General features: G+C 40.0%; 2 long non-coding RNA genes across 2 annotated transcripts; one reads left to right on the forward strand and one right to left on the reverse strand.

Moving 5' to 3' along the window:
- Positions 1-3,548: 3,548 nt before the first annotated feature.
- Positions 3,549-15,770, reverse strand: LOC134731923 (uncharacterized). The gene is made up of 3 exons (XR_010114650.1): positions 15,723-15,770; positions 8,566-8,674; positions 3,549-3,618 (listed from the first exon to the last, which is right to left on the reverse strand). It is a non-coding gene; the product is annotated as an uncharacterized lncRNA (long non-coding RNA).
- Positions 4,377-80,984, forward strand: LOC129458422 (uncharacterized). The gene is made up of 3 exons (XR_008649622.2): positions 4,377-4,417; positions 80,244-80,451; positions 80,870-80,984. It is a non-coding gene; the product is annotated as an uncharacterized lncRNA (long non-coding RNA).
- Positions 80,985-144,179: the final 63,195 nt, after the last annotated feature.

Consider the following 144,179-nt stretch of genomic DNA (forward strand, 5'->3'; position numbering starts at 1 on the left):
CTCTGTGCCAGGCCTTTGCTAAATCCTGGGCATATGGCAATGAATAAGCAAAACAGAGTCCTTGCCTTCATGGAAATCACAGTTAGTTGAGAAGTTAGATATGAAGGGAGAAATTGTTTCTTTCCAATGTGACAAGAGTTCTCACAGGGGATACATACGGAGCTATGGAAGCACATAGAAAGGGCCGCAACTGCAATCTAGCCTGGAGGCAGGGGCTGGTCCTCCTTGGGAATCTCCGGGGAACTGTGGAGGTTTGTATCTGAATCTAGCCTGGAGGCAGGGGCTGGTCCTCCTTGGGAATCTCCGGGGAACTGTGGAGGTTTGTATCTGAATCCCAGATTTTACTGTTTTACTGGGACGATGCGCAGACAGATGTGTGAACATATGTTTAGTGGGTTTTTTGTGCTGTTGTCTTAGGTTGGTTTTCATGGTCGTAGCTGAGGTGTGTGTTATTGTTATGTTTTGTGTTGTTGCATCTGACTGCATGACGATGGCTGTGAGAACTTAGGGGTCTTCTTCCATGTGGCAGGATGGCCAAGGTGAGGTCTGTGGTTCACCACACTCACTCTTTAAAGTCACTGGTTCTCAACCTTGGCTGTACCTTGGAGTCACTTGGCAGATATAAAATATACCAGTGCCTGGGCACTACCCCAGAGATGTGGGCCTCCAAGTCCATGGTAAACAACCTTCCCTACATCCTGCTCTTTCATGTGGCATTTGTCTTCCACTGCTAGAGCCCAGAGTAAACCTTTTCTCTCTGAGCTTACTGTTCTCCCTCTTAAGACATTGCTGCTTATTCTCCCATGCCTCCAATATCTCAGGGCCCATCGGGTGAAAATCTCAGATTTAAGGCTTTTTCCTTCTTGATGTATCACCCTTCTTCATTACTGGCATCTCTCAGCTTCTTGGCAAATCTTCCAAATGTATAGGCTTTCACCCTAAGTCTTCATTCACTCCTTCATTTATTCCAACAATATTAACTAACATTGATTGAGTGCTTATATTGTGCCTAGTACTCTTGTAGGTGCTTGGTACACACCAGTGGAAAACACTGGCAGTATTACCTATCCTGGTAACTACCTAATATTCTACAGAGGGGAGGACAAAATGTCCCCTCACTGGACACAGTGCAAAGTGCAGGGGACAGATCTAAAGAGGCAGCAGGTGGAAGAGAGATTAAATGAACCATATGGAGTTTCAAAGGGCAGGCATAAACGAATTGCCGCAAGTCAGAAAGAAAGATTTTGGCTCAATCATTCTTACTGCGGATAAAATAGTTGTCATGACTAATGAGGGCCTAGTGCTAGCTCTCTGTCAGGCACTGTGCTGAGGGCCCAACAAACACCACTCTATTTACTGCTCAGAAGAACTCTCTGAACTAGGAACCCCTAGTGAACCTCCTTTCTCTCCCACACAGATAGACGATGCCTAGAGAGTTATTGGAGACTCGGAGAGAGATTCATTGCCTTGGTCAGGCGCGGTGGCTCACGCTTGTAATCCCAGCACTTTGGGAGGCCGAGGGGGGCGGATCACGAGGTCAGGAGATCGAGACCATCCTGGCTAACACGGTGAAACCCTGTCTCTACTAAAAATACAAAAAATCAGCTGGGCGTGGTGGTGGGCACCTGTAGTCCCAGCTACTCGGAGAGGCTGAGGCAGGAGAATGGCATGAACCCAGGAGGCGGAGCTTGCAGTGAGCCAAGATCGCGCCACTGCACTCCAGCCTGGGAGACAGAGCAAGACTCCATCTCAAATAAAAAAAAAAAAAAAAAAAAGATTTACTGAGATTTACTGCCTTGTATAAGTGACTGAAAGTGACACTAACAGCCATTATCATCATTTTTCTGTTGGGTGATGTCACTTCCTGGACAATGTGTATCTGTAGAGTCATCAAACTTTTCAAACTACTTTGCATTTCTGTGTGCTCACTAGCAATCGCCCAGATATTAGCTAATTATGAACTTCAGTGAGCTCTTAGGCTCACATAGAACTTGGAATTTACCAAGAGATATCCAATTGCATTACGCCTTCAGAGACAAGGATGTGCTGTCATCCACCTCAGACCGATTAGACTGCAAGAAGAGTATTTATATCTGTGTATTCCACTGTAGAATTTACATAATAATGTAAAACTCCTTTTCAGAAATTACATTATGAAAGATTAGATGAGCCAAGAAATATCATGATCAGGAAAGGTAACAAGTGGTTTCTGATTTGTCAATCTTAAGGCATGATGTAGATTGATGGTATTGTAATTGCATGTTGCAAAATGCAGGTAAAATGCAGAAGACCTTTGAACTAAGCATGGGACCATCAAGAAAGAGAACCTTCCCCATATCGTCGTCACCAGGACAAACTGTGGGAGCAGGAGGGGCAGAAGCTGCTTCAGAAAGTTCCCAACCACCAGTTTTAGGATGTTGACTCTTCTGTGTTGAGCAATGAGATGTTCTGACAGTTACTACTATTGAAACAGCCAGAAATAACTAAGCAGACGTGTGTGTGTGTTTATTACGACACACATTCCAAATAAACTCTACCGATCATGTCAAATGTAGAATGTGTGTTTAAAGGATTTGTGATGTAAATAAACAAATTTTTATTCTCCCAATCACATCCATTCTAAAATGCTCTTGCAGAAGCTCCTTGGAGAAAAGGTAGGGATTCAATAACTATTGGTAAAGAGTTTTACATTATTTTATTAAGGTGACATTTATATTGCATTGCATATTTTTAAAGTTCATGGCTATTGTTACTGGACATTGGCAGTCCTTTGTAAAAGACCTTAGAGAACAGGGCATTTCCCCCTGAGAGCCCAGTGTGGTAGCTGTCACTGCCAAGGCTGGCTGGTCCTGTGTGAAATAGGAAATGCCTTCCTGTTCACAACAGTGGGTCTGGGCCACATGCGGAGCCTCACGTGTACTCTTCCCTCAGAAGCATCCGATACTTTACCTACACTGCAAGAATAATGCAAAGACCTTATTGTCTCTGATGTAAACTGAGCAAAATAATGATTTCAATAAAATAATTAAAGTGTTTCCTATTGATTTTGAAGTAGAACAGTAAGCATTCCTTAGAGAGCAGAGATGATTTTTATTATGGTTAGCTATGATTTTTGTTATACTTAATTATAAATTGCCAAGTGAGTGGACACAATTGGAAAGTTTCCACATGACTATTTACTGATATTTGTCTCTAGATTTCTTTATGGATTTAAAACACATCCCATTTTCCAAGGAGAAAAACAACACATGCAGAAAGAAAGAGTGAGTTACATTTCTAAAGTAACACAGCAGCTAAGTATGAAGTCAGACTGGGGTGAAATTGGACTCTGTGGGAAGACTCGATCTGCTTTTCCTAAGTGATCGGGGGCCTGAGTTGCCCAGGAGCACTGGGAATAGCATTTGTTTCATTGCTTTCCATCCTCCACGCTTCCCTGTCAATGCCTTCTTCCCCCAGACTCATGCCTTGATCCCCCAGACTTCCATCTCTTACCTTTACGTTAGGTCAGCCCAGCCCAACAACACAGCTAGAAACCAAGACTTGCCCGGTAGAGTGAGGCCTGGAAATCATTTGGCACACTCCTTACAGTCACTAGGGGATTCAGATTTAGATGTCGGCCTTTAAAAAAAAATAAAATCTATAGTCATCCTGCAAATATCACACACATTGTATTTACTTCTGTCAAAACGTTCGTTTGTTAAACATAAACATTTAACATATATCATTATTTGGTCTTTTCCTCGTTTTTGTAATTTATTGACAGCCTCAAAAAATAGAAGTAGTCCAGGCCTCCCGGAGTATCTGAGACTCTCTGCTGATGCCCAGTATAAATGACTCTCAGGCCCAGCCTCTGTGCACCAAAAGCGTCCCCACCCTCTGTGCTTTTCATCTGCCCTGGTTCTTGGCTCCTTACTCTGCTCTTCTATCATCTTGGTTCTGGATCTTCATTTGATCTCCTACTTCCATGCTCACCTTCTGCCCACAGACTAGACAAAGGGTCAGGCTTTCTGCTTTGGCCTCTCAGGGACCCTTAAGTCACAGACTGAACTTACGTTTAGATCTTTTGCTCCTCCCACCCACATAGTCCCCACACCCCAGAAGTCTCTGCAGGGATTTTCCAGCCTTCTCCTCTACCTACATCAGTCATAGCTGGACATTCTTATTTCCAACTTAGTAACCAAACTTGCCCATTGCTATGGCAACACAGATGCATGATTATTGCAGCCATCACTTCACCTGAGAAACACAGTGGGGCCTCAGACCACCGTCCACACCAAAGCTCCACCTGCCATCACCTCCATGAACCCCTCTGGAGCACTTTCGCTCCTGCCCATAGGAAATTTGAGAAGACAACAACAACAATATAACTTCTGAATTTTGTGGTGTAGTTTTGAGCCCGCTTAGCTCTTGAAATGTGGTGAGTAGCTAGAAAGATGTTATGTTCTACTAAAGAGACACATTCATTCTCTATTGATGTGTAACAAATTACTGTTACTGAGCAAAAGGCGCTTCCTGGGCTATGCATTAGGAGTCATAGTATTGCCTATGACACTAGGTTTTGCACAAAAAAAAGGTTTTTATTGCAAGTTCACTAACAAGAGAGACAGGACTCCTGCTCAAACCCGTCTTCCTGTGTGCCTTTGAGGCAGAAACTTGATTAGAAAAGGTTTAGGGGTGGATTCTGGGATTAGCGGGTGATTTGTGGAAGGAAAGGAGAAGTCTGGGAAGTCCTCAGGCATGTGCAGTTATCTCTCCATGCTACCTCATGGGGCCCATGTGCAAATTTGGGGGGAGTTAGCATGAAACATGCCATAGGAATTTGGGCTGTGACAGCAGCAAGCTCCTTCTCTGCAAACTCTGTTTGGCCATATTGGTTCCAATGATTGCAGCCAGTTTTGTTATCTCACAGGCAGAGGGAATTTCCACTTTTCAGCAACTTGTTTCTTTTCTTGTCTCTCATCATGCAGACTTATGCTCCTTGGTTTTCACCCAACGGAGTTGAAAACTTATGTCCATATTTTAGTTGTATTCACGATTATCAAAACTTGGAAGCCACCAAGATATTGTAGGTGGATGAATAAATAAACAGTGATACTTTCAGACAATGGACTACTATTCAGCACTCAAAAGAAATGAACAAACAAGCCATGAAAAATCATGGAGGAAATTTAAGTGCATGTTACTAAGTGAGATAAAGCAATTTGTAAAGGCTGCATACTCTATGATGCCAGCTACAGGCATATCTTGTTTTGTGTGCTGTGCTTTACTGCACTTCACAAGTTGTTTTACAAATAGAAAGTTTCTGGCAACCCTGCATCAAGCTAGTCTATTGGCTCCATTTTTCCAACAGTATGTGCTCACTTCACGTCTTGGTGTGACATTATGGTAATTCTTGCAATGTATCAACATTTTTTCTATGATTGTATCTGTTACGGTGATCTATGATCTGTGATCTTTGATGTTGCTATTGTTATTGTTTTGCGGCACCACAAACTGCACCCGATAAGATGGTGAATTTAAGGCCAGGTGCGGTGGCTCACGCCTGTAATCCCAGCACTTTGGGAGGCCCAGGCGGGAGGATCACGAGGTCAGGAGCTCGAGATCAGCCTGACTAACATGATGAAACCCCATCTCTACTAAAAATACAAAAACTAGCCAGGTGTGGTGATGTGCGCCTGTAGTCCCAGCTACTCAGGAGGCTGAGGCAGGAGAATCGCTTGAACCAGGGAGGTGGAGGTTGCAGTGAGCTGAGATCATGCTACTGCACTCCAGCCTGGGTAAAAGAGTGAGACTCCATCTCAAAAAATAATAATAATAAAAATTTTAAAAGACGGTGAATTTAGCCCAGAAAAGTAAAAGAACTTATGGTAGTAATTGATGTCTTTAACTTTTTGGGATGTGGTTTCACTACCTCAACATTTAGAGTCTTAAAACAACAAAAATATTATCTCGCTGTTTCTGTGGATAAGGAATTTGGGATTGTCTTAGCTGGGTGGTTCTGGCTCAGGCTTCTGGCTCAGGGTTTCCCATGATGTTGCAGTCAGGATGTCAGCTGGGGCTGCAGTCATCTGAAAACTGAACTGGAATTGGGATCTGCTTCCAGGATGCTTGCCCCTGTGGCTGGCAAGTTAGTCAGTTGGTGCTGGCTGCTGGTGGGAGGCCTTGGATCTTCACCATGCGAACCTCTCCAGGGGACGCTAAAGTATCCTCACAACACACTGGCTGGCTTCCCCAGGTGAGCAATCCCAAACAGAACAAGGCGGACAGTGCAATGCCTCAGAAGTCACACTTTGTCATGACTGCAACATCTTACTGGTGACGCAGGTCAGCCTAGTCATTGTGGGAGGAGACCACGTTGCAGAGTGAACGTGAGGAGAGGGCATCACTGCGGATCATGGTGGAGTCTTGTTACCACAAAGGAAGTGGTATAAAGAAAGATTGTAGCCCAGAGACGCATTTTAAGATTTTCCAAATGAAACACAGGATATGAAGTTTTGGTAACTGTGACTGTACCGTGGCAAAAAGTCCAGAACTCCCCCACACTCACAGCCTCTGAGAATGCTCTAAGCCATAGTTTTCCAACTGTGCTGTGCAAACTGGCAGCTCATGAATGAGTTAAAGGTGCTCCGAGATACTGCTCTCCTCAGCCCTCAGGGCACTTGAGCAGGGCCTGAGGTAGATGGAACAAGTGAGTAGATACTATTATTTTTTATGTGTCCTGTGACCATACGCAAGCTATATATGCATACTCTATATAAAATATCTACTCTCGATTGTCAGGAAAGTTCCCTAGCCAGGGTGCTGAAAAGAGTGTTAGAACCCAGCTGTGTGGAAAGTCTCTAAGCACAAAGAAGTTGATATGTGCAATGTTTAGCATATATCGCTGAAGTCAGTATATTAATAATGCTGTTCAAATCTTTTATAACTTAGCGGTTTTTTGTCTGCCTATGTTATATGGTACCTGCGGATGTGCACTTTAATCACCTGCTATAATTATAGACTCATCATTTCTTATTTTAGTTGTCAATTTTTAAATTATATTTTGAGGCTATATTACTTGGTGCTTATAAATTAAAAATGATTGCATCTTAATGATAAATGGAAATTTTACCCCTACCTAATGGATCTCTTCATCAGGAGGAATGTTCTTTGACTTTAAGTTTGGCATCACTAACTCTTTTTTAGTGTTTATGTTGTTCATCCTTTTCTCTATTTTTACATTCAGCCTTCCTGAATATATCTGTATAAAACTGTCTCGTAAACAGCATATTGTTATATTTTATCATACTATGCTATGTTTTTAAATACTGTCTGAAAATAATGGTGTTTCAACTCAACATTCTGTTTACATATAATTACAAATTCATTTATTTTGCCATTCTATTTCATATTTTTAATTTGTTCCATCTGTTCAGTGGTTCAGTGTTTCTTTAACTGTTCTTTCTTGCCTTTTTTGGTTTGCATAAAATGTTTTATTGTGCAATTTTTCTTTCACTGGTCTGGAAGTTTCACACCGTTTCTATTATTTGAGTGCTTACCCTAGAAATTACAGTATGCTTAATTAATCCAAATTCAAAATTAATCTAGATCTTTACCCTTCTCCAAGACAATGCAAGTACATGAGAACACATACATTCTTTTTACCACCCTCTCAACTTACATGTTATTTATATCTGATATCCTTGATATATCTTGTTTTTGTTGTTGTCTTTTAACCTCATTAGACAGTATTATTACTGGTTTATGCAACTTGCAAGAGGGCAGAGGTCTGAAGTCACACAACCTCTTAGAAAGTTTCCAACCTTTTTCTTTTTCTTCTGCTTTGCTCAGCCCCAACGCAGCCTCATCCAGAGTCCTCTGGCCTTGGCATGGGGATTGCTTTAGATCTGGTTTGCACTTACCCTGAGGGGTTCTAGTCCCTCCATCTTCGGTGAGCCTTGGGCCTTGGCTTCTGCCCTTCCCTGCACAGCCCAAGAACCAGACCCCACCTTTGCTGCTGCAGCAAATGAATTCAGGTCATATGCAGCTTTGGTGCTCCAATAGTCTGCTCATCTCTCAGCTATAGCCCTCCATCCAAAAATCAATGAGCCTAGGGGTTCTTGTCTTTTAAACTCTTCAAATTAATACGTACTTTAAGATGCTGATGTTTGTCTGTGATATAAACTTACATACAATTGCTTTTAGAAGATGGATTAATCCAAATCGTTCACCATTATTGAATCCGAAACCTCAATAAATATTACATTTAATTTCAAAATTCTCAGTTGGACTTCAAGGACACCTGAATCTGAGGGTGAGAACCTTTTCTGTAAATCTACTCTAAAGACCCTGGGGTTGATGGTCTTTAATTCAGGACCCAGGACAAAGCAATACGGACGGCCTAGATTTCTCTCGACAATAAAAATAGTAATTTAATAATAATAATTAACATATTAAGCATGTACAGATACCAGACAATGGCATGTCTTTTATATGTATTAATTTACCTTTCATTATTTAGAGCAATGCCTATCATATATTATATATTTAATAAACATTAGTTATTATAGTCATTTTTACACTCACTTCTCAGTTGAAAATATTTTCACTTCTCCTTCTGCCCTCCAGTGGCATACAGCTGCTGTCTGAGGTCCTGTTCCTCCAGAGCTTGCTAGAGTTCTTTATTAGGTTACTTCTGTCAATAAAATATGCTACAATAAAATACGCTACCTACAGGGTAGGTGCTTAATATGTTACCTCTCAAATTAGAAGTCTTATTTTCACAGGGTCTTTGACATCCTCATGTCTAAAGTGTGATTGGTGGGACTGTGCACCATGTGTCATTAGCCCATAGGACGTCTCACCCTTTTTGATGCCTCCCCAAAGAGGGAACACTCCTGCCCTTGCTGTCAGTCTTCTCTCTTCTCCCTGGGTGGACCAAATCTAATGCATCATTGGATTAGAATGCAGAGTGTCTCACTTCCATTTCTAGCATAAATGCTTGCCGGCATCTTAAAATTTAATTTTAACAGGTACAAGCAAGAGCATTAAGAAACATATCCTTGACTTCGACTCTGTTTGTTTAAGCTAAATCTCAATGTCACTTTAACAGACTTGGACTCTAAATAGTTTAAGTTCTGGTGCCAAGAACCAATTATCTACAGCGAGCAAAAACCAAATGATTTTATGCAGAATGAATCATGCAGAGAGCTTCTGAATCTCAGCAGGCAAACTGGCTCAGAGAAGATGTAATACTGTTGCTTGATTAGAGATGAAGCCACCAACTTAAGGTGGCTGTTTTTAGGGACTGACAGGGATATAAATCAAATACTACTTATGTGAAATTTTTCTAAATTTCATCTTGATGCAGGGGTACTATGTACCTCACTGCATTGTCTGAGACTAAAGACTAAAAATTATATTCATAAACAAAGAGTAGATATTTCTTCTGAATTTATAACTCCAGCAGTCCAGTAAGTTAGGGGCCTCCCCTGTTCCTTTGTTTTCATTAACGTTCTGGATTATGTATGATAAAATTCTACATAATGTGGTTTTTAAACTTATTATAATCATAAAGTTGTTTAGAAGCTGATGAAACCTATACTCTATCTTGTAGGAAATTCTTTCTCATAACGTTGCATAAATTTACACATTCGTGTACAAGTTTTCATAAGGCTCTTAGGAGATTCCCAGCTTTCGGTGAAGCTCAGTTGGATATAAAGGGTACCTCAATATGAGGGTAAGAACTTTCACCATAAATCTACTCTAGAGACCCTAAGGTGGTTTGTCTGTAGTTCCAGGATATAGGATAGTTAAGTGATAGGTTTCAAAGGATACGTATTTAACTGAGATAAGTATTTTAAACCATTGATGATAATCACTGAATTAAGCCAACCACATTGGAAGTTGATGTAGCCAAGGGGTTCTCCACTTCATCTAGTCCACGACACATCAGAGGACTTGGCAGAATGCATTGCAGTGCATCTTCCTCTTCGCCCTGTTCAACCCTCCAGCAGACCAGCCGCTTCTTACTGCATATGTGCTGGCTTCTCTCACTTTGCTTTTCTTGGTTTTTGTATTATGCTTACCTCATCCTGGCTCTCTAGTTGAAACCTAGCTGAGAAAACCAGCCAACTATGATGTGACACTTTCAGAGCCTATTTAAATGGCAAACTGGGGACATGTAGGGATAGGAAACACTGGTCTCAGCATATTCCTTAAGCATGCTCAAGATTACCATTCACAGCTATGTATGATAGCACCTGGACTTAATCAATACACATTTATTGTCATATAATACATATTTGTATTATATTTATATACAAATACATACTTGTATTTGTAAATATGTATCATACAATTCATATTTAATTACCTTGGTCAATTTGTTAACTCTATATTTGCTTATCTTTCCGTTGCTTCAGTCTTATCAATAAACAATTCAAATCACTGATTTTCTGCAAAGAATTATTTCTGATTCCTGAAACCTGTGTCATGTGGCTCAAGTTGTCTACTCAAGAAAAGAACTTTAATTTCACATAGGAAACATTACTCTCTGTGTTTCTGTCCTTTCGTATGGCTCTTAAACACGGATACATCAAGTTTCCACGCAGAGCTCTACAGCTCGGAGGTGTGGCTGGTTGTGATCTACCATAGCATCATGGATTGTTTTCTACTAAAGTTTTGCTCAGAAACAAAAGGTCTGCCCTGGAAGTCTCCACATTAACATGGCTGCTCTCGTTGCAGGTAAGTCTTGTCTTCTATATAGAAGAGCGTCATAGGGTTTGCTGACACAACACCTAAGACTTGCTTTCAGGTTGTCTAACTGAACATGAACCTCTTGCAACCTAGATCAAACGTATTCACACTGAGAACAAAAGGCACTTTTTTTCTCTATTTCTCTTTAAGCTGATTTAGCAGAAGATTGGACAGGCTAACAGGCGTCTGTCATTATTTTAAAGCTGCAACATTCCATTATCCAGGAGACATTTGTTCATTTAAGTGAAATGCCCCATGTTCCACCATTGTCAGTATCTCCAAAGGAGGTTGTTGACCAGGACTTAGAAGAGTGATGAAAATAATTGAAAAATGCTGTCCGTCTAATAAGTTGGCCTGCAAAACTGTGTGAAGAAGGGAAACTCTAAATATACAAATGGAAACCTAGAAAGCAAGGCAGGCACCAAATCATCTTTAATTATCTGTAGCTTTCATGTGGCCCTAATGGAGCAAATCTTATTTTCTCATGTTGCTAATATTTAATGATTTGAGGTTTCCTTAATGTGGTCCTGGCTGAAGGACCTAAACTAGTATCTAGTTAAATTGAATTTTCTCCAGTCATGAAGATAAATGCCTTAATCAAATGCGTGCTTTGAAGTTAAATAGATCTGGGTTTAATTTTGAGTCTGTTCTTTGCAAGCTACGTGGCATAGGGCAAATCACTTAACACTTGAGCCTCGATTTCCCCATCTGTGAAAATTCACACTTCTGTGAAGACTATGTGAGTTAATGCGTACAAGGCCCAAGGCATGACCTCTGGCACGTGCAGTATTCAGTAATGGGTATCACCATGGAAGGATTTGAATCTTTTGGCCAAACTGTAGATGAGATCAGCAAATGGGTCTGGGTGGGGAAAATCCTTTAGTTTTGCACTCAGAGATTATGAGAACTCTTCTAATGCCTGAGTACATGCTATTTGAACCCAAGAAAGACTAAAACTTAGTGCAAGTTAATCTACGTTTACATCTGAGACATAAATAATGGAACAGGGAAAAATTACTCACTACAGGACAGTAAGTCTTCATTCTGTCATTTTTTTGCACTTGTGCCACTTGGTGATGAGTAAAGAAACAGAATTTCTTGACTCTCCCCAATACCTCAGGGAGAGTTTTAGCAGAAAGTAAATTGAACCCAAAGGAATGATTATTCTCATTGCCAATTAATATCTTCTGAGCACCCTGTGGTTTGATTTACACATAAAAAGTGAACTGGAGTCATCATTAAGAGAACTCTAATCAAAGAATTTTTTTAGCTCAATAAGATAGCATTTTTGTGCTTGTGATTAATCTAATGTTGAAAGATAAAATGTGAGAGACTCTCACACAGTTCCCCTAATTTAATCCATTTCTTTGCAACACTATTTTAGTTACTTTCAAAATCCTGGCTTGATTCTATAAAAGCTTTAGGGATTCATTAATGAATGTTTACATAGTTACACACACACACACACAGACTGATGCTATGATAGGAAAGAACAATTAGCAAGCTTATGATTTAGGGTCCTGTGTACCCAGGTGACATTGACGCAAATCACTTTTTTTTTTACTAAAAGTAAATGATCATGTATTCGGACTTTCCCCAATCTTGTTTTTATAATAAAACCCCAATACTAATTAACACTTTTTTTTTTTTGTGATGGAGTCTCGCTCTGTCACCCAGGCTGGAGTGCAGTGGCACGATCTCAGCTCACTGCAACCTCCATCTCCCAGGTTCAAGCGATCCTCCTGCTTCAGCCGCCTAAGTAGCTGAGACTACAGGCCCCCTCATCACACCTGGCTAATTTTTGTACTTTTAGTAGAGACAGGGTTTCGCCATGTTAGCCAGGCTGGTCTTGAACTCCTGACCTCAGGTGATCCACCCGTCTCAGCCTCCCAAAGTTTTGGGATTATAGACGTGAGCCACCGCGCCTGGCCAAATTAACACTTTAGATATTGACATTGGCAATTGAAGCAATGAATGTGCTTGTTTGTGGGATAAAACACTCTTGATGGTAGAAATATGCCATCTTTTTTTAAAGGCACATACAAATTAAAAATAAGAGGCTTATTTCGCTGTGTTGAAAATAAGAAAAGAGATTCCCTTCCCCTCCTTTTTAAAGAGCTTTTGCCTTAGAAAACTTGTATTTTCTCCTCTCTTTGAACTGTGTGTATGTGTATATGTATGTGTGTGTGTGTGTGCATATATATATATATATACATATATATATACACATATATATGTGTGTATATATATATATATATATATATGTACTCTTCTTGAAGACTACCTAGGTCTTTGTCAGCTTTATGACTCAGGAATGTCTTTCTCAAGGACCTGGAAGCCATCTCTTTAGAATGTAAACATCATTGGAACTAGCACCCCCATCTCCCCCTTTCTGTGAGGGAACAGGAGATTAACCTTACTGAGCTCTTTGCAGGTTGCTGCAGTTTTCAAAACTATCTTCCGTCATAAAGATATGAGAAGTTTGCTTTTTCCTCTGGATAAAGCCAATTATCTAACACAGACAGTCACCCCAACTACCAGGTAAATTTAGGATGAACTATGTGTGACAAATCATGCTGTCAGTAACTTAAGGAATAGTCATAGTTTCCCTTGAAAATATGTATGCCATGGGTTATATCTGTTTGGCTATGTGAAAGGGTGAGATTTATTTCTGTTATTGTGGATCTCTTAGTGGATTGTCTGTGATGAGTATAACATTCTAGTTTAATGCTTACCCAATCATAAGAGTATTTTCTTTCCCCACCACTTCCGTGGGGAGAATTTCTGGGTTGGGAGAAAATATTAGTTTCAACTCTATTTCTCCAACAATTTAACACATGTTTGTTAGGTGCCTACTATTCTTGGGTACTCTTTTAGACATGGGGGATTGGTCAGTAAACAAAATAGACAAAATCCTGCCATTATGAAACTTACATTCTAGTGCTACCTTTTCCACAAATTGGATTTTTTATTAATGTTATTTCCTAGCATGTCTATCAGAAGATGTGAGTTTGCTTTTAGCTTTCATTGTCTAAATAATTGAAATCTGTCACCTGTTCTCATGTTTTTGATAATATGAGCTAAACTGTCAAGGAACTTGAATACAATGCTTATCTAAATGAACACTGCCACTTTATATTGGGGGTTAGAGTAATAGCTTTATGTAGTTTCTAGTGACCTGGAATGGTGAAAATTAAATAGTTTAAAATTTTCAGGCCAAGCATAGTGGCTCACACCTGTAATCCCAGCACTTTGGGAGGCAGAGGTGGGTGGATCACTTGAGGTCAGGAGTTCGAGACCAGCCTGGCCAATATGGTAAAACCTCGTCTCTATTAAAAATACAAAAAAAAAAAAAAAAAATAGCTGGACATAGTGGTGTGCACCTGTAGTTCCAGCTATTTAGGAGGCTGGGGCAGGAGACTCACTTGAACCCGGGAGCTGGAGGTTGCAGTGAGCCGAGATCATGCCATTGCACTCCAGCCTGGGCCTTGAAGCGAGACTCCATCTCAAAAAACAAACAAACAGACAAAAACAAACAAAACAAAACAAAACAAAACCAAAAAATTCATTAGCATTTAGCAATCCATAGTTTATACAGTTCAGGTTTTTCTTTTTAAAAAGTTTTTGTAGTTCTGAGAAATTGAAAACCTAGGGCGCACTCTGAAGATGCCCCAAATTTGAATGCAATGAAGAAAAAAACTTTGTGAAATTTGAAATAATCTAAGGCCACATACAGAATAGGTACCAAAAGAGCAACATTATTTATAAGAACTCACCTTATAAATCAATTTTTAAAAATATATTCTGTGACATTAAAACAAAAGATTCCTAAAAACAGCAGTAATTTAGGAAACATCTGTCACATACAGTCCCTCCACACTATCCACTATCACTCTTAGCAATTTATTAAGAATTAGTTTAGATTTAAATAATTAAATAATTACCTCTTTGGAAATATCTTTTTTTTTTTTTTTTTTTTTTTTTTTCGAGACAGAGTCTCATTCTGTCTCCCGGGCTAGAGTGCAATGGCGCCATCTCGGCTCATTGCAAGCTCTGCCTCCCAGGCTCACGCCATTCTCCTGCCTCAGTCTCCTAAGTAGCTGGGACTACAGGCGCCCACCACCACGCCCAGCTAATTTTTTGTATTTTTAGTAGAGACAGGGTTTCACCATGTTGGCCAGGATGGTCTTGATCTCTTGACCTCATCATCCACCCGACTCTGCCTCCCAAAGTGCTGGGATTACAGGCTTGAGCCACCATGCCCAGCCAGAAATTTATTATCTTGTACAATGTGGAAATGTACAACTTCATTGAACATTTCTTGACATTTTTCTTCTAAAGTGTTCTCAAGTTCTTGGAAAGTGTTTTCACGTTTATCCCATAAATGTTTGCATGAACTTAATATGAAAAATAGAAAATAAATCTTCAGAGTTGTACAATGGAAGACCATTTCATGAATTCTGCTCTAAATTCTAATTTTGAGAATGAATTTGTGCTACTTTTAGAAGATTCTCTTGAAATCTTTCTTGAATCTCTGCCAATATACTGGCCCATATTATATATTTACATTTTTTACGTGAAATGTATCAGCATATAAATGTACCTATCTTTTCCACTTACTTTCTGAAAAATGAAGATGAAGGCCAAATTTTACTTGATTTACTCCCACATTAAATAAGAATGAGCTTCACATCCCAAGAAAATCAGGATGATAACCTCTTCGGAAGGTAAGACAGTATGAAACGGTTGTCAGTAAACAGCAATTATAACGAGTAATAATGATAAGCATTTCACATTTAGCATTGTTTTCCACCCACAGCATTACTATGAAGTAGATATTACTATTATTTTCTTCTATAGACAGAAAAACAAGTTATCCAAGGTGGTCTAGCTAGTAGGTATGGACAGAAATGGGAGCTGAATCTAAGCAACCTGTCTCCAAAACCTGTACTCACTGTAGAACGTATGTGTGTATGTGCATTTACCTTATTCCAACTGAATCTTCTTTAAAGCAAGCAGAAAACAATTATAGAGTTGAGGAACCATATTCACCATTAACTATAAAGACAATATGAACCATGGGGCAAAAGGAAAGTCATAAATAATGCGAGCGAAGTTATAAGAAATGGATGAATGTACAGACAGCATAAATAAGTCATAAAAGGGTCTACAGGGCTTTTGATATCCTCACAGTCACTACGGAATAAGATTATTGGAAATTATTGGAAATAAGAAGTACTCTGTAGGCTTGACTTCCTCCATGTTTAAGCCCATCCTCCAGCACGAACTGGTGCTTGGTCTTTCAGGAAAATCCCACAGAGCTGTTTTATCCTGGATAAAATGTGAGCAGTTCTTCCCCCTCCTCCTGTAAAGATTCTCTTAATGTTGTGGACGCATGCTGGAGAGACCCTGGGGGTTGTCTTGTTCGGTTCTTCAGTCTGTTTCCATTTAACGCATGTGTTGTAGATACAATGTCAAATTAAGACTTCCTTTGCTTTATTACCTCAAAGAGTGAATTATCAGCTGTTTTACACTCACCAAATGTTAGAAGTATCAGAGTTTCTACATTCCTGCACATTCTGAACCTAAACAAAAACTTCCTTATCACCATATTAAAGCTTTGCTTAATTTATCACAGTCATGGTTCCCACATTCATCTGTTTTCATGAGCACATCCCACCCTTTGTTTTAAGCATCTGTGCTCAGAAGCTTAGAATTAAATTGAATTAGCCTGACACAGTAGACCTCATGGTAATCCGTTGCCAGAGTGAATTTTTTGTACAGTTGTAGCCAAAGAGACTCCTGTTAGAAGTCACCTCTGTGACTTTACTTTTCTCTAAACTTGAAAAGGTTTGTTTATCATATGCTATATACTACATACCTAGGATCTAAACATCAAAACTTAGTCAACGATTTTTTGATACAGGGTCTGTCTCCAGCCACCCAGGCTGGAGTGCAAAGACGTGATCACAGCTCACTGCAGCCTCCGCCCCCAACTTCACCTCAGCCTCCCGAGTAGCTGGGACCACAGGCATGTGCCACCATACTGAGCTAACGTTTTTATTCTTTTAAGAGCAGGAGTGAATCTTTATTAAAAAGCTTTAGAACAGTAAGTAAAGGAAGGAAAGGAAAGAGAAGAATGAAAGTACAGCTTGGAAGAGAGCCAAGCAGATGACCTGCGAAACCAAGTGCACCTGGGGTAATTTTTTAAAAATAGTTTTGGCAGAGACAGGGGCTCGATTTAGTCGAATTTTTAACATTGAGGAATCTCTCTGGATTTCTCAATTCAATTGTTTTCCTTTAATGTTAATGTTTAGATCCAGAAGTCATCTAAGACTATTCTATCTCACCAGTGGGCTGCACATTTCTTGGGTAGTATAGTAGTGGTCATGGGAGTGGGCTACACAAGGTTTTTTTTTTTAATAGGTAGTGGGCCAGGTGCAGTGGCTCACACCTGTAATCCCAGCACTTTGGGAGGCTGAGGTAGGTGGATCACCTGAGGTCAGGTGTTTAAGACTAGCCTGGCCAACACAGTGAAACCCCGTCTCTACTAAAAATACAAAAAAAATTAGCCAGGCGTGGTGGAGGTTGCAGTGAGCCAAGATCATGCCATTGCACTCCAACCTGGGTGACAGAGTGAGACTGTGTCTCCAAAAAAAAAAAAAAAAAAAAGTGGGTAATGATGCTCGAGTGCTTCATATGGTGTATATGGTGTATGTCCGTGTGACAGAGAGCCAGAAAAAGATTCAGGATACAGCAGCATCTGTAATCAGGGATAATTTGGAAATAACCCACATATCAATGCCATCAGGATTTGCACCACATACTTCAACCATATATAGCAGTGGGAAACAGGTTCCCATTAGAAAATTTTGCAGTCTTAAGTTAGGAAGAAAGGGAGGGAGGCAGAAAATGAAGTACATTTAGAAATCAGCTTCAGTTCATGTGAAGAGAAAAAAACAATGAGATGAACAGGGAGAATAAAATAATCAAGGACAGAGAAAGAGGAATTTATGTCTGTGAATACTAGACTTTAAGTCCCAAATGACTATCACACATATTTAGTGCTATGCAAGAAAGGGAAAGAGACATCTCATAGCTTCCACAGCAGCAGTGTGACCCCTAAGACGGCTCCAAATTTCTTACATCCAATTTCCTGTCCCTACCTTACTGTAACCTCAGGATTAGAGGCCTCTTTCTGTTTACCTACTGTAAGCCCACAAGACCCTTCCTGCTATCCTGGTTCTAAGTCCTTGCAGAATAGATTTACAGGGTTGCTGTTGGTTGAAAAGGGAGCCACAGGGGGACTTCACAAACCCTCCTTGCAAACAGGTCCAACAAACCCCTATAACATGCTCATGTCATCTGACCAGTTGACAGAGCACACTTCCATCTGCGTATTGTTACTGCCTTCCCAGCAAAATAGACAATCTCGTGAGATTTCTGCTTTAAAGAGGTTCTGTTTTGATGTGTTTCCAGGATTTGTTTCAAGACTTAGAGCTCCTTTTAGCAGTTCTTGTAGTGGTGGCCTGGTAATGGTAAATTCTCTCAGCCTTTGGTTTGTCTGAAAATGACTGTCTCTTTCCTTCATATGTGATGCTTAGTTTTGCTGCATACAAAATTCTTGGCTGATAATTGTTTTGTTTGAGGAGGCTGAAGATAGGGCCCCAATCCCTTCTAGCTTGTAGAGTTTCTGCTGAGAAATCTGCTGTTAATCTGATAGGTTTTCCTTTATAGGTTACCTGGTGCTTCTGTCTCACAGCTCTTAAGATTCTTTCCTTCGTCTTAATTTTGGGTAACCTGATGACAATGTGCCTAGGCAAATAACTTTTTTGTGATGAATTTTCCAGGTGTTCTTTGTGCTTCTTGTATTTGCATGTCTAGGTCTCTAGCAAGGCTGGGGAAAGTTTTCTCAATTATTCCCCCAAATATGTTTTCCAAGCTTTTAGAATTCTCTTCTTCCTCAGGAACACTGATTATTCTTAGGTTTGGTCATTTAACATAATCCCAGACTTCTTGGAAGCTTTGTCCATATTTTCTTATTCTTTTTTTCTTTGTCTTTGTTGGATTGCGTTAATTCAAAGACCTTGTCTTAGAGTTCTGAATTTCTTTCTTCTACTTGCTCAATTCTATTGCTGAGACTTTCCAGAGCATTTTGCATTTCTAAAAGTGTGTCTGAAGTTTCCTGAATTTTTTATTGTTTTTTCTTTAAGCTATCTATTTCATTGACTATTTCTCCCTTCACTTCTTGTATCATTTTTTGGATTTCCCTGCATTGGGCTTTGCCTTTCTCTGGTCCCTCCCTGATTAGCTTAATAACTAACCTCCTGAATTCTTTTTCAGGTAAATCAGGGATTTCTTCTTGGTTTGGATCCATTGCTGGTGAACTAGTGTGATTTTGGGGGGGAGTTGAAGAGCCTCGTTTGGTCATATTACCGGAGTTGGTTTTCTGGTTCCTTCTCATTTGGGTAGGCTATGTCAGAGGGAAGGTCCAGGGCTGAAGGCTGTTGTTCAGATTCTTTTGTCTCACAGGCTGTTCCCTTGATGTAGTACTCTCCCTCTTTTCCTATGGATGTGGCATCCTGTGAGCTGAACTGCAGTGATTGTTGTCTCTCTTCTGGGTCTAGCCACCCAGCAAGTCTATCCAACTCTGGGCTGGTACTGGGGATTGTCTACAGAGTCCTATGATGTGAACTGTCTATGGGTTTCTCAGCTGTGGATACCAGTGTGTATTCCAGGGAGGTGGCAGGGTGGGGTGCAATGGACTCCATGAGGGTTCTTAGCTCTGGTGGTTGAATGCTCTATTTTTGTGCTGGTTGGCCTCCTGCCAGGAGGTGGCACTTTCTAGAAAGCAACAGCTATAGTAGTGTGGAGAGGGACCAGCGGTAGGTGGGGCCCTAGAACTCAAGATTATATGCCCTTTGTCTTCAGCTAGCAGGGAGGATAGGGAGGGACCATCAGGTGGGGGCAGGGTTTGGCTGTCTGAGCTCAAACTCTCCTTGGGTGGGTCCTGCTGCGGCTGTTCTGGGGGATGAGGGTGAGATTCCCAGGTCAACGGAGTTGTGTACCTCGGAGGATTACGGCAGCCGCTGCTGAGACATGCAGGTTGCCAGGGAAGTGGGGGAAGCTGGCAGTCACAGGCCTCACCCAGCTCCCACACAAACTGAAGGGCTGGTCTCACTCCCACCATGGCCCCTGCAACAGCCCCAATTCTGTTTGCAGGAGGAGGGCAAGGTGGGCTTGAAAACTTACCCTAGGCTACCTGCCTCCCAGTTGCGAAAGAAATGGGCTTGGTTCTTCCCCTGCACGTAGAGTCTGCACACTCGATTTGTGCCCTCCCCTGAGATCTGGCCAGCAGGCTTCTCACCCTGTTCAAACTGTTACAAAGTTCAGCTAGAGATTTCCTTCCCTCTGTGGTGTTTTACCTCCTGCTCCTCTGGCTGCTCTCCCCATGGATCCCTGTGGTGCCAGACCAGGCAGGAATGGCCTGCTAGGAGATGCAGCAAGTTCCCAGGGCCCTTCTGATGCTACCTCTACCCGTGTTTCGCTTGGCTCCCTGAATTGAGTCAGCTCCAGGTAAAGTTGGAAACTTCCCCTGCAAACAGACCTTCAGCTTCTCCAGTGTGGGTGTGTGTCCAAAAGATGATGGTCCCTCTTTCCCACTTCCACAGTTGGGGCACTGACAGTATTTGGGGTGTCTCCTAAGTCCTTCAGGAGCAGTCTGCTTCTTTCAGAGGGTCTGTGGGTCCTCTAGGGATTGCTGCTTTTTTCTTGCACTCAATCTGGAGCTAAAATTCACGATACAAGCCTCCACACACTGCTCTGTCCAGGGTTGGAATCTAGTCCTGCTTCCCATCAGCCATGATGAGCCCATCATCACCTTTATCTTAATTTTTTACAAAATGTCTACATTGGGCTTTTGGCTTTTATCATGGACTTCAGTTCATTTGAGGCTCTGACTTTCATGATGCTTAAAAAATGTGTGTTGTACTGAATTGGCAAAATTTAAAAGTCAGATAATATCAAGGGTTGTCAAAAATGGAAAAACAACATGTACTTTCGCCTACTGTTGCCCATCAGATTTTAAAAAGTGAAGTTGAACATACACATGTCTATGACCTATTAATTTCATCTCCAGGCATATACCCTAGAGAGCTTCTTGAATACATACCAAGAGAGATAGAAAAAATGCTCACAGCAGCCTTGTTCCTGAGAACAAAATGCTGAAAACAACTCATCATTACCAGTAAAAAGATAATAAGACTGAGGCATATACATACACTGGAATCCTATACAACAGTGAACATGAGTGAACTACAGCCACATGCATTAACATGAACAAGTGTCAAAGACACAAAGTTTAGTTGAGAGGGCCAAGTCACTGAAGAATATATACAGTATAAATTCAATTTGCTACCATTCAAATCAGGGAAAACTAAACAATGCTTAGAGATACATTCACAAGTGATTAAAAAAAAAAACAACCTATGAAGCAAAGAAGCTAATTATCAACACAATATCCAGGATACTGGTCACCTAGGGTTCAGGGAAAAGGTCTCCAGAGAGCTTCTAAGTTAGTGATAATGCTTTATTTTTGAAGCTGGTTGGTAGGTCCGTGAATGTGTGTCTTATCATTCTTTCATTTGCATGTGTACATTTCACACCCTTGTATATATAATTATATATACGTAAATTTTATACATAACTACTGTACTAATGTATAGGAATTGTAAAACACATAAAAGCTGACATTTTTAGAGGATGATATAAAATAAACTAGATGTTCTTTAAAAAAAAATTTGTGTTGTCAGCAAAAGAAACTATCATCAGAGTGAACAGGCAACCTACAGAATGGGAGAAAATTTTTGCCATCTATCCATCTGACAAAGAGCTAATACCCAGATAAATTCACGAGAAACAAACAAACAACCCCATCAAAAAGTGGGTGAAGGATATGAACAGACATTTCTCAAGAGAAGACATTTATGCAGCCATCCAACATGAAAAAATGCTCATCATCACTGGTTATTAGAGAAATGCAAATCAAAACCACAATGAGATACCATCTCATGCCAGTTAGAACGGCGAGCATTAAAAAGTCAGGAAACAAGAGGTGCTGGAGAGGATGTGGAGAAATAGGAACGCTTTTACACTGTTGGTGGGAGTGTAAATTAGTTCCGCCATTGTGGAAGACAGTGTGGCGATTCCTCAAGGATCTAGAACCAGAAATACCATTTGACCCAGCAATCCCATTACTGGGTATATACCCAAAGGATTATAAATCATTCTACTATAAAGACACATGCACACGTGTCTGTTCAGTGTCTGCAGCACTGTTCACTATAGCAAAGACTTGGAACCAACCCAGATGCCCATCAATGATAGACTGGGTAAAGAAAATGTGGCACATGTACACCATGGAATACTCTGCAGCCATAAAAAAGGACGAGTTCATGTCCTTTGCAGGGACATGGATGAAGCTGGAAACCATCATTCTCAGCAAATTAACATAAGAACAAAAAACCAAACACCACATGTTCTCACTCATAAATGGGAGTTGAACAATGAGAACACATGGACACAGGGAGGGGAACATCACACACCAGGGACTGTCAGTGGGTGGGGGGCAGGGGGAGGGACAGCATTAGGAGAAATACCTAATGTAAATGATGGGTTGATGGGTGCAGCAAACCACCAAAGCACATGTCTACCAATGTAACAAACCTGCACGTTCTGCACATGTACCTCAGAACTTAAAGTATAAGAAAAAAATAAATAAAATGTGTAATAAATAAACTGTATATCGCCTTTAAAATCAGAGTGTTCCTGTCAGTAGCCAGTATGAATTCTTCTGATGGCCTTTTGATGGTCAGGAGTACATTTTTAAAATAAGACTTCATCTTTTGTGGGCTATGCTTTCAGAAATTTTGTTCATGGAATGAAAACCTTAATTTTTCTAAAGTTTTGATGTCTGCTTCCCTATGTCAATGTATGTCTGGTTATCTGTGTCTAGTGTTCATAAGCCATTGTAGGATAAACTTCAAGAATATTTTGTCTAAATATTTTTCCTTTTAATTTCCAAATTACTAATACTTTTGAATGAAAAAGAAGCTTGAGTTTGGAATGGAAGCTTTCCTGGCATCCTCTGTAATTGAGAGATGAAATTGTGGCCAGGGTCAACCAATAATTTATAACCAGATGTTCTGTTTTCTGCAGAACAGATGTCGACTTAGCTGGAGAAGCCTAATGCTACTGTATCTTACCTCTCTGTACATTTTTCTTTCCATGTTTGATCATTTGTCCACTTTCTCTGCTTGGTTGGGTGTATTGTGTGTTCTCCATTCAGTATCTCTTCTCTCTTTCTCCCCTTTCATGATTGCTCACATGTTTTCTGTCTTCATTCACTGATTCAACACTTATAATTCAATACAGTACAGACAACACAAACATACAACACAGCAACTACCAGGCACCAGGCAGGTACTGTTCCAGGTGTCATCTTCAAGTCTAGGAGTTTCTCTCTAAAAACATACTTTCCTTATATAAAGGAATCCTTTGTTCAACAAATACTTAGAATCTGTCATAGGTGTCAGGCAATTTGCTAGGTTCTGGGATCATCCTCCTTTTCCCTGTTTGTATGACATACATATCCAGAATGGAAAAAAGGCCTGTCTCCTATTTATATGCTTTAGGCATATATTCTCTCTCAACAACATTTAAGAATATTTATGAGGTCATTTTTATTACATATTCTCTGCAGGTTGCAATGTAAGCATTTGAAATCATACACATTTACAAGGAAATAAATGATTTTTAAGTCCCTCAGCATTAAGGAATACATTAATGTCTCCCAACATTAAGGAAAACAACTTTCCTGGAATACAAGATGCCTTCGTATCTTCTCATATTACAGTTTTGTCTCAGCCTATTTTTCTCTTTTTCCTTAAAATTCTGCCCAAAGGTTTGTTTTTCTCTAAATCATTTTCAATGCTGATTTATTCTTCTTGGTATTTGTTACTCAGACCTCAAGCCCTTATCCAGCGTGACAATGGTCCTTAGCGATGTTCAGCAAGTATTTCTGGCTCTCTGCTTTCAGGGCACCTGTGTGGATGCATCTCTTGGCCACCTTAAGGTTGGGTGGAACTGTGTGATTAGTCCTGACCAATAAGCTATGAGCAGGAAGGGTGATTGTTGTTTTTAGAAGAGAACATTATATTGCCAGTGTAAGGTTCTCCAAAACTCTTTTTTACCCTTATCGTAGCAACAATAATATTTGAGATGATAGTTGCTCTGACAATATTATTCCTAGAATGAGGAGACAAAGAACAGAGCACCCTGCAAACCTACGGTGGTCTTGAAGCATGAGAGTCCACCAAGGGAGGAGGTTGTTATCATAGCCCAACCTCACCTACCTAACTGACACTCCAAGATCTCATCATTCTAACATATAGTTGTGGACCTGGAAATGAAATTCTGGAATATATAAGGCAAACAAACACAGGCTCTGTCCTGTTTGTATTATAAGCAGAACCATCACTTAAAATAAATGGAAATAAAACTTGGGTGTAATATCTTGCATTTCCAACCTAGAACTTCAAGGTTACTCGAAGCATCTTCTGAGTTTCACCTATCATTGTTTCTTTGTAGAATGGCAAGTACATTACTGGAGGTGATTTTGGGGGCTAATGAATTTTGGCAGGGTTCTGTAACATCTAAAACTTTAATCACATTTCAATTATTTAATGGCGCTTGGGAGGGCCAGAATTGAGGCTGTTTTTCACTCTATGCATTGCCAAATCAGTGGCTGTTTGCACCAAAATGCATAACTTGATAAGATAAATGAGAAATATTCATTGAGAACAGCCCTCCAAAAATTCAGAAGAAAACTCTAGTCTTTTCATTATTTTCCAACTTATTTGTCTATTCAGCCAAAAGCACATTGTAATAATGTGTATAATAAGAAATATGGTATATGTTTGGTCTTTACCCTCAGTTCCTGGCAGAGTTTCTAAAACCCTTGGAATTTACTCAGTGATGGAATGAAAGGAGCACCTTTTGTTGTTCATAATAAGTCCTTAACTTTTTTAAATTTTATTTTCTGGGAGTACATAGTAGATGTATATATTTATAGGATACATGAGATGGTTTGATGCAGACATGCAATGTGAAATAGGCACATCATGGAGAATGGGGTGTCCACCCCCTCAAGCATTTATCCTTTGAGTTACAAGCCATCCAATTATAATCTTTATTTTAAAATGCACCATTAAGTTATTATTGACTGCAGTCACCCTGTTGTGCTATCAAATACTAGGTTTTCACAATAAGCCCCTTTCAACCATATCTGAGTTTATGCTAATGAGTGGGTGTCCCTAGATAGCTTCAGGATGGAGGCTGAATGCCAGAGGAACCAACCCTGTGATGAGAGTGCTGGAACCTTCGGCCCAACCTCCCTGACCTCCCGGGAGGGGAAAGGCGCTAGAGAGTAAGTCAGTCACTAATAGCCAGTGATTTAATCGATAATGCCTGTGTAATGGAACTTCCATAAAAATCCTAAACAGTGGGGTTCAGAGAGATTCTGGGTTGGCGAACACATCTAGGTTCTGGGAGGCTGGCACCCCTAGGAAGCTCCATCCCCTACCTCCCATACCTTGTCTTATGCATCGCCCATTTGCCTGTTTCTGAGAAGTATCCTTTATAATAAATGGTAATAGTAAGTAAACTGTTTTCCTGAATTTTTCTGTAAGCCTTTCTAGCAAAGGCAAGGAGACGGTTGTAGGAACCCCTGATTTATAGTATGGTCGAAAGTACAAGAGGCCTGGAATTGCACCTAGCATTTGAAGTGGGGCAATCTTCAAATTGAAGAGAGAGCTCTTGAACTTGTGGGATCTGATGCACAAGTTAAACCTTCAAGTTGTGAGGTAGTTAGGGTCGGAATTGAAATAAGTTGTTAGGCACCTAGTTTTTGTGTCCGGGGAAATGGAGAATTGTTTGTTCTTGTGGAAAACCCCACACATTCGGTGGTAGAAATGCTGTCAGCAAAAACAGATTCTAGTAGTCGGACACATTGTATTTGTTGGATTTGGAATTCCATTTTTGGAAGTTTTATGTTACTTTATAAGCTTGTGTTTTTAGAGCCATAATACAAGGAGAAATCTTGTTTGCCTTTGGCTTCCACACATAAAACCAAATAAACTTTACTCCATGTTCTGTGGTCCCTAAACTCCATCCTCCATAGGCATGAAAAATTTAGGGAGTTTGTTACCTATTTCCATTTAAAAAATGATTTTTCTGTAAGTTAAATCTTCTTTAAATGGTTAATAAAATATTTAACAAAACCTAATCAGACATATTTTAAAGGACTAAACACCTCAGACATATTTAAAACTGTTAATATAAAAAGACACAAAACTGTTGGCTGGGTGCAGTGGCTCACACCTGTAATCCCAGCACTTTGGGAGGCTGAGGCAGGTGGATCACGTGAGGTCAGGAGTTCGAGACCAGCCTAGCCAACATGGTGAAACCCTGTGTCTACTAAAAATACAAAAAAATTAGCCAGACATGGTGGCAGGCACCTGTAATCCCAGCTACTCGGGAGGCTCATGTAAGAGAATCACTTGAACCCGGGAAGTGGAGGTTGCAGTGAGCCAAGATTGTGCCACTGCACTCTGGCCCTGGCCTTGGTGATAGAGCAAGATTATGTCTCAAAAAAAAAAAAAAAAAAAAAAAAAAGACATAGAACTGCTAATATAATTGACGAATAGCTGTTTATAATGTTGATTTTTCCCCAACCATGAGGATATAACCATTCCCTAATTCCCTATCTTAAAGGTAGAATCTTTGTTAAAACTGTCCATGTCTCATAAAAACCCTTGCGGACAGTATCTGGCAGCATTTGCAATCTTTTTAGAAGAGGAAACTGCTGAGTACCTCTTAATTTCGAAGAAAATGTTGCCTTTAACACCTCTGGAATCATCTCCCTGAGAAGTTCTCGGACTGTCCTGTACTGTCCCATTCTTTTACAGAGAGTAAGGATGGAAGAAATGAATTTCCTGGTGATGCTCCTGACATGCATCCTGGATCTCCAGCCAGTTTGGATCCGGCTGATTGCAGTCATGGACTTACCTCCTCAGCCCCTGTTCCCTAGGTAGGGGCTCAGAGTTCTTTTACTGGAACTGACAAGACATTGTATCTCAGCTGCAATGCCAGGCTGAGCTCCATACACGGTCAGGCAAATGAGGGACATAGGGTTTCCTTCCCGCTTATTACTTTCTGAATGGGGACTCAGAAGCTACCCTTGTAGGTTTTGTCAGCCTAAATAACAGAAAGAGGCTGTCTAAAAGAAAGGAAAAGTTTATTTGGAAATACAGCATTGCAATGGGAATAAGGATGCCATAGTAAACTATGTGCATATTCAGGGAGGTAAAAGAAGACAAAGGTTTTTACAGGAAAAAAATGAAGAGGATTGCATAATTGTTTTGAAGTAATTATCCGTGGCTACAAAGATCAATAACAAGGATGACACTGTTCTGAGGCTGGGCAGGCAGTTGCTGGGCAGATGTCCTTGCAAAAACGTGTGTGTGTGTGTGTGTAAGGTTACAATGGCCTTTGTATAATATTGCAGTTTTATAGAATCTTTTTCTTTATCAGGCACACAAGTGTGAGAACCCTTTCTTCATGGTCTTCCCCAACTCTATTTGTCATAGGTTTCTTAACATTAGTGACGCCATTTTGATTCGGACAGCTTTCATAGTTTGATGGCCAAGATATTAAGTTAGAGCCCTGGTATTCAATTTCTATCCTCTTCCTAAGCTGTGTGAGTAAAATTGGCCTTTAGTTGCTACCAGCCTTCTTCTAGACACAGAGGTGTGCATAAAAAAAAAGAAACAGGCTGGGTGCGGTGGCTCATGCCTGTAATCCCAGCACTTTGGGAGGCCAAGGCGGATGGATCACCTGAGGTCGGGAGTTTGAGACCAGCCTGACCAACATGGAGAAATCCTCTCTCTACTAAAAATCCAAAATTAGCCGGGCGTGGTGGTGCATGCCTATAATCCAAGCTACTCTGGAGGCTGACGCAGAAGAATCACTTGAACCCGGTAGGCAGAGGTTGCAGTGAGCCGAGATCGCATCATTGCACTCCAGCCTGGGCAACAAGAGCAAAACTCCATGTGAAAAAAAGGAAAACAAAAACAAAAAAAAGAAAAGAAAAAAAAAAAATGTAGTATATGGGGTGGAGAAAAGTGGAAGCTCTCTTAATGGAATGGGTGTGTGCTCTATTCAGTGGTACCACATCTGCTGCAAAACTTCCATAGTGTCCAATCTGCCTGGTCTGCATGCATGGCCAGACTGGCTTAGTGCTGTTTCTAACAGGAACCCCACCAGCCAGTTAGGAGAAGGTCTGCTTTAGATACTTGAAAGATAGAGATTTTATGACCTCCTAAGGAGAGGTGACCCTACATGTCCAAAAGTTTGAAACAGACTGGGCTTAAGCTGCACAAGTGAATGGACACAGATCTCTATCCATCTGCCAATCACCAAACATCTCTTTAGAATTCCTCTGTGCCCATGTGAAATGTGTAAACATTTTCTGCGAAGGGGATATCAGAAAATAATAGGATTGGTTTACTCATCAGATCAGTTTGATTGTATTTCACAAAGACTTTTCCTGACAGTTTCTAAATGGCTTCAATTTCTCCTCTTCCATTCATTTCTAGTTGTTGGATGTTTACTGATGAAGTCATTGAGCCTACAATTTACCTTAAGAGTCCTAAAGCTAAAAGAAGGACACAATTTCTGAAGTTTTCTAATCACTGGTTTGGCAATCTGGAGCAAGTCATTAAAACAACCTAACTTTAATATTTTCACCTGTAAAATATAGAGATAATCAGACTTATCCTCCCAGAGTTGTGGCCTGATGCTGCCAATAACTTTAAAAAATGTCTTTTGCTATGGTTTGAACGTTTGTCCCCTCCGAAACTCATGTTGAAATTTCAGGCTGGGTGCAGTGGTTCATGCCTGTGATCTCAGCACTTTGGGATGCCGAGGCGGGCAGATCACTTGAGGCCAGGAGTCCAAGACCAGCCTGACCAACATGGTGAAGTCTGTAGTCCCTGCTGCTCAGGAGGCTGGGGCAGGAGAAATGCTTAAACCTGGGAGGCAGAGGTTGCAGCGAGCCGAGATCCACCACTGCACTCCAGCCTGGGCGACAGAGCCAGACTCCATCTCAAAAAATAAATACATAAAAATAAAAATAAATTTCATCGCCATTGTAACAGTATTAAGAGGTAGGACCTTTGAGGGGTGATTAAATCTTGAAGGCTGCACTCTATAAATGGATTAAACCATTGTCTTGGGAGTGAGTTTGTTATAAGAGGGTGCATTCAGCCCCTTTTTCTGTCTCTTGCACTCTCACTTTCTGCCATGTGATGATGTAGGAGGAAGATCCTTGCACGTGCAGGCACCTCGATCTTGGACCTTCCAGCCTCCAGAACTGTGAGCCAATAAATATCTGTTCATTATAAACCACCTGTCTCAGAAATTCTGGTATAACCACAAAAATGGATGAGGGCATATCTAAACACAACGTAACAATATGATCAGAATAGAAATAATAGCTTCTTTGTGGCCAGGCATGGTGGCTCACGCCTGCAATCCCAGCGCTTTGGGAGGATGAGGCGAGCAGATCACGAGGTCAGGAGATTGGGACCATCCTGGCTAACATGGTGAAACCCTGTCTCTACTGAAAAAAATACAACAAAAACATGAACTGGGCATGGCGGTGTGCACCTGTAGTTCCAGCTACTCGGGAGGCTGAGGCAGGAGAATGGCATGAACCCGGGAGGTGGAGCTTGTAGTGAGCCGAGATCATGCCACTGCACTCCAGCCTGGGCGACAGAGCGAGACTCCGTCTCAAAAAAAAAAAAAAAGAAGAAAAGAAATAATAGTTTCTTTGTAGATACAGAGTAACTTTACAAAAGCTATCATGGGTACACTGTGGCCAAATTCTTTAACCTTCCAGAGGTTTGCATTTCAGCGACTTATGTATTTTTAAACAAATATTAGAAAAGTATCTATTAGGTGTCAGACTATATATTAGATGCCTAGAGAGATTAAATTATAGAAGACATATTCTCTCCTATAAAGAAAATTATTTTTAAAATGAAAAAAAAGAAAACCACAAGCCAAAAGCGGGCTCTGCGTGAGAATCACTTGATTCAGAAAGTTAGGAACAAATAGAATACGGAGGCCAGAATACTGGGCAATCCTATGAAAACACACATACTGACAAATCAATTCTCATTAAACTAGAGTGTAGGCAGCAATGCCATAGCCACAGCTGCTGCGCCTAATTGAGCTGTATTTGCATTTCAAAAATCAACACCTGAGGCCACATTCAAATTATTCTACCAGAGGTTACTGTAGGGAATTTGAACTTTGGAGATAATTAACAATATAATTTTTTCTATCACTTTGTCCACAGGAAAGATTCAGTTTACAGCAAATTAAGTAATATTATTTAATATTATATGGGAATAGGTTGTATAATCATTCTCAATGTAAACATATTTTTGCACTATGAGATACCCCAGAAATAAAGTTTTAATGTTTGAGTTAGGGAAGAATCATGATAAATAAAAATAACCCATCAAATCTCAAACTGATGTTATAAAAATGGTTTTAATAAGTGAGTTCAGTTTAAAGTAAATTCAGTTTGTGATGTATACACAAAGGTGACAAGTGATCTATATAAGGTGTTGATTCACATTTATGCCCATGAATGATGTCTAGACACGTATAATAAACTGCTAGGGAAGGCAGCCAGAGTCAGTCCACGCTAAGACTTCTGAGATGCCTAGAAAAGAAATCTTCAAGGAATAATACTAGCTAAAACTGACATAGCCTTCACTATGTGCCAGCACTACTCCTAGGACATTCTCTGTGTTAATCCAGCTCACGGTGACTCCATGAGATGGGCACCATTAAAATTCCCATTTTACAGATGGAGAAACTGAGGTTCAGATAGGTTAAGCAAGTTGCATGAAGTCACACAGCTAATGGTTGGGGCCTCAATACTGGATGGGGCTAGTATGGAATCCCAGCACTTTGGCATCAAAGTTTTGCTCCTAACCACCATGCTATAATGTGCTAGAGCTTGACTCAGTAACAAAGCCTGGGTCAACAGAAGAAAGAAGACTTCCCCAGGATGAAAGGAAGCTACATCAAAGACAAGAATTTTTGTCCGTTGTGGTCACACAAGGCATAAGATTACACACTGGGTTAGATTGCCAGTTTAGACTCAAGTGGATCAGAACTTATTCAGTATCAAGATTTGCTAGATATTTCAAAGGTACGGTCAACCATGCAGCATAAAGCAAGAGAGATCAGGAACACCCACGTGACTTTCCTGGCTCAGAACTGGACACATTCTCTATTGCTCAGAATAATACACAAAGTTGCCAAGTGAAGTTTTGCAGAGTTCCAAACACAGTAGGCAACACTTTGTTGTTGTTGTTGTTGTCGTTTTGTTTATTTGTTTGTTTGAGACAGAGTTTCATTCTTGTTGCCCAGGCTGGAGTGCAATGGCCCAATCTCGGCTCACTGCAACCTCTGCCTTCCGGTTTCAAGTGATTCTTCTGCCTCAGCCTCCCAAGTAGCTGGGATTACAGGGACCCACCACCACGTCCAGCTAATTTTTGTATTTTTAGTAGGGATGGAGTTTCGCCATGTTGGCCAGGCTGGTCTCGAACTCCTGACCTTGTGATCCACCTGTCTCGGCCTCCCAAAGTGCTGGGATTACAGATGTCAGCCACACGCCTGGCCAGTAGGCAGCACTTTTAAGTTATAGCTCAGAGAGGAATAGGACATGAGAGACATCCTTCAGGTTGTCATAGGTTCTGGGTTTATATACTCTAAGTAATTCATTGGCTAGGGACATTCAGCTAAGGTTATCCAATAGTTAAAATATTTTCTTCCTAGCAAATATCATTCGTCCATTCACACAGATGTTTAGCTGACGAGGAGATCAGAAGGATCATCCGTCTTTTCTTTCCCCTGGAGGTGTTCTTCCAGTAAAGGAGGTAGATGAGCCCCAGCCAGATGTTGAATTCCTTCCTCTCCAATCGCTGATGCAACTCAGCTCCTAATACATTACCTGGCACATAGAAGGCACTCAGTATATTTTGTTGAATGACTTAAAACAGTACATGTCCATCCCTTAGATTTTTCTGTACCATGTTACCCTCACCGTGACCTTGACTCAACACATGATGTCTGTACTACCCATGCCTGCAGCCTAAGGGTAGTATGAAAGCTGTGGGTAAAAACTAAAAGAGCAATTTCCATTCAAGATTTCATTTCATTTACAACTTTGTAAGGCACGGGGTATAAAGTGGTATTGCTTTGGTATAATCCTAATAGATTGGAACACAAAAGAGAGGAAAAGTCATGTTCGCCAACTTCACCAAACACTATGCAGTTTGGGAAACTCCTAGACATCATGGTAGCCATGAAGGTGGCCGGGATTCCTGGCACATGTGCAGCCCCCAGCAGAGGCTACTATTCCAGCCCCAGTCCTTGGAGTGCCAAGCAGAGAACTGACAATGAATACAGCTGATGCTTATTGAGTACTTACAATGTGCCAGGCACTGTTCCAATTGCTTTCACACGGATTAACCCGTTTCCTCCTCATAAAAATGTGCGAGGTAGGTTATAATATTATTTCATCACAGGATGAGATACATAATCCTATATTGAATGAACAGGGATGAACAAATAAATGAAATAAAATATGGTCCAATTGAAAAAGACCCAGGGACCACCTGGATACCCTCGCCCTTTCTGACTTTGCCTTTAGACACTTCCGTTTCACCCATCTAAGCAACAGAGGATGGAGAGAGAAGAGCTCTGACTCACATCTTACACTGGAGACCTGAAGGCTTCTACTAAAAGGGTGCTGGGGAAAGCCCTTGCTGGGGATGGGATTAAAAAGACTTGGGCCAGGCGCAGTGGTCCACACCTGTAATCCCAACACTTTGGGAGGCCGAGGCAGTTGGATCACCTGAGGTTGGGAGTTCGAGACCAGCCTGGCCAACATTCAACATGGTGAAACCCTGTCTCTACTAAAAATACAAAAATTAGCCCAGCGTTGTGGCAGGCACCTGTAATCCTAGCTACTCAGGAGGCTGAGGCAGGAGAATCTCTTGAATCTAGGAAGCAGAGGTTGCAGTAAGCTGAGATCACACCACTGCACTCCAGCCTGGGCAACAGAGCAAGACTCCATCTCAAAAGGAAAAAAAAAAGAACTTGGGTACCAGGAAAAATGAAAACCAGGGACGGTGGGATGAAGAGTGACTCCCAGGTCTAGGCCAAGAAATTCCAGGCTCATGCTCAGGACAGGGCTGATAGCTAAATATTAGCTGGTTGTCAATAACAGCAACTTTTCACCACCATCACCACTAAAAACAACACTTTGCACTTTCTGAGTAGTTTGTAATCCATTTACTTAGGGAAAGGACTGAAGCTCCTTTGGTGTTTAGAATGTGCATTTTTTGCTTGTTAGTGGGAAGGAAGTAGACAGCACCCAACCTTAAAAAATACATATATATATACTAGCACCATCAGCAGATGCTGGAGACAAGTCCAGTGTGAGTGGCAGAAGGTGATGTGAATCCATCAGATGAATCTCCCGACCACCTAGTCAATGGTACTGATTTTCCTGTCTCTCTGTTCTTTATTTCCAGAAGCCACTATAGGGCACAGAAGGAAGTGCCTGCGCCTAAGGTGTGTCAGGCAATGGTTCACTCTTACAGCCGATCCAGGTAGGCTCTCAGGCAGAGTGAACAGACATCCTTATTCATCCATCACACTTTTAGGCTTGGTTGCTCTATAAAACTTTCTGAAGAAGCTTCTACTTTTAGCATTTCTTGGCAAAATTCCATCTTTTCCTCCATTGTATTTATTTTGTTTACTTTTTAAATTTTTGAGACACAGTCTCACTCTATCGCCCAGGCCAGAGTGCAATGGTGTCATCATAGCTTACTGCAGTGTCAAACTCCAGGGCTCAAGCAATCTTCCCACCTCAGCCTCCTGAAAAGCTCACAACAGGCACATGCCACCATTCCCAGCTAATTTTTGTATCATTTGTAATGACAGGGTCTCACTACGTTTCCCAGGCTGGTCTCAAACTCCTGGCCTCACGTAATCATTCCTCCTTAGCCTCCCAAAGCACTGGGATTACAGGTGTGAGCCACTGTATCCCACCCCGTTGTATTTATTTATGTTTATTATTTATCTCCAAGCAACATAACAAATACATTATAAGCCTTTAGAAAGCTGCTAGGAAATGCATCATCTTGTTGGTCTATTTGTATTCTATTTTGGTTTAATATTCTAAATTAATTTTAGGGAGATATCTGAAATCCCAGTCTCAAGATTGGCCAAGTGACAGATAACAAAGATGTATTATATGGATTTATGTCATACTGTATGAGTGACCCTGTGCCCTCCATGTTAAAGAGATAATCCAGTTTCCTGTATTTGTACATTTCTCTAGCCTTAGGGAGCTATTATTCTCCTCCTTCATACCATTTCCTTCTACCTTCCTGTCATTAAATCTCAGTTCAAGAGTGATCTCTTCAGTCAATATTATCTGATTCTTCCCTTCTTTCTCAGCATTCTGTTCCCTGGCACAGTTAGTGGAAGTTATATGTGATCACAACATTTGTTTCCTACCTTTGATGACTCATTTCTCAAGTACATGCATTCTAGGATTACACAGCAGGGGGCCAAGTGGTAGCCCAAATCTGTGGATCACATAGAATACCTTACTTCAGTATCAATTTTAATTGAAGATTTACAAAACAGTTTTGTAATTGCCTAAAATTTTTCGATGCACCCATACTTAATATATGTCATTAGATTTCCACTTTTTCCATATTGACCTACCTCAAATTTGGTATGTATATGGTTGTTTTGTTTTGTTTTTTGGTGTTTTTTGTTTGTTTGTTTTGAGATGGAATCTTGCTCTGTCACCCAGACTGGAGTGCAATGGTGCAATCTCAACTCACTGCAACCTCCACCTCCCGGGTTCAAGCAACTCTCCTGCCTCAGCCTCCCGAGCAGCTCGGACTACAGGCACGCACCACCATGCCCAGCTAATTTTTGTATTTTTAGTAGAGATGGGTTTTCACCATGTTGGCCAGGCTGGTCTAAACTCCTGACCTTCTGATCCACCCGCCTTGCCCTCTCAAAGTGCTGGGATTACATGCATGAGCCACTGCACCTGGCTGTGTATATATATGTTTAGATGTGAATGTATATGAATGTAGTAGACTCCAAGAATGACTACAAATTTCCTTCCACAACTCTGCAACGTGACTTTGCAGAGCTCTTCCCATCAAGAGCTTTGCAACCTACTCATCTGACAAAGGGCTAATACCCAGAATCTACAATGAACTCAAACAAATTTACAAGAAAAAAACAAACAACCCCATCAAAAAGTGGGCAAAGGACATGAACAGACACTTCTCAAAAGAAGACATTTATGCAGCCAAAAAACACATGAAGAAATGCTCATCATCACTGGCCATCAGAGAAATGCAAATCAAAACCACAGTGAGATACCATCTCACACCAGTTAGAATGGCCATCATTAAAAAAGCAGGAAACAACAGGTGCTGGAGAGGATGTGGAGAAATAGGAACACTTTTACACTGTTGGTGGGACTGTAAACTAGTTCAACCATTGTGGAAGTCAGTGTGGCGATTCCTCAGGGATCTCAAACTAGAAATACCATTTGACCCAGCCATCCCATTACTGGGTATATACCCAAAGGACTATAAATCATGCTGCTATAAAGACACATGCACACGTATGTTTATTGCGGCACTATTCACAATAGCAAAGAGTTGGAACCAACCCAAATGTCCAACAACGATAGACTGGATTAAGAAAATGTGGCACATATACACCATGGAATACTATGCAGCCATAAAAAATGATGAGTTCGTGTCCTTTGTAGGGACATGGATGAAACTGGAAAACATCATTCTCAGTAAACTATCGCAAGGACAAAAAACCAAACACCGCATGTTCTCACTCATAGGTGGGAACTGAACAATGAGAACTCATGGACACAGGAAGGGGAACATCACATTCCAGGGACTGTTGTGGGGTGGGGGGAGGGGGGAGGGACAGCAGTAGGAGATATACCTAATGCTAAATGACGAGTTAATGGGTGCAGGAAATCAACATGGCACATGGATACATATGTAACAAACCTGCACATTGTGCACATGTACTCTAAAACCTAAAGTATAATAAATAAAATAAAATAAAAAAAAAGAGCTAGAGTATTCTTTCATCTCTTGAATCTAGGAGGACCTTATTATTTGTAAAATATGATGCTAGTTGAGAATTGAAAGCTTGCTGCTCCCAGAACACTGCCACCTGCTAAGACAGTTGAAGCTAGCCTGCTAGAGAATGAAAGACCATGTAAAAGACTGAGGCTTCCTGACTGATGGTCAGACAGCCCAAAGCAACCTGTCAACTGACTAGGATACATGAGCCTCCCACAAGTAGATCAGCCTAGCCCATAACAGAAGAGCCACCCAGCTGAACCCAGCGCAACTTGCTGACCTACAGAACCATTAACTAAATCAATGATTTGGTTCTAAACCTTTTGGGCGTGGTTTATCACTCAACAAAAACTAACTGATATAGTAAATAAGAAAGGAAGGTGAAAAGCCCAATAAGTAAACCATTTTTATTGCGAAGAAATGACTGGGAAGTTTGCTACTTTGGGGTTACCAGGAAATGCAGTGTTCATTCTCATTTCACTAGGTCTCCTCTATATTATAATACATGCTGAGCCATTGCTGCCTGAAGCAATTGTGAAGATATTTTCAAATCAACCATGGGGAATGTTAAGGATAATTACAAGAATATTTGAACGCAAAAAAAAAATCATGTCTTGTCCAGGAACAACATGTAAAACACAATTGAACAAGAACATTAAAAATGACTTGAGGCATTCATCAAAGTCAGTTTCAGATAGAGTTTGCAGAGTCAAGAAATGAAAGAGAGGACAAGATGACAAAGCTGTGTAACTTGTTTAAGCTGTTTTAGTCTCAAAACGCAGTAACAAGGTCTAAAGGTGCCCTGGGGAATACCAAATTATCTATTTTGTTGTTCTCCAAAGACATACGTACACATTGGTTGGAAAACAAATTTAACACAGTTGCTTGTATTACATTTGGATGAGCACATAGACGTAATGAACCAGCCCATTTATTCATCTTTTTGTTCCCTAATGTTTATAAAGATGATGTTTATGAAGTGTTTGTGTATATTCAGTGAGGTGGTCAGAAAAACACATTTCATAAAGGAATGCTGCATTAAATAATCATCATCCCGTAGCCAAGCTGTAAAATAATAGGAAGTTACTCTAAGAGTTACCTATACCACATAGCAGCAACTACTTAAATTAGGCAGTGAGAACCATCTGTCCGGAGACCTACAATAAGGGGGTGCATTTTCTATAGAGAATTTAAAAACAATCACAAAGCCTGCTAAAATTAGGCCTGTCTTCTATGATCACCACATGTTCCAGCAATTCTAGGTAATTTCAATAGTAATACATATACTCCTCCCCACAGGTGTACACACCTTCCTCCGCACCCTCCCCAGCTACGTCTGTTGCTATACACAGTGCTATACAAATGCTGCCTTTGCTGAAAGAAGGCGCTACTCAGATTTTATATACTCATTTCATTGTTATTTTTCTTCATGAGAATTCATTTTCTCCTTTCCTATTTGTAGCACAAGCAGAATAGTTCTAGAAGCAGAGAGTTGTTGCTGGGAGCTCAGCCTGAAGCCTGCTTCTCCAGCCCTTTCAATGATATTATAACTCTTTTATTAGTTTATAGTGCATTCCTTTCCCTTTCACATAACTAGAGTGGATTCTGCAAGTATAAGTGTGTGCTTTGTAATCCAACTACAACTCAAAGAGTGTAAGAGTGTGTGTGTGTGTGTGTGTGTGTGTTGATTGACAATAACTTTGCTGTAAAATCAAGTTAATCAAATTCCAACATACAACAGCAATCCAGTATACTATCTGGAGATCAGGCATCAAATTGAACTATGACTCAAAGAGTATAAGTGTGTGTGTGTGTGTGTGTGTGTGTGTGTGTGTGTGTGTGTTGATTGACAGTAATTTTGCTGTAAAATCAAGTTAATAAAATTCTAATATACAATAGCAATCCAGCATACTATCTGGATATCAGGCCTCAGATAACCTCTTCTCAAATGCAGCTTAGCATAAAGGTAAATGTTAAAAGCTTACAAGCAGGTGGAATGACAGTCCAATTTCATGTACTAAAGCCTATTAACTAAAAATGCGTTTTCCAAGTCCATATTTTTATTTCCATCTAAAAGCTAGTTCTATTTGGGTTATTTGCCCAAAGCAAATTAGAAGAGAATGTGGATGTTAAAAAATAGCGGAGTAACAGCAGATATGTTATCTAACTTCCTGACAGTGAAGAATGAGCCAGGAAATTAAGAGCAAATGTAAGAACAAAGAAAGCTGAGGAGTCTGGTCCATTAGTGTAGGTCAAGGGAGCTATGTCCCACAACAGCCTCAAAGATGTCTCCAGCTTGCGATACTTAAATGATGTTGCCCATATATTGATGATATGAAATCAAGGGGAAACATTTTAAATTACGTTGCCTATCCTCTCTTGAATAATACGGAAGTCTGTTGTTCGGCATATGTAGGATTTATCTTCCCAAGAAATCAGCAACTTGTCCTCCAAGTTTAAGGTAGAGGCCAGTGGCAGGGACGTGCAGCCTCACCTACTTTATCCGGGGCTTGCTGTGTCCTACAGCACTCATGAGGGTGAAGAGTTAGTTCTGGAGACTTCTGCAAGGCCCCTGGGCTCTTGCTGGCAGCCTCATTAGAATACTCTAGTCCCATATTTCATCTGTCACCTTGGCTTTGTCATCTGGGGCCAAGGCATAATGGAGCACAAGAAATAGAGTGAAAAGAGCAGTGTGAACCATGTGAACGATTCCACCCGACATTCTTACCCTAAGCCCAGTAGGTATTAGAGAAAGATAAAACACAACATGAAAATCACATTTCTCTGGAGAGGATCAGAGGAAAGGTTGAAAAAAAGGGGAAAAACACCTTGAGTTTTGTGTGATTTTGATGCCAGCATTTTGCTATGGAGGCAAAATAACTGTAAAAATGTTTACTGTCTCTTTTCCAGTCAAAAGAGGTTGTTTGATTCCAACCTCCTTTCTAAGTGGCAAGGTTTAAATCACAGATCCTTGGGAAAGAGGTGGAATTTACCAATTTTGGAAAGACTTGGGGTGGGGGGGCTTGTAGAACTCTCTGGCAAGCTAAAAGAAGAGCATGAATTGTATGCCATGAATTGAGTAGAATTTGTCCAGTCAGTACCCCCATAAATCTACCATGAGAAACAGCGGAGGAAGCATTGTGCTCTCCATGCCCTAAACAATACCTTCCAGGTCAACCATGCCTTCACCCAGGAAGTACTATGAAAGATTTTTTTCATAAGTTGTCTCTAAACACTATGGTGACATGTCACAGGGGAAACATGCTGGGAAATGCAAATTAAAATGTGAACATTGCTACGGCAGGACCTAAAGCTAAATGCTATAAAGCTGTTACCCTGAAGAAAGGAGCACAAATTGATTGCTTTCACCAGCACCCTGGGTTTTTAGCAAGAAACTTTCCTCCATCTGATTCAGGAATCTCTAGAAACTTTCCTCCAAAAGGCAACACTGAATTCATGTTTTTGGAAATAGGAAAGACCAAAAACTAAAACCAATAAAAGCAATTGGAGGTGAAAGTGTGTTCGAATCTTTTTTTTTTTTTGGAGGCAGGGCCTCTCCCTGTCACCCAGGCTGGAGTGCAGTGGCGTGATCTCGGCTCGCTGCAACCTCCGCCTCCTAGGTTCAAACGATTCTCCTGCCTCAGCCTCCTGAGTAGCTGGGATTATAGGCGCACACCACCACACCCGGCTAATTTTTGTATTTTTAGTATAGACGAGGTTTCACCATGTTAGCCAGGCTGGTTTTGAACTCCTGACGTCAGGTGATTCACCTGCCTCAGTCTCCCAAAGTGCTGGGATTATAGGCTTAAGTCACTGAGCCCAGCCATCTTTTTAAAATACCAATTAAGGATCTAGAAGTAGAAATACCATTTGACCCAGCAATCCCACTACTGGGTATATACCCAAAGGATTATAAATCATTCTACTATAAAGACACATGCATACATATGTTTATTGTGGCACTATTCACAATAGCAAAGACTTGGGACCAACCCAAATGCCTATCAATGATAGACTGGATAAAGAAAATGTGGCACATATACACCATGGAATACTATGCAGCCACAAAAAAGGATGAGTTCATGTCCTTTGCAGGACAATGGATGAAGCTGGAAACCATCATTCTCAGCAAACTATCACAAGAACAGAAAACCAAACACCGCATATTCTCACTCATAAGTGGGAGTTGAACAATGAGAACACATGGACACAGGGAGGCCTGTCAGCAGGTGGGGTCTAGGGGAGGGATAGCATTAGGAGAAATACCTAATATAGATGACAGGTTAATGGGTGCAGCAAACCACCATGCCAGGTGTATATCTATATAACAAAACCGCACGTTCTGCACATGTACACCAGAACTTAAAGTATAATAAAAAAAGAAAAAAATACCAATTATGAATAGAGAACTGTGTTCCTGCTGATGTTACCAAAGCGGTTACATCAACCTTGCTCTTTGCCACAAGCCCTTACCTCTCGTTGGTATTCTGTAGCTTACAATGGGTCTGTCCTTGCCACCTTCCCCAATCATCCTGTATGGTTCATCTTGGATTTGACAGTGCATCAGGATAGCCATGCAGGAGGTCACAGGATGAGCTACCAGCAACATTTATTCCTAAGAACAAGTAAGTGCAAGGCCCTTGGTTATATTGAGCAGCAGAAAAAGAGAACAACTGGTCATAGCCTGTTTCCCCCTTCCATGAACAGGCATACTTTAAATTTGACACAACTTCTGCTGAATCAATTGCTGCTGCTATTTGCCTAGTCTCCTCCATGTCAAACCAATGCGCTTAAAGATCACCGCAAAGCCCTGGGAGTGGCTTGAAGGATCCAGAGCACAGGAATGTCCCAGGAAACCACTTTCAAAATTTTAGCAACAGAAGGGAACCCATAAGAAAGAGCATCCCGTGGCGGGGTATTAGTGGACAAATGGGATGAAGAAAGCAGAAAGTGGCATGGCACAAGTTACCAGAGCTTAAGTAGGGTGAGGAGGCATCAGCCTGGGAGAAGCAGTGGTGTTATAGTCAATGGATCACATATGGGAAATTGATCAAATAAGTATGTTGGCCAAGTGTGGTGGTTCACGCCTATAATCCCAGCACTTTAACAGGGGTGAGGCAGGCAGATCCATTGAGCCCAGGAGTTCGAGACTAGCCTGGTTAACATGGTAAAAGTCTGTCTCTATTAAAAATACAAAAATTAGCTGGGCATGATGGCACGTGCCTGTAGTCCCAGCTACTCAGGAAGCTGAGGTGGGAGGATCAATTGAGTTTAGGAGGTGGAGCTTGTGGTGGGCAGTGATCATGTCACTGCACTTCAGCCTAGGTGACAGAGTGAGACCCTGTCTCAAAAACAAACAAACAAATAAGTCTATTAAGGACAGTGGGAGCCAGGTTTCTCACTGTTAGAGAAGAGAGTTACAAATACGGAAAGGGAGAGAACAAGAATGAATTCTGTAGTGTTAGGTTGACATTAGAGGTACTGATGTAAACTCATAAATTTCTGCGTACAAATAGTTAAATATAGAAATAACGATGTAAATGTGTGTGTGCAGGTACAAACATATCCTTGCCCTCTCTTCTGAGAGGGCCTGAGAGCTGCAACACCCCAAAAGCAATAAGCGCCACTAGATAACAATGCTTGGCTTCTAAATACTATTTGGCACTAAAAGGATCCAAGGACCTTTGAATTTCGGAATGAGGGCTGAGGCAGGAAAAACACAACACAAGTGTGAATCGTCTTTTTGTTATTGGCACAACTGGCAGATCTTGAATGGGGTCTGTTGATTTCCTAATAATGATGGTTGTATTGTGGCTATATAAAAGAATGTTCTTATTTGTAAGAAATACACACTACAGCAGTGATGGGCATCATGCTGATAACTTACTCTCAGAAGGTTCAAGGGCAAAAGTAATTTGTACTATGCTTGCTACTTTTATGGAAGTTTTAGATTATTTCAAAATAAAATAATTAAAGCTGTAGTAATAGAAGAGTATGCCAATTCCAACCCTTAATGCATTCTCATTCCCCTCCAGTCTTAAGAATGTTCTATGATAAGACAGCAAATGGCATACTTACAAGCAAAGGAATTTTTATTTTTATTTTTATTATTTTTTTGAGATGTCACTCTGTTGCCCAGCCTGGAGTACAGTGGAACAATCTTGGCTCACTGCAACCTCCACCTCCCGGGTTCAAGCGATTCTCCTGCCATAGCCTCCTGAGTAGCTGGGATTTACAGGTGCACCCCACCACGCCCAGCTAATTTTTGTATTTTTAGTGAAGACGGGGGTTTCACCATGTTGGCCAGGCTGGTCTCAAACTCCTGGGCTCAAGTGAGCTGCCTGCCTTGGCATCCCATAGTTCTGGGATTATAGGTGTGAACCACCACACCCGGCCTGCAAATGAATTTTTAAATGAATCCTTCATCAATTTTTTAATGGTGAGCAATCATAAGTTACACCATGATCAGGAGTAACAAATTTTAGAATAAGACACAACAAAAGGATATGAGTATAGCCAAATCAGGACAGGCATTGGTGGTTTGCTTTCAAAAACTCTCACTTTAGTCTTGTTCCTACTGGTTATATTGCTTTAGGTGTTCCTGAAAAGAAAAGCAACAGGACAATATTCCCAAGTGACTATCTGGAGAAGAGGAGTCAAAAAAGCAATATTTGTCTGTATAAACAAATTCTCATGGTTTGAACAGAGTGAGAAATGGAAAATGCTGTGAAGATAGGTTTCTAGGGGCTCGAGAAATGGTATAAGGCTTTGCCTCATCGCTTGCAACAATGAGAAGAGTCAGCACTCTCAATATGGACAAGGATATGCCTTACGGTATAGAAGCTGGGTTTGTTGAGTCAGGAAATTTATAATTTCATTGAGAATTAAGCTATTTCTTACCTCTTTAAATAGTTGCAGACCGTAAAGTTTCTATTTATTTTATAATTTTCTTAAATTAAAAGATACAACACAGGGGAATTGTATTATCACATGGCCCTATGTATTCACTGAGAACAGTTGGGTCTTGAGTAGGCAGCAAGTGTGATCTGACAGGCGCTTACAGATTAGTGGCTCTGGCAGGTAGGAGAGTTACTCACAATGGCCATACTTCTCTCTAATGAAAAAGCCAGCCAAGAATTGCCTGTGAAGCAGAAGCAAGTTTAATAGCATGAAATTCTGCATTTTTCCCCTACTGATTGGCGTGCTTGTTTACACTAGCACTTTTTTCCTGCGTATGTGTCTCCAATCCATCGAGGTATTTTCTATGCTGAATAATGGAGGCCACCCAGAGGCTACTCCATATGCCCTCCTGGGAGAAGGGCCACAGTCTCTCCTGCGCCATTTTCTACACCAATACTTGCGTCACAGGGAGCTCTGTATTCCTGCACACTGGCATTCAGTCATCATCAGCAGTTAGAAGATACAGTCCCAACCTCTTAGATAGCATAGGCTAGCCCTTGGGTCTGTTGACAGTTTTTCAATAATACTAAGCCAGGAAGAGGCAGAATCAACTTATGCAATGGCACTGAAGAGGGGTCTATATGCTCATGGTCCCTACGAGTCATTGGAATAATGCAAAGATACTTCACAAACATTCCAAGCTGGTCTCTTTATATCAGAAATGTATATTGACGCCCAAATGCAAAAAAAACTGTCCTTTTAAGGAAGTCTTGGTCAAGTTGTCCATTGCAGGCAACCTTGGGCTCTCTGCTTTTATTTTTCTTGCCTTGTCTGTGCACCTTTTTTTGAAATTGCACTGGATTGGTTTAACCCAGTTGCATTCTGTTGAACAAAAATTTAGAACGGTAAAACTAACCACGTATAGTTTATTTTGTCTGTGTTCTGTTGTGAAGACTGAAAATGACAAAGTGAACTTGTTCTTTTAAAAAGAAATCAGAGAAAGAAATACTGTTGAATCATAAAGCAAGTTGCAGAACAATACAGGAAGCAGGATAATATATTTTTAAGGCCCACTCAATCATATATATTTTCATGAGCATAGCAAAGTATCTGGAAGGATAGACATGAAACTTCTGACAGCAGTTATCTCTAGGTCCTTGAGAAGAAGACAAAAACTAGGCATCGTGGTTAAAGAAAACTTTAGGTTTATCTTTAATGCTTTATTTTATTATAAGAAGAATTTATTAATATATTGGTTGCATAATCGATAATTTTTTAAAGGAGTAGGTAATGATAACATTCAAGATTTTCAGGTATCTAAAAATTGCAATGCTTTAAAGGATATATTTTTAGGCTGTTTGGAAATGCTACCTGTCATGACACTTCCTATTTTTCAACCACAGGAAAATGTGAAGCATAACTAAATCTTAATTTAATTCACCAGTAGGTATTGATGGCCCTTCATGTTTATGCAAAACATAAATAATTCATCACTTCTTTATGGGCTTTGATGACTGGAATTAAAGTGGAAAACAAATGTTAGAGTTGACAATGAAAAAAAAATGGAGCAGGGCAGGGTTAATTTGAGTTGACTTGATGTTTACCTTAGTATTAGCTAATGTCTCTTTACCAGAGATGAAAGTACAAGCACTGTCCCAGCAGTGATGTTCACTGCAAGAGGAGCTTCCACAAGCTTAGGAAGACTCTATTTTTAGCTCCATTAGGACTTTATGAGCTTCAGTATTTCCTGTTCACTCTTGACAATAATGATGTGGGTAAATCTGTTGTCCACTTAGTATGGTTTTTGGGCCTCTTCTATATTTTCTACAAAATCTCAACATTATGACCTATATGCTCCCAAATAAATGCAGTCACATGTTGCTTATTGATGGGAATATATTCTGAGAAATGCATCGTTAGGCAGTTGTATCACTGTGTGAACATCAACGAGTGTACCTACACAAAACTGGATGGTACAGCCTACCACACACCTAGACTATATGGTACAGCCTATTGCTCCTAGGTTACAAACCTGTGCAGCATGTTACTTTACTGAATACTGTAGGTAGCTGTAACACAACAGTGAGTACTTGTGCACCTAAACATATCAAAACATAGAAAAGACACTGCAAAAATACAGTATTATAATCTCGGCCGAGCACAGTGGCTCACGCCTGTAATCCCAGCACTTTGGGAGGACGAGGTGGGTGGATTACCTGAGGTCAGGAGTTTGAGACCAGCCCGACCAACATGGTGAAACCCTGTCTCAACTAAAAATACAATAAAAATCAGCTGGCCTTGGTGGCACATCCCTGTAATCCCAGCTACTTGGGAGGATGAGGCATGAGAATCACTTGAACCTGGAGGCAGAGGTTGCAGTGAGCCAAGATGATGCCATTGCACTCCACCTAGGCAACAAGAGTGAAACTCCATCTCAAAATAATAATAATAATATGGAACCACCATGGCACATGTGGTCCATCATTGATGAAATGTCATTATGTGACATGTAGTTACAATCCATTCTCACTGTAATTTTGTCCCCCACTCATCCCCCACCAACTCTCCCCATCCTGATCCCAAAAGCATTAGAGAAGATCTTTCCAAGCCAATAGAAGCAGATTTAATTCATTATTCTCTTATAATTTGGATTATTTAGAGTTGACTCTTTTCTTAACCCATCTTTCATGAGGTTCAACTGCAAAGTTGCAAGACACTTCATAACGTAATTCTTGAGGTTACTGTTGGAGTCTGCCAGGCTCAACATTCTCTGCAAAGCCATAGTCCATTCAGCTTTTAGGCTTCTGCCCTCAGTCTGTAGTAGAAACGCGTTCTTCATACTTCATCATGTGCTAAAACACGTTTCAACCACTTGAAAATAGTTCACCTGGGTAGTAGAATCCAACAGTGTACAGCTGATTTCCAAGCCTGTGCTTCAGCACCAGATGGGCCCAACTTGGAATCTCACCTCTACCACTCAACAGTCCTGTGTGAATTTTTGGGAAATTATCAAGCACCTCTGACCCTCCACGAATCTATAACATTGAGACGATCATACCCGCTACCTGAGAAACACTTTCCCAGATATCTGCATGGCTCACTTCCTCGCTTCATTTAGGTCTCTGTCCATCTATTTTCCCTCAGATAGTCATGCCCTGCTCACCTTATATAATATGGCAGTACCCATTATTTTTTGTCCAGTAGGTTGCCTTATTTTTCTTCAGTAATCAATACCTCCTACACTCAAATACTATGTAAGCTTAATGGTGATATTGGTGATAGAGACGTTCTTATTTTTACTACCATGTTCCCAGCACCCAGCTGAGTGCCTGAAACTTATAGACCCTTGAAAAAAACTTGTCGAATAAATAAATGTATTTCTTCATTACGGTTCTATGAAGACTTCTGTTCCAGTTAGGATATAGGAAATCACCAGAGACTATAATTTCCTCCATAACAAGGAAAATAAGCTGTATTTTTTTAAACGTAGTTTTAAAACCTGTTAGGGAGCTGAGACCACAATGTAATTGAAATTAACTAAACTCCAGGGAATATCCTGCCTAGGACAGGAGAGACTTGCAGCTGCTCTTATCCAAACTGAAAGAAATCCCCACAACACATTGTGAGCCATCAATGAATGCAAGGCAGTAGTCATTCAAAGGCTGGGAGCAGCAAAGCAGTTGCTGAAAGCTAGCAGGAGAACTGCAGAACAACGAGAACACTCCAGCAACCAAAAGAGTAATCGGAGAGACTTTACTGGTAAAGAGATCCATTCATCAGTAAGATATAACAATCCTAAATGTGTACGAGCCTACTAAGACATTCTCAAAACACATTCACAAACACATACAAAGACATTCTCAAAACACAAAAATAGAAACTGACAGGATGGAACGGAGAAATAGACAAATCCCCAATTAGGTTGGAGATTTCAACAACTCTCTCATGAAATAATTTTTTTAAGTAGAAATAAAGATACAAAAGATTTGCCTACTGCTATCAATCAACTTGACCTTATCGACATTTACAGAACATGCTACCCAAAACAGCAGAATACATATTCCTTTTAGTTAACCACAAAACAAGTCCCAATAATTAGAATAGGGCTGATATCAAACAAGGTATGCTATCTGACAAAAAAATTATACATCAAATCAAAAAGATATTAGAAATATACCCAAATACTTAGAAATTTAGTTATACATTACTGAATAACTTGTGCAGGGGACAGGGAAAGTTAAAAAATATTGACCTAAATGAAAATGAAAACAACATAACATTTGCAGATGCAGCTAAAGAGGTACTTAAATAACATATATAGCTTTGTATGCTTACATAAGAAAAGAATATGAGTCCCAAACATATCTGAGCTTCCACCTTAAAAAAAAAATCCCATATCAATTTTTATGCTTCCAATTTATGAAGTTGGGAGAACAAGAGCAAATTAAACCTGCAATAAGTAGAAAAAGGAAATAACAAAGAAGAGAGGAAAAATCAATGAAATAAAAAACCAAAATGCAATAGAAAAATCAATGAACCCAGTGAAATAAAACAATACAGAAACTCCATGATCTCAAAAGAAAATCGATGAAACCCAAGAGCTGAGTGGTTCTTTGTAAAAATTAGTAAAATTGTAAACTTTCAGTTAGACTAGCAAGGAAGGAAGGAAGGGAGGGAGGGAGGAAGAAAGAAAAAATTACCAATATCGTGAAGGATCAAAGAGAAGATATTACTACAAATATTACAAAATGGATAATAAATATTATAAATAACTATATGCTAATAAACTTGACGTTGACAGTTCTAAACTAGGGATTCTCCGCTTTGTCACTGCTGACATTTGAGGCAGTACTCTGCGTTACCGAATGGAACTTGGGTCCACTTGCCTGGCACAGTAAAGCCAAACACTGACACCGAGGTTTGCAGCAAGAGATAGGAGGAGGTTTATTTTCAGAGCACCAAGCAAGGAGGGCAGGCGGCTAATGCTTAAGACCTGACCTCCCGGGTGGCTTACAAGTAAGGGTTTTTAAAGTCTGGGAACCTTCCAGGAAAGCAGAAGTTACAGGCAAAATTGTAAGGCAGTAGTACCTGGGGCTTGTACAGTAGTTTGGCCTCAAAAGGCGGGATATGGTGAAGCAGTGGCTTGAAGGTTCAGCAATTGTCTGATTTGCAATTGGCTGCAAATGTGAAGATCTGGCCTGTGGGCGTGACTCCAGGCCCCTCATGAAGACACTGAGAACAAGAACAGCTGTCAAGAGTTCAATCAGTTCCCGCTCGCTCCCGCTCATCTGAGAGGTGCATGACAGCAGTCAGCATTTTCCATCTGCTGGGGGTCTGTCTTTCTGAAAAACAACTCAAGAACATAGGTTACGAGGTTATCTTTTAATTTCTTTTTTCTTTTCTTTCTTTTGTTTTGAGATGGAGTCTGGCTCTGTTGCCCAGGCTGGAGTGCAGAGGCACGATCTTGGCTCACTGCAAGCGCCACCTCCCGGATTCAAGCAACTCCCCTGCCTCAGCCTCCCCAGTAGCTGGGATTATAGGCCCCCACCACCGTGCCCGGCTAATTTTTTGTATTTTTAGTAGAGACAGGGTTTCGCCACGTTGGCCAGGCTGGTCTCAAACGCCTGACCTCAGCTGATCCGCCCGCCTCGGCCTCCCAATGTGCTGGGATTGCAGGCAGGCGCCACCGCGCCCGGCCCATCTTTTAATTTCTATAGGGAACTAAAACACCTGGTGACTCTGACTTGCTTGGGAGGCTATTTTTTAAATGATGACTATATTCTTCTTCTCAGATTGTGCCTGTAAATAAACACCCTTCTTTTTCTTGCTGCAAACCTAAGTGTTGGTGTTTGGCTTGACCGTGCCAGGCAAGCGGACCCGAGTTCAGTTCAGTAACACAAAGCACTGCCTCAAATGTCAGCAGCGCCAAAGTGGAGAATTCCTAGCGTAGAATTATTTGTCGCTGCCAATTTTACTGGCATATGGTTGTTTTCAATATTTATTTGTTATCCACTCTCCGTACATGGGTAATAGCCTTCTCCAGGGTCTCTCTCCCTTGAAGGGCCTCAGAATTTTTCCTTTATTTCCATGCTTGGTGGAGTCCAGAAGGCCCCCTAAGAGGGAGTTCTGATGCATCTCATTTGGGGTGTGTGTGTGTGTGTGTGTGTGTGTTGGAGGGGATATTTTGTGCATTATGGAATGCTTAGCAGGACCCGTGGTCTCTACCCACTGGATGCCACTATCAGCTCCGCAGCTTGTGACCTAAATGTCTCCAGCCATTGACAAATGTCCTCTTGGGGGCAAAACTATCTCTGCTGAGAACCACTGCCCTAAACTAACAGAAAGAGTTATTTAAATAAAGAATAAATAAAAATTCTTGCCACTAGAAATTTTCAGGTCCACTTGGCTTCACTGGGGAATTCTCTCAAACATTTAAGAAGGAAAGACTGTTAATCATATGCAAATTCCTTCTGCTGATATTGATGGTGGAAACATTTGCTGACTCACTTTAGAAAGCTGGCATTGCCGGCCGGGTGCAGTGGCTCACGCTTGTAATCCCAGCACTTTGGGAGGCCGAGGCGGGCGGATCACGAGGTCAGGAGATCGAGACCACGGTGAAACCCCGTCTCTACTAAAAATACAAAAAAATTAGCCAGGCGTGGTGGTGGGCGCCTATAGTCCCAGCTACTCGGAGAGGCTGAGGCAGGAGAATGGCGTGAACCTGGGAGGCAGAGCTTGCAGTGAGCCGAGATCGTGCCACTGCACTCCAGCCTGGGTGACAGAGTGAGACTCTGTCTCAAAAAAAAAAAAAAAAAAAGAAAGTTGGCATTGCCCTGATACCCAAGCCAGGCAAACATATCACAAGAAAAGGAAATTATGGGTTAATATGTCTTATAAAAATATGGGTAAAAACCCTCAATAAAACATTTGCAAAATGTAATATATATGAAAAAGATATCTAATCACCAAATGGAGTTTACTCCACTGATGCAAGCTTGGTTTAACATTAGAAAATGGAGCATTGCAGTCTATCATATTAATAGACCAGGAAGGCTAATAAACTAAGAGGAGAAGTCAAATGATTATCTCAATGGATACAGAAAATGTGCTTGACAAAATTCAACCACTATTCATGATAAAAAGCTCTCAGCAAACCTGGAATAGAAGAAACTTCCTCAACCGAATGAAGGGCATCTACAAAAACAAAGCAAACAAATGAAAACACGCAGATCTCATTATATATAACCATATAGTAAAACTGAATGTTTTTCCCCTGTGAACAAGCATAAGGCAAGAAAAAGAAGTAAAAAGCAGGAAGATGAAAAAAGAAGAAGGAAAACTGTCTTTTTTTGCTGCAGACATAATTATGTATATAGAAAATCTTAAGCAACAGTGAAAAAGCTGCTATAGGCAATAAGTGAACTTAGCAAGATCACAAGATAGAAGGTCAAATAGAAAAATCAATTGTATCTCTTATACTAGCAATAAACATTTCAAAAATCAAATTGACATAATACCAATTCCAAAAGCTTAAAAGTAAATAAACTTATAATTTTTTAAATAAACTATATACAAAACTACAAAATATTGCTAAAGGAAATTAAAGAAGAGATAAATAAATGGAGTGACATATCATGTTCATGGATGAGAATGCCAAATCTTCCAGAATTTATGTGTAAATTCAAAGTAATCCCAATTATAATCTCAGCTGGCTGTTTTTGTAGCAACTGACAAGCTGCTTCTAAAATTTATGTGGCTATGCAAATAACCTAAAATAAGCAAAACAATTTGGGGAATTAAAAAAAAAGTTGGAGGATTTTACTATCTGACTTGAAGATTTATTATAAACGACAGTAATTAAAACAGGTTAGTAATGATATAACAATAGAAATCAATGCAATAGAAGAAAGATTCCAAAACTGTGCTGTTCAGTATAGCGGCTTCTAGCCTTATGTGGCTATGTAAATGTAAATTTCTCAAATGCAAATAAAATTAAAACTTTAGTTCCTGCTATACTTTAAGTGAACACATTTCAATTGTCTAGTGGCACTGTATTAGACAGCACAGATACAGAATATATCCACCATTGCAGAAAGCTCTATTGGACAGTGCTGAGACGGAAATGGATTTTTGACAATGGGGCTAAGATAATTCGGTGGTAAGAAAGAATGGAGACCAACTTGGGAGGATCACTTGAGCCCAGGAGTTTGAGACCAGCCTGGGCAACATAGCAAGACCCTGTATCTACAAAAAATAAAAAAAGTTAGCTAGGAGTGGTGATGTACACCTGTAGTCCCAGCTACTTGGGAGGCTGAGACGGGAGGATCACTTGAACCCAGGATGTTGAGGCTGCAGTGACCCATGATAGAGCCACTACACTCTAGCCTGGGCAACAGAGTGAGAGCTTATCTCAAAATAAAAAAAAATTATAAAGAAAAGAAAAAAAGAAAGAAAAGGATTTTCCAGAAATTGGACTGGAATAATTGGACATTTGTATGCAAAAATACAGTAAATCTTTGCCCCATAACTCACATGATAAAGATAAATTTACTTTTACATAAATTTACCTTACATAAATATAAATGTTGAGGATAAAATTGTGAAACTTCTAGAAGAGAAAAATCTTTATAATCTTGACCACGATTTTGGCAAGAATGCTTTTCTATAAGAGTTTTTAAATACAGAAAAAAATTCCCTGTATATAATCTGATCTAATCTATATTTGGATTTCATCAAAATAAAATGCTGCTCCTCCTTAAAAATCATTATTTAAATAATGAAAGGGGCCTTGTGTGGTGGCTCACACCTGTAATCCCAGCACTTTGGAAGGCCGAGGTGGGAGGATCACCTGAGGCCAGGAGTTCGAGGCCAGCCTGGCTAACCTGGTGAAACCCGTGAAACCCCATCTCTACTAAAAATACAAAAATGAGCCCAGCATGGTGGTGCATGTCTTCAATCCCAGTTACTCGGGAGGCTGAGGCAGGAGAATCACTTGAACCCGAGAGGCAGAGGTTGCAGTAGCTGAGATCATACCACTGCACTCCAGCATGGGCAACAGAGGAAGACCCTGTCTCAAAAAAAAAAAAAAAAAAGAAAAGAAAAGAAAGGGCAAGCACAGGCTGGAGAAAATATTTGCAATACATATGTCTGACAGAGATTTGTATCAGGACGATATAAAGAAGTTCCACCACTCAATAGTAAGATTATCTAACCAATAAAAATGGAAAAAAAAATTGAACACTTTACCAAAGAACATATACAAATGGCCAACAAGTGCATGCAAAGATGCTCAACATGAGCACTCATCAACAAAATATAATTAAAAGCACAATAAACTGTTGATGATCCATGAAGTCTTCTCTCAAAAAACTGACATTTGAGCTGAGATCTACATAATTTGAAGGTAAACACACACTCTAATTGGGAATAATTTGGGAATAAAGAATTCCACATGCCAGGACCACAAAAGCCTTGAGACAGATATGAGTATGGCATGTTCATTGAAGTTATGTGTAAAGGAGCCATTGGAAGTTTTTAGGCAAATGATATTTATATTGCTTTTTAGTTTATATTAAAGATTATATATATACATATATTATACATACATACATATACACATATATATATACATATATTATACATACATATATATATACATACATATATACATATATATACATATTCCAGAAAACTATGTGGGGAATGGACTATAAGAGGATCAAGAGTATGTCAGAAAATTGAGTTTAGGGCTATTGTCATGGTTCAGGCAAGAGAGGATAGTGGTTCAAACCTGGGCTGGGATACTAGAGATGGTGAGCTCTTAGGATCAGGCTATATTTCAAGACAGAGCTGATAGGACTTATTCACGCATCAGATGAAGGTATGGGTAAAAGAAGGAGTGGGGTCACGGCTGATTCCTAGTGTTGAGCTTGAGCAACTGGATGGAAGATGTTGCCATTCACAAAAAGGATCTAGTTTGTAGGAAAACACTAAAATATATTTTATTTAACTATTAGCTTTGAAGTATCTATTAAACATACAGTTGGAGTTTTTTTTTAAAGCTTAGTTGGAGATCACGACTTATATATATTTGGGATCAACTGCCTATGGAAGGTGTTCAAGGCCACAGAGCATGGTGTGATTACTTACGGAGAAAGTGTAGATAGGGAAGAAGGGCCAGTCCTGAACATTGTCCCCTTAGAGGGGACAGACAGCAATGAACACTCAGAAGGGGCAGCACCAAGGTAGGAAGAAATCCAAAAAGGTGTGGCATTTAGAAAATCTACAGGAAAACAGAACTAAAAAAGATGAATGAAAAAAAAAACTTTAAAGAAAGATGTTCTGAGATGATAGTGCTTATAACTACGTCAAGTGCTATTGAGAAGTCAAATAAAATGAGAAAAAAAATTGGACTATTGAATTTGGGAAGAAGAAAGTGATCTCACTATCTTACCGAGATCTTACAGGTAATCTTAGCAGGAGCTGTTTCAGCAGATATGTGGAAACAGATATTAAAGGGGTGAGTTGAGAAGATGATGAAAGATGAGAAGATAAAAATGTGTAGGGTTATTTATTCTTCCCTTAATGGAAACAGGGAAATGGCTTTAGCTGAAGGGGCTGAAAGGAGGAGCATTTGTTTATACATTTGTTAGTACTGGAATGTTAGGAATTAGCCAGTAGAAAGGGAAAAAATGATGAAACAACAGAGAAGAAAAAAAAAATTGCAGGACGAAAGAAAAGATGGAATCCTAGCAAAAGTATAAGGGTTACCCCTCAAGGGAGCAAAGATGCAATTTGCATTGCAACAAGAGAGAAGGCAGAGTTAGGTATAGAGCTGTTTGGTTTTGCAGTTAAATGATGACATTATTGACCCATGGTTGCATCTATTTTTCTTCAATGAATTCTTAGTCATCCACTGGCAGTGGGCGGAAAATGGGTTTTAGAGACTGGAAGATAAGGTAGAAGTGTGCAATGGGCTTCTGAAACAGTAAGAGAGTGAAGCTACAAGAGAACTGGATGGAAATATAAATACCCATTTGAGATATGTAAGAAGAGTGAGAAAAGTTATGTGATTGTCTTCGGCAACTTTTAGGTACCCATGGTAGAAATCAGCAGGATGTGGGTGGGGCCAGATAAGGGAATAAAAACAGGCTGCCCGAGCCAGCAGTGGCAATTCTCTCGGGTCCCCTTCCACGCTGTGGGAGCTTTGTTCTTTTGCTCTTTGCAGTAAATCTTGCTGCTGCTCACTCTTTCGGTCCACACTGCCTTTATGGGCTGTAACACTCGCCACAAAGGTCTGCAACTTCACTCCTGAAGCCAGGGAGACCATGAACCCAGCAGAAGGAAGAAACTCCGAACACATCCGAACATCTCAAAGAACGAACTCCAGACACACCGCCTTTAAGAACTGTAACACTCACCACGAGGGTACGTAGCTTCATTCCTGAAGTCAGTGAGACCAAGAACCCACCACTTCTGGACACATTTTCACCCAAACCAGGAATGTCTAATAGCCCAAGACTTTCTTCCAAGTTCCCTGGACACGGAGAGTTACCTGGCACCAAAAATAAATATCTGTAGCATTTATGTCTGAGATGCGGAAATACTCAAGGTTGCAATAGAATCACAAGATTAAAGAGACTCTGCCTTATTGGCAAAACTGTACCCCTAAAACTAACCCACTACATGTCTCTCATACTGTAAATGCATGTCAGCAGCCTTCAGAGGCAATGGAATGAGGGAAAGAAAGAAGTATACTCTTAGCATGAGGCAAGCTTAGGATTGCCTTGCGAGTCAAAGCCTTCTAGCCCTGAGCATGTGCATGGCGTTATCCCTCTGCTCTCTCTCTCCCCTCCGCGTGGCTCTTATCTTCTTCCAGCCACAGCACACAGGTCTCATCTTTTGGGAAGGCTTGTTTCAAGGCCATCTTAGACTAAAGGCCCTTCCTCTGAACTTCCTGAGACAGTCCCGCTGTTTACCTAGTCAAAGCACAGGCTGCCTTGTTTCATAATTCTGCAACTTTTGTGTTGTCAGCACAGTCCTGGAGGATCCCAGAGCACAGAGCCTGGCATGCAGCCGTGCTCAGTGTCCTTGCTGAGTGAATGATGGGATCCATTCGTCTGTATTCACCAGTGGGGTTAAGCTTCCCACTTCTGTGGTAGCTAAAGCACTTCAATTTGTTCAGACCCAACCGAGGGTATTCTCAGAGCCCAGTGAGAGATGGACCTAATTATGAAACTGAAAGCTTATTCAGAAATAACAGCTGCGGGTCCAGTTATTCAATTCAGACTCTGTGGGCTCCGTTGAACCCCTTAAAATAGCCTGTAAGTCTTCTCTCAAGCCGGAGGCCAGCAGAATATTCTCCCTGGAGTTACCAAAAGCCCAATTCTCTTTTTGTTCTCTTCTGGGTCCCAGCACGAAGCCCAGCAGGCTGGGCCTGTAGGTAGGACTCACAGCCAGCAGTTGCTGAGCTCACTCGTCTTAGCATCTGACAGAGAGTCCCTGGCACCAAGCATTTTGGGCAAAAAAACAGAGCTGATTTAGGTGCTGGGCTTGGTTCTTCAGAAGCTGCCATCTGGACACACTCTGCCTCAGAAAAAAATGCCAAGCTTAGGGGTTCATCAGGCAGGAGGGCCTCCAGGTGCACCGGTGAGCAGCATCACTCATTAATTCATACTCGCTGGACCACAGCAATAGGACATCTTCAGGCGCAATCCACCTGCCATAAACACCTTAGCTGGGCAAAGAGTGACATTGTTTGGCATGAACCTGGTAGCTACCTGCAAGGGGTAACGTGAAAGTGAATAGGGTCCTGGAGGGGCAGGCCAAGTTCAAGGTCAAGATCAGTGGATTCAAAGTGAGTACCAGAGTGTTCATTTCCTCACATGGCCTGCTGAATGCTACAGGCCTGCTCATTTCCCCACCAGCAAGTCATTTCTGCTCTGTTTAGACACACACACACACACACACACACACACACACACACCCTAAAAACAGACTCATGGGCAAAGGGTAAGCACCAAACAAGAACAATAAAAGGAAGACATTACTGAATTAATGGAAATTTTAAAATAGAAAAATTTTCTTTACCTCAAGCCACACACACTTAGAATTATTTACATTTTGGCTTAAATCAATGCATTAATAAATGAGCTATCACTTTTGCAAAAAAATCTCAAAGTGTATTTGCTTCCTTTGAACCTAATTGCCAAGATGTGTTGGCTCTCATACAAAAACTGGGTTTGTGTCAACCAATCTTATTTCAGATTTTGAATGGTTCTACTGCTGAGTAAATGCAATCTAAGTAACAGCCCCATGTGTTTTGTATTAGACCTTAGTTTCTTTTCTTTTTCTTTTTCTTTTTTTTTTTCTTGTGAGACAGAGTTTCACTCTGTCGCCCAGGCTAGTGTGCAATGGCACCATCTCAGCTCACCACAAGCTCCACCTCCCGGGTTCACGCCATTCTCCCTCCTGCCTCAGCCTCCCGAGTAGCTGGGACTACAGGTGCCCGCCACCATGCCCAGCTAATTTTTTGTATTTTTAGTAGAGATGGGGTTTCACCGTGTTAGCCAGGATGGTCTGGATCTCCTGACCTTGTGATCCGAGGTCAGAGTTGATTTTAGCTTATTGCCAAACTTTCTTCATTTTCAGCTCCTTCTGGAACCCTGGCTGTGATGCAGGAGCAGAAACAGAACACATTCAGGTCTTCCTCTGCATTTCCCCCTCAACTTGCTGATGCTTAAAAAATAGCAGGAATACAGCCTCATTCATGGATTTACAACTATATTAAGCTTAGCCTATAGGAAGGGAGAATAAATAAAAGAGTGCACTAATTAATACACTCTGAAATATAGCCCTGGCAACTAACAGCTTAGGATTCCACCATGATTTATTACACTGACTCATCTCCCTAAGAGGTTAAGAGTTTCTCATAACGCAGGAGGCGGGATCTCATTCAGTTCTTCCATATGACCATTCACTCCAAATCCTCTCTCCACCAACTTCTCCTGCTTTATCTCAGGGCTGTAGACAATAACGTCTTTCACTGAAAACCAGGTCCCTTGCCAAGATTTCATTTTCCACTTTCCACTGGTGAGGCAGGCACCCAACAGGTGTGGCATAGAAAACTCACAGAGGCATTCTATCTCTTTCATAGCCTCCAGGGTGGCAGTGAAGCTACCAGCGCAGTTATTTATTATCAGGCATTTATTTTGAGATATCTTCTTTCTCTACGCAGTAACATGAAGAGATAGAAGGAATCCAGTGATGATGAAGTTTTAATTCCTAGCAGTTTTCTATGCTGTCAGGTTGTCTTTTCTTTGAGGAATGCAATTACTGGAAGTGGGAAACAGAGCAAAGAAAATCCAACTAGTGTAGACAGAGAAAACATTTTAAATTGTTTCAAAATGAGATGATGCCACTGAGGTGATGAGATGAATAAAATCCTCTTTTGGGCAAAATCCACAGATAGGATAGCACGCTTGCAGCAGAAGAGTATGGTTGTGACGGCCTGAGAAAGAAAGCCTTCTGGAAAAGTTCAAGAGAGAGTCTGTGATGTTTGCATAGATGAGACAAAACAGGGAAGATCAGAAGAAAGATTAGAGTAAAGGTTAATATTCCTAAGATATGACCCAGCCGCTACAACCAAGGACTAAGCTTTGGGGTTGACTTTTATCCCATTTCTGCCCCTAGCCTGGTGCTTTTCTGCTTTTGCCTAATCATTATCAAAATCGTGCCACTCATCTCTCTAGGCCCAGCAAGGGCCCCGCTTCCTTTCCCCAACCTTCCTGGACCACCCAGACATCACTATTAACACCTTCGTCAGCACTCCCTAAGCATGCCTTGTTTCTCTAGCCACCATCACGTTCCTCTCTCAGTATTGCATGTTCTTGATAAGTGCGTGTCTATGTCTATGCGTGCATGTATATGTATACACACACACATATATATATCCCGTTCATTCATTTCATCCATAAATATTTTTGAAAACTTATTATTATTTTGAGATGGAGTTTTGCTGTTGTCACCCAGGCTGCAGTGCAGTGGTGAGATCTCGGCTAACTGCAACCTCCGTCTGCCAGGTTCAAGCGATTCTCCTGCCTCAGCCTCCCAAGTAGCTGGGATTACAGATGCCTGCCACCATGCCCAGCTAATTTTTGTATTTTTAGTAGAGAAGGGGTTTTGCCATGTTGGCCAGGCTAGTCGCGAGCTCCTGACCTCAGGTGATCTGCCCACCTTGGCCTCCCAAAGTGCTGGAATTACAGGGGTGAGCCACTGCGCCCAGCCTGAATACTTATTATATACAATGCTGAAGACACGATACAAAATAAGAGTCAATAATTACCCTCAATAGGCAAGTCAGGAAAGACAATAAATAATTTCAATATAGTATGACAAGTAGTTTGAAGAGATAAAGACAAAATTCCATGGGAAGCACAAGCTTCAAAAAGGCTCTAGTCTAAAAGGATCAGAAACCTTTTTCTAGGAAAAGTGAAAGTTATGCCGAAATATGAATTTTTCCAGAGGAAAAGAATGTCTCCATACTATTAATAACACGATGGGTGACGTTGACACGTTGTTGACTTGCTGACCACCACAGAACAAGCATCTCTTTCATGTCTCATCTGGTCTCTTCCTGAGCCCAGCCATCAGTATGTAGTCAAGATTTTCTACATAAATGATAGATTACTGCTAGAAAACTCTAGTAAACTTTAATTCTCCATTGTCAATTTGTTATATTACATAGTTTTATGTATTATATATAATTATATATAACAAATATATTAAAAAATAAATATAAAACATATTTTTGGTTCTGTCCATGTTTATTAAGATGGAAGCTTTGGCTATATGTCCACTTATTTGTTTCCTTATAGTTTTAAACTAAAGATTCTGATACATAAAAAGTGAGACCCAATCAACAGGCTCTTGGATTCCTTCTAATAGAACAGTTTTCAACAACCTCTCTCCCTCTAGGGGTTCATATCAAAAGGACAGGAGAGATCACCAGTATTTTAAAATTCTGTTTCCAGATTCATAAATTTGGAATGGAATGCCTATACAGAATTCTTCGTTTTTCAAAATGCATTCATTTTTACTAAAATCTGATTTTTGAATAAAATTCTGATACAAATATACAGTGACTACAAATGGATGAATCAAGAAGACATTTATGTTTTAGTCCCCTAAAGTATATATGAGCCACTGTCAAACCCAAGAGGGAAATGACTTAAATGACTTTATTTCCAGAAGCTCCCACGGCTCAATCACGTGCTTATTAATCCTTGGCAAGTCTCTGAAGCATGTCGTTAATCCGAAAACTCCCTCTCTTGAATCTCTACCTATCATGAGGTCAAATTCATTCGCACATATATGGCCCTTCACATGTAGATTGATTCTTTCTCTAGGAATGGATTCTAAAGAATCAATAGTCATTTACAAAGTGACAACATGACAACACATTCTGTACAAATTCACCTGATTAGATGTGTCAAAAAAAAAGACACAGGCCAAGTTCTGGAGTCCAGGACATATGAATGACTCCACATGTCAACACTGCAGTCCAGAAATTAAAAACAAAATCTGGTTGTCATCTTGGTTGTACCACTAACTAGTTGTGACCTTGGAAAATTACTTAATCACTCTGAACCTTGATTACTTATCTATAACAGAGGCATTAGAGCTAGAGCTCCATAATACTTAAGAGGTCTTTGGACAAAAAACTAAGCTATTGTGTTATGGGCTTTTTTCCTTGTTTACCACCCTTCTTAGCTCCTTGCTCCATTTCTTTCATAAAAGGAAAAATGAGGGGAAAAAATGCTATTAAGACATCAATAATTTTGAAATTAATCAGAAATATCCTTGTACCTGTTGTTTTCCTGGTTCTTTGCCTTGAGTGTACAAACGTGGTCAAATCTTACAGCCTTCAGGCTATGACATGCTGAAGAGCAGGTGATACGACTTGGGATGTTCACACAACAAATTTTTATTACATGTCTGCTACGTTAGACGCTCTTCAAGCAAGGCACAAAATCAAAGCCTCTTGAGATCAAGAAGTAAGATCTAGAGAATGTTAGATAGTTATAGGTGATGAATCAAATGTGAGAAGTAAGGAAAAGGGAGAAATAAAGGATGATTCCATCTGTTGGTATGTTTAGGGCTTGAGCCATTGGTTAGGTAATAGTGACATTTGGTGAGATCAGGGAAAATAGGTGGGGGAAGAGGGAATACCAGTTGGTGGAGGCCAGGCTGAATGAATTACTCTGTTTAGGAAATAGTAAGCTTGAGATGCCTAGTAAACATCCAAACGCTGATATCACATAGGCAGTTAGACATGCGAGTCTGGAGCTTTGGACAGAAATTAGGGAAAGAACTTCAATTTGGGAATCATGCCTCGTAGATGGTTTTTAAAGCACTGGGTCTAGAGAGAAAGTACAGGTAGCCAAGATTATCCAGGATTGAGCTGTGAGAGGATCCAGTAGTTAGAGGTCAGGTAGAGGAGGCAGAGTCAGCATAAAAGACAGATTCAGCCACAACAGCAAGAAGAAAATTAAGAGAGTGTGGTGGCTCAAAACCAAAATAGTTTTTCAAAAATAAGCAAATGCTTAACTATGTAAAATACTGCTGAGGGGGGTGGGTAGATAAGGTGACCACTGGATTCAGCAACGTGAGAATCACTGGAAACTTTCCAAAGCACAATTTTAGTTGAGTAGTGGGAACAGAAACGAGACTGGAATGAGTTGAAAAAAGAATGGGAAGTAAACAGACGGGGACTCATAGTCTAGTCAACTACCTCAGGAAGTTCTGTTCAGAAGGCCACCAGGGAAAAATGATGTGAAACCACAAGATTACTGGCTGGTATTTATATCCTAAAAGAGATGACCAGTACAAGGACTGTTTGATGCAGAGACATTTGGAATCACTGATCAAAGACTCTTTGAAGGCAATCAGGGATAAGTTCCAGAATCCGAGAGGAAGACTCTTCTTCTACAGTATGAGGAGGAGATATAAAGGTGTATATATGAGTGAATACCTTTTATAATTAGTGGTAGAAAGGTAGTTTAAACATCTTCTGGCTGGGCTCGGTGACTCACGCCTGTAATCCCGCCACTTTGGGAGGCTGAGGTGGGTGATTACCTGAGGTTGGGAGTTCGAGACCAGCCTGGCCAACAAGGTGAAACCCTGTTTCTACTAAGAATACAAAATTAGTCAGGCGTGGTGGTGGGTGCCTGTAATTCAAGCTACTTGGGAGGCTGAAGAACGTAAGTGAAGTAAAGAGGAAAGTACAGAAAAGGAGAGATGGGCGGGTGAAAAGCGGAGAAGTGATTGGAAGCATGAGCTCAGTGGGGTGAAACAATTGTTGCAGAAGGAACTACAAAGGACTGTGTTGGACAAAGAGGGGGAAGGCTCAGAAAATGGGATGCTCAGGACAGAGTTAGTGCACTTAATGACGATGACACAGTCCGAGGGAGTAGGTGCTGAGTTGGGAAATGGAGAGAAAAAAGTAAATGGAGGTGGGAAAATCAAGGGGCTGGTAGACACCCTGTGTGGGTGTCAAGTTCACCAGGACTGACAGCAGACATAGGGATGGAGAGGGCCACTGTGAGCCAAGAGCTCAAGTCATTCTCTTCAGATGAAAAAGAATGACCAGGAAGTCAGAAGATGATCTTAACAAGAGGCTGCATGAGTCACAAGGGAACTGAGGGTTTTGGAGAAAGGAGGTATATTAGTCCGGGTTCTCTAGAGGAGCAGAACTAACAGGATAGATGTATATATGAAGGGGAGTCTATTAAGGAGTATTGACTTGCACAATCTCAAGGTAAAGTCCCACAATAGGCCATCTGCAAGCTGAGGAGCAAGGAAGCCAGTCCAAGTCCCAAAATCTCAAAAGTAGGGAAGCTGACAGTGCACCCTTCAGTCTGTGGCCAAAGGCGCCAGAGCCCCTGGCAAACTAGGTAAGTCCAAGAGTCCAAAAGCTGAAGAATTTGGAGTCTGATGTTTGAGGGCAGGAAGCATCCAGCATGGGAGAAAGATGGAGGTCAGAAGACTCAGCAAGTCTAGTCCTTCCGTGTTCTTCTGCCTGCTTCATTCTAGCCGCACTGGCAGCTGATTAGGTGGTGCCCACCCAGATTGAGGGTGAGCCTACCTCTCCCAGTCCACTGACTCAAATGTTAATCTCCTTTGGCAACACCCTCACAGACGCACCCAGGAATAAGACTTTGCATCCTTCAATCCAATCAAGTTGACACTCAATATTAACCATCACAGGTGGACTAAAACTTAGAAAAATGTTTAAGGTATTAAAATAAAAACAGCCTCCAGTGGAGAAAACCATAGGCAAAATGGTGTTATTGGAGGTTCCAGTTAGCAAGAAGTTCAGAAGAATGTTCCAGTTACACACTGTAAATGGCGAATCAGGTCCAGACTCCAAATACAGGACTTTTTCTACTTTATCACATTTGCCATATGGTAAATGTATGTTTTCTTTTTGGTCTTTAGATTTGTTTTGAGACTTTTGTGATTATTTCTGGAGATAAGTGAAAAATCACAGAGGAAGGCCCTGAAATCTCTCTAAGGTATATATGAGATTTAGATCTTAATTGCTTTCTGATAATATATACATTTATGCTCTCTTTTTAGCATTATAAATAGAAATAACCTAAAATATGAATAATTAAATTATTTTTGATTAACCTTATTTTAATTAAAAAAGGAGTGTAGATGTTCAAAATTTGCACCTTTCCTTTTTGTCTCTTTCCTCCTGTGACCGCATGTTAACCCTCTGCTTAGACACTGATATGAGAAGCCTTCCTGATACCATCAGCTGCTCCTTGTCGTTTTACTTCTTATTTTTCTTGAGCCCATGTCTTACTCTCTTTGAGAACATCCCAGGTGAATTCTCCCAATTTGATATGATGTTAAGGATTTAAGAGACCAAAATGTTGGAAATGTATGTTCACACACACACACATACACAATCCAAATGTTGCCACTTTCTAGCTGTGTGACATTGACCTTATTTCCTAACTGCTTAACTGTACTGTAAAATGAAGGTAATAAAAGTAGCTATACCATACGGCAGTCACGGGAACTAAATAGGAAAACACATACATAGAGGTGAACAGAGCCTGAGGCATAGTGAGTACTGAATGAATGTTAATTCTGACGCATGTTACATATGCACTGTGCTTGTACATTTACATAGATATGCACACCTGAGGAGAAGAATAGGCTTCCCCTGAATTTCACATGTATGAGTGAATGCTCTTCCTATGAACTTCTGTGTCTTCCTTTAAAACACTATTGACAAGCTCCCAATCGGTAGATCTTAAGCATCTAATCGTGACTGGTTTCCTACCCTCAGAACAGTCTATCAGCTCCTTGATTTCCCATTTTCTCTCAAATTTCATTCAAAAGCTCTTTTTTCTTATTTTCCACTAGTCCTTAGGATTATTGCCCTTTGATTTTGAACCATTTGAATTCAGAAATAAAATGGTGTTAGAAGTCATGTGATCCAAGAGATAAGTGTTTAGTTAGCAAACATTATTTAAAATTTTTCTTTTAAAGAAAGAAAAAATGGAGGGTGGGAGGGAGGAAGGGAGGGAAAGGAAGGAAGGAAGGAAGGAAGGAAGGAAGGAAGGAAGGAAGGAAGGAAGGAAAGAAAGAAAGAGAAAGAAAGAAAGAAAGAAAGAAAGAAAGAAAGAAAGAAAGAAAGAAGAAAGAAAGAAAGAAAGTCGGATGTGATGATATGCACCTGTAGTCCTAGCTACTTGGAAGGCTGAGGCAGAAGGCTCCCTTGAGTCCAGGAGTTCAAGGTTACAGGGAGCTGTGATTGCACCATTGCACTTCAGCCTAGGCAACAGAATAAGTCTCTGTCCCTTAAAAATAAACAGATAAATTAAAAAACCATTAAAATGCAAAAAAAAATATTTTAAATGAGCAATTTTATGCCTCATCCAATATTTAAAGTTAATTTCTCTGTTGGTGTTTCCCCTGACAGTCCTTTGTGAAAACAGTCATCTAATTAAGTGTATACCTTTTACTCATGCACCTTGCATTGCAGGTCAGAAAGGAAATGAATAAATTCTGGGTGGAAACAAAACTTAAGCTGTAAGATCCCCTCAAAGGTAATATGACCATATGAGAGATCTCCTCATGTGAATTTGCCAACCTAAAATTAAACTTCAAATTTACTGTTCTAACATTTGCTTCTGTGAAAACAGCATAATCTTACCTGGATTCTATCAATAATGCCCAGATACATGCAAATTCCTTAAATTATAGGCATCCATAATAACTGTCATCTGAAAAGCAAAGTGAAGAGATCTATTCAGTACATGACACTTAGCTCAATTTTAAATTGGTCAAAATGAGGTAACTTAAAGTTTAGTTGTTTCAGAAGAGATGTGGAACTCTTCTCATTCTTACTTCTCCTTAGGGTTATTGTCAAAACTAAGTAGATTGCTTGCCATAGTCAACAAAAGTCTGCAACCACCTCCAGGCTATTGGATGGCTATGATCAAAAAGATAAGAGGTTAACAAATGTTGATGAGGTTGTGGAGGAAAGGGAAGACTCGTACTCTCTTGGTGGGAATGCAGACTGGTACAGCCTTTACAAAAGACACTATGAAGGTTCCCACAGAAATTAAAAACAGAACTACCATGTGACCCAGCAATCCCTTTTCTGGATATACACTCAAGGGAGATGAAATCAACACCTCCTAAAGGTATCTGGACTCTCACGTTCATTGCAGCATTATTCACAATAGCCAAGATATGTAAACAACCTAAGTGCCTTTTAATGAAGGAAAGGATAAAGGAAAGGTGGTATATGTACACAATGGAATATTACTCAGCCTTTAAAAAGGGGGATGCTGACATTTGCCACCATATTGTGGGCACAGAGGACATCAGGCTAAGTGATATAAGCTAGACACAGAAAGAAAAAAGTTGCATGATCTCACATATATTTAGAATCTTTTTTAAAAAGGTTAAATATACAGAAATAGAGAATGAAACCATGGTTACAACGGGGGGAATAGGAAGATGGAGGCCAAATCATACAAGGTAGAAGGTATGTAGGATGAACAAGTCTAGAGAACTGATGTACAACATGAGGACTAAAGTTAATACAATTGGATTGTATTAGGGATTTTTTTTTTGAGACAGAGTCTCACTCTGTGCCCAAAGCTGGAGGGCAGTGGTGCCATCTCAGCTCACTGCAACCTCAGCCCCTCAGGTTCAAGCGGTTCTACTGCCTCCGCTTCCCGAGTAGCTGGGATTACAGGCACCTGCCACCATGCCCAGCCAATTTTTTGTATTTTTAGTAGAGACAGGGTTTCACCATCTTGGCCAGGCTGGTCTTCAACTACTGACCCTGTGATTCACCCGCCTTGGTGAGCCACCACATCTGGCTGTATTAGGGATTTTTATGAAATAAGTAGATCTTAGCTGCTCTTGCCACAAAAAAAAAGGAACTCTGTGAGATGAAAATATGTTCATCTTCTTCACTATAGCAATCATTTTACATCTACGTGTATCCTGTAACATCATGTTGCAAACCCCAAATATGCACGATAAAATCTACTTCTGAAGTCTTCAGATGAAGTGTTCCTAGAAACCGAGCTAGATGATAAGAAGTACACTGAACTGGGGACCCGAGTTTCTGATTCAGATAAAATGAGGGGAGGAAGAGTGAAGGGGAAAGACTAAAATGTTTGACCTCCCAGACACTTTTTTCCTCTACATCCAAATCAGGTTATGGGAAATTTGACTATCCGAATTCAAACTCAAAATAAAAATAAACTTGATTATTTCTGTTTCAGCATCTTTCTATTTGTTATGCTAAAAAATAGACAGCATAAGAGTATGTTTCATCTGAAATCAATTAGTATCTGAATTTACTTCCATCAGTACTATTAACTTTATGACTATGAAAATGTTACTTAAATTCAGTTTTATTGTCTGTAAAACTAGTAGGGAGAATTCAATATCATTAAGAGTTCTAAAAAAAACCTTCTTCTTTATGAAACAATTGGTATAGTAAGACCTGTCCTGACAACTTAACTACATGTTGCAGGAAGTCAGGGACGCCAAACGGAGGGACCGGCTGAAGCCATGGCAGAAGAACGTGGATTGTGAAGATTTTATGGACATTTATTAGTTCCTCAAATTAATACTTTTGTAATTTCTTATGCCTGTCTTTACTGCAATCTCTAAACATAAATTGTAAAGATTTCATGGACACTTACCACTTCCCCAGTCAATACGCTTGTGATTTCCTATGCCTGTCTTTAATCTCTTAATCCTGTCAGTTGAGGAGGATGAATATCGTCTCAGGACCCTGTAATAATTGCGTTAACTACACAAATTGTACAGCATGTGTGTTTGAGCAATATGAAATGTGGGTACCCTGAAAAAAGAACAGGATAACAGCAATTGTTCAGGGAATAAGAGAGATAACCTTAAACTCTGACCGCCGGTGAGCGGGGCAGAACAGAGCCATATTTCTCTTCTTTCAAAAGCAAATGGGAGAAATATCACTGAATTCTTTTTCTCAGCAAGGAACATCCCTGAGAAAGAGAATGCGCACCTAGGGGTAGGTCTCTGAACTGGCCCCCCCAGGGCGTACCTGTCTCTTATGGTCAAGGCTGCTGGGGTGAAATAGACTCCAGTCTCCCATAGTGCTCCCAGGCTTATTAGGAAGAGGAAATTCCTGCCTAATAAATTTTGTCAGATGGGTTGATCTCAAAACCCTGTCTCCTGATAAGATGTTATCAATGACAATGGTGCCTGAAACTTCATTAGCAATTTTAATTTCGCCTCAGTCCTGTGGTCCTGTGATCTTGCCCTGCCTCCACTTGCCTTGTGATATTCTATTACCCTGTTAAGTACTTGATGTCTGTCACCCACACCTATTCGCACACTCCCTCCCTTTTTGAAACTCCCTAATAAAAACTTGCTTGTTTTTGCGGCTTATGGGGCATCATGGATCCTACCAACGTGTAATGTCTCCCCCGGACGCCCAGCTTTAAAATTTCTCTCTTTTGTACTCTGTCCCTTTATTTCTCAAGCCAGCCGACGCTTAGGAAAATAGAAAAGAACCTACGTGATTATCGGGGCAGGTCCCCCGATAACTACATTCTAAGGATCAAATGATGTAAGATATATGAAATTACAAACTATAAACCATGAGTCAAATTTAAACTTCTCTTGCTATTGTTCTAACTGAGCCACATAAAGATTGGGTTAATTGTCTAAGATAATACAGCTAATAGGTCACACTGCTTCAAAAGCAGAATGCAACTCATCACAGAAACTAAAAAAAAAAAAAAAAACTTTTTAAGGAATAAACACATGAGCCGGGGTTTGAACCTAAACTGTCTGTCCCAGAGCCTGGGCGCTGAATCACTATTTCATGCTGCGCTACATTTGCCAACAAGGATAAATTAAAGTCAGCAGTGGAGAAGCTATGGAGTAATTCCATAATACTAGAACCAATTTAATTTAGAATAATGGGAGCAGAGAGCACCAGAATACATAAGCCACGAGGCACTATTCTACTAGGGGAATACTTCAGAATGAGAATAATTTTTGTGAATTGAATACTTTTGAGATGTTGGACAATTCCAGAAAGTTCTCATCCTTCAGATATTGTGGTAATAGTCCTTCTTTTCCCTGGAAAAGAGAAAAAATATACAGATTAGGCTACAGTTATTTCCTCAAATACGCCAACCCATCCCTGAGGGTGTAGTATATTTACAGGAGGGAAAACTATGCTAGGGTCTGTGCCCCAGACAAGGGAAGCCAAGAGAACAGCATGGCTCAATGAAGCCCAATTAAAGGAAGTTCCATTTCATCTGACTCCCAAAGCTCACACTAAACTTGCTGAAAAGGCCAATATGATCCTTGTTATCCTTCCACACTGCTTACACAGACAGTCTGCGCCTCTGCCAGTGGCATAAGATACTGAAAGCTGACCTCTCCCTTAGGAGTCAGCCAATTGTCTTTAGCCCAATCCAAACTAAACCTTCTCTGGCCCTAGGCCTTCTTCTGAGAATAAAAATGTCTAGCAACTTAACTTTCTCTTAAGCTATTAAATAGACTTTACTAAAGCATTTATTTTTAAAATAATAGGTCTTTTTTATACTGCTAAAGTAAAGCATTGTGAAAATTTGGAAAATACTAAAAACTATTAAGGAACAGTATAATCTCGTTTCCTAGAATCAACCACTATAGTATATATCTTTCATATGTTTGTATGTGTATAATTCCAACTTTATACTATATATATAATGTCTATACAATTTGTTTCCTATGTTTAGGAATCAAAATTGTTACTACATTATTTAATGCAATTTTTAAAAATTTAATATTACATTGGGAGTACATTTCTATATGATGAAACTTTGAAAACATTAATTTTTAGGAACTTCTTCAGACTGTAATAGAGTAGTAATAAAATTAATCTTTGGCAGACAGTAATTATAGAGGTAAAATATCAGAAATATATCTATAAGAAGGCATTGGAGAACAACCAAAGCAACCAGGCTTTGAGGGGCCAGTATCCCAGAGAGAAGGGAAATACATTGCTGTGAGATCAATATTTCCCCTATATTTCCCCTTAAGGTATTTATTAATCCGTAAGCACTTCACAGCATACGGGCCAAGCAGGGAGACAAAAGTCTTCAGGGGTTAAGAAAAAAGAAAGGGGCCGGTTGCGGTGGCCTAAAGGAAGCCAGACCAAGGTGCTTTATAGCAACACTACTGAAAATGAATAATAAAAGAAAATTTAAAATCAGCCAGAAAAAAAACAACATAATTGTACAAGCAACAACAATAATATTGAGACTGGATTCTTTAAAAAATAGAATCAAGAAGAAATCAAGATATTGCTCCATGCATGGAGTAATATCTTTATGGTACTGACAGAAAGACTGCCTTCTTCAAATTTAGTATTTAGAGAATGTATTCTTGATAAATTTAGGTGCAATTAAAACATTTTCAGACAAACAAAAACTAAATAAAAATGGGTTGTGAGCCTGTATTTTAGTCTTCGATAAAATTCAACATCCCTTCATGTTAAAAACTCTCAGTAAAATAAGTATTGAAGGAATATATCTCAAAATAGTAAGAGCCATATATGACAAACTCAGAGCCAGTATCATACTCAATGGGCAAAACCGGCACAAGACAAGGATGCCGTCTCTCACTATTCCTGTTCAACATAGTATTGGAAGTTTTGGCCAGGGCAATCAGGCAAGAGGAGGAAATAAAGGGTATTCAAATAGGAAGAGAGGAAGTCAAATTGTCTCTGTTTCCAGATGACATCCTATGTCTAGAAAAACCCAGCCCAAAAGCTCCTTAAGCTGATCAGCAACTTCAGCAAAGTCTCAGGATACAAAATCAATGTGCAAAAATCACAAGCATTCCTATACACCTACAATAGGCAAGCAGAGAGCCAAATCATGAATGAACTCCCATTCACAAATGCTACTAAGAGAATAAAATACCTGGGAATACAGCTAACAAGGGATGTGAAGGACCTCTTCAAGGAAGACTACTAACCACGGCTCAAGAAAAATAAGAGAGAACACGAACAAATGGAAAGGCTTTCCATGCTCGTAGATAGGAAAATGGTCATACTGCCCAAAGTAATTTACAGATTCAATGCTATTCCCACCAAACTACCATTGATATTCTTCATAGAATTAGAAAAATCTACTTTAAAATTCATATGGAACCAAAAAAGGGCCTGTATAGCCAAGACAATCCTAAGCAAAAAGAACAAAGCTGGAGGCATCACACTACCCAACTTCAAACTATACTACAAGGCTACAGCAACTGTCAGGCCTCTGAGCCCAAGCCAAGCCATCGCATCCCCTGTGACTTGCACGTATACGCCCAGATGGCCTGAAGTAACTGAAGAATCACAAAAGAAGTGACTATGCCCTGCCCCACCTTAACTGATGACATTCCACCACAAAAGAAGTGAAAAAGGCCGGTACTTGCCTTAACTGATGACATTACCTTGTGAAAGTCCTTTTCCTGGCTCATCCTGGCTCAAAAATCTCCCCCACTGAGCACCTTGTGACCCCCACTCCTGCCTGCCAGAGAACAACCCCCTTTGACTGTAATTTTCCTTTTCCTACCAAATCCTATACAACGGCCCCACCCCTATCTCCCTTTGCTGACTCTCTTTTCGGACTCAGCCCACCTGCACCCAGGTGATTAAAAGCTTTATTGCTCACACAGAGCCTGTTTGGTGGTCTCTTCACAGGGACGCGTATGAAAGCAACCAAAACAGCATGGTACTGGTACCAAAACAGACACAATGGAGCAGAATAGAGATCTCTCACATCTATAACCAGCTGATCTTTGACAAACCTTACAAAAACAGCAATGAGGAAAGGATTCCCTATTTAATAAATGGTGCTGGGAGAACTGGCTAGCCATATGCAGAATATTGGAACTGGATCCCTTCCTTATAGCTTATACAAAAATTAACTCAAGATGGAGTAAAGACTTAAATGTAACACCCAAAACTATAAACAGAGAGAGAAGAAAATCTAGGCAATACTATTTAGGACATAAGCACAGGCCAATATTTCATAACTAAAACATCAAAAGCAATTGCAACAAAACCAAAATTTGACAAATGGGAACTAATTAAACTAAAGGGCTTCTGCACAACAAAAGAAACTCACCAGAGTGAACAGACAACCTACAGAATGGGAGAAAATGTTTGCAATCTACCCATCTGACATAGGTCTAATATCCAGAATCTACAAGGAACTTAAATGTACAAGAAAAAAGAAAACTCATTCAAAAGTGGACAAAGGACATGAGAAGACACTTCTCAAAAGAAGACATTCATGTAGCCAACAAACAAATGGAAAAAAAAGCTCAACATCACTGATTATTAGAGAAATGCAAATCAAAACCACTGAGATACAATCTCATGCTGCTCAGAAGGGTGATTATTAAAAAGTCAAGAAACAGATGCTGGAGAGGCTGTGAAGAAATAGGAATGCTTTTACACTGTTGATGGGAATATAAATTAATTCAACCATTGTGGAAGATAGCGTGGCAATTCCTGAAGGATCTAGAACCAGAAATACCATTTGACCCAGCAATCCCATTACTGGGTATATACCCAAAGGAATATAAATCATTCTATTATAAAGACACATGCACACATATGTTTACTGTAGTATTATTCACAATAACAAAGACATAGAATCAACCCAAATGTCATCAGTGATAAACTGGATAAAGAAAACATAGTACATACCCAACATGCAATATTATTCAGCCATAAAAAGAAATAAGATCATGTCCTTTGCAGGGTGGGAGGATTGTTTGAGGCAGCTCAAATTTCATCAACAATAAAATAGATAAATACTTTGTGATATACTTGTATAATGGGGTAAATATAGCAATGAAAATAAGCTGTTGTTACATGCTACCGCATGAAAAGGGTTCATGAACATAGTTTATTTGAGCAAAAGAACACACACCATAGAGTATATACAATTCCGTATGTATAGTTCCCGAATATGCTAAAACTAGCCTATGATGATGATAGACGGCAAGATAATGATTACCTTTGGAGGGGCAATGATCAGGAGAGCTCACAAAAGAAATTCCTGAGATGCTGATAATTGTTCTATTTCTTGATCTGGGTGGTGGTTACAGAGTGTGATCACTTTGTAAAAATTCATAGAACAGCACACTTAGGATTTGAACACTTTTCTGTGTGAATGGTATATTTCCATTTTGAAAGGTTTACTTAAAAACATGATTTTTCAGAACTATGTAGTATTTAACCCTATGGATATTCAGTTCATTGAATTTGTTTCTTCTTATTCACTAAAGATGTTTGTTATATTTTGCTCTTATAAAATATTTAAATATTTTTAAACTCTCATGTTTTACTTTTCTAAATTAAGTCTTTGGCTGTTTTCTAAAGATAAGTTCCTAGAAGTAGAAATGCTGGGTCAAAGGATAGAAACATTTTAAAGACACTAAAACATGTTGCCGAACTGCTCTCCAGAAAGATCATCTCACTATTACCACACAAAGGTCAATCTTATTCAAGGCAGATTTGAATGCTTATAGCCCTTACCCCATTTGACCTTTAGGATATTTGATACTGTCAGCCACCTCTTCTTTCACAAAATTCTATTCTGCTTCGTCTTTCTGGGCATTGCGCTGCTCAGCCCATCCTCCTCTGTCTTTTCCCTGTGCTCAACTACACGCTTTTTCCAAAGGTTACTTCCTGGCCTTTTTTGCCTCTATCCTTTAGAGGAATTTGTCTTTGGTATTTTTTCTTCCCCCTCTCTGTTTATGATTTCCTATTCTGTCTTTCCAGTTTCAACCTCATCTCTTGTTCTGCATTTTCATTAGCTGGTTGTCTACTTTCATGCCCTATCGTTATTTCAAAGGGAACTAAGTATTGGGAACAGTGGTTAATGAGTTAATACATATTTGAAAAGGATGAAAGAATGAGTCCTGGTATTCAAAAGCAAGCCCTCTAGCTAACACGCCCTTCAACACCTAATGCATCTCTCTTTTCTTCTTTTCCCCTGTCCTTTCCACCTTCTTGCTGCCTTACTGAACTCTCTTCCCTTTCTTTCCTCATGCTCTCATCAGTTTTGTTTTGTTTTGTTTTTTTTGAGACGGAGTCTCGCTCTGTCGCCCAGGCTGCAGTGCAGTGGCACAATCTCGGCTCACTGCAAGCTCCGCCTCCCGGGTTCACACCATTCTCCTGCCTCAGCCTCTCCGAGTAGCTGGGACTACAGGCGCCCGCCACCACACCCGGCTAATTTTTTGTATTTTTAGTAGAGACGGGGTTTCACCATGGTCTCGATCTCCTGACCTCGTGATCCGCCCCCCTCGGCCTCCCAAAGTGCAGGGATTACAAGCGTGAGCCACCGTGCCGGGCCTCTCATCAGTTTTAACATTTTTCTTCCATTTTAGCTTCTCTCCATACTAAATTGTACAAGATGTCTAAATATTATTCCATTTATTTATTTTTGAGACAGAGTCCTGCTCCGTTGCCCAGGCTCAAGTGCAGTTGCATGATCTCAGCTCACTGCAAGCTCCACCTCCTGGGCTCAAGCGACTCTCCTGCCTCAGCATCTCAAGTAGCTAGGATTACAATCATGTGCCACCATGCCTGGCTAATTTTTGTATTTTTAGTACAGATGGGGTTTTACCGTGTTGGTCAGGCTGGTCTCGAACTCCTGACCTCAGGTTATTTGCCCACCTTGGCCTCCCAAATTGCTGGGATTACAGGTGTGAGCCACTGCACCTGGCCAATATTTTTCCATTTAGTTTTTCAGTAAAGTTTTATAATCTGACTTTTCCCATTAGAACCACTCAAATCCAAAATAGGCAAGCTAAATGTCTTGTTTTCTAAGAGAAAAGAATTAATTCGCTGCTTTGAATATGATCTTTTGAAAAAATATTCATTGATTATTTCGTGTCGCTTAAAATGTCACAGTACTGCTACTGATTGTTGTGTGTTTACTATGTTGTGGGCTTGCAGTATATTCACTTTCTTATTCTTTAGAGTATTGCTTTGAGGTAGGTTTATAATTTCTCAGATGAGAAACTGAGGCATGGGCTGGGCATCTTGCCTGGGTCCCATGCCTGGTAAGCTGCGGAAGAGCTGGGATTCAAACCCAGTCTGTGTGACTCCTACACCAGAGCTCTTGACCTCTCAGTTGGGAGCTCAGTACATACTGCTAACTTGAGCAGTGATCATGTCTCTACTTAATCACTCTCTGGAGGAAAGAAACAGACAGTACGCCACTCAGAAACAGAGCTTTGTAATGTCTCTCTCCTAGCCCCTTCCTCCTCATAACCTCCTTTGATCATCATAAGAGGGATCAATGAAGTTAATGGTCCTACTGGTACTTTGGGCATGGACAGGGTCATCAGAATAGAGTTCCCACTGTGTGCCTCTGAGAGATCTGCTCGGAGTAGAAGGTGGAGTGTAGCTCGTGGGTTACAAACCTTTAAAGCAGACAGATATCCAATACAGTGGCCTGCATATGGTCTCCGTCTCTCAGCCCTCATTATCTTCACCTCTAAAACCACTGAGAAAAGAGAAAAAGAGAAATATGGCCAAACTCCTTTTTATTCATGAACTGCCTAAGTGTGGATTAGGAAGTGACTGAGGGAAATCATGTTTTTAATATGTGAGCCAGGGCCATCCGATTTACCATTGGCAATTTAACCACTCCATGTTCTTGTCCTATGTACTCCCAGCTGGGATTTTAGGGCTGCGTTAGCCTAACACTTAGGAGAACTGCAAGACTTTTATTGAAACTCTTCCTTTCCTTGTGTGTTTTGTAATAAAGAAAACATTATCAGTTTTGTTTGCCTACCTTCTACTGGATAGTAGAGCACTCACACTAATTTACTTTCACCTGACCTGTCCCTTAAAATACAGAATCTCGATTAATATATATAGAATCTGTCATCTTAAATACACACTTGCATGCATACACACACACACACACACACACACACACATACACACACACTCCTCCATGACATCTCCATTCTTACAGTAGCACTCAAGGAATGTTTGTTGTCAAGTTACAGAGTAGCAGGCTGCTTAGAGAAAGGCAAGTTCATTTTGTGGCTGAGAACCAGAGTATTAAGGACTGCCGGTCTTAACAACCCAGCTGAGGGAAGGGTGGCAAAACATTGCTGCTTCTGCGGAGGATGGTATCGTGTGCTTCTCAGGCACAGCATTTGACATTTACAAAGCTCTTACTGAGTCTTCAAGATCCGGATCAATCATTATTCTGTGTGAAGTCTTTCATGATCTGCAAGAGGAGTGAATCACACTCTTTCCTTTCCTGGTATGTACTTTTGAATTCAAGTGAAAAACTTATCTTAATAGGAGCAGAATTCCTGAAGGCGTAGGTGTCCGCTGGCTCCCAAGCCACAAAGACTGTGGTGGCACTCCTTGATGTAAAATCAGGAGGAGAATTTGAGACTCTGAAGAGGAAGTATAGTAGAGGAAGACTTTGGGGATCCACGTGGATGAAATGGAGAAGTGAGAAGAGTGGTTAAGCCAATCTTCCCTCATTCACCAATGGTCACAGAGGACCAGCTAACATCCAGATAATGGCTCTATTATTGCACTTAAACTATTGTAATTATTTGCTTATATTTCTGTCTTTCCTACTAACAAATGATAGCCCTAAAGGAAGGGACTTTGCTTTGTTCACACTTTTACCCTGTCACCCTATAGAGAGCTGAAATAGAACAGACCCGTAATGAATGTTTGTGGAATTAACACATGTTGGTAGAAAATGACATCTGCACTGGTACAAACACTCATCTGTGAGACAATGAGGCTAATCAAGTTCATTATTGTTACTTTTCTTACAAAAAAAACAAAGTAGCCATCTTAAGCTATCCACTAACAGGACACCACCCTTTCCAATCAGGGCTTCTCTTTTAACCCACACTGAGAATTGGCAACAATGTACAAAGTTCCCTGCTGAGTGCTGTAACCGCACATCCCTGCTAGGTCCTTGGGAAATTTACTGTGTGATGGGCAAACTGTTAGCACTGTGAAGACTCTCAAGAATATCATCCCTGGAGAAAAATGATGACTGTATTAAGTCCAGCTTACATGTTCTTAAATGGCTTGCAGACCGAAACTCTTTGGAGTTAGTGGAACATTTCTTTAAAATGCTCTATCAGACCAAATCAAAGCTGAAAGCACAGCATCATTCGTTTATCTAGACCATGGAGTTTAGCTAGAGCTAGTCCTCTCAGGCGGCTAGGGCCTGTCTCATTCTTCTGCTATTGATCAGAAAACCTTCTTGTAGGAAAGGCAAAGGGACACGGGGCTGGAATAATTCTCTTGAGTGCTCTTTCATAACCAAAGACTGTAATTGCTTTTCTCGGAGGCCCCTGTTCCTGCAGAAAAGCTTTATTTCTTGCTTGCTTTTAAAATTTCCAGCTAAAAGGAGTTTCTGGATTCAAGGGGGAAGCTACAAAGAAATGCATAGAGAAAGCTGAGAACCTGGGCAGTCTTAACTGCTGTAAGACTAGAGGGCATGAATTTGAGAGCATCACACAGCCAGGGGTAGAGTCCTCAGTCTATGGGCTCGTCCATTCATCAGGTATAGGGTAGTGGAATCCACACGGGTCGTTTCTTCCCAAAGACAAGATAGGACACTGTTCAGTCCTGAACAGATTTATGCTTCTCTTGGAGCAAAAATGGCATTTAATAGGGAGATGGAGGAGTAGTCAAAAATATGAGAGGGGAAAAGATGTCAGAATCCAGGAAGAACCTATGCAAGCACTTGAAGTTGGTGAAACCACAGCAGCCCTTTATCCCTACGACGTTGTTTTAGACACCTCCCCACTCGTCCCCCATTCACCCTCACCAATTCCAGGTGCTCTCAGGAGACACAGATCCCAGCCACCTTCCTTTTAGAGCAAACTTAAGCCAAATCCATTCCTCCCCAGGGATCAGTTGCATTTGAAGCCTTCAATCTTATTGAGAATTACAACTGCCCTCTTCATAAAGGGATTTAAAGTGCCAGGGAGAAGCTGAGGGAGATACTCAGGTGCCGCCTTCCCCAGCCCAGATAGGCAATGGCTCATTCTGCTAGAGCTAATGCAAGGTTGTCTTCAAAGGACAAATTCATCCTTTCTCACCTGTATCCTGACATGCCCTTTAGGACAAGCCCCTTCACTGTATTTTTATAAAACTGCAATATTAGGTTCCAACTATTTAAAACAATATATACAAGTCAAATACTCTGAATCATCTGTGAGTGTATTGTTGTAAGTTATTCACCAAACTCTATGAGAAAAACATTTCATTGATTGATTGCTGTGATAAGAATTTACAGAGGGCATTAACTATGTGCCAGGTACCGGGCTAGATGATGGAAATGAATACTTGCCATCACCTGGCAAATGCTCAGATTTTAGTGTTATTTCACTTCTGTGTAGACTAAAATGAATTTAATATGGATTCAGTACTCTGAATTACCTGGTTCATTCTTAAACTGTCATCTTGCTTTATTTATTCATTCAAGCATTTAATAAGTTTCTGCCATGTGCCAGGCACATAGAAACTGATTGAATAGCCCAGACAACCTAACTCCAGAATTCACCAAAAGTTTGCTTTGCTTAAGTCTGACTCAACCACTTACTAGCTATCATTTAAATCTCCTAACCCTCAGTTTCCCCACCTTTCAATCAGGTATAATAATAGCATCTATTTCATAAGGCTGTATTAAGTACTTAATGAGAAAATCTAAGTAGAATGCTTAGCACATAATAAGTGCTCAGTAAATGAGCTATTTAGCTGGAGATAAGGAATAATGCCTGTAGTCATTTGGAAGAACAACCTTGGCAGTCAATTTATAATGTCAGCTCTAGAGAGTTGTTTTTCAGGAAAAGGTGAAGTCATTAGAGGTCCAGGTACCTAGAGAAACAGAAGCTGAGCTACAATGGATGTTATGCACTCTTTCTCATCAGGTCTAATGGATCTCCAGGGAAACTAAGCAATAGCAGCGATGCCATTGCACCTGAAAACGATCATTGCCGTCTCTGCTACCACAGCCACCATCACCACCACTACCACCAACACCACTATTACTGCTCTTACTATCTGCAACCAATACCTTCATTCCTACTACCACCAGCGCCATCAATACCAATAGAGCCACTATCACCATCACCACTACTACCATTGGCATCACCACTGCTATGACCACCTCCACTTCTACTATCTGGAAGCACTAGCATTATCATCACTGCTGCCACCACCTACGCCACCCCAATATTACACTAATTACAATTACAACATTACAATGATTACTGCCATGCATCCCGGTGTTTCTCAAACAATGGCCCATCACCATCTGACTCAGGATTTTTTGGGGCCCTTATTAAAATGATAGCATCCTGTGCCTCAGCCCAAACTTATTGAATCCAAAATCTGTGGATGTTTTCTAGAAGTCTGCATTTAAGCACGCTCTCAGGTGATCTGTAGGGAGCTAAAACAGGAAATCATGGATTTGAGGACATGTGTTTCTAGTGAAACCAAGCGCCTCATCCACAAACTGGGATTCTTTAAGTTTCCACGGAAGCCTCTGCTGGGCATTTACTTGACTGGAATGTCAAAGACCATGCGCATCAACACAGAAAACCAGAGTGAGACTAAAGATATGAGTGCAGTCAAAACTGTGTTGAGACCGGGTGCTTATGCATTCTAGGAAGCTCAGGCTGAACTTCCTCTCCCTGGTCCTCAGATCCCTCACTCATACAATGAGGACATGCCCCAAGCCACATGTTTGCCAGTGGCAGAGCCGGGGCTAGAAACCACATGTTCTGACTCTCAGTCCAATTTAGTTGGTTTTCCAAGAAGGTGGCCCAGAAGAAGGAGGCAAGGAAAACATTAGCAAAAGCAGATGGATTTGGGGTCAGCTGTGAGTCAGTCCAAGGGCAAGGTTGAGTGTAAAACATTAAGGGAAATCATGACGCACAGTGAGGGACCAGCCCACAACAGAAAAATACGAGAGAGGATAAAGTGGTGCTCAGGCACTGTGATTTCTCTCTTCCAGTTTTGCTTTTCCTTTTCATTTGCCCACCTCTCTCATGTCTTCTATCTGGTGCCCACCGGCTAGTTGCACCGGGGTCTACCCTCCCGTCCATACCTACTGGTGTATTTTCCTACGTGATCTCCCCTATGCTACCTCTCAAACTTCCTCTGCTGCTATGACTCCCTGGACCACCCCGCTCCAGCCACACAGGACTCCCTCACATATTCCTGGGTCACATCAAGAGCCCCTCCTCCTCACAGCCTTGGCACTCCCTGGCTCTTCTGCTTAGATGCTTGACTCTCTCCCTCACTTCCTTTCAGTCTGTCCAAATGCTACTTTCTTTAAGAGCTCTTGCCTGAAAACCCAACGTAGAAGTAGTCATGCCCCAGCCTCATCTCTCTCCCTATTCTTTTACCCAGCTTATGTTTCACTATCTGACACACCATCTAAATATGTATTTGGCTGGGTGTGGTGGCTCATGCCTGTAATCCCAGCACTTTGGGAGGCTGAGGAAGGAAGATTGCTTTAGCCCAGGAGTTTGAGACCAGCCTGGGCAACAGAGACAGACCCTATCTCTACAAAAAGATTAAGAAATTAACCAGGTATGGTGATCCATGCCTGTAGTTCTAGTTAATTGGGAGTCTGAGGTGGGAGGATTGCTTGAGCCCAGGAGTTGGAGGCTGCAGTAAGTTACAATTGCTCCACCCACTGCACTCCAGCCTGGGCAATGGAGCAAGACCCTGACTCCAAAAATAAATACATAAGTATCAAGTATGTGTTCATCTGTTCTTCTCTCTCTTTTCATCAACTTTGTAAATTTTTGAGAGCAGGAATTTAATGTCTGCTTCACTCAAACCATGCCTGCCTCATAGTAGGCACTCAATAAGTATTCTCTAAATAAGTGAGTCGCCCATTCTGTGGGAAGTCTAAGCTCTGCGAACACACATAATGGTTAATGCCTTACCCCTTTCCAGGCAATACATTTGCATTAGACAAGGACTTTCAGGAGAAAATATCCTAGTACAAAGAAATGATCCCAGTGGTGGATAGGTGTCATTCTTGTCAGTCCACCTAAGTCAACATTTTGACTCAATTATAGGGTGGCTTAGTCACCCTATAATTACCCTACCATCACTATGCATCACTGCAAACTCAGCACCTTGTCCAAAGCCTGGCACACAGCAGTTGTTCAATAAGAGCCTGTTGAACTGGAGTGTGTGGGAGACTCTGTTTTGCCCACACACAATGCCTGCTCTGTGTAATAATTCAATCGTCAAGTTCATGAGGCTTTCTAATTGATTGCTGCTACACTTGTCGCTTACAAAACTAACTTCACAGCCAGCCTAACAGTCATGTGCAAATTCGGTCTTCCTTCCCTTTTGCTGAAGACTTTGTGGTCTGTTACTGTGGTTTTATTACAGGTGACTTGCAGACAACAACTAGGTCTCACAAAAAGCCTAGACTTTTTTAGAGAGCAAGTAATTGCCTAAGTTAACGGGCAATTAAGAAGTTTGAGATCAAATTGTATGTTTTGCACCAGGCTTCCCTAGTAAGCTATTTCCCTAAGAGGAAAAGAAAACAGTTACGCTAAGCAATTGTACCTTAACCCATCTTATAGCTCAAGGATTCAGTTTTTAATCAGTGCTAAATTTATCAGATCTCGCCTGGATTTGCAATAGAACAGCTGCCAAGCAAACTGTGAAGGAACAGAATGCACCAACGTTCAGATGAAATCAACAAGGAAATCCTTCCTCATCAAACCGGCAGTCACCGTCAAAACAAGCACACCCTGAGTAATTGCTGCTGACAAAGGGAATGCCCGACATCCACAGCTTCTGCAAAACACCCTGAGCACATGTCCGTGGGTAATTTTTCTCCCATAGCAAAGAATTTCTATTCTCTAGACAAAGAAGCCAGATATGGGGAATACATTTTTTAATGCATCTTAAGACGTATTAATGGTTAATGTAACTATTGCCTGTCAGTTTGACCTGCTGAAAGGCTTTTAAAGACTGTGTTCACTTTACCATTTACCTAGTATTATTGAATAAGTTTTGATTTAACGGTATCTTTCTTTATTTGACCCAAGGTTGTTTTACTTTTCAAAGTCAGCTAAAATGACATACTGCTCACCTTAATGAGGCCTCTGATGCCTCTACTTATATTTTTAAACCTACCCAGTATGCTCTATTATCCTTTTCTACCTTATTGTCCTTCAGAGCACTTATCACTATCTAACATACTTTTTCTTTTTCTTTTTCTTTTTTTTTTTTTTTTTTTGAGATGGAGTCTCACTCTGTCACCCAGGCTGGAGTGCAATGGTGCAATCTCAGCTCACTGCAGCCTCCACCTCCAGGATTCAAGTGATCCTCCCACCTCAGCCGCCCGAGTAGCTGGGATTACAGGCACCCACCACCACACCCAGCTAATTTTTGTATTTTTAGTAAAGACGGGGTTGCACCATGTTAGTCAGGCTGGTCTCGAACTTCTGACCTCAGGTGATACGCCTGCCTCAGCCTCCCAAAGTGCTGGGATTACAGGCATGAGCCACTGCGCCTGGCTTAACATACTATTTCTTACTTATTTGTTTGATTTATACCCTACACATTCACTTTCCCAAACTAAACTGTCAGCTCCACAAAGGCAGAAATTTGTGCTTGTTTTGTCTACACAGGGCATGTTCAACCTATAGACAGTACCCAGTAAATATTTGTTGAATGAATGGATAAACAAATGATGGTTAAGAATGACGGCTTCAGAGTCAAACTAATTAGAGTTAAATTCAGGCTCTACCACCTAAGGAAGACGTTTAAACTTTTTCACCCTTCGTGTACTCTTCTGCAGAAGGGGGATGATAATGCTGATACTAATACTGAAACTAATAATAACAATAATAAATCTTATAATGAGTGTCAAGATGACGATGCATATGAAAACATCATTCCGTTATGCAGAGAATTCCCTTGGTAGAGGTGGCTGCTACTAATTGTTTTTTTGATCCACAGAATATCCCAAAATCTCTCAGGACCTGTGAGAATGTTCCTGGAGGTCATGGGGGTTGGAGATCCAGGCTGTACTCACAAACCCCTTCGACCAGAATAGCATCTCTGCTTTGCTAAAATTTTAATTTCATTATTTATTTATTGACAAAAAGTGTGCTACACTTTTAAAAAGTTTGAGATCATTGTGATCAGCAATTAGAAGAGAAAAAGTCCTTTAAGCAAATATTTAACTTCCACTTGTCTAGGACGGATCTCTTGTGCTTTACATTATGTTTCTGCATCTGACTCACAGGTCTCGTTGTCTCCTACAGCCTGGAGGACGGGAGAGGACTTGAAAAGTTGACTACGTGAAGAAAGAGGAGAAGCAAGGGAACGAGTTACGTTACTTGCCAACTAACTACAATACTTGGAACACAGCAGGTACCCAGGAAACATTAGTTCCTACCTTTTTCTTTGTGGATGGAGAAGACAGACAACAAAGCCACATCCAAAAGAGCAGCAAACTTATTCCAAGTCCCAATGCCGATGATGTGAGGATTGCCTGTCATTTGGATCATGTATATCATAGCTCTCATGCAGAGTGGGAGCTTAAAAAAGATGGTGATATCGGCCAGGCGCAGTGGCTCATGCCTGTAATCCCAGCACTTTGGGAGGCCGAGGCGGGCAGATCACCTGAGGTCATCAGTTCGAGACCAGCCTAGCCAATATAGTGAAACCCCCCCCACCCCACTAAAAATACAAAAATTAGTTGGACTTGGTGGCGGGCGCCTGTAATCCCAGCTGCTCGGGAGGCTGAGGCAGGAGAAATGCTTGAACCTGGGAGGCAGAGGTTGCAGAGAGCCGAGATTGTGCCATTGCACTCCAGCATGGGCGACAGAGCGAGACTCCATCTCAAGGAAAAAAAAAAAAGATAGTGATATCTTGAAAAGATTTCAGGAACTTCAGCTTGGTCTTTATTTCCTTTTATTTTTTCTGCATTCACTACCAGAGATGTGGTTGCCTGTTTACAGCCTTAGTGCCAGAGCCAGCTCAGCCACTGTCCCAGGAAGAGCCCACCTGTTAGCATTCTTGACCAGCGTCAGGCACTTCATTCACCTAAAAGACAACACCTGGGATTCCCTCCTAAATAAGTGCTGCATCAAAAGAACAAATCCTGAGTACAAACATGCTTCCTGTAAAAATCCCCTCTCTTGGAATCACCAGGCATGGCCATCTGTGTGTAAATTTGATAATGATATGAGTGGCAAAGGAACGATGCACATGAAAAGTTCACAACATTCTGTTGTGCAGAGGATTCTCTTGGTAGTGGTGGGAATATGTGGCTGTGCTCCGCTACCTTGGAAAGGATGTCTGTCTGCCGGCGTCCGGGGCTGAACTCTCCCCCTGCTGGCCTGCCATACTTTGACATTCTAGTGAAAGACCTCCCTTGGCCAACAAAAGATGGGGAGGGAGGGATTGGCACAGGGCTGGCACACTAAGACAGGAAGCAGGACTCAGAATGACCTGGGGAAACGTGACCCTGGGCTTTAGGAAATGGGTCCTGTAACTGACAAATAATGGGATTCAGGAAATAACTGAAGACTTTTTCCCACCTTGGGGCCTAAGTCAGAATTGGCTTGACGAGAGAGAGGCACCGAGAAGGAGTCAACAAATGAGGGTATCCCGGAGAGGAAAGGGATGGGAGAGAGGGTCATATGGAGAGAAGCCACCAGGTACCTCTAGGACAAGGTATGGTCAGAAGTGACAAGGCAGAACCTGAGTCCTGACACTCAAATCATGGCTTTGTCTTCGTCGAGGCAAACGTGAATCTCTGAGCCCTCAATCTAGCTTGATTCGAACTTTGACTTCACCCTCAGCGCTCACTTTAAACACTGCTCAGCCCATCTGCTTCCACTGAGCCCCCTCAATCAACACCAACATGATCTTCACACTTAGTCCTGAAGCCTCTGGAAATAGTGCTCGCCTGGGCTGGGCTCACTGGCAAAGCTCCCGGTCCTGTGACCCCTGCTGGCAGCCTGCCTGCCTTCCCCTGGCCTTCATCCTGCCTCCCTCACCCTGCCCACCTCAACATGAATTTACTCAGGTCAATGGCTCATACATTGTGTTAGTGCTGCCACCGTTGTTGTACTAGAGATACAAGCCATGAATATGCCTCTGTCCCGACGTTCCAGAAATTTTAGCCTAATGCAATGTTTTTAAAAGCCTTTTAGAATCCCAATTCACAATAATAAATAATTCTACATTATGACTCCATGCACACACACAAATATATTTGCATGTATTTATGTGTGTAAAAATAAAACAATTATGAATTCACAAAACAATCAAGGAACCATAAAATGAATTGATATCTTCCATTCTATTTTACTCATTTTTTAAATGCTGATCACAACCCTCTAAGTTGATTTTATGATTTGCAGTCTAATAATCCCTAGGTTAGTGGAGGAGACAGAAAAGAAACAGGTTACTACAATGTAATTTGGAGGAGTTATTAAAAGGTTACAGCCAGTGTACCACCAGAGCACAAAGGAAAAACCACCGGACCTGGTGGAAGGTAGATGATAGTAATGGGCTTACCGCCATCTCACTGCAGAGCCTGTGCTCTGAACCACTGTGCTCCACAATCTCCCAGGGCCCCGGGAAAGTGACAGCAGGTGTGGCTTCTACACTGCTATGGGAGGACAGGTGTTGGAACTTTACAGAGAAGGATGGGGAACATCACACAGCAGGGCCTGTCGTGGGATGGGGTGAGTGGAGAAGGATAGCACTAGGAGATATATCTAATGCAAACAACGAGTTAATGGGTGCAGCACACCAACATGACACATGTATACATATGTAACAAACCTCACGTTGTGCACATGTATCCTAGAACTTAAATTATAATAACAAAAAAAGAATATTAAAAAAAAGAGAAGGATGGAAAGAGTAGTAAGAAGTGTCCCAGGCTGGGGGGTCAGCATGTGGACCACCAAGAGGCCAGAAAGTGGATCCTTGCTGGGAAGCAGACAGGTGGTGATACGGTTTGGCTATGTCCCCAGCCAAATCTCATCTGGAATTGTAGCTCCCATAATTCCCACACATTGTGGGAGGGACCTCGTGGGAGATAACTGAATCATGGGGGCACTTTCCGCAATATTGTTCTCATGGTAGTGAATAAGTCTCAGGAGATCTGATGGTTTTGTAAGGGGTTTTCCTTCTTGCTTGGCTCTCAGTCTCTGGTGGGCCACCATGTAAGATGTGCCTTTCACCTTCTGCCATGACTGTGAGGCCTCCTCGGACACATGGAACTATAAGTCCATTAAACCTCTTTTTCTTTGTAAATTACCCAGTCTCAGACCATGCACGGTGGCTCATGCCTGTAATCCCAGCACTTTGGGAGGCCAAGGTGGGTGGATCACCTGAGGTCAGGAGTTCGAGACCAGCCTGGCCAACAATGGTGAAACCCCGTCTCTACTAAAATTACAAAAATTAGCCTGGCATGGTGGCTCCTGCCTGTAATCCCAGCTACTCAGGAGGCTGAGGCAGAAGAATCACTTGAACCCAGGAGGCAGAGGTTGCAGCGAGTCGAGAGTGCACCACTGAACTTCAGCCTGGGTGACAGAGTGAGACTCCATCTCAAAAAAAAAAAAAAAAAAAGAAAGAAAAAAAGAAAAAGACGAGATGCAACAAAATTTGTCAAATTTTTCTTCTCCAGTCTTCAGCCTCCTACTCTGCTTTTAGGATTCTGGAATTGAATGGGTTTCAGACTAGATGTCCTCTTATAGTCCACCTGAGAAAGTGGAGGGCAGATGGAAACTGCAAGGTCACCTAGCTGGATAAGGGCAAGGAGGCCTCAACTAGCAGCACTTTCAGTACCTACACGTGTCCCTTTTCCTTTTTGCTGTTTTATACGGTAGTCACTAGATCCCTGTGGCCATTTGGATTTAAACTTCAGTTAACATAACCTAAATTTTTGAAACTTCCATACTTCAGTCATACTAGCCGCATCTGCAGACCTCAGTAGCCACATCTGGCTGGCGGTTACTGTAGGGGATGTTTCGGTCCTCCCAGAATGTTCTACCAGACAGCGCTACTTTGGATGGCAGTCAGATGTTAAACACACATCCCATCTCTCTACTTGTATATTTGGAGACAAATCAGCAAGTACGGAACCATCCTTAGACAGCAGCCTGCCCTCTGCTTTACTCCAAATTGTTTCTAGTGATTTCTGGAAATCTTTTGTTTGAATCCAGGCCAGAGAGAGGGCTCTACCAAGACTTGCTCATTTTTTCTCTTTTTCTCTCTCTTGTCTCTCTCTCTTTGTGACACATGCACACACATGCACACACAAGCACACACACTCAGACACATACACTCACAAACACAAGACTCTTTTCTTTTTACTTGAAAATTTACTCCGGAAAATATACATACACATAGACACACACACACACACACACACACACACTCAGTTATAATCCCAGTGATATCTATGATACCTGGTAGAATTTGAACCTTTCTTTCCTTCCCCAACAATTAGTAAAAATACAATCACAAAAATTCAGGGCAACTTTGATCAAACTGGATCTCCAGAGAATTACTAATAGGAACACTTATCATCAGGCAGATACATTACACAGAGGAATTATCATACCAGGAGCCGAATGGAACAGAATGCTGCTTCTAATGATGCTTTACGTGGCTCTAGTTATAAGCATTGCCCTAAAGTTTGCTCAGAGAACAGCCTGATTTTAGCCAGCAGAGAATGCCCACGTGCATCTGAAAGGCCTTCCTGAAACAGGCTGCATCCCGCAAACTCATGGGACCCCCAGCACGGGCCCTGCCCCTGCCCCCTGCTCCGGCCTCGGCTCCTCATCCACACCTGGAGATGCTGACTTGGGGGGTTTGTTCACTGGACTCCACTTACTGTCCTCATTTCACAACAAGGAAGTTACAGAAGAGGAATCGGTTGTTAAAAGTTGCATGTTAGGTGACAGCAAGGCAGGCCCAGAACCTGAGTCCCCCAGATACCTAGCATGGGGCTTTTCCCAGTGGACATCACAGTATTCCATTATTTGGTAAGATTCTGCAAAACTATTAATTTTGGAGGAAATATTTCTTTGCTTCAGGGTCAAAAGAGAATGAGTAAAGCACCACTGGAAATATACACATGTGGTCACAACTGAACCATGACCACTACTGGGTCATTGCACTGAAAAAAATTTTTTAAAACTGGACCTATAAAAGGCGATTTACCACGTTTTACAGACACTCTGGTAAATGGCTGTGTACATGGAGATTAAGGCCATTCTTTCCTTGGTGACCATGTACTGGAATTGAGAGAGGGTTTTCTATTCAGACAGATCTGGATTCAGGTCCTAAGCTTGTTCATTTTTTAGCTAGGGGCCTTTGAGCAAAACAAATTCTAGCAAGATATGGGGGTGATGTAAAAGTGCCTATGGGCAAATTTATATGAAATAATGTATGTCCAGAAAGTGAGCAGATTAGATTAGTTCTGTCTTCCGCTTTGACAAACACCTATTCATCATTGGTATCTCCAGTGAGTGATCAAATATGAAAGCATGTCTATTCTGCACATAAAAGCTACACCAAAGCATCGCTAATCTGCCAGGAGCAGTGCTATTATAAGTAATACATAAAAATGTCCACTGATATCTCTCTCTGTTGTTCTCTCTCTCATTCCTTCCACATGACCATTGTGTGAGCATTGTGCATTTGTCAGATTTGTCACCTTGCAGAGAGCACAATTTATCCTACATTAGCCTCGTGGTGCTTATAATAATTAGAAGCTTTCAATGTGTCAAATAGGTTGCAAGAGGATAAAATGTTCACAGCCTGAATGCTGTAACTGCAGATCCAACCTCCTTCTACAACAGAATCTCCTGAGTGTCTTTCACCCAAGTCATGAAATGAAATTGTATTCTGCTACTGAGCAGTGTTTGGTTTCCAGGCAGCAGAGCTTTGGGCTTTTGTCTTCATCCAGAGGGGACGCCACGCTGATGAACACACAACGGTAAGTGAGGTTTGCCTCTCCAGAGCGTTTCATGTGTGCAAAGCCCTTTACAGGCATGTCCGTAACTTCTTTTCTCACAGAAAATATCAGGGCCATCTGATAAGGTTATACAAATTGCCAGCCGATGGCCCCTGGTGCTTTGTGATCTTCTGTAAAACAAAGACCCCACCTTTGCCACTTGACAACAACACCGCGTTGCAGTGGCTCCTAATGTGAATAAAATAAGATCTTCTGATCTTAAAAGGCAAGACATTAAGAAGCACAATCATTTTGGGTTTTTTTTTTTCAATATGCATTTAAAGTGGCAGTTATCACACTATATTTTCACTGCGGATCGAGTTTTCTAGTTTCTCATTAAAGTCTTCTTACTCTGCTCTAATATTTGCATTTATTGTGCAGGCTTCTATTTCCAAAGCAGATAGGGTTTTCTGTCATTTCTGAGACATGAAAAGGATTTTGCTTTTTTCCTTTGCAGTTGCTGTTTGAAGTCAAGGAATAAAATCACTGCATTATTTAGCATTTGGATGGATACACATCAAGCCAAAGAAGAGCCCGGTGCCTGTGGCTTCAGCCTGCTCCTGCCAAACAAGCGAGGGCAGTCAAAGCCTCCCTTCTTCCTTCTCTGTCCCCCAGCACCAGGACTAACTGCAGCAAGGCCTTCACCCATGTCTTCCCGAGACTTCTACATTCTGCACTTCTTTGAATATGGAAAATTAAATCCACGAAAGCTCAAGCACTTCACTGCGTCTTCTCAGAACTTTTGAGCTCATTGCTGATGTCGGCATGAGAGCAGATTAACTATTCCCCACTCATTAAAGTCTTCAGGAAGCCTTGAATGCTGTTGAAGGAGTCATGTTTTAATACAACAATCTACAGGCTTTTATGTGCCCACTGTTTATGATTTGCAAAGACATAAATCTAAGGCGACTTCCATTTCAGTATGGCCTGAGGTTTTCCCCGGACTTCCCAGAATTTAAATCCCTGCGTTGAAGGAATAAAATCAATCACATAAGTTTTAACAGTACTGACTTTCCCTGTGTAAATGTAAGGTGCTCATTGCTCTGCAGAGACAGTGTGGACAGAGGGTCAGAGAAACCAAGCTTCTAAAGGGCAAGAAGAGCTACCTCAAGTGCTTGTCTGGTCCACAAAGAACTTGATGATCAAACAAGGTCATCAAGAACCTCAGTATATGAACTCCATGACGGCAGAACTGCTGCAGGGTGGAGTCCAGTGGAGGGGGAATTGGGGTGCTGGGGCAGCAGAAGCCTCTGCCCATTATGCCTCTACCTTGAGCAAAAATGAATCTTTCAGGTGCTCCATAAGAAATCAATCACTACACTGATCAGAAACCATTATGGCATGGAATTTTCAATCATTCCTTCCTGTAATTCTTCTTTTAAGGGTAAGAACTCTTTGCAAACGATTTTATGTGGCTTCTTTTGCAGAGCTTACTCCATGATCTAGCCCTGGCAGAGTCTCCAACAGTCTCTGGTTTGCTCTTCCAGGGTCAGTCTTCAGTCCAGTGTCAGTTTTTCTGAAGGAATCACAGGATAGGACCAGAAGGCACTGTGGGAGAGAGGAATTTCTGAACTGTGTTTTCCATGGGAGAGCCAGAGGAAGACAAGTTAGGGTCTAGAAACCTGCGGTCTCCACAGCCCAGAGAAGGAGAGAAGCGTGGCTGTATCTGAGCAGGTCAGGGGCATCGGGTGCACGTGACTAGAGGAGGTAGTAAAGGAGGAGGCGTGGCCGAGTGCAGTGGCTCACATCTGTAACTCTAGCTCTTTGGGAGGCCGAGGCGGGTAGATCACCTGAGGTCAAAACTTTGAGACCAGCCTGGCCAACATGGTGAAACCCCGTCTCTACTAAAAACACAAAAATAAGCCAGGTATGGTGACACACACCTGTAATCCCAGCTTCTTGGGAGGCTGAGGTAGGAGAATCACTTGAACCCAGGAGGCAGAGATTGCAGTGAGCCGAGATCATGCCACCGCACTCCAGCCTGGACAACAGAGTGAGACTCTGTCTCAAACAAACAAACAAACAGAGGAGGGGGAATGGACACGTTATGTGTTGCTCTCATTTATGGCTGTCAGATTTAGCAGAAGGAGGAGAAGGAGGAATAGGGAAAAGAAAAAACAAAGGATATCATGGGACACAAGTGTACTAGAAAATTATTCATTGTCTGAAATCCACATTCAACTGGGCGTCCTATATTTTGCCTGACTACCCTATCACCAACTCCTCCGTCTCTTGGCCCTTCCACCGGTACAGCTCCACCATTATTCATTTCATAAATCGTGGTCTACATAAAATTGTTTTAAAACAAGGTTCTGGTGCTTTAGAAAGTAAAAAGGATGGAATAGTTAAAAACTACTACTCCACCATAGCTAGTAGATTTTATCACTGCATGAAGGACAAGAGGGTGTGCACGTGCTATATCTTCGTGATAAGCAATTTTAACATTTATTTGATTATCATTGGATGCATTCCAAGGGAAGCTGCATGTGGTCGATGGAATTTTTCACTCCAATTCTTTGCCCTTTCTACTATCCATACATTTTGTCCTGTGGCTTTTGCAGTTCCTCCCACTATAGGCAGAATTTGGCTAACCTTTGGGTTTAGCCACATGTCTGCTTTGGCCAATGGGGTATTATATAATGCACTGGCATGATTAGGCTTGTCCTCTTACACCCTGGCATTAACGTGAGAAGAACATGCCTTGCAGAGTTGCTTACTTGACTCAGAAAAATAAGATGCTTGAAACAGATCTAAATTGAACTCAAGGCCTGGAGCCAAATCTAGCTGAGCCCAGACAAGCTGATTCACATATACATGAGCTAGAAATAAATGCTTTCTTTGTATGGTCCAGACTTTGGGGGTGGTTTGTTATGCAGCATTACTGTGGTAAACACTGACTGATACATACCACCTCATCACTCTCAGGGTGTCTATCCAGGCTGCCAGTTCCTTCAAGAGCCCACATTCACACTAGCATGCATGACACAGACTTTCCCATTTAGGAAGGATATTTTTATCAAAAAGTTTAGCGACAATGAATTTTGAGAATTTCCCAAGATTCACAGAGAAGGCACCCACTAAATGAAAATTACCATCCAGATTGCTAATGAGATTATCACTAATCTTCTCAATTTAAAAACTAAATGTTCTTTCCAGGATTTTTAAAAAGCATTTGAAAGATGGAAATGAGGAACTAGCCACCATGAGAAATTATAAAATTGAACAGCTGTGCAGGCAACTCATTTATTAGAGTCAACATTTAACCAGGCAGGAGCTGGTGATTGTTATTTCCCCTTCAATGTATTCAGGATGTATGTTTCATTAAACTTGATATTTACAAGAAAAATCCAGTATGTAACAGATGGGAAACTTGGAGAACAATTTTTTTTTAATTTTTGTCAGTGGTATTCTCCAGAGATGCCTGCCACTACACCTTCTCCTTCGAGCCCCTTCCTTGAAAAATATGTGAAAACCCTAATTTCTATGTTGTTTGCCTCCTACAACACTTTTCAATGCATTAAAGCCAAATATTTGTACTCATATTTCCAAGCACTATTAGAAGGATTGGAATTCTTCAAAATTCACACGTAAACTGCATTATGTGATTGACTCACATATAGAAACCAAAATAAACTCTTCAATGGGACCTTTGTGCTAGAGATTACATCAGGAACTACAATCAAATGGCCATAGCAAATGAGACAACTTGCTATTTTTTTTTTTTTAACAAGAACCGTAAAAATTACTCACTGAGAAAGAACATCAAGTTAAATCAAGCAAAAACACGGCGCGGTTCCAAACATACAATGGCGTTTTCAGGAATTAATGTACAGGAGCTTAACATCTTGCTAACACATTATAACACTCAGCTTCAGCTACGGTGTCAAGCTAGGGGTGGTAGGTTATTGAATTAGGACCCTGCTTGTCAAATAGTTTTACCAAAAATATATTTTCAAGCCAAGAGGAAATGACCTTAACAGGTCTAGAGTCAGTTTAGACTAAAATGGCTTACTGCAATTTAGGTGTTCTATCTTCAAAATTCACAATTTTTGCACTCTATTTCATACTATATCTATGTTGCTTCACACGATAATAGTATTTTCAATCACCAGTAGGGAAAAAAAGTAAGTTTCTTCAAGGCTCATTGGTTAGTAGCAAAACATTCTGAGATACTGGATCAATCAAACTCGGGCAATGGGGCTGCATTCAAGAGCCCGACATCTGCATAATGGTAAAAATATCTCTCACTTGATGTCAAAAGGTTTTGAGAATTTGGCACAAGTCACAGCAGTTTCTTCACTCCTTTAAAAGCCCCTTAGAATGAAGAGTTAATAACAGGTTGGGTCTGATATGCTTTGAGCATTCACTCCTTCACCCACTCTCCTTGACACCCCCAGAGTTCAACCTAGGGAGACTACCCTTGCAATGCACAGCTCATTTGGACTTTAAAGATGAAGTTCTGGCCCTGGGCGCGGTGGCTTCCGCCTATAATCCCAGCATTTTGGGAGGCCAAGGTGGCGGATCACCTGAGGTTGGGAGTTCAAGACCAGCCTGACCAACATGAAGAAACCCCATCTCTACTAAAAATACAAAATTAGCCAGGTGTGGTGGTGCGTGCCTCTAATCCCAGCTACTCTTGGAGGTCGAGGCAGGAGAATTGCTTGAACCTGGGAGGCAGAGGTTGCGGTGAGCCGAGATCACGCCATTGCACTCCAGCCTGGGCAACAAGAGCGAAACTCTGTCTCAAAAAAAAAAAAAAAAAGATGAAGCTCTGACTTGAAGAGTTGCATGATGAGGTGAGAGTAAATAGGGGTGATAACTGGGTTTTGGTGCATGTGGCTTTCACCCCTACAGATTCCTCTCCTTAAACTAACCTGAGATAGCACAAACTTACACATTAGGGCTAATCCTGAGTTCTTCCCTGGCATTATATCCAGCAAAATATGCATATGGGGAATAGGATGAAGACTTCAAAAAATAAAAAGTAAAATGAAGCCATAAAAATCCCAAATTAAAAGTCTAGACAATTTCTTCAAACCAAGGGGAAGGAGGGAAACCAAGGGACATGACAGTACGCCAACATTTAAAAGGTTAAAACTATAGAGACCAATTTTTTTCCCTCATGATTTTTTGAGATATAGTTAACATACCATAGAAGTCACTTCATCAAAGTGTATAATTCAGTAGTGTTTAGCATATTCAGAAATTTTACAACCATCACCACGATCTAATTCCAGAGTGTTTTCATCATCCCCAAAACCTATATCATTAGCAGCCATTCCCTGTTTTCCCCTCTCCAAGTCCCTGATAACCACTAATCTACTTTCTGTTTAGGAGTTTCCCATTCTGGACATTTTACATGAATAGAATCATACAGTATGTTGCCTTTTGTGTCTGGCTTCTTTCACTTAGCCTTATGTTTTCAAGGTTCATTCGTCTTACAGCATACATTAGTACCACATTCCTTTTTATAGCTGAGTAATATTCCACTGCATAGACCTGCCACATATTGTTTGCCATTCATCTGTTGATGGAAATTTGGGTTGTCCCCACTTTTTGACTATTATGAATAATGATGCTTTGAATGTTGATGTACAGGTTTTTGTGTGGAGATGTTTTCGATTCTCTTGGCTATATACCTAGGAATGAAATTGCTGTGTCATTTGGTAACTGTAACTTTTTGAGGACCTGTCAGACTGTTTTCTACAGTGGCTGAATCATTTTACATTCCCACCAACAATGTATAAAGGTTCCAATTTCTCTACATCCTCACCAACACTTCTCATTGTCAGACTTTTAAAATTTCAGCCATCATAGTGAGTGTGAGGTGTAACTCGTTGGGGTTTTGATTTGCATCTCTCTAATGACTAATGATACCGAACATTTTTTATGTGCTAATCAGCTATTTTTATGCCTTTGTTGGAGAAATATATATTCAAATCCTTTGCCCATACTTTAATTGGGTTCTTTGTCTTTTTATCTATGAGTTGTAAGAGTTTTTATATAAACTGTATACCAAACTCCTGTCAGATATATGATTTTCAAATATTTCCTCCCATTCTGTAGAAAATCTTTTCAATTTCTCAATAGTATCTTTGGAAGTATAAAAAGCACTTAATTTTGATATTCAACTTAACCATTTTTTTTCTCTGTTTGCTTGTACGATTCATGTCATATTCAAGAAACTGTTGCCCAATCCAAGGCCACGAATATTTACACATTTTTTCTTCTAATGTTTTTATAGTTTTAGCTCTTATATTTAGTTTTTATCTGGTATAAGTCAGCTTTCTATATGGTGTTAATACATTCATTCTTTAAATGTGGTGATCCAATTGCCCCAACACCATTGTTGAAAAAAACTATTGCTTCCCCAATTGTCTTGGTGTGTTTGTTGATAATTAATTATCCATAGATAAATGGGTTTATTCCTGAATTCTAAATTCTATTGCGTTGATCTATATGTCTATCTTTATACCAGATAATCAAATAGCCTTAATTACTGTAGCTTTGTATTACATTATGATACCAGGAAGTGTGAGTTTTCCAACCTTGTTTTTCTTCTCCAATATTGTTTTGGCTTCTTTTCCAAGAGATTGCTGGATTCTTTACATTTTCATGTGATTTTTAGGATCAGCTTGTCAATTTCTGCAAAAAAAAAAAAGACAGCTAGGATTTTGATAGGAATTATGTTCAATCTATATATCAATTTGAGGAAATTTTCATTTTTCATAATATTAAGTCTTTCAATCCACAAACATGAGATGTCTTTCCATTTGTTTAGGTCTTCTTTAACTTCTTTTCATGTTTTGTATCTAGTGTTTAAATATTTCTATTTTTTGCTGAATTTATTCCTGTGTATTTTATTATTTTGATACTATTATACAAGGAATTATTTTCTAATTTCATTTTTGGATTATTTATTTCTAGTATATACAAATATAATTGACTTTTATATATTAAACTTGAATCCCTGCAACTTTGCTGAACTTATATGAATAGTTTTTAGTGGATTCTTTAGGATTTTCTATATACGAGATTGTGTCTTCGGCAAATACAGTTTTATTTCTTTCCAATTTTGAAGTCTTTTATTTCATTTTATTGCCAAAATGTGCTTGTTAGAACCTCTGTTAAGATGTGCACTAGAAGTGGCAATAATAAACGTCCTTGTCTTATTCTTGATATTACAGGGAAAGTGGTCAGTTCTTCACCATTAAGTATGTTAGTAGTGAGTTTTTCACAGATACCCTCTATCAGGCAAGAAAGTTCCCTTCTATTCCTACTATTTTGAGAATTTTGAAGTGAAAATCTTTTGAATTTTGTCCAGTGCTTTTTCTGTGCCTATTGAGATGAGGCTTTTGCCCTTTCTGCTATTAATATGGTATATTACAGGGATTGATTTTCAGATGTTGAAACAGCCTTGCATTGCTAGGATAAATTCCACTTGGTCATGGTGCATAATCAATTTTTTATATTGTTGGATTTAGTTTGCAAGTATTTTGTTGAGGATTTTTCATCTACGTTCATAATGAATATTGGTCTCTTTCTTTTCTTGTGATGTCTTTGGTTTTGTTATTAGGGTAATACTGGTCTCGTAGAATGATTTGGGATGTGTTCCTACCTCTCCTATTTTCTGGAAAAGTAGAAATCAATTTTTAAAAAGAAGATGGAGGTGATGTGTTTTCTGCATCTTTTTCTGCTAAGTTCAACTAGAATTTTACAGCCAAAACAAACTGGAAGTTTCTGAGACAGTGAAGGATATCAGTACCAAAAGAACGGCACAGTGATGAGGAGTCCCTGGGTATCCTTTTTGCCTTACATAGCCCGTATTTGGAGCTGAAAAGGCTGGAAACCTGAAAATGCCAATGGACACAGAAAAAGTAGCCTCAACAAAAGCTTGTGCTCTTTAAAAAAGCAGGAAAGGTGCAATATAACAAGCCAAAAACTCTTGAGAGGATAACTGCTCTATTTCAGCCGAAACCACAGGAACAACTGTGGCCCTCTCGCTACCCATTCCAGCAAAGTTTGGGTGGGTAGCCTAGACTTCCACTCTTTTGAGGCTGTAAATAGACTCTCCAGTTCTCCCTCCAGGTGGTGTCAGAGGAGGCCCAGTATGCAGCCAAGACTTTCATCCTCTCCAGCTGGTAACAAAATCCCCCCTTACGGCATCAGTGGAGACTGTGAGGAGCCTGGATTACCACCTAAGAGTTATGAGGTGATACCAGTCCCCACCTCCACTGGAGTGGTGTCAGAGAGGACCTATTGGGAGGGTAGAACAACCATCCCACCCTACAGAAACACTGAACACCACCCCTAATGACTCAATAAAGCCTGAATGGGAATTGAACTTTTACCTGCATCTGTAGTCCCAAAGAAGTGCCCCTCCTTTCCTGGCCAGAGCAGAAGCCAGCTAAAACAGAAAGTTTAAATACTATTTAGTTTTATAATACCCAAATATCCAGGTTTCAATGGAAAATCATTTATCACATCAAGGACCAGGAAGATCTCAACTAAATCTCCAAAGACCATCCATAGATGCCAACACCAAGATGACAGAAATGTGAGAATGATCTGACAAGGATTTTAAAGTCATCATCATACAACTGCTTCAACCAGTGATTACAAGAATGCAAGAAACAAATGAAATATAAGATATAAACAAGAGCCCATGGATATTTTAAAATTTAAAAATACAATAGCTAAAACACAAGACCCAATGGATGAATTCAACAGCGGAATGGAGGGAAGAGAGGAAACAGTCAGTGAACTTGAAGACAGAACAATAGATATTACCCAATCTGAACAAAAAAATGAAAATAGACTGAAAAAAAAATGAATAGAGGCTGGGCATGGTGGCTCATGCCTGCAATCCCAGCACTTTGGGAGGCCAAGGTGGGCAGATCACCTGAGGTCAGGAGTTTGAGACCAGCCTGACCAACATGGAGAAACCTCATCTCTACTAAAAATACAAAATTAGCCGGGTATGGTAGCGCATGCCTGTAATCCCAGCTACTTGGGAGGCTGAGGCAGAGAATCACTTGAACCTAAGAGGCAGAGGTTGTGATGAGCCAAGATTGTGCCACTGCACGCCAGCCTGGGCAACAGAGTGAGACTCCATCTCAAAAAAATAAATAAATAAAATGAATAGAGCCCAAGTGACCTGTGGGACTACAGCAAAAGGTCTGACATTTGTGTCAGCAGTGTCCAGCAAAGAGAAGAAATGGGGATCAGGGCTGGAAAAGTGCTCAAAAAATAATGAAGAAATACTTCTCAAATGTGGCAAAAAAAAAAAATCACATTCCAGCAAAATATGTTATACGTATAGTGATATTATTCTAAAGCATATATTGAAAGGTTAAGGGGACTAAAATAGCTAAGACAATTTTGAAAAACAAGAAGAAAGTGAGAATAAATAGTGTACCCAATTTCAAGTCTTATTAGATAGCCACATTAATTCAGGGTGTGGCATTGGCAGAGGAATGGACACTTGTGTCAATGGAACTAAATACAAAACCCAGAAATAAAGCCTTTCAATGGAAGGGAAGACAACCTTTTCAACAAACAGTGCTGGAGCATATGGACATTCATAAGTAAAGAGAATGAACCTTAATCTAAACATCACAACTCATACAAAAAGTAACTCAAAATAGATGATGGACTGTAAAATGTAAAACTCTAAGACTTTTAGAAAGAAAACTATATGAGAAAGTATTCTGGATGTAGGGCTAGGCAAAGCATTCTTAGACTTGATATCAAAGAGCATGACCCCAAAAAAGAAAAAAATTGATAAATTATACTCCAGTAAAACTTTTGCTACACCAAAGATCTTGTTAAAAAGATAAAAAAGACAACTAAACAATGGAAGAAAACATTTCCAAATCACGTATCCAACAAAGGACTAATGTTGAGAATATCTAAAGAACTGTCAAACTACTAGTAAAAACACAGACAATCCTAATAGGAAATGAGCAAAAGACATGAACAGACATTTTGCTGACAAGACTAAACAGATGGTAAATAAACATACAACAGTATATTTAACATTAGTAACCATTAGGAAAATCAAACTAAACTTACCATGAGATACTGCTACACATCTATCACAATAGATAAAATAAATAAAATATTTATTTTATTTACATATTATAAATAAAACATTATGAATGTATTATCAATATAATTTGCTATATATTATTTAGTAAAATAAATATTTACAATATGCAAAATTTACAGCCAAAAATGCTGTCAAGGATGTGGAGAAACTACATATCATTCATTCATTGCTCACAGGAGTACAAAATGTTAGTCACTCTAGAAAACATTTGAGCAGTTGCTTTAAAAACTTAGGCTGGGCATGGTGGCTCACACCTGTAATCCCAGCACTTTGGGAGGCTGAGGCGGGCAGATCACCTGAGGTCAGGAGTTCAAGACCAGCCTGGCCAACATGGTGAAACCTCGTCTCTACAAAAATGTAAAAATTAGCTGGGCATGATGGTGGGTGGCTGTAATCCCAGCTACTTTGGAGGCTGAGGTGGGAGAATCACTTGAACCTGGGAGGCAGGGGTTGTAGTGAGCCGAGATCACCCCGCTGCACTCCAGTCTGGGCAACAGAGTGAGACACCATCTCAAAATTTAAAAAATAGAATAAAAAATATAAAAACTTAGAAGATAACTGCTATATGACCCAGCAATTGCACTCCTGAATATTTATCCCAGAGAAATGAAAACTTATGTTCACACAAAGGCTGAAAACAAATGTTTACAACATCTTTATTCCTAACAGTGAAAAACTGGAGACAATCCAGATGTCTTTCAATGGGTGACTAATTTAACAAACTGTAATACATACAAACTGTGGATATTCCTCAGCAATAAAAAGGAATGAAATATTGATAGAGTCAATGATTTGAATGAATGTCCAGAGAATTATATATAACACTCTCAAAATGACAAAATCAAAACAATGGAATAAAGATTAGTGGTGGCCCGAGGTTAGGGTTGGGGGAACGGAGTAGGAGAGTGGTAGATGTGGTTATAAAAGGGCAACCTAAGGGATCCCGTTGGTAAGGGAAGTGTTCAGTATTTTGACTGTATCAAAGTCAAAATTCTGGTTGTGATATTGTAACATAGTTTTACAAGATGTGATCATTGAGAGAAACTGGATAAAGAGTATAGGAAACCTCTCTGTTTTATGTCTTACATGTGAATCTTCAATGATCTCAAACAAAAGCCTTAATTTTTTAAAAGAAGGGATACTCTCCAACTCATTTCATTATTTTGATATCAAAACTAGACAAATTTGGGAGGCAGAAGCGGGTGGATCACTTGAGGTCAGGAGTTTGAGACCAGATTGGCCAACATGGTGAAACGCCATCTCTACTAAAAATACAAAAATTAGCTGGCCATGGTGGTGCGTGCCTGTAGTTGCAGCCACTCGGGAGGCTGAGGTGGGAGAATAGCTTGAACCTGGAAGGAAGGCAGAGGTTGCAGTGAGCCAAGATCTCACCACTGCATTCCAGCCTGGGTGACAGAGTGAGACTTTATCTCAGAAAAAAAAAAAAAAAAAGACAGAGATAGCCTAGAAAAGAAATTCACTGGCATGTTTCACTCACAAATATATATTAATAAACTAAATCCAGTGGTATATAAAGAAGTTGTTACACCCATGAATTTGAGCATCATTGTTAGAAAATCTATACATTGTATTTACCATTTTAAAGTAGAAAAACAAATGAAATTTATAACCTACTAGAAATACATTTGATAAGCTTTAACATCAATTAAAGTTTAAAGAAATCTTAGTACTCTAGAAGTAAAAAGAAATGCCTGTAATGCAAGAATTGAAGGAATGACATCATCTCTAAGACTGCAAAAAAAAAAAAAAGAGTCGTTCTGGGATACTGGAGTGAAAAAACCTTGCTCTTTTAATAGATAAAGCACTGATATAGTATATAAAGATGTAAACTAGATTAGTGGCTTTAAAATGTCATGGAGGGGGCAATTGGGGGGAAAAGTCTAAGAAGGCTCTTTAGGGGGACAATAATGAAAAATTGATTGACAATTGCTGATCCAATAAGATAAAGTATATTGGCAAAACCCTATGATAAAGTATATACTTAACTGGGAAATTTTAGAGTCTTCTGTTTAAAATTAGAAACAAGAACAAGATGCCCACTATCACATTTCAGTCTTGAACCAGAAGTCCTAACTAGTAAAATAAGACGAGAAATTAATTTAAAATTTAGAATTAAAAGCTTAAGGATGGGAAGAAGGTAAATAAAGCTTAAATTATTTAATTACTTGCAGACATGATGGTCTACACTGAAAGCCCAAAAGAATTTACAAGCATATTATTAGAAATAATAGGATGCCTTAGCAAGGTGACTGGATATATGATTAATATAAAAATGAAAAGTTAATTTCATTTTCATGAGCTAGTAACAGTCAACCAGCAAATTACTTTTTAAAAGGGCATCATTCACAATAGCAACAAAAATTACAGAGTACCTAAGAAGAAGATAAAATAATATAAATGGAAGACCCATGTGTGTACAATTATAAAACTTTATTAAAAAAAATTTTTAACTAAATAAATGGAGAGATACCACATGTTCATCAAAAGAAAGACAAAATATATAAACATATTTTGTTCTTAAAATAATGTATAGAGTCAATCTAACTCCAGTAAAAATTCCACAAGTCTTTTTGTGGGATGAAATATGCCAAATCTCAAATGTATACGGAAGAGCAGAGCTCCAAAATAATCACGACTGTTTTGCAGGAGAAGAATAAAGAAGCCAAGTTACGGATCTGTCTTGCCAAACATCAGGACTAAATAAGTAGCTATCACTATCAGATACTACTACATATGCACCAGAATAGCTAAAATTAAAAAGACATACAATATCAAGTATTACTGAGGATTTGCAGAAAATGGACCTCTCATACATTCCAGATGTGAGTGTAAAATGATACAACCACTTTGGAAGACTATTTGACAGTTTCTACTAATGTTAAACAGTAGTAGAAACACTTTCTGTTTGACTATAAGACTATTTCTATAGGACCATTTGACAGTTTCTACTAATGTTACATTAGTACGAACATTTTCATAAATGTATGCTTAACATTAGTAGAAACTGTCAAATAGTCTTAGGTACAGCAATTCCACTCCTAGGTATATATCAAAGACAAATGTGTGCATGTGTCCTCTAATAGAAATGTATGTTATCACTCACTGCAGCCTTTTTATCACACCAGTCCCAAACTGAAAATAGCCAAAACGTCTAGCAACAGGAGAACAAATAAACAAATTGTGGAATATTTGTACAATGAAATACATTACTCAATAAAAGATAATAAGCTGCTGCTACATGTTGCAACAATGAGTGAGCGAAGGCAGACTTAAAAGGGAATATATTGTGTGCTCCCATTTATATGAAATTTAAAAACAGAAAATTTTATCTATGATGAAAAATATCTGAATAGTAGTTATATCTGAAAGATGGAATATAAACATAAAAGGGGCTAAAAGAAGCCTTATGAGTTAATAGACATGTTTCATAACTTAATATGAGTGGTGGTTATATGAGTGAAAGCATATGTTAAAGTCGTTAAACTGTACATTTTAGATTACTGCATCTTGTGCAGCATATGAACGTTACTCCTTGATTAAAATATTTTAAAAGCTATAAAATATAATAAAACTACAGAAATAAACAAATTGACTAATGAAACAGATTAAAAAGTCAGAAACATTACCATGAATATAGAACTTTTTGTATGTATATGCATAATATATATTTACATATTATATATGAATATATATCGTATATGTATATTTCTCCCATATATAAGAGAGAAACAATGATCATGTGAAAAACATTTGAATAAGAGAAGCTAGGAAAAAATTGTTAATCATATGGGAAAGAAAAAATTGAAACATAATATATTTATCAATATTCAGAAGTGGATATTTTCTGATCTTGGAGTACAGAAATACTGGTAATATAGAACACAAAGTTTGTAGGATTCAGGAAAAGTAAATTATTTAGGAAAAATAAATTAATGGAAATTTTTAAAATGTACAAAAAGTAAATTCTGACTCCATTGTCACAAAGTAGGCAATGAAGAATGAATTTGGAACTTAGAGGCAATACATTGATAACTTTGGGAACCTGTGACCAAAAAATATATGCAGAGATGTTCAATCTCATTAGAAATCAGAGAAATAAAAATCAAAACCACAGTGAGATGTCAGGTTGCATCCACCAGACTGGCAAAAATTAATGAGTTTCCTTATACAAAGATTTGAAGAGGATGTGGATCAACGTGATCCACATTGCTGGTGGGGAGGTAAAGACACAATCACTTTTGAAAAAGTTTGTCATTGTTTTGTTCAGGTAAACACCTTAATATCCTGCAACCTAGTTTAACCCAGAAGAGTCTTTCACATGAACAAGTGACATGTATAAGAACATTTATAATAGCCAAATACCTATCCCAAAAAGCACATTGAGAGGAACATGAATAATAAATCACAGTATGTTCACACAACAAAATATCACAGTGAAAATGAGCTACAGCTACCTGAAAGAAATTGAAGATGCTCAGTAACACTGAGTGAACAAAGGAAATACTGAGAAGACCACATACAATATAAAAAAAATTCTATAAATTTTACAACCAAAACCAAATGCTGTGCTTTAGATATGCATATTTATGAATTTTTTAGATTTTTGCTTTGTTTAAGCAGAGAATAAATAAAATTTTGGATGCTGAAGGGGAGGCAGAGTAATGGGATAGAGAAAAGCTGATTGGTAGCTATTGGTTATTATTGTTCTAGTTCTTGGGTTGGATAGTGAGTTCATAGGTGTTCATCACATTATTAAAATATATTTTCTGGGTGAGGCGGGAAGGTTGTTTGAGTCCAGGAGTTGGAGATCATCCTGGGTAACATCACAAGACCTCATCTCCAAACAAAAAACAGGCTGGGCACAGTGGCTCACGTCTGTAATCCCAGCACCTTTGGGAGGCCACAGCTGGCGGATCACTTGAGGTCAGGAGTTCGAGACCAGCCTGGCCAACATGGTGAGACTCCATCTCTACTAAAAACACAAAAATTATTCAGGTGTGGTAGCGCACGCCTGTAATCCCAGCTACTCGGGAGGCTGAGGTGGGAGTATCACTTGAACCCGGCAGGTGGAGGTTGCAGTGAGCTGAGATTGAGCCACTGCACTCCAGCCTGAGTGACTCAAGTGAGTCTGTCTCAAAAAGAAAAAAAAAGGAAATATATAGATGATAGATGTAAATAAAAATACATGTACTTACATATATGTTTATTTAAATAAACAACATAAAAATGGTTTATGCGTAAATTAAAGACGATAATGTGACATGAAGCAGGCTGATGAGTCATCAATATTACACTCCTGATGTCCATTTAGGAAAAATAAATTCTGACGAACACTTTCGTTTGACTAAGCCAGATTACATCTGTGCATTCCAGTCAGCTTTCAAAGACATTTCTGGTTTTCTGACAAATGTGTTTTTTAAAAATGAGAATTTTAAGCCATTTTTTAAAGAAAAGTCATAATTTTGTATCCCAGCACCCCCAGTCAAACACATTGAGATAGTGACAAACTTCCTGAGGTGAGGTGTCTTGGTAAGAGATCTGGCGGCTGCTGGTCTTTTCCTGGGTGTGCTCACAGCCTTGTGTGAGGTATTCCTCTTCTCAGCTTTGCCTTTCCAGATTTAGCTCCATCTGTGCACACGGCCATACACTTTTTTTGTAATTGATACAGTGCCTGCTAAATATCTCATACATCTTGTTGAGAATGTCTTCACCAGTTATGTTGCCAAAAGTTCTTTTTAAGTTAGCATCTTCACAGACAACATCATTATAAATATGATAACCTGAGATGAATAAAACAAGCATATTATTCACGCCCATGCCTCCAGCCATCTGTAATAGAAGGAACCAGGTCAACGCCAGTCTCTCAACCAGCTGTTTAAATACGTCTGTTGAGCATGTATAAGTGCATCATATGAAAGGGTTCTTTGACAATTGTCTTCTTTCAGCTTAGCAGCCATTTGAGACCCAAAACAGATTCAAGATTTCATCCCATGGTCTCCTTTTAATGAGAAGAACCTAAGAGAGAATTGCTGTAACTAACCTTATATGAGGTTAGCTCAATACGCTTTTGTAAGTTGTTTATTTAATGGTACTTCTCATTGTATGGTCCTCATGGAGACTCGTCTCTTTTCAGTTTACAAGCATTTTATTCAAAATTAACATTACTAATTTTTAAATTATGGGTGTTATGCAGCTAGTGATATAGGCTTTCTCATGTGTCTTAGTCTTTCACCGAAATTTAAAACAGCATCGTAAATAAGCATCAAAGTACATCCTCCGTTTTGGCATCGGCTGCTACCATGATGACTGATTTTGCAGGAGTGGTTGAGAGGTGCTCCCATCTGCACTATCTGGTGAGCTGTGGCCCCTTTGATGACCTCTGATCTGGTCTGATCTTCAGCATTTCCTCTGGATTCAAGTGAAGGCTTCCAACTCCCTGCTTTTAGCCATAACTTACTGTCCCCATTTGAAAATAGAATTTTGAATGTTATTTCCCTTTTAAAAGGTAAAGAATGACACTAATTTGTGAAGAAGAAAAAAAAAGCAAAATTTGCTGGTAAAAGGACATTATGATATTGGCAAAATCAGTGCAATAAGAAATAGATTGAAGTACAGTTGCAAGCTTGTCAACTAAACAGCTTATTATAGTCAAGGCAAGAGAGTTGGGCTGATTAAAGTTGGCCAATGGCTTTCTGGTCTAATTATATGCTTAAAAAGTCTCTTGATTATGTGGTGAAAAGTGCATTCAACAACAACAACAACAACAAAAAAGCAAAAACCAAACTCTACCTGTGCCAGCCTCCAGTGTCTGTGAATGCTGATACTGCAGTCCCTGTTCTGACATGCCACACAGCAGCCCACACCAGCCAAGCATCATTCATCCTCACACCCCTTTGGTTACCAGAAGGGTTAAGAGCACCAGATTTCCTAAGAATTCAAAACAACCAACATTTCCACTCATTCCTCATGAATTGTCTAACATGTGTAAATTACCATCTTCTCAATTTACTTGCACATGCATGTTTCAAAATATCTTAATGTCATAAGAATTCAAATCTGCATTTCCCCAAATTGTCAGGTAAAATTAATTTTCCTGGACTATATACCACATCTATCCTGGTACTTTTAGATACCCTGGGGTGAACCAGTATGAGATGTGCCAGATTAAAGAATCAGAATTATAGAACCACATATTCTTTCTAAAAAGCACTATGAAAAAAATGAATACAATGGAAATTTCCAAAGAAAAGATATTTTCAAAAGCTGTGTAAATCCTGAAGTTTAGATCTTAAAACAAGTGTATCTCACCTTATACCATGTATTATTTTTATAAATTTTTAATTTAATTTTGATAAATAAAATCAAATTTTGAATATACTGGAGAGATCACTCTTTAAAACAATTAAATCCTTTGGCAAATCAAATCAATCACACAACACACACACTACATTAGTTTTCTCTTTTGTATAATGATATTACCATAATCCTAGATGGCTTAGAACAAAACAATTTATCTCGTGGTTTCTGTAGATCAGGAATCAGGACACTGCTTAGCTGCATCTCCTGTTGCAGGTCCCACAAGGCTGCAAGGAAGTTGTCACCAGGGCTCTGGTCTCATCAGAGAGTTGGACAGAGGCCGGATCATGTAGCTATGTATCCCTAATATAACATGGCTGAAATTCAATTTCTGCTCTCCCCAAATAAATGGCTCTTTCTGTATCTTCCCCGATATAGTTAATGATGACTCAGCTCTTCCAATCACTCAGACTAAAAATGTTAGAGTCATCCTTGACTCTTCCCTTCCTCTATACCTTCCATTCAATCTGTCAGAAAACCCTGATGACTCCGCTTTCAAAATGTGCCCAGCATCTGAGCATTTCTCTCCACCTCCACTGATACTATCTTGATGGAAGCCATCATCACCTCTCAAGGGGATTACTGCAATAGCCTTCTAATTGATATCTAGACCGTGCCCCTTCAGTCTATTAATGTAGGGCCGGAGAGTGATCCTATTCAACATTAGTCATTTCTGTTCAAAACCTTCTAGTAGCTTTCAGTCTCACTCAGGTTAAAGCCAAAGCTTTCAACATGGCTGACAATGTCCCACATTTTCTATCTTCCAACCCTCTTCCCTGCTCCGTTACCACTCCCACTTTCTGTCCTCCAATCACCTCCCTTGCTCCTGCTGCGGGAGATCACGGGCCTCCTGGCCATGTCTTGACTGAACACAGGCTCACCCCACATGGGGCCCTTCCACTGGATGTGCCTCCCTCTGAGGCTCTCTTCCCCAAGACATTCCCAACGTTCTCCCCTCTTTTCCTTTGAGGCTTTTCCAAGTGTTGCCACACACCTTCTCAGAAAGGTCTTCCTCCATCAACTTGTTTTAAATTGCACCACCATTATGCCCCTAAAGTCCCTGCTATCTTCCCTGCTTTATTTGTTTTTAGAGCACATATCACCATTCAATATCCCATACATATTACTTATTAAAAGCTTTTGTAGGCCGGGCGTGGTGGCTCACGCCTGTAATCCCAGCACTTTGTAAGTGGAGGCCAAGGCAGGCAGATCACAAGGTTAAGAGTTCAAGACCAGCCTGGCCAACATGGTGAAACCCCGTCTCTACTAAAAATACAAAAATTAGCTGGGCGTGGTGACGGGTGCCTGTAATCCCAACTACTCAGGAGGCTGAGGCAGGAGAATCGCTTGAACACACAAGGTGGAGGTTGCGTTGAGCCGAGATCGTGCCATTACACTCCAGCCTGGGTGATGAGCTAAACTCCACCTCAAAAAAAAAAAAAAGCTTTTATAAATTATTTGTCTGCCATATTAGAGCCACATAAGGGAAAGATTTTAATTTTGTTCAGTAATGTTTACTCAACATCTAAAACTATATCTGGCTCATATTAGCTACTCAGTAGATTTTATTGAATGATGCGTAAATGGAGAGCCCTATAGAGAACTTAGTAGGATGTTTGCTAAACTAGTTAAATAGTTTAACTATTTAACTAATTTAAATACAAAGCCAAAGTAGAATTTTAACTAGGTAGGAAAATGATAGTATTATATTTATGCTTTAAACAAGGTTACTGTGGTCGTTTTGTGGAGAATGGTTTGAAGTGGTCAAGGCTTGGAGTGAGTAAACAGGTCTATTTTAGTAGTCCAGATAAGAGATGGTAGTGACTTCACCTAGGACTGTAGCAATATGGATGGTGAGAAGTTGTTGGATTTAGGATGAATGCTTAATGCTGACCAAAGGTACTGATAGTTTAGATATTGGATATAAAGAAAAGAAGGAAATCAAAGATGACTCCTCAATTTAGGACAAGAGATTAATGGGGAGAAATCTGTAACATGGGAGGGAAACCAGAAAACTGAGAAGCCCAAAGAAGAAAGTATTTTAAGGAAGATGAGAGTGATCAACTGTATCAGCCATGTCAATGAGATAAACAGTAAGGAAAAGAACAGAGATTTGGCCTTGCAGTCTGTTAAGATGGAACTAATTGGGGACCTTTGTCAATGATGTTTCAAGGATGGAGTGGTTGGAGTCAACAGTTCTATTGGAGTGGCATGAGACAGGAATATAAAAAGTGAGACAGCAGTTCAGTCAAATCTCACAAAGTTTTTCTATAAGATAAGCAGAAAAAATGGGGTAGTGAGTGTGTAAAACACATGAGACCAAAGAAGTTTTGTTTGCTTGTTTGTTTGAGGCAGAGTCTCTCTCTGTTGCCCAGGCTGGAGTGCAGTAGCATGATCTTGGCTCACTGCAACTTTGCCTCCCTGGTTCAAGCGATTCTCCTGCCTCAGCCTCCCAAGTAGCTGGAATTACAGGCATGTGCCAACAAGCCCAGTTAGTGTTTTGGAATTTTTAGTAGAGACGGGTTTCACCATGTTGGCCAGGCTGGTCTTGAACTCCTGACCTCAGGTGATCGGCCCATCCAGGCTTCCCAAAGTGCTGGGATTACAGGCGTGAGCCACCGTGCCTGGCCCAAAGTAGTATTTTTTAATGGAAGATATGAAGACATGTCTATCTAATGGCAGAATCAGGAAAAGAGAAAAAACTGATAATACAGGAGGGAAACTAAGGAAAATTGTACAGATAAAATTATTGAAGATGGGAGGGTAAGTAGGATCCAAAGTAAAAGAGCAGGTGCTGGCTTTCCATAGAAGCAGAATGCAGCTCCCAGCACAGCACGTGGGAAAGCAAAGCTCTAGGGTACAGGTGCAAGGTGGGCTGCCGGTACATTTGGTGGCAAGATGAAGGATTTCTCATCTGAGTGCTTCTATTTTGAGCATTGAAGGAGAGGCTTAGAGACTTAAGGAGAAGGGGAAAAAAAAGTGAGAAATAGTGACAGGGAGGAGGGATGGTGGGATTTTTCCATCAGCACGGACCATCCATGTGAATTTATGATAATAAATTAAAATTTGACCAGTTGGCCTGGTTTTGTGGTTTTCTTCTGACATGTTTATCTGTGCAGGTGCAGGCAACAGAGTAGGGAGATGGTTAGACAAACCCAGAGCTGGAATGTTTCTAAGAAAGTTACAAGAAGGGAGAAAGAGACCAGGGACTAGAGAATCTATGTTGCTGAGTCATGATAGCTAATATGGGTAAGAAGCAAAGCAAGGAGATGAAGGGTGAGAGGGGAAGGGAAGAACCAGTGGGTCAATGGGCTGGAGGTCCCTGTGCTTGAAAGACGTCTGGGGCAAGGATTCTAGAGGATGTGAGCAGAGTGGTTAAGGGGTAGCCGTCAGAGACGAGGATGCTTCAAGTCAAGGCAGCTGGCCTTGGGAGACTATTTAAAATATAGATTCTTGAGCCAAACCTTAGAGAATATGATTCTGCAGATCTGGGGTGTGGCCTGATGATCTATGTTTCTCATGAGTGACCACCGTGATTGTGATACCGTCTGTCCCAAGAAAGGCATTTAGGAACCAATGAGAGATAAATACGGGAGTGCCCATAAAAGGGTATCATCATGTAGGGCTCAGATGGTGAAAAAGCATTCAAAGAAGAGCTGGGACTTGAGGACAGGGACATATTTGCTGACCGGCTCATTAATTTCAAGGCAAACCCTTGGGGGCTGATTTCTCTGGAAATAAGGATACTGGAACACATATATCTCTTCAGGAATGGAGAGAAAAATTCAGAACAATGGATGAGAAAAATATATTAAACGATTTGCCCAGACACACTTGATGGAGAGGAAAATTATCACGTAAATACCACTTCAAAAACATCACATAGGAGTGAAAATATCTCAATGGGCATCGGGATTTTGTTCAGCCTGAAATTTTATTGTTGGTTAGAGATAAATGCCTTCCTCTCTATGAAGTAATTTCCTCCCTCCGTATTCAGATGTCATGAAACCTTTGCCATGCCTGTGGCTGTTCTGCCTTACACTGAGCTTATTATTGGTGGTGACTGCCTATAGAGGACATTGAGAAAACAGCATACAGGTAGCTTTTCACTCTCTGCCAGAGTTGAGGTTGGAAAATAATTTTTTTTTCTGACTCTAAGTATACACTTAAAAAGAACTGTCAGTTTATCAGAAGGGCCAGGTCAATTTGAGAAAATTGTTTGGCGCAGAGTGCTGACTTAATAGTGTCTAAAAGAGGAAAGCAGCATGCCAGCAGGGCTTGAAAGAAATAAACAGGTGTTGCCACTGCAGGAATGCATTAACCCTGGAGTTATCAGTGTTGGCCATTTGGGGCTACTGTGAATAGGCATATAAAATTCCAAAAGGATGAGATAACATGAGACACAAAAGTACAGTGAATAAGCCATTTGGAGATGAGCCTACACTCACATTTTCTCTAACTGTGGCCAGTGCACAAACTTTTTCAGTGATAATAGGGGACTGAACAAGGGAGGCAATAGTAAGTGGTGAAGAACTCTTAGTTTCTGAGTTCATTTTAGTCTCTGAAACTTCCTTGCTTTATAACTTGCTTTATAATAAAGTAGTTATAATCTAACTACTTTATGTCTCAGTTTCTTCATCAAAAGAAAGTTGATAATCATCATATTCAGCCCATAAGTTTGTGTTAGGAATTTAATGAGATAGGCTGGGCGTGGTGGCTCACGCCTGTAATCCCAGCACTTTGGGAGGCCGAGGCGGGCGGATAACAAGGTCAGGAGTTCAAGACAAGCCTGGCCAATATGGTGAAACCCCATCTCTACTAATAATACAAAAATTAGCTGGGTGTGGTGGCGCATGCCTGTAGTCTCAGCTACTTGGGAGGCTGAGATAGGAGAATCGCTTGAACCCAGAAGGTGGAGGTTGCACTGAGCCAAGATCGTGCCACTGCACTCCAGCCTGATAGCAGAGTGAGACTCCGTCTCAAAAACAAAAACCAAAAAAAGAAGAATTTAATGAGATAATACATAATACACTCTTAGCCTAGAGCCGGGCTCATAGTAAATGTTGAACAAATGCTAAGTATCACGAGGTTATTGTTCAGTTTAGTAACACTCTCATAAATTAATCCCAAGCACATCACAGCAAATTTTAATGTCAGCACGGAACATTAACACGTGAAAAACAAAGAAGTATAAATAAATGGTTTATCCAAGACTTCAAGAAAAGAATGTGTTTGAGCTGGAATTAAGCAAGACTGAGACAGAAGCGTAAACAGAATGCCATTTATGAAAGAGAAGGATTTTTAAAAATAGAAGAAATGCGAACAAAATATATTTCAGATTTTTTAATCCAGCAAGTTTTCTTATTATTAGCTGTAACTCGATGACTTAGGGTCCACCAAACAATTGTCCATCTTCTCATCTAAGTCACCTTGGTAAGCATTTTTCTACTCTTACTGTTGTTATTGTGTCAAAAATTAAAGAAAACGCCATAATAAAGTGGAGGGGGGGAGGTCATGGTTATAAACAAAAGGGTGTGAGAGAATACAGTGGTCGGGAGCATATATAGTGGGTTCTGGGATCATAATGAAATCAGGCAACTTAACCTAAGTTTCTATTTCCTCAACTACAAAATAAGGATAATAAAGTACTCATCTCTGGATAGCTATTGTAATGTCTAATGGGATGATAAATCAATGCATTTGCTATGGTGGTAGTGATTACTGTTAATAATGATAAATGCACATTCTCTATTCCTGTTTTCTTCCCAACTCACTGGCTGTTTCTTCTCTGTCTCCTTCGCTGCACATTCTCTTCCTGACTTCTCTATCCATACTCCCTCTCTAAAGGATCTCATATAGGCTCATGGTTTTAAATACTGTCAATATAGCATTGAGTCCTAAAAGGGCCTGGGCCAGGGTTAGGCAAGTGAGGCACTAGGCTCAAACTTAGAATTTCAGGGGTATCAAAAAATTTAATAATCACTATTATATAATTGATAAATAATATTTTAATACAATATTTTTAGAAAGATAATGAAAACCCAAAAATATATCATTAACAAAATATCTGCATTTTAGTAAAGACAGACCAATATTACTGGTTTTTCCTTCTGCCTCAGGCCCCAGTATGGCACTGTGCTCTGCCCGCTCCTCTGAGCTACAGTAGTGGGAATCCCACTGTCCACTAGAAAGCTTCCCGTGCATCTTTCAATGGCATCTCAAACGTGACAGGTTAAAAACAGCTACTGATTCTTCCCCACCACCACACCCAACATGCACACATACATGCACACACATGCACAAGACATACATACACACATGCATGCATACACATGCACACACACATACACACAGGCACACACAGACACATGCATGCACACACAGGTGCACACAGGCACACATATATGCACACAGAGGTGCACATACATGCACATACATATAAACACACATGCACACACGTGTACACACATGCACACACTGGCACACACACATGCACACACACAACTCCTAGTCTTCTAGTCTTTCTTGTCTCAGAGAATGGCTCTACCATTCACACACGGCCAAAAAACCTGAAATTAAAATCCTCCTTGATTCCACTTTTTCTTCACTTTCCACATCAATCTACCGACACATCCTATCAATATCAATTCCAAAATGTATCTTGAACCAATTTCTCACATCTCCATCACTACGAATTCAACGCAGGCCACCATCGTTTCCATTCTCAGGCTGCTGCAGTAGCACCCTAACTGGCAGTCCTGTTTCTGCTCGTATCCTCTCGTATAGAAGCCAGAATCACGTTCTTAAAGGGTCATTCCCGGGCATAAGGTACAAATGGCTTCTCACTGCGATTAGAAATAAAACCCACACCCTGCTCCTCCCTACCTTCTGACCTCACTTTGCACCACTCTTCCCCCGTTCCCCACAGTACGGCAATGCTGATCTTTCCTCTATGCCTTGAATAGGAAAGAATACAGAGCATCCTCCTGCCTCGTGGGATTTGCACTTGCTGAATGCTTGTCCCCACTAGCCTCACTGCTCACTCGCCACTCACCCAGGTATCTGCTTAAATGCCATCTCCTGGGATAGACTTCCCTTCATCTTTCTTTTTAAATGCCAGCACCTTATCTTCCTTCCAATGTGTTCCCTCATGTTCTTTCACAGCACTTAACATTAGCTCATATGTTATATATTTCCTTATATCTCTGAACATTTTCTGTCTCCCCTGTTAATTGCCTGAGAGCAGAGACGTTGTTGTATTCACTGTAACGGCCCCAGAGCGTAGAATAATGACTGTCACATACATGAATACCAGAAACAGACTTTAAATGAGATGTTTATTGAAGCTATTTGTAACTATATAAAATTGGAAACAACTTAAAAGTTTGGTTAAATCTCAGGCTTTGTCTCAGAGAGACAAATGTTCAAAAATATGAATTAGCATGTATAAATGTACATTTTTAAATGATCAAAAGTAGATTAAAAACCACTGTTAACAATGGTTGTCTCTGAATAAAGGAAGCAAAGGTCATCATTTTCTCTCCTTTACATTTTCATGTTTCTATCTTTTCTTTTTTACTTTTAGATTTTCTTTGGTAAGTAATTTATCATTTTAAGGCTTTAGAATAGAAAAATGTATCTGATAATGAATATTACTTAAGCTTTGAAAGCACAAAGTCATTTGTGAATAACTGAGTAGAACTAGCTAGGTAATTATGAAACAAATCTATAACTCATAGTCACTTTTGGTATGTGTTTTTCATCAATCGAAACAGAGGAATGAATTCAGCTACTGACCGGAGAGAGTGGCAGTATAAGAAGACAGGACAGATTTTGCTGGTTACCATTTTCACATTCTGTGCGAAAGAAAAAGGACAGGGAGTAACTGGAAGCGATGGATCAGAATCGCTTCAGAAGGAGCAATATGTTCTTTCCAAGAGATCCCCATGTAGAGTTTCCAGCTATTATACAGGATGACGAGTTAAATTTGAATTGCAAATAAATAACAGAATTCTTTAGTATCAGTATGCATCAGATACTGCATGAGATGTACTTAAAATAAAAATTAGTTGTTTATCGAAATTCAAATTTAATAGACATCCTGTATTTTTATTTGCTAAATCTGGCAACCCTATTACCAAGCCAGTTTTGAATGGAAAATCCTGTACCATTCGAAGAGGAGGAGAGGGAGATTCAACCTCCAGAGGCCAGGGCTTCCCACTCTCTGAAACCCTTTCTATTAGGATCAGGGGGAGGCACATCTAAGATTGATTGATTTAAAAAAAGTGGCCGGACACAGTGACTCACGCCTGTAATCCCAACACTTTGGGAGGCCAAGGTGGGCGGATCACCTGAGGTTGGGATTTCGAGACCAACCTGACCAACATGGAGAAACCCCGTCTCTCCTAAACATACAAAATTAGCTGGGCGTGGTGGCACATGCCGGTGATCCCAGCTACTCAGGAGGCTGAGGCAGAAGAATCGCTTGAACCCTGGAGGCGGAGGTTTTGTGAGCCGAGACCAGGCCACTGCACTCCAGCCTGGGCGACAGAGCGAGACTCCATCTCAAAAAAAAAAAAAAAAAAAAGTATGACAACCTACCCTGTGTTGGGCATGTGCTGTAGATAATATGGAGAATAAGAAGAACATGGTTCTGCTCTCAAGGGACTTATACTCTAAGTGAGAGACAAGGACTCTGGAGCTATACTCTGACCCTAACACAATCAACTTAGACGTGATGTGCGTGATGTCATTTACATACAGTTCAAAATCAGGCAAAATAAATGATGCTGCTTGGCATAATAATATATGTAAGAAAATATAAAGAAATGGAAGAGGACAATACACATAAAATTCAGGAGATAGCCACCCCTGGAAAGGCAGAGAAACGGATTCATTTATGCTGGAAAAGGAAGGGCCCTCCACATTATTAGTAACGTTCTCTCTCCCAAGTTGTGCGATGGGAATAGAATTTTCTGTGAAACTATCATGCTTTATAATTGCAATTGTATTATATTGCATGTTATTTACTTTTAGGCATAATTTATAGTAGACTATACAAATGTTAAGTGGATGGCTTGGTGAATTTTCACCTATATACATATCCATATCATCTTCATTTTGTATCAAATATTTCACAATACAAATGAAAACTGATTTCGAGTTTACCTGTAATTTTTGTTTGGTTTTTTGTTTTGTTTTGTTTTTGTTTTTGAGACAGAGTCTTGCTCTGTCGCCCAGGCTGGAGGGCAGTGGCGCAGTCTCAACTCACTGCAACCTCCGCCTCCCGGGTTCAAGCGATTCTTCTGCCTCAGCCTCCTGAGTAGCCGGGACTACAAGTGCATGCCACCACGCCCAGCTAATTTTTGTATTTTTAGTAGAGACGGGGTTTCACCATGCTGGCCAGGCTGGTCTTGAACTCCTGACCTCATGATCTCCCCACCTCGGCCTAGCAAAGTGCTGAGATTACAGGCATGAGCCACCACGCCCGGCCTTGAATGTTTTTTTAACCAAGGTTTTTAACGGTCAATCCATTACCATTTTATCCTTTGATCAAAGACAGTGGCTGCTCCAAAAGGAAATCCAATACTTCTGTTAAAATGCCAATGTCATTTAAGGGTTAAAAACTCAAGAGTGACTTTCTCAGAAAGGAAACCTTTTTCGTCCTAAAATTAAAAAGTTGCTTACAAAATACATCATTTAAAAAATGATCTTTCTCCAAGATGGATGTGCAATGTGTTGCGGGAAGTCTCCACAGCAGCCCACACGAGGAGGAGCACTCGAGCAGAAGAAGCCAATGGCTTTTGCAGGGACTATTGAATTTCAATTTCCTCCCACATACTTCATACACCCTCTGTGGATGGGCAGACGGGCTTTCTACATCTCACATCATTCTTAATCGAACACATAGCCATTTAAAAAAATACCTACCCATTTCAAGGATACTAAATCCAGCATAAACCTAATTTTTAATATTTTAATGTTTCCTGAGAAAAAGTTAACGAAACTTTACCCCAAATCTTCCATGTATATTAAACTTAGAGGGCATAATTATCATAATTTTGCTAGTTCACCTGAAAAATAGGCCGTAACTCGAGCACTCTGACAGCCAACAGGACGCGAAGAAAGTCATGGGCTGACCGATGTGGAGGTTGTTGGCAGTCACTGGAGGTTATGCAATGTACAGAATCAGTAGGAAGAAAGTGTAAGTTACTCATTTTCCCAGCGAAACAGTTGTCACCATATGTCAATTGATTCTACATACACAGAAGCCCGTCCAACTTTGGACATTTTTATCATGGAGAAAAAGACGTTTTTGTCCAAATGCAGAAGAATGAAAAGTGTCCGCTTTATCCTACCACATTGAAACAGGGGCAGACAGACCTCCTGGGGGCTTTAAAATTAGGTGCTATTCCTACCTTTAATTAGAAAATTTTCATGCACAGTCTTCTCCTATGAAATGAAGCAGCTTTAGGTGTTTAAGCTGTAATTTGTAAATATCACGACTTCAATCTCATGTGTCTTTGTATTCTAGATGGCATGACTGAATCAGGATTAGGCAGGTCAAAAAGAGTCTTCCCACTTCAAAAGATGAGGGCTGCTAAGAAGCCCTACACCCATCTTTTCCTCTCCTGATGTATGAAATTAGTTGCATTAGAGCTTCATTTGTTTGTGTTGGAGTCTATCTTTTCCCATTAGGTCTGTTCGAAAACCACTTTTAACATACTGTGTGCTCAATAGCAGAGATATGGAATCAACCCAAGTGTTCATCAGTGGATGATTGGACAAAGAAAATGTGGTATATTTGCACAATGGACTACTATTCGGCCATAAAAAAGGAACAAAATTATGTGCAGCAACAAGGATGGAAATGTAGACCATCATCTTAAGTGAAACCAGCCAGGCACTGAAAGTCAAATATTGCACGTTCTCACTCATAAGGGAGTGCCACAAAAGGTGTACACCTTGACAGAGAGTGGGATGATGGACAATGGAGACTTGGAAGGGTGAGGAAGTGGGAGGGGAGTAGATGATAATAAATTACTTAATGGGCACATTGTACATTATTTGGGTGATGGATACACTAAAAGTCCTGACTTGACCACTACTTAATCTATGCATGTGATCAAATTGCACTTGTACCCCATAAATTTACACCAAAAAAAAAAAAAAAACAAAACAAAAACCAGGGGCTTAGTAAATATCTTGTTAATCCATCAAGACAGCACTTGTAAATGCTGTCTGCTGAGGGATAAAACTCTGGTCCTATGTTTTCTCAAGGAAAAAACACACGGCTAGGTATCAGAGCAAAAGAAAGGAAGTTGACTTGTACTGTCAGAAACAGGTGCCACGGCAGGCATTTTTCTATTCCTTGCAATTAATTCACACAAGCACAATATGAGATGGGCATTATTCCATTTGCTGTTCTTCTTATGACTCTTGTTTTAGCTGGTAAATAAATAGATGTTCAGGCAGCCTGTTAATTATTCCAGGCCACATAACCACTAAATTGACAGGATGCAAACCATGATTTTCTGGCTCCAAATCTCAAGCCTCTGGTTTGTTTTGTTTTTTCCTACTAAAATGCTTCCTATTTACTATCTTTTTATATCAAAGAGCCTGCATCAGATTACTCACCTAAAATTATATTCTTCTCTGGTTTCACCCAGATAGGTTAAGATTGAGAGATGGTGCAGTTTTATTGCTAGGTTTTAGGATTTGTATATTACGATAAGGTCCTTCATGTTCAACTGTGAGAAGGGACTTCACACAGCTCCAACCATCCAGGGCTCAGAGACTTAATTATGAGGCCTGCTCTGTCTGGGTTGGATGTCTCAGGAAGAGAGTGCCCAGGTTTTAGATGAGGTTCAGATCCTGGTTGATGGATTTTGCCAAGGTAATGAAGACAGCTATTAAGATAGAGGACTGATTTTATCTGTCTCTTTGCCAGGGGTGAAGATGATTGTTGATCATTAAAACATGAGGAAAAGCAGGGAAAAGACATTAACCCAGGATCACAAAATCTCATCCATAAGAGTTGATCTGCTTAGTAATGCATCTGGCTTACATGCAGTTTTCAGAGATGCCAGAAAGTGCCTGGAAGTAGGGAGTGGTCTAAGGAATTTGCTCAGAGATTAAGCTACATGAGATTAGACCTAAATGGCATGACTGAGTTAGACTTAGGCAGGTCAAAAAGAGTTTTCCCACTTCAAAAGATGAGGACTGCTGAGAAACCCTACACCCATCTTTTCCCCTCCTGATGTGTGAAATTAGTTGCATTACATCTTCATTTGTTTGTGTTGGAGTCTATCTTTTCCCATTAGGTCTGTTCGAAAACATAATTGTCTTGTGAGAGACAGTACGCTCAGTTCCTCAAATGTAAGGGGGATGAGGTTGCCAGACCTTTTCCCCAATAGAAGCAGCAGTCCTCAGATCGTAAAAGTGAAGAAAGTGACAGGGGTTAGTGCCTGCTGGTAAACAACTGATTTCCCTGACTTTCCCATTTTATTTAGGGCAGCACCAAATAACAGGTTCTTGGTGGTGGTGGTTGTTGCGATCAAGTTAGCAGCTTAACACAGCACGCCCCACTGTATTGGAGCATAGCCATGCATATTGGAGGAGGCTCGGGCCCTGGAATAGGGCTGGGATGAAGTGTTTCTAGACAAGCAGGTTTTCAACAGAGTCCCTGTCACCCTGGGAGCCAGCTCTAGTGAATCTCAAAAGTATCCCTGCTGCCACGTAGTACATCTGCATCCAGGTACCAACAGTGAAGAGAAATAGTGGTTACAACAGACTCCTATCTCCTGTACCCTCGCGGCTGCTTCTCTGCTCCAGAGAATAACATGTTCTATTACCTCACTTGGAAAAATCTAAAGATCATGAAGGTCACCACAAATTAAATTAACCTTGGATACACTCTCCAAAAATTGCATTTTTTTTCAACTGCAGGATCATGGAATTTTAGAGCAGAAAAGAACCTCAGAGATTACCTAGTCCAGCTGTTCTCATTTCACAAATGAGGTAACTAGCAAAATATTTTAGACCCGTACCAGTCTTCTGACCTTTCAACAGAAATACACACACCAAATTTGTATGTCCTGTTTTAAACCTCTTAGAGAAAAAACAGACAGGGAAGATAAAAGTCCTGCATATTCTTACAGAAAAAATATTAAGTAGAAAAAATCACTGTGCCTCAACCAACATTCTATTTTGCACAGAGAAAATCATAACAGAAAGGACTATTAATGTTAAATACTTGTTTTACCTAGGCATTTTAGAGTACACTGACACACAGGGCACATGCATCTCAGCCTTCTGATGGGTTATTTGGATTTGATTCAGGCTCTGAATCAAGCTGATTCAAGGTGTGAATAACATGACTTTGCATTTTGCTTAAGAAACCAAGTGCCTCAGTGACAGCAATGGAAGGATTTGTTATGCTACCTTATTCTGATTTCCAATCATTGATTCCAGCAAAATAACTACTGTCTTCTCTCTCTTTCCCTCTCTCTCTCTCTCTCTCTCTGGATATATATAAATCTCTCTGTCCATGGATATATATAAATCTACAGCACAGAGATGTGGAGATTTCTGGGTTCACATGGTAGCAAATAAGAAATGCATAATAGGTTTGCTCACAACTTCCTATTTAAATACCAAGAATATCAAGCAAAGTATGATTCTAATTATACCATAAAATATAACTCTCTTTCTGTATATATACATATATATATATGTATATATAGCCATCAATCCTGTAATCTTATATTAGTCATACCAGAACAGGTTATACAGGTTATATGTGATAACAAATAAATTCAAAACTCGGCAATTGAACACAGTAAAGATTTATCACTCACCAAATTACTATCCAGATTGTTCAGCCTTCTTCCATCTTGTGGCTGCACCAGCTTGGACACATGGCCTCCAAGATTTCAGTGGCAGAGGAAGAAAGCACTGAAAGAGGCACATGGCTCTAAACTGCCTTGGTCCATAAATGGCCCATGTCATTTTCGTACGTGGATCATTAGCTAGGGCTAGTCATACAGGATGGACTCAAGTGCAAGAAGATTTGAAAATGAAGGGGAGGGCCTAGAAATATGGTGAGCATTACTATCTCTGCCACTAACCTCTTAACCACAAACCTGGAGGATCAGAGATTAAGAATCACTCCCACTAACAATCCCTAAGCCTGTGTTCACGAGCTCCACTAACCAATAAAACGTATTGTTATTCTGTGATTCGTCTTGATATCGTGTAACTTATGAATGAAATTATAAAGTAAATTATCACAACATATCCTATATTTTAAAAGTGGGGGCTGGATGCTGTGGCTCATGCCTATAATCCCAGCACTTTGGGAGGCCGAGGCGGGTAGATCACCTGAGGTCAGGAGTTCGAGACCAGCCTGGCCAACATGGCGAAACCCCATCTCTACTTAAAATACAAAAATTAGCTGGACATGGTAGTGGGCACCTGTAATCCCAGCCACTTGGGAGGTTGAGGCAGGAGAATCACTTGAACCCGGAAGGCGGAGGTTGCAGTGAGCCAAGATCGCACCACTGCACTCCAGCTTGGGCAACAAGAGCAAAACTCCATCTCAAAGCAACAACAACAACAACATAAAAGCGGGGAAAGGGGATAGAAAAATATAATAAGTTAAAAATCTTGAATATATACGTGGCCAAGCAAGAGATAAAGTATAAATAAATGTTATATCCCTATTTCTGCAGCTGTCTCCCAGGCTGTAATTGGTTTAATGCTTTTCTTCCTCTATTCTCTATTCTAAGTTCCCATTGTCCTCAGCCAACACCAAAGAAGGTCAGGGTTTTACATCTGGTAGCAAGAACTAACACTTCATTTCCAGAATTTCTGAGCCCCTTGATGGTCCCTCCTGGGTTTTGTTAGACATCAACTAACTTTTCCACTGTCCTTAGCAACATTAAGAGTTGCCCAGAGGATCGCCTCTTCTCCTGTCATGTTCTCCTTGCTGCCATTGTGTAGGGGCAACCCTATTTCTCCTTGATAATCAGGATTAGTGCAATTAACGTGGGAACCTCATACATTCTATATTCATGGTGCGTCATAGGAGCCCTATATGGACAGGTAGCAGTTTTCAACATTGAATTTAATGGAATGTTTGTGACAACACACAGTGACAACATTTATCCCTTAGAAACTAAGATCTCTAAACCAGCAAACTGCCAAGGTGCTCAGGAAAAGGAAGTAAAAGTTTTTCAAGAATAGTATGAAGTGCCTTTGGAGGCCGAGGCAGGTGGATCACAAGGTCAGGAGTTTGAGACCAGCCTGGCCAACATGGTAAAACTCTGTCTCTACTAAAAACACAAAAATTAGTCGGGCGTGGTGGTGCATGCCTGTAATCCCAGCTACTCGGGAGGCCGAGGCAAGAGAATTGCTTGAACCTGGTAGGCGGAGGTTGCAGTGAGCTGAGATCATGCCACTGCACTCCATCCTGAGCAACAAAGCAAGACTGTTTCAGAAAAAAAAAAAAGAATACCATGAAGTACCACTATAATTTTTATCCCTTGGCTGCATAACCCTTGTATTCTGGCTATAGAAAAAATCAGACACTGTATTGGCCACTAAAACTGAACATATTGGAACTTGGAGGATAGTTCCCCAACTCTAAAAAGAGTCTCTTGTTCAGCATTTACTGAAATTTCAAAAAGTCATTCTAATTTTACTAAAGACAGTTGTTTATATGGAAAACGTGCCTGGTAAGATCCATGAAATCTGTGTGCATCAGCCCGTTGCATTAGTTTTTTTCTCCGCAAAATTAGTTCCATGGAGAAAAAGTTAGGAGCTCTGCTTGGTATGTAGAGAGCTGGAAAGAACATTGATATGGTTTGGATGTTTGTCTCTTCCAAATCTCAGGTTGAAATGTCATTCTCAATGGTGGAGGTGGAGCGTGGTGGGGAGTAATTGGATCACGGGGGCAGATCCTTTATGAATGGTTTAGCACCATCCCCCCTTGGTGACAGTGAGTTCTTGCATTAGTTCACTTGAGAAAGATCTTGTTGTCTGAAAGTGTATGGCACCTCCCCTGTCCCTCTCTTGCTCCCACTCTCACCATGTGACATGCTGGCTCCCTGCCACCTTCCACTATGATTGCAAACTTCCTGAGGCCTCACCAGAAGCAGATGGCAGCACCATGCTTCCTGTACAGCCTGCAGAACCATGAGCCAATTAAACCTCTTTTCTATATAAATTACCCAGCCTCAAGTATTTCTTCATAGCAATGCGAAAACAGCCTAATACAAACATCACTCTCGTCTTTAAAAACACACCCACACACACAATCTGACAAACTGTAAGTTTATGACAATCTATAAGGAATCTGAGGTTGCAAGGCAACAAAACAGCATGAACTATAAAAAAAAAAAAAAAATGTACTTCAAGGCAGAGATGAAAAATACACATTTGCTTACTTGAGGAAGACACAGCTGAAGATTGGTGAGAATAATTTGGATAGAATTGTTAACAAAACTAAAAATAATGACAGATACCAAATCACAGATCTAAGAAGCTCAGAGCACACAAAAAGATTATATATATGTTTAAAACCACTCTATATTCAAAGTGCTAAAAAAAAAAGAGAGAGAAAATCTTCAAGGCAACCAAAGAGAAAAGACATTATCTAAAGAAGAACAAAGAGAAGAATTACAAGGTACCTTGTCTGAAACCATGAAAACCGCAAGATGACGGAGCAACAATTTTAAAGCACTTAAAGAAAAGGAAAAAAATCTCCCAACTCAGAATTCTTTTTAAAATTTTATTTTTAGTTGATATATAATAATTGTGCATATTTATGGGGCACATGGTGATGTTTGGATATATATAATGTATAGTGACCAGATACATGTAATTACCATATCCATCATCTCAAACATTCATTATTTCTTTTTGTTGGGAAAATTCAATATCCTCTCTCCAGCCATTTGAAGCTATATATTATTAACTATAGTCATCCTACAATGGTATAAAATACTGGAATTTGAAAGCCACAATTCTATATGCAGGAAGCTATATATTTCAAAAATAAAGGAGAAAAAAAGATTTTTCCCAGACAAAAACTGAGAAAATTCACTGCCATCAAACCTGCACTACAAAAAAGTTTTTTTAAGTTTCTAAAGCAGATGATACCAAGTAAAAAATTTTGGATTCACACAAAGAAGTCGTGTCAGAAATGAGTTAAATTAAGATACAAATAAATTTTATTTTCCATATTTTTATTTCTCCAAAAATAACATTTAAAGCAATAATAGTAGCAATGTGCTGTGTTTCTATGAAATACAAAAAAGCAAAATGTATGAAAAAACACAATGGATGGGAGAGAGAAATTGGGAATACACTATTGTAACGTCCTTAACTACACATGAAGCAGCACAACAATATTTGAAGACAGATGCTGCTAAATTAAAGATGTAGATTATAAACCCTATGGCAAATACTGAAAATACTTTAAAGAGAAATATAAATAATACTTTATTTTATTTTAAATGCAATCATAAAGTATCATAAAGAATGTTCCTTTAACCCCAAAAAAGCCCAAAAGAAAAAAATATATTTTTATAAAAACCTAGCAGCCAGGTGCGGTGGCTCACGCCTGTAATCCCAGCACTTTGGGAGGCCGAGGCAGTGGATCATGAGGTCAAGAGATCGAGACCATCCTGGCCAACATGGTGAAACCCCATCTCTACTAAAAATACAAAAAGATAGCCGGGCATGGTGGCGGGCTCCTGTAGTCCCAGCTACTCGGGAGGCTGAGGCAGGAGAATGGTGTGAACCCAGGATGCAGAGCTTGCAGTGAGCCGAGATTGCACCACTGCACTCCAGCCTGGATGACAGAGCAAGACCCCATCTCAAAAAAAAAAAAAAACAAAAAAAACCTAGCAAGATGGTATATCTAATCACAAAATAATTATACTAAATATAAATAGTCTAAAAACACCAATCAAAAATTATTGTGTTGTATGTTTTTATAGAAAGCATGATTAACTGTATGCTGTCTGTAAGAAACTCACTTAAACTATAAAGATATAGATGGGCTAAAGTAAAAAGATAGCAAAAGACATACCATGCAAAGTCTAATCAAATAAAGCTGAAATATAAGAAAAAACTATACTTCAGGGGAAGGAATATTATTAGAGGTAAAGAATGATATTACATAATAATGGAGTTGTTTCCCTAAGAACATATATTAATTCTAAATGCATACACACCTAACAACAGAGTATCAAAATACATAAAGCAAAACCTGACATAACCGAAAGTAGAAATAGAGAAATCCACATGTATAGTTGGAGAGTTCATACACCAATAGGCAAATATCCAGAAGCTGTTTTTACTTGGAAAGGCTGTAAGTACACCTTCACTACCTAGACTCAGAGTTCTGTTTACCCTCTACTGAGACTTGGTTTGGTACTTAGCGATCTTAACATTTTACTACGTCAGTGGTATCATAAAACTTGGAAAATAAAAAGTAGCAGGAACCTAAAATACCCTAGTAAATCACATGCCAAAAGGTGTGAGAGAATTTTCTAAAAATTTAGGAGCTTACATGCCCAGTAAAATTGTAGTATTTAAGTGGTCAAGCACATGTTAGGATTTCCCCTCCAAAGTACAAGTCATGTTGCTGTTCCTTGCACCAACACACTGAACAGGACAGTAGTGGCTAAGTGTGTGTCACCAAAGTCAGAATACATGGATTTAAGTCTTGGCCCCACTCCTACTAGCTGTGAGTCTTTGAGCAAGTTCTTCACCTCTCTGTGCCTCAGCTTCCTCACTGTAAAATGGTACTTGTAATGGTAAGTTTAATGACATCTACCTTGTGTTTTCTTTACATGTGTTTTATTAGCAAACTCCAACATAATCTAAGATATTACTTCCTTGAAGAAAGAGTGGGGTACCTTAACTCTTATGGAACCAAATTATAAAAAGTAGGAATTTTGTACTCGACAAATGTACATAACAAAAGCATCTCATTATTTGAAAAGAATAGGAGTGAGACTAAACTTTTTAAAAAGACTGAAACAACTAACCTCTTAGAACAGCAGTTCTTGAACTGTGGTCCACAAACAGCTGGTGATCCCACAATTCTTCAGGAGGCTCATGACATTGAAACTATTTTATAATAAGATAAAAAACATTATTTATCTTTTCCACCGTACTGGCCTTTATATTGATGGTGGGTAAAACTGCTGGTATGTTTGCATGAACCAAGACCACAGCACCAAACTGAGTTGGCAGTCATTGTATTCTTCACTCCTATGCACGAACAGAAAAAGAAAGTTGTTTCCCTCACAAATATCCACAAAGAAGCAATAAAAATTGTTCATTTGATTCGTTCATGAGTATGTCTTTCTAATACTCAGTGTGATGAAATGAAAACTACACATAAAGTACGGCTATGTACTGAAGTTCCATAGTTGTCTCAACAAAAAGCACCATAGCAATTGCTGGAGCTGTGAGCTGATCTAGTCACTTTTCTCCTTGAGTACTATTTTGACTTGAAAGAACAGCTGACAGACAACACAAGAACCATGGTTTTTCAGACTTGGATATTTGACAGACATTTTCTTGAAAATAAGCAAAGTGAGCCAGGGACTTTGAGGAAAACAACTGACAGTATTTGTTGCCAGTGATAAAATTAAAGTTCTCGACTAAAAATTAGAATTTTGTAAAACTTATTTCCATCATCATGAGCATGACAGTTTCCAAATACTTGAAAAGAAAAAAAATGTCTTTTTTGAGACTAGCGAGATATAACAACATATTTGGAAGATCTGCACAGTTGAGCGAACTACTGTTTCCCAATCTACCAATACATGATGTTACAAAATAATGCATGGGTGAAAGATCCACGCAGATTTCAAGCTACAATAGTAAATTTTCAGTAACAATATAAAAGGTTCATTAATACGGTTTCAGATTCCACATTGCAACTAACCTTTAAGAAACTACCACTTCTCAAGTTTCTATATGGTATCAAAGAAGAATATTCTCAAAAATGAAAAAGCTACTAAAATAATCCTTTCTTTTCCTACTGCACAGCTTCACAATTTCAATGAAACTAGCATATTGCAGTAGATTAAATGCAGAGGCAGATATGAGAATTTGGCTGACTTCTATTAGCCAAGACTTAAAGAAGTTTCCAAACTGCAAGACAATACCACTCCTTAGTAATTTTTTTTTTGCAAAATGATTATTTCTTGTTAAAACTTTTAATTTTTGTTTAACATGTAGTATATTATTGCTATTTTAAAATTAATAAATACTTTTTACAGTTTTTCATTTTAATTTCAAATATGGTAAATTCTAAATGTATATGCACCTAACAGCAGAGTATTTGAAAAATCTATGAAAATAATACTCAAATTTGGTAACTATTCAAAATTAAACACTGACTGATGAAACACATATAAACAAAGGCTCTTTGAATTCTTGATAATTTTTAAAAGCATAAAGGATTCCTAAGTCCAAAATATTTCTCCATGACGGTCTTAGATGGTTAGGTTATAGAAGGAAAAGCTATTTGAAATAAACAATCAGGGACACTTTTTGAAAGAAAGGATACAAATTTGTTATTTTCTTCTCCCTTTTTATTTTGCCACCAAAATAGCTGGGCAGAAAAATAAAGGTCTGATTGGAACCCAGGGACTAAACTGTAGTGATCTGAACCATTCGTGGTGACCCCATCGTCATTTGACACTTGTTTTCCCAGTCTTCCCTGCAGCTAAGAGTGGCCATATGACACAGGTCTCATCAAAGAGGACATAACTGGAAATCGGCTGAGGGGTTTCTGAGAAATTTTTTTTTTGTTTAATAAGAAAGACAAGCCTGCAAGAAGAGTCTGCTAGCGAAGGCTATAACTTCCATGTGCTTTCAGGGTACCACTATGTCACTGAGAGGAAAGGTAGCACTTAAAAGGTATCACCTTTCCCTCTGAAAGGTTAAAGTGAGATAGATAGATTTGTTAAAAGAACCAAAACGCAGTACTAAGAAGGTAACACCTTTTTCTTTGAAAAATTAAAATCAGATATATGTGAGAGGGGTAGAGCAAGATGGCAGAATAGATCACTTCAGTGACTGTCCCCCTGCAAAAACATCAATTTGAACAAGTATCCACAAGTGAAAATAGATCCGTAAGAGCTAAGGAAACCAGATGAAAGATCACAGTTCCTGGTTGCAGCAAAATAATAATTAAAAAATACACATTAAGGAGAATAGAAAGGGCAGTTTCACATTACCTGCCTCACTCTCCCCCAACCCCGGTCAGCACAGTGTGGAGAGAAACACTGTCCACCTGGGGGAAAAAGAGGAAAGTGAGCACAGAACTTTGCCTTGGACCCCAACACTGGACCTGTGACAGTAAAACTCAGCACCAGGAAGACATCAATAGCCCCACACTCCAGGCCAGTACCCACAGCTAAGCCTGCAGACCTGCCCTGGTGCCAAGCAGGACCATGCAGCCCCAGGCTTCAGGCTTGCATAACAGGCTAGATTCCAGGCCCATACAGCCACTGGGCCTACTTCAGCAGTCCCAGGCTCTTGTAGGCCTTAGCAGCCCTGGGCTTCAGGTGCACAGTGGGCCTGAGGTGGACCTCAGGCTTCTGCTGTGCCCCAGCACTACATCAGCCTCCGTGGAACCTGGGCTTTGGGCCCACTCCAGTGCTGCACCCACCACAGTGGCCCTGGGCTTCTGGAATACCCCAGTGCCACACTTACCACAGCAGCCCAAGTCCTGTGGATCACACCAGACAGCCTGCCCAGAATCTCGGAACAGGCTGACTGTTGCGTTTTCTGAGACAAAGTCAGTCTGTGACTGAAATTAGTACCTACTTCTTCAAAACTGCAGACAATGACACGTGACCACAGGGATCAAGAACAATCAGGGAAATACGATATCACCAAAGGGATGAAATAAAGTGCCAGTGACTGACCTTAAAGAAGTGTGGATGTACAAAATGCCTGATTAAAAATTAAAAATAACTAAGAGAGCTCAGCAAACATCAAGAAAATGTAGAGACACAATTCAACAAAATGAGGAAACCTCTGTGATCAGAATAAGACATTGAATAGAAAGACTGAAATAATAATAATTTAAAAATCAAACAGAAATCCTGGAGGTAAAAAATACAATGATCAACATGAAATGGACAGCATCAACAGCTTAATCGATCAAGCAAAATAAAGAATGTGTGAACGCAAAGACAGCTTATTTGAAAACACACATTCAAAGGAAAAAAGATGAAAAGGAATGAAAAGCAATGAATAAATATATAGCATATATGGGACAGGGTCAAAAGAGCAATTTTGATTCATAGGAGTTAAAGAAGGAGAAGAAAAAGATAAAGGGGCAGAAAACTTAATTAAAGAAATAGTAGGCCAGGTGCAGTGGCTCATGCCTGTAATCCCAGCACTTTGGGAGGCCGAAGTGGGTGGATCACCTGAGGTCAGGAGTTTGAGACCAGCCTGGCCAACATGGCAAAATCCTGTCTCTACTAAAAAGACAAAAATTAGCCTGGTGTGGTGGCTCACACCTGTAATCCCAGCTACTCGGGAGGTTTACGCAGGAGAATCGCTTGAACCTGGGAGGCAGAGGTTGCAGTGAGTCGAGATTACACCACTGCACTCCAGCCTGGGTGACGCAGCAAGACTCCATGTCAAAAAAAAAAAAAAAAAAAAAAAAAAAAAAAAAAAAGAGAGAGAGAGAAAGAAAGAGAGGAAGGAAAGAAGGAAGGGAGGGAGGGAGGGAAAGAAATAGCAGCAGAAAACTTTCCAAATCTGCAGAAAGTTGTAAATATTCAGTTACAGGAAGGCTAAAGGAGTCTAACCTGATTCAATCCAAATAAGAGTACTCAAGACATTTTATAATCAAACTGTCAAAAGTCAAAGATAAAGAGAAGATTCTGAAAGTAGCCAAAAAAAAAAAAAGAAGTAAATAAAATATAAGGGAGTTTGAATATAGCTAGCAGACTTTTCAGCAGACAACTTATAGTCCAGGAAAGAGTAGAATGATACCCAAAGTTACTAGAGGAAGAAAAAAACCTGCCAACCAAGAATACTGAAAATCTGTCCTTCAGAAATGATAAAGAGATAAGCACTTTCCCTGACAAACATACAAATCCTATCAAGCATCTTCTCTGACCACAATGGTATAAAATGAGAAATCAATAACAGGAGGAACTTCAGAAAATTCCTAAGTACATTAAAACAACATGCTCCTGAGAACCAATAGATCAATGAAGAAATTAAAAGAGAGGTTAAAAAATTTCTTGAGACAAACTGAAATGGAAACACAATATACCAAAAGCTACAGGATACAGCGAAAGCAGTTCTAAGAAGACATTTGCAGTAATAAATGCCTGCCTCAAAAAAGAACAACCTCAAATAAACAAGTTAACATTGCACCCAAAGGGACTAGAAAAACAAAAACAAACTAAACACAAAGTTAATAAAAGAGAGTGAATAATAAAGATCATAGCAGACATAAATGAGAGACTAGAAAAACAATAGAAAAGATCAAGAGTCTGTCTTCTGAAAAGACAAAATAGACAAAACTTTATCTAGACTAAGAAAAGATAGAAGACTCAAACAAATAAAATCAGAAAAATAAAAGAAACATTACAAAAAGAAATAAACATTAGTTTTGTAATGTGATGCTTCCTTTAAAAATAAAGGAGATGCTAGATTACAAAAAATAATGTAAAAATAAAGGAGATATTACACTACATTACAAAAAATAACTGATACAAAAGACAAAGATCAAAGAGACTATTGTGAACAATTATATACAAATCAAATAGCACAGAAGAAATGGATAAATTCCTTGACACATACAACCTACCAAGACTGTACTATGTAGAAACAGACAATATTAACACATTAATAATGAGTAAGGAGATTGAATCAGTAATAAAGAGTCTTCCAACAAAGAAAAGACAAGGACCTGATGGCTTCGCTGCTGAATTCTATCAAACATTTGAAGAAGAACTAATACCAATTCTTCTCAGACTCTTCCAAAAAATTGAAAAGGTGGGAGGACTTCCATTTTATGAGGCCAGCATTGCCCTGATACCAAAGCCAGGCAAGGACATTTTAAAAAGAAAGAAAATTACAGGCCAATAACCCTGATGAACTTACATGCAAACAATTATCAACAAAATATTAGGCAACCAAATTCAGTAGCATATCCAAAAGATCATTCACCATTATTAAGTGGGATTCATCACAGATATTCAAGGATGGTTGAAAATACATGTCAATAAACATGATACATTATATTAAAAGAATTACAGACAAAACCATATAATCATTTCAATAGTTGCAGCAAAAGGATTTGACAAAGTTCAACATTCTTTAATAATAAAAACTCTCCACAAATTAGGTATAGAAGGAACACACCTCAACATGTTAAAGGCCATATATGACAAACACTAGCAGATACCATATTCAATGGGAAAGATGTTGAAACCTATTTTTCTAAGATGCAGAACAAGATAAGGCTGCCCACTCTTGCCAGTTCTATTCAACATAGTATTGGAAGTCCTAGCCAAAGCAATTAGGAAAGAGACAGAAATAAAAGACATTCAAATGGGAAAAGAAGTTAAATTGTCCCTGTTTGCAGATGACATGATCTTACATATAGAAAATCCTAAAAATGCCACCAAAAATTGTTAAAACTAATAAACATATTCAGTAAAGTTGTGGGTTACAAAATCAACATACAAAATCAATAGTGTTTGTACACACTAATGTTGAACTACCTGAAAAAGAAATTTTAAAAAAATACCATTTATAATAGCTACAAAAAATAAAATAGTATTAAATTTAACCTAGAAGGTTAAAAATCTCTAAACTTAAAACCTTAAAACATTTATAAAAGAAATTTTAAAAGACACAAATAAATAGAAAGATCCCTCATGTTCATGGATTGAAACATTAATATTGTAAACTCACCAAAGCAATCTACAGATTCAATGAAATCCTATTGAAATATTGATAAGATTCTTCACAGAAATAGGAAAAACAATTCTAAAATCAACATGGAACCACAAAAGATCCCAAATAGTCAAAGCAATCTTGAGCAAAAAGAACAAAGCTGGAAACATCACACTACCTGACTTTGAAATATACCGCGAACCTAGAGTAACCAAAGCAGCATTGTACTGGCTTAAAAATAGACACATAGACCAATGGAACAGAATAGAGAGCCCAAAAATAAATCCATGCACTGATGGTCAGTTGATTTTCAACAAAGTTGCCAGAAACACAATGGGAAAAGAACAGTCTCTTCAATAAATGGTGTTGGGACAACTAAATATCTATATACAGAAGGAAATTAGACCCTTATCTCACATCATATACAAATATCAACTCAAAATGGATTAAAGACTTAAATACAAGACTGAATTATGAAACTACTAGAAGAAAATATACGAGAATAGCTCCATGATATTGGTCTGGGCAGTGACTGTTTAAATATAACCCCAAAAGACTGGGCAACAAAAGCAAAAATAGATAAATGAGATAACATCAAACTAAAAAGCTTCCCTATACAGCAAAGGAATTAATCAATAGATTGAAGAAACAACCTACAGAATGGGAGAATATATTTTCAAATCATACATCTGATGAAGGGTTAGTATCCAAAATTGACAAGGAACTCAAACAACTTAATAGCAATAAAACAAATAACCCAATTAAAAATTGGGCAAATAACCTGAGTACACATTTCTCAAAATAAGACATACAAATATCCAATGGACTTACGGAAAAAACGCTCAACATCACTAATCATCTTTATCAAAAAGACAAAAGATAACAAGCGTTGGAAAGGATGTAGAGAAAAGGGAACCCTCACACATTGTTGGTAGGAATGTAAACTAATGCAGCCATTATGGAAAACGGTATAGAGCTTCCTCAAAAAATCAAAGATAGGGCTGGGCGCGGTGGCTCACGCTTGTAATCCCAGCACTTTGGGAGGCCGAGGCGGGCGGATCATGAGGTCAGGAGATCGAGACCACGGTGAAACCCCGTCTCTACTAAAAATACAAAAAAAAAATTAGCCGGGCGTGGTGGCGGGCGCCTGTAGTCCCAGCTACTCGGAGAGGCTGAGGCAGGAGAATGGCGTGAACCCGGGAGGCGGAGCTTGCAGTGAGCCGAGATTGAGCCACTGCACTCCAGCCTGGGCGACACAGAGCGAGACTCCGTCTCAAAAAAAAAAAAAAAAAAAATCAAAGATAGGGGCCGGGTGCGGTGGCTCACGCTTGTAATCCCAGCACTTTGGGAGGCCGAGGCAGGCGGATCACAAGGTCAGGAGATCGAGACCACGGTGAAACCCCGTCTCTACTAAAAATACAAAAAAATTAGCCGGGCGTGGTGGCGGGAGCCTGTAGTCCCAGCTACTCAGAGAGGCTGAGGCAGGAGAATGGCGTGAACCCAGGAGGCGGAGCTTGCAGTGAGCCGAGATCACACCACTGCACTGCAGCCTGGGCGACAGAGCGAGACTCCGTCTCAAAAAAAAAAAAAAAAATCAAAGATAGAACTACCATATCTAGTAATCCCACATTAGATATATTAAATATATCCAAAGGAAATGAAATCAGTATGCCTATTTCTCTACTGCTATTTTTATTGAAGTAGTGTTCATAATAGCCAAGAAACGTTATCCACCTAAGTGTCCATCAAAGGATGACTGGATAGAGAAAACACAGTATATATACACAATTTTTTCCCTTCTTTATTCTTTATTTCCTTCTTTATTTTTTCCTTATTTACTCAGCCTTAAAAAGAAGGAAATCCTGTCATTTGCAACAACATGGATGAAGCTGGAGGATATTATGTCAAGAGAAATAAGCCAGGCACAGAAAGACAAATACCACATGGTCTCACTCATGTGGAATCTAAGAAAGCTAATCTCCTAGAAGCAGAGAATAGAATAGTTGTTACCAAGGACTGAAGTGGCTGGCAGAGAGGGAGGAGGAATGTTGGCCCAAGGATACAACATTTCAGTTTGGTAGGAAGAGTAATTTCAAGAGATCTTTTGTACCACATGATGACTATAGTTAACAATATATTGTATTTTGAAAAACACTAGGATAGTGAATACGAAGTGTTCTCACCACAAAAATGGTAACCTATGTGAGGTGATGCATATGTCAATTAGCTAAATTTAGTCACTCCACAAGTATATACAATTCAAACTATCATGTTGTACACAATAAATATATACAATTGTATCTGTCAATTAAAATAATGATACAATTTAAAACAAAAAATAAATCAAATAGAATAGAAATAAAAGTGGATTTTGTCCATTTTGTTAGAGATGGAGACTGGAGAAAAGTCACATGAACGGACTTGATACCAAGTGTGTTACAGATCTTGAAGAGCCACTGTGGGGCCTGTACCTGCACTAGAAAAGCTTTTAATCCTCAGGAAAAAAAAGTTCAAGATAAGTCACTTTCTCTCAAATCTGCCATAGAATCATGAGTAAATAAAGAATATTGGTATTTTGATTGGTTTTCCACTCTGCTTCAATACTGTCTTCCCACCTCTTCTTGACTGTGACTATTTTGTGAGCGCCAACCATGTAAGTTTGCTGATAATGAAAATTACCAACTGGCAGTTCTTATGTGTCTCTTGACAAAGGCGTTTGCTGAGCCCTGGCCTCATAAGCAAGAGAAAGAATTGAGGAGAACTCTGGTCTTGGGTATCACTGAAATTCACAAAATGACAGCAAGCATCACAGACTCCCAACCGTGTGGGTAAATGGTACAAGGTGTTATTTCTCAGATTATCTATTAGTCCAACTTCAGTGAGATTTTGGCAGGACGAGATCAAATACAATTAAAGAAATACAGTTTTTTGATAAAAACAATTAAGAGTAAAACTAAGAGCTACACAACTTTTAGCTCAATTTTCTTCTTGTGTGAAGAACACCACATCCATGTAGGCATTCGGGGAAACAGGAGAAACGAGAAATTCAGAACATTTCTTCCTCCTGTTCCAAACCAGATCTTTACAACCCTTCCTTCCTAAAATAAATCACTACATTTTTAATCCTTTTATTAGTGGTTTTTCATATGTAATGTCTTATCTGTGGAAACCTTTCACCAATTGCCCTAATTTCTAATCCTCCTCCAGAATCAGGTCCATGTCTCTTTCCAAGGAAGCCTTTCCTGACCCTCCACAGTAATCACAGTTCCTCCTTAAGTGCTCACAGGATCCCAAGCTTAGCTTTCACGTCACTTAGACTATTTGTCATGAAGCAATGCATTCTGTAATGTGTTACTTAATGTCTGCCTCACTGACAGAATGAAATCCCAGGAGGGCAAGAACACTGTCTTATTTACCACTGAATCCTAATATCCTCCACATAGTAGACACGTAATAAATGCTTAGTAAAATCTTCAGTGTGAATGCAAGCTCTCAATGAAATTAAATCCTGTATGGAGAACATTTATATCCCAGAATGGGATATAGCAAATAAATATTATACTAAAATACGTAATATAGTAAATACATACATCAAATAAATATTAATTTATTGCATATTTGAGCCTTATATCAATCTTAGAAAACAAGTAGGACAGGTAGCAGATACAATTCTCAATTTTGAAGTAATGAAATACACTGAGAGGGGTTGTGATTACACGTCCCTCATAATAAGTGGAGGCCAAGCTCACACTGAAGTCTCCTCCACCACTCTTTCTAATGATCTGAGCTCTAAAGAGAGGATACCTGGGATGCCAAAGGAGCCTATGCCTCCAAAATATCTACTAAACTGAAAAAACCCATCCTCGGCATCTTCAGTGTCTGGTCCAGAAGCAGATATCAATGCAACTTGGTTTCTTCATCATTGTGGCAGAGGCTGCCATTTCCTATCTAATATTCCTTCTCCCTGTCTTCAAGATAGGACTACCATGAAAATAACAACGGATTCATGGAAAATCTGTTTTTCTTTGGCTCTCTTCCATGACCAATGAGACATAAGCGAAAGTGATATGTGAGTATTCCCAGGAATCTGCTTAAAGAGAGTTGACTCAGCTGGGAAGAGGTCCCTTTTGTCCTAGAACGCAGGCATGATGACCAGCAGCTGTATAAGACAATGAGGGGAGTTTAAGGTTGAAATGATGTGCTGAGGATAACAGAATAGCACTAGGGTCCCTGCGGGCTAGTCATCCCTGGTGACTGTGGGAGCTGAGCCACCATTTCAGCCTGAAATACCTATGCACAAGATTTCTGTTGTGTGAAAGAGAAATATACTTCTAACTTATTTAAATTTCTGTTATTATTTTTATGTGGCTAAACATAACCTTCATTGACACAATCATTTCCAAAGCCATGGGAAAAAGTAATAATGGGGCCCACTGTTATTTTTTTGATCCTCCAAGTGAGAATCTGAGAAAATGTAATAAAAATGTATACACTGGCATTCAATTCAAGAAGCAAGAAAGTTAGCAACAAAATAACTTGTAGAAAGTGAAAGGAATCAATGGAAATAGAAGAGTCAAATGAGTACATTTAATTAAAGAACACGTGACAAAAGCACAAGCAGTTTCTTTGAAAAGTCCAATAAAACAGATCTGTTTCAGAAGAAAGAGCACACAAACAAGCAGGATAAGCATGAGAAAAATGCCTGAACTACTAGTAGGAAAAAATGCTTAAAGTATAGGAAAATATTGGATACAAATTTATAGCAACAGATTTGACAATTTACATGAAATAAACCATTTTCTATGAAAGTATAAATTGTCAAAATTTACTCAAGAGGCAAGGAAACCCAAATACACCATTATTCGTGGAACAAATAATAAATGAGCCAAAATATATATATTTAAAACCAAACAAATAGTAATTATATACCAGAATCAGGCAGGTTCTACCAATCTAGGAAAAAAAGTTTTTCTATTAATTAAACTTTGCTTAAAATATACCAAAAGGAATAGAAAACTTCAAACAAGCACAAAATAAACTAATTCCATCTTTGAGATGCAAATATATATGCACAACACAGATGAAAAACATATTTTAAAAATTAGCAAATCCACTCTAGCATGTACTATGATAGTGTTTTTCCTGCCTAACACATTTCTTTCTCACCACCAACCCCTAAACTTCTTTTTGTAATGCTTTCTTTAAGGAATTGTTCCTCCCCTATTCTGGAAGAGCCCACACTACTTCTGCTCAACCATGGAGTAGACATGTGATCTAAACCAGATGAGTCAGATTCTCTCTGCTTGAAATTTAGTTCTTGAAAACATCATAAGGTGGTCACTTCCTCTCAAGCTTGGCGTTTGGCTGGCGGTGACCCACGCGGGTTCAACACACGTATCAAGAAGTATTATTTCTGTTTGGGGACCATCTACCCTGGCCATGGCATAATGTTCATCCGCAACAATTGCAACGTGTTCAGATTTTGTAAATCTAAACGGCATAAAAAAGTTGAAGCACAATCTTTGCAAAGTTAGGTGGACTAAAGCATTCCGGGAAGCAGCTGGTAAAGAGCTTACAGTGGATAATTCATTTGGATTTGAATAATGTAGAAATGAACCTATCAAATCCAGCGAGAGCTATGGAATAAAACTATTGATGCAATGAAGAGAGTTGAAGAGATCAAACAGAAACGCCAAGCTAAATGTATAATAAACAGACTAAAGAAAAATAAAGAGCTACAGAAAGACCAGGAAATCGAAGAAGTCAAGCAAAACATCCATCTTGTCTGAGTCCCTCTTGCAGGCAAAGGGAAGCAGCTGGAAGAAAAAATGGTACAGCAGTTACAACAGGATGTAGACATGAAGATGCTTCTTAAACATGTCTGTAACCGTTTCTTGATGTACGTCTGAAAATGTCCTTTGGAGACTTGGAACTGCTAAATTGTTGGTTTATTTTTCATATAACGTCACTTAGATGAAAAGTGATTAAAATGTATCTTTCCTACATTACTATCTTCAACACATCAGATATTACGGATGTTAGATTGCATCTCAGTGTAAAATTTTCACTGATAGATGTACTCACGTAAATCATGAAACTTCTACCCATAACTATAGAAGTGAATTGTAGACATAAAATGGTTATGCCATTTGGATAATGGCAGTAGGTACTGTTTCTGGAATTGGTGGGTTTTTGGTCTCACTGACTTCAAGAATGAAGCCGCAGACACTCGCAGTGAGTGTTACAGCTCTTAAAGATGGTGTGTCCGGAGTTTGTTCCTTCAGATGTTCAGAGGTGTCCAGATTTCGTCCTTCCGGTGGGTTTGTGGTCTCGCTGACCTCAGGAGTGAAGCTGCAGACCTGCGTGGTGAGTGTTACAGCTCTTAAAGGCGGCGCGTCTGGAGATGTTTGTTCCTTCTGGTGGGTTCGTGGTCTCGCCGGCCTCAGGAGTGAAGCTGCAGACCTTCGTGGTGACTGTGACAGCTCAAAAAGGCAGTGTGGACCCAAAAAGTGAGCAGCAGCAAGACTTATTGCAAAGAGCAGAAGAACAAAGATTCCACCCATGGTGTGGAAGGAGACCCCAGCAGGTTGCTGCTCCTGGTTCAGGCAGCCTGCTTTTATTCCCTTATCTGACCCCACCCACATCCTGCTGATTGGTCCATTTTACAGAGAGCTGATTGACCCATTTTACAGAGAGCTGATTGGCCCATTTTACAGAGAGCTGATTGGTCCATTTTGACAGGGTGCTGATTGGTGTGTTTACAAACCTTGAGCTAGACACGGAGTGATGATTGGTGCATTTACAATCCTTTAGCTAGACACAAAAGTTCTCCAAGTCCCCACTAGATAAGCTAGACACAGAGCACTGACTGGTGCATTTACAATCCTTTAGCTAGACACAGAGTGCTGACTGGTGCATTTACAATCTTCTAGCTAGACATAAAAGTTCTCCAAGTCCCCACCAGATTAGCTAGATACAGAGTGCTGATTGGTGTATTCACAAACCCTGAGCAAGACACAGAGTTCTGATTGGTGCATATACAAATCCTCCAGCTAGACATAAAAGTTCTCCAAGTCCCCACTCAACTCAGGAGCCCAGCTGGCTTCGCCTAGTGGATCCCGTGCTGGGGCCACAGGCGGAGCTGCCTGCCAGTCCCACACCACGCGCCTGCACTCCTCAGCCCTTGGACGGTTGATGGGACTAGGCACCACTGAGCAGGGGGTGGTGCCCGTTGGGGAGGCTTGGGCCGCGCGGGAGCCCATGGACTGGGGGGGGGGGGGCTCGGGCATGGCGGGCTGCAAGTCCAGAGCCCTGCCCCGCAGGGAGGCGGCTGAGGCCCGGCGAGAATTCAAGCATGGTGCGGGCGGGCTGGCAGTGCTGGGGGATCCTGCGCCCCCTCCGCAGCTGCTGGCCCCGGTGCTAAGCCCCTCACTGCCAGCTCAGGGAGGGGCTCCCACAGTGCAGTGGAGGGCTGAAGGGCTCCTCAAGAGAGGCCAGAGTGGATCCTGACGCCAAGGAGGTGCCTAGAGCCAGCGAGGACTGCTAGCACGTTGTCACCTTTCAGTAGCATTTGTATAACAATGAACGGCAAAAATTCATGGCTAGCGATGTATAAAATAAAGTATTCTTTGCAGTAAAATATTCCCTTTATTAATGTCATAGAAGGGGGGATACAACAAGAAACTAACAATTTGTATGACAGCGTCAAATATTATTGTGATTTTAGTATTTCCTGTTTTGGTTTATTTGCATCTTAGAAGAGCATAATGACATTGTTTGACGAGGCCTAATTATGCTGGACTGTTTTGACCTGGTTTAACCCTTCTGATAGGTAGTTGTGGATGCTGGGGATGAGAACTGAATAATCTTTGCCTGGAATGGCATTACACTCTAGAATTTCCACTTTGGAGAATACTCGGTTCTAACCTGTGATTCCTGGTAGAACAAACTTTATTTTTCTAGCCTAACAATGATCTAGAAGCAGAGGAATCCCAGTGCCTTTTAAAAATTTATTATTTGGTTTTCTTTTTAAAAGCTCCTAATTGTTCTTGGAAAGTAGAATTTATGGGTACAACATCTGTTCATTATTTGGACATAAAATGAAACCATTTTAAAAGAAAAAAAGAAAACATCATAAGGTAATAAAGGTAACTGGGGGTAAATGATATGATGGTGTCGTAGGAGCAATGCGATCTGCTAGTTTCTGTTGCTCGGCTCCTCCAAGCAGCCTTGGTTCTCCTTGAGCTTTCATTGTTCAGCTCTTTGTTTCTTCAAAATATCCCCACTATATTTTCAACACACTCCTCTTTTATTGCTATTAAATGCCTATTAGTCATTTTTCGCCACCAGATAAATTCAATTCAAATGATTAGAATAGCTAGAAATAGCGATTTACTTACCTGGGCAGAATAGCGTTTTACTCAGCTGGGTATATTAACCTGGTAGAAAAATTATGCAACACCAATAGATGCAAAAAAAAAAGCACTAATATTTAATGCTTAATCTTTAAAAAAGAAAACTCTTAGTAAACTAAAAATGGAAGGCATTTTCCTTAACTTAAGGATATTTGCCAGAAAACATCATAACTTGACAGTGACATTTAAAGTAACCTCATGAAAGTGGGGATAAGGTAGCTACCTTCTATCAGTCCTGCTATTCAACATTGTCCTAGAGGCCCTGGCCAGAGCCTCTAGGTGCCACTGATATAAGAAAAATCTAGAAAGAAACAAAATTATCTGCAATTATTTTAATAACCTTGTAACTAAAGTAATGTCTTCAGAATCATTTAGTACATGATCTTTATCCTAATTACTGAGGGGCAGGTTGGGATAGATATTATAATTTGGTTTTACAAAAAGAAAAAATGCATTAATATTTTACTTGCAAATAAGATTAATTTTGGAGGGGAGCAGAAAAGATACCAAGTCTTTCTATGACTGCAGAGCCATGATGGAAAAAAAAAAATGGTGAAAGGTAAGTTTCGAATAATTTTTTTCTTTTTTGGGGGCTTCAGAAGAAAGGGATGCAAGACAGCGAAGCTGGCCAATGTTGTTCCAGGTTACCCTTTTGGGCAAGAAAAGAAACAGATATATAAGATAAATGAGGATAAAACTTGAGGACAGAGAGGTCTCATGTCTCCTGTTTCCCATTTGGGGCTCTGGGCAGAGTCCGATTCATAGGTTACCTGTATAAGACCATTCTCACATTGCTATAAAGTAATACCTGAGACTGGGTAATTTATAAAGAAGAGAGGTTTAATTGGCTCATGGTTCCACAGGCTTTATAGAAAGCATGGTGCCGATGTCTGCTCAGCTTCTGGGGAGGTTTCAGGAAGCCTACAATCATGGCAGAAGGTGAAGGGGGAGCAGGCATGTTACATGGCAGAAGCAGGAGCAAGAGAAAGGAGAGGGGAGGCGCCACACAATTTGAAACAAGAAGATCTCGTGAGAACTCGCTGTCATGAGGCTAGTACCAAGAGGATGGTACTAAACCATTCAAGAGAAATCTGCTCCCATGATCAAATCATCTCCCACTAGACCCCACCTCCAACATTAGGGGTTATAATTGAACATGAGATGTAAATGAGGACACAGCTCCAAACCATGTCACTACCCAAAACCATAATGGGATTAAAACACACTAAAGCAAATTGGAGCTACATGCAAAGTGAGGCATTGAAATTTAGTTTTCACAGGCCATCATCAATTCCTTTCCAGTAGGACATGAGATTCAGAGTCTGGGAACCTGTGACCTGAGAGCAGAGGGTGGGAGGGACCATCAGGCCAGAGGGTTAGGCAGAGAATGAGGCTGAGACTCAGGGGTGCAGCCAGCAAGAACTGAGGGGATTGCATGTTGATAGGGCAGGGGCCGAGGGACTGGGGCCTATGGGGAGGGGTGAGTATGACCACTGCATCCAGGAGCATTAATAAATTTTAAAAAAAATGGGTTGTAAATTCAGTGTCCAGAAACTACTGTACTGAAGTCCATCAGAGCAAAGATGTCACCACAGAGAAGACAGAATAAGAGTATTACACCCATCTGAATCCTCTTTCTCTTCACCGCCACTAAGACAGGGCAATTTTCCTCATATACCCAGACCCTATCTTGGTGAAATTAAAAGGGAAGGGACCAGCTCTCCAAAAAACTGTGCTTTTTTTTTTTTTTTCCTTTCCCTGGAGAGACTCAGAACACACTGAAGAGACTACTTCGGTTGTTAGATTGGAATAAACGACACTGCTTTTTGTTTGTTTGTTTGTTTTTGAGACAGAGTCTTGCTCTATTGCCCTGGCTGGAGTGCAATGGCACATCTCGGCTCACTGCAACCTCCACCTCCTGGGTTCAAGAGATTCTTCTGCCTCAGCCTCCCAAGTAGCTGGGATTACAAGAGCCAGCCACCATGTCTGGCTAATTTTTGTATTTTTAGTAGAGAGAGACAGGGTTTCACCATGTTGGCTAGGCTGGTCTTAACCTCAAGTGATCCACCCACCTCAACCTGCCAAAGTGCTGGAATTTCAGGTGTGAGCCACTGTGCATGGCTGACACTGACTGTTTAATGTTAACATTTAAATGTTTTCGCTGCTAACTAGCAAGCCAGAAAACCAGATCAATTCTAGACACAATAAATAAATTACACTTTCTGTCAAAATAAGTGGCAAGATTATATAAATGCTATAAACCTGGGTCAGTCTACCAAAGAACCACAAGATGATCTACTGGAAAATTGGTTTAGAACAAAGAAGAGAGTCAAGTAAGGTGGCCAGATAGGTCTACATATAAAAATCAGAAGTTTTACATGAAAAATAACCAATTAGAAATATAATTTTTTTAAAAAAGATCCCATTCATAATACACTCTCCTTATGAGATGTGCCAGATAGTATTTTTAAAAACTATAAAATATTACTTTAGAGTGTGAGAGAAAACCTAAATAAATGAGATACTGCATGATCTTGGGTGTGAAGATTTTATTTTTAATGTCAAATTTCCAAAAGGATTTTTTACTTGAAATTGACAAAATGAGCCTAAAGTTTGTTTGGAAGATTAGTCAATAAAATGCACTTCTTCTCCAGAGCAATGACTAGGAATTTCTGTTACCACAGGGAAAGGAGCTACACACACCCTCCCATCCCAGTTGCCTTTCCAGCCCACCTGTCTCGCCCGCCCTCCGGACTCAGCACCTGTCCCTCAGTCCTGCCAAGGCTATGGAGTCAAGCAGATCACAGTGACCTTGGGCAAGGTCAAACTGATAAACCTCTCTGAGCCTCAATTTCCTCATTTGCAAGATAAGGTCACCCAGGTTGCTGGACTAATAATTGATGAAATGTAATTCCATAATTTCAATGTCTGGTGAGATCTCTGGCAAATAACGTGTACTAAATAGATAGATGTGACAGTTGTAATTATTGTTATTACTCTCATTATTACTACTGTTATTTGGTCAATATTGTTAGGTCTTGCAATAAAAAAGGATTTACTAAAAATAAGACTAAAAATAGAACTTGTAAAAGACAAGAGTTGTAGATTTAATTACAAAAATTTAAACTTCCTATATAGCAAAGAACATCATAAACAAGGTTAACTCACAGAAAAATATATCTGTGACACATACAAAACATGAAGTCAACTATCTTAGATATATATTTTTTTAAGTCATACAAATTAATAGAAAAAAGATAAAATGTGAAGAGAAAAATGGACAAAAGATCTAAAATGGCAGCCAGGTGTGGTAGCTCATGCCTGTAATCCCAGCACTTTGGAAGGCCAAAGTGAATAGATCACTTGAGATCAGGAGTTCAAGATCACCCTAGCCAACATGGTGAAACCCCATCTCTACTAAAAGTACAAGAATTAGCTGGGCGTGATGGTGGCGCATGCCTGTAATCCCAGCTACTTGGGAGGCCGAGGCAGGAGAATTGCTTGAACCCCAGAGGTGGAAGTTGCAGTGAACCAAGATCGTGCCCCTGTACTCCAGCCTGGGCAACAGAGCAAGACTCCATCTCAAAAAAAAACAAAACAAAACTAAAATGGCAATTCACAAAAAAATAAATAAAATGAAAAAGGCCAAAGCCTATGAAGATAGCTTTAGTCTCAGTAAGACTCAAAGTACAAATAAAAATGATAATCATGTTCACATACATTTGACAAACATTATAAAAACTTAAACTGGGAATATATCCAATTTGCTTTGGGTAGAATATATTTATGTTCTTTGCAATCACTTTCTGGTATAGGTAAGTTTTCCTGCTAAACCTTTTCTGGTGTGGTTGTTTCCCTGGGATACAACTAAGGCCTCTGGGGCAACTCACCCATATCTTGACACAGATACTTTGATACTTGGTCAGTGAGTGTCACCAATTCAGATCACTTAAGAACAGTCATTGAACAAGAAAATTGAAAGTCTCTGAAATCTTACTGCTCATATGTGAAAAAAATTTTATATAATTCTAAAAAACATTTTAATAATTCTAAAAAATTTGCAAAACATTGCCAAGAATGAGCTGTGAATCTGAAAGAACATTTTCTAAACTATTAATACAACTTTAAAACTTTAAAATTAGACATGCCACAGGAAAGACTAGATTATCTTTCTATTCTCTCTGTAAAAATACTAGAAAATTGTCCTACAAAGAGGTAATCATAGAGAATACAGATTAAAAATATGGGGAAGAAATATTATAGGTGTATCAGGCATTCAATAGTCATGTCGCTGAATGTTTGAATATCGTCTCTGAATACTAGGACAGGAAAATATGGAGAGGAGAACTCAAACAGTGCTGCTTTGGGCAAGGAGGTTCAGTCCTCTTTTTCCAAATCTGACTCATTTTTCCACCCACATTTTGAGTGCTAACATTTAGACTGCCATGACTAGCAAATGGTTCCATGATAAAGGAGCCAAGAACCCAGGTTCTTTGTCTTGGTTTTACATCAGAGGGGCAAGAGGGAACCTCAGACCTCCTCGGCCTAAAAGAACACCAAGAACACGGGGCCAGCTACCTAAGCAGGTGAAGAGTGCACATTCCCTGTGAATGTCACCTTGGCATTGGGCCCTTTGCATTCAGGAATCCAACTATGTCAATGCTCAGTACATCCTAACATATTTAATAGTCCTGAAGGTCATTCCTCTAGAATAAGAAATAGAAATTAAGCTGCTATTTCAGTTTAGCCTAATCTTTGGCCAGGAAGTTCAGCCAAATCACTTTGGAAGCCATGACAGTTTATCACTGGAGATGCAGGACATCAAAGAGAGCTCACTTACAACACATCGGAGTGAAAATGTTATTTGCTGCCCAACTGCCAGCAGAGGAGGTGCATTTGAGACTTTAACAGGATCGGAAAAGAAGCTTGCCACACGCAATTTATCTTTCCCAATTGTCTTCACTGTTTTTTTTCCACAGCTAAGAGACCAGTACCCGGCCTCTTCCAACCCGTTGTAGCTCAACAAATAACGTATAAACCAGCAAGGCAGACAGTCCATTTCATTTCCAGGTTATCTGAGGATGCCCATATTTTTATATGTGAGATAAATAGAGGAGGATATGATGTTTTAGAACTTTTTATTTTGAAATAATTATAGACTTATAGGAAGTTGCAAAAATAGTACATGGAGTCTCATGCCTTCTTCATCCAACTTCCCCTAATAGTGACATTGCAAATAACTGTAGTATAATTAGGATTGCCAGATAAAATATAAGATATACAGTTAAATTTGAATTTCAGACAACAAATAACTGTTCAGTAGAAATGTTTCCTGATATTACTTGTTGTTTATCTAAAGCTAAATTTAACTAGCTGTGCTGTATTTTTATTTGCTGAACCTGGCAACCCTAAGAGGTGTAAAATGTAAAAATGAGGAAATTGACATTGGTACAGTATTGGTAACAAGATTACAGATCTCATTCAGTTTTCATCATTTTTACATTCGTTCATTTATATAGTTATATATAGTTGTGCGATTTTTTAAAATTTCGAAAACAAAAACAAAAAGTCTGAGAACTTTGCAATGCAGAGCCCATCATAGCCATGCCTAATCACTGCCCGATTTGCCGTGGAATTGCTGATTCACTCAAGCCTGGCCAAAGTTATAGGCTATGAACAGCAGAACCGGTGG

The sequence above is a fragment of the Symphalangus syndactylus genome, chromosome 19, assembly GCF_028878055.3.
Source record: "Symphalangus syndactylus isolate Jambi chromosome 19, NHGRI_mSymSyn1-v2.1_pri, whole genome shotgun sequence".
NCBI classification, from domain to species: domain Eukaryota; kingdom Metazoa; phylum Chordata; class Mammalia; order Primates; family Hylobatidae; genus Symphalangus; species Symphalangus syndactylus.